This window comes from Equus quagga, chromosome 1, assembly GCF_021613505.1.
Source record: "Equus quagga isolate Etosha38 chromosome 1, UCLA_HA_Equagga_1.0, whole genome shotgun sequence".
Classification (NCBI taxonomy): domain Eukaryota; kingdom Metazoa; phylum Chordata; class Mammalia; order Perissodactyla; family Equidae; genus Equus; species Equus quagga.
This window is the reverse complement of record NC_060267.1, coordinates 14603707-14713233: the sequence shown is the minus strand read 5'-3', so window position 1 is coordinate 14713233 and position 109527 is coordinate 14603707. Positions and strand designations below refer to the sequence as shown.

The 109527-nt window shown below is 51.8% G+C and overlaps 5 protein-coding genes and 1 long non-coding RNA gene across 11 annotated transcripts; 2 read left to right on the top strand and 4 right to left on the bottom strand.

The window, feature by feature from the left end:
- Positions 1 to 2461: 2461 nt before the first annotated feature.
- On the bottom strand, positions 2462 to 10190 carry NFE2 (nuclear factor, erythroid 2). Of its 2 annotated transcripts, XR_006891897.1 has the most exons (4): positions 9961 to 10190; positions 5400 to 5569; positions 3154 to 4219; positions 2462 to 2551 (listed from the first exon to the last, which is right to left on the bottom strand). XR_006891897.1 is itself a non-coding variant. In XM_046685092.1 (3 exons), the coding sequence occupies exons 2-3, from the start codon at positions 5511 to 5513 to the stop codon at positions 3212 to 3214; spliced, it is 1122 nt and encodes a 373-aa protein (XP_046541048.1). In that variant the 5' UTR covers positions 5514 to 5569; positions 9961 to 10190; the 3' UTR covers positions 2945 to 3211. The 2 variants fall into 2 exon arrangements, 1 of the variants encoding a protein (XP_046541048.1); XM_046685092.1 differs by lacking the exon at positions 2462 to 2551 and having other exon boundaries at positions 2945 to 4219.
- A 15024-nt stretch (positions 10191 to 25214) lies between these two features.
- On the top strand, positions 25215 to 43686 carry COPZ1 (COPI coat complex subunit zeta 1). The gene is made up of 9 exons (XM_046685650.1): positions 25215 to 25295; positions 34996 to 35064; positions 36389 to 36470; positions 37090 to 37181; positions 38357 to 38412; positions 39725 to 39802; positions 39961 to 40012; positions 41445 to 41483; positions 42284 to 43686. The coding sequence occupies exons 1-9, from the start codon at positions 25278 to 25280 to the stop codon at positions 42329 to 42331; spliced, it is 534 nt and encodes a 177-aa protein (XP_046541606.1). The 5' UTR covers positions 25215 to 25277; the 3' UTR covers positions 42332 to 43686.
- A 9647-nt stretch (positions 43687 to 53333) lies between these two features.
- On the bottom strand, positions 53334 to 55227 carry GPR84 (G protein-coupled receptor 84). Its single transcript, XM_046643406.1, has 2 exons — positions 55065 to 55227; positions 53334 to 54584 (listed from the first exon to the last, which is right to left on the bottom strand). Exon 2 carries the CDS (start codon positions 54563 to 54565, stop codon positions 53381 to 53383), a length of 1185 nt encoding a protein of 394 aa, XP_046499362.1. The 5' UTR covers positions 54566 to 54584; positions 55065 to 55227; the 3' UTR covers positions 53334 to 53380.
- A 2788-nt stretch (positions 55228 to 58015) lies between these two features.
- On the bottom strand, positions 58016 to 78878 carry ZNF385A (zinc finger protein 385A). 5 transcript variants are annotated; one of them, XM_046662341.1, is made up of 8 exons: positions 78801 to 78878; positions 71719 to 71855; positions 64312 to 64422; positions 62531 to 62693; positions 60428 to 60670; positions 59880 to 60049; positions 59536 to 59631; positions 58016 to 59380 (listed from the first exon to the last, which is right to left on the bottom strand). In XM_046662341.1, the coding sequence occupies exons 1-8, from the start codon at positions 78808 to 78810 to the stop codon at positions 59150 to 59152; spliced, it is 1161 nt and encodes a 386-aa protein (XP_046518297.1). In that variant the 5' UTR covers positions 78811 to 78878; the 3' UTR covers positions 58016 to 59149. The 5 variants fall into 5 exon arrangements, with proteins under 5 accessions (XP_046518297.1, XP_046518307.1, XP_046518314.1 ...); XM_046662351.1 differs by lacking the exon at positions 78801 to 78878 and adding an exon at positions 72953 to 73040; XM_046662358.1 differs by lacking the exon at positions 78801 to 78878 and adding an exon at positions 72891 to 73010.
- A 10-nt stretch (positions 78879 to 78888) lies between these two features.
- On the top strand, positions 78889 to 84962 carry LOC124239922 (uncharacterized). Its single transcript, XR_006888732.1, has 4 exons — positions 78889 to 79185; positions 79448 to 79650; positions 82172 to 82290; positions 84659 to 84962. It is a non-coding gene; the product is annotated as an uncharacterized LOC124239922 (long non-coding RNA).
- Positions 82529 to 103455, bottom strand: ITGA5 (integrin subunit alpha 5). Its single transcript, XM_046662327.1, has 30 exons — positions 102997 to 103455; positions 96656 to 96786; positions 95178 to 95290; positions 94940 to 95060; positions 94681 to 94742; positions 94545 to 94590; positions 94158 to 94283; positions 93906 to 93950; positions 93721 to 93764; positions 91910 to 91966; positions 91669 to 91721; positions 91147 to 91355; positions 90424 to 90615; positions 90157 to 90202; positions 89885 to 89986; positions 89632 to 89687; positions 89374 to 89528; positions 88939 to 89076; positions 88742 to 88809; positions 88216 to 88366; positions 88039 to 88131; positions 87817 to 87896; positions 87630 to 87710; positions 87414 to 87519; positions 86853 to 87005; positions 85905 to 85991; positions 85681 to 85794; positions 84975 to 85076; positions 84280 to 84402; positions 82529 to 83634 (listed from the first exon to the last, which is right to left on the bottom strand). Exons 1-30 carry the CDS (start codon positions 103374 to 103376, stop codon positions 83551 to 83553), a joined length of 3318 nt encoding a protein of 1105 aa, XP_046518283.1. The 5' UTR covers positions 103377 to 103455; the 3' UTR covers positions 82529 to 83550.
- Positions 103456 to 109527: the final 6072 nt, after the last annotated feature.

Below are 109527 nucleotides of genomic sequence, written 5' to 3'. Positions count from 1 at the left end.
CAACTAGAAGGACCCACAACGAAGAATATACAGCTATGTGCTGGGGGGCTTTGGGGAGAAAAAGGAAAACAATAAAATCTTTTAAAAAAAATTGTAAATAGGAAGGATTGGGTTGTTGGAAGTGGTTCTTATACTGTGTGACTATAATAGATTATCCCATCAGCGTCTTGTTACTATAATAGATTATCCCATCAGCGTCGTGCTTTAGTGAAATCAGAAACTAGCTCTCACTGCAGGAGTAAATCTTCACCCAGTTAGAAGTAAGCTGTTTACGATTGTACCATTTGACCATGTCCTAGCTTCCCTGGCAAGGGAAAACCAAGTTGTAAAACCCAACAGCTGCCGTTGAGCTCAGGGTGTCTCTGGGAGGAGAGCTTATCTGTGCTTATATGTTATGCATAAGCATAGCATAAGAGCCACACTTATCTAGTAGGTTCTGGAGGGACATAGTGCATCTGGTGAACAAGTATTTATTGGCCAGCTATCTCAGGCTTCAGAAAGCTCAAGCCAGGGATGATAACATGAACTGAATATGGAAGGGAAGGAAGTCTTCTCATAGGTAATTGGCCTAAAAATTTGTTTAGAAGCAATAATTTAACCCTTTGGCAAATGCTTATGTTTTTCCCTAGTATTTTCAAGAATAGTTCATCTGGCCTCAGTTTTCAACCTAGCAAAACAGTCATCTTATTGCTGTGATTCTGATTTAAGAATCTCATTTGTTACTTGAAATTACTAGTTTGTTTCACACAACCATAGTTTGGAGGGATAGGAAACTCAAGCTACCAAGAGTTTGCTAAAAGCGTTCCTATTGAAGAAAAGCAGTTATGCATCTGTTACATTCTATGTACTTTGTTAACATTCTTTACATATACAAGATTATTAGTAATTTCTGTTTATTTTAGATGAGGAAATAGACAGAAGGAAGATAATTACCTCGTTGGAGTTCTTGCAACCTGTGGGTCGCATAACCCAGTTCACTCTCCAAAACCGTATTCCACGTTTTGCTTTAGGTAGGCACATAACCAAACAAGGTGTGTGTATGTGATGGTTGGTCCTCACTACAGTGTATCTCCGTAAGAGTAGGGCGTTGTCTTGTTCATTGTACCTCCAATGTCTAGAACGGTACCTTAAGCTTATTAGGTGCTCAGTAAATACTAGTTGAAGAAATTAATGTCTAAATTTGCCTCTGAATTTACCACCTTGGTAAATTAGAATGAAAAAATCTTCAGTGTCTGATGTCCCTTAGGTGAACTAATCAAGTTTCTCAATAGCTAACCCCAGGCTCTGCACTTTACAACTTGACCTCACATTTTCAGTTTTTTGAGAAATTGAAATTCACAAGTTGTCTAGATCTTCAGATCTATTAGGAATAGGAAGCTCTAAGTTGTTTTCATTCCCTATACCTAGGCTAGAGACGATGTTTTTCAGAATATATAGGCATAGAAGTTTCCACATCTCTTTTGATCACTTCTGTGTGCTTTTATGGCTCACAACTAGTGTCTATCAGAACTTGAAAATAAGGTTTCCCTGTTGGAATGGAACACGTAAAATTGAATAGAAGTGTATATAGAAGTAAAATACCCCAAAGAGGTAATTTGTGTAATTCAGTGACTGGGAAGGTTGGGAACCACCCAATTCCAAGCAGGAAGAGGAAGGTAATGGTGTCAGGGAGGTTTCACTGGACTTTGATGTGAAGGCTTCTGAAAAGCAATCATGTCTAGTTTCAAGAAAAAATATATATACTAATAAAGGCCCTAGATCTTCAAGGATCTAGAAAAGGAAAGCCCCAAAACATGAATTGGGTAGTGTCTGTTTGTCTGGTTTTTGGGTTTTTTTTTCAAAGATTGGCGCCTGAGCTAACAACTGTTGCCAATCTCTTTTTTTCCTACTTTTCCTCCCCAAATGCCCCCTGTACATAGTTGTATATTTTAGTTGTGGGTCCTTCTAGTTGTGGCATGAGGACACGGCCTCAGCGTGGCCTGACGAGCGGTACCATGTCCGCAGCCAGGATCCGAACCAGTGAAACCCTGGGCCACCGAAACGGAGCACACCAACTTAACCACTCGGCCACGGGGCTGGCCCTTGTTTTGTTTTTGAAGATTGGCACCTGAGCTAACATCTGTTGCCAATTTTTTTTTTTTAATTTATTTTTCTTCTCCCCAGAGTCTCCCAGTACATAGTTGTATATTCTAGTTGTAGGTCCTTCTGGCTGTGCTATATGTGACACAGCCTCAGCATGGCTTGATGAACAGTGCGGTGTCCACACCCAGGATCCGAACTGGCAAAACCCCAGGCCTCCAAAGCAGAGCGCGCAAACTCAACCAGTAGGCCACAGGGCCGCCCCCCTGGGAAGCGTCTCTCTTAACCAGGGAGATAGAAAATTTCACTGAAATGCATATTGTACTCCACTGTGGAGCTGGCTTTACCCAGACCAAGGTGTGAAATCCCCTGAAACTTTGTTGTCCAATCAAATTCTCTCATTCCAATCAAGAGCAGCTCACTCAGTCTTCTGAGAGAACTCTGGCACATCAGAACCCAGGCTGAGGGGGTCCTAGAGAAATAGGCAGAAGAGAGAAAAGGCCCATGGGCAATCCAGGCTTTTCTGTGCTCCAAAGATTGAGAAAGGAGAGGCCAACCCTCTGGGCCTTGCACATAGGATCTAGCCAGCTTTGGTAGCAATCCCAGCTCCATAAATAGGGGGCCACCAGAGAAGGTGGGGTTCCTCAGATCATCCATGGCCCCGGCTCTGAGAAGGAGTATGAAGATGGTGGATCACACTGCTCCAGCCCAAATGTCATGTGCACCTCTCTTACACAGAGCTGTAGGGGAAAGAAATGAGCTTGGCAGGATTCCCTCCCCAACAGCAAGCAGTCAGCTCTGAGGGGTGCTCAGCTTCATCACCCTCCCTTGAGAAGGAAGACACAGCGGAAGGTTATTTCTGTAGAGTGCTTTATATACCAAAGCTCAAACAAGAGGTGGACGTTGGAGACCTGGGAAGCTGAATCACAGAAGAGAGATTCCAGCCCTCCCCTCACATACTTCCCTCAAGGCAAGCCTCACAGAACACACTTTGGACCTTCCCAATGCCAGGTTTCCCACTGTCCCCTTCTGGTCTAGAGAACACAGCTCCTGGGCCTCAGGGTTGGGGAGTACCTTTATCACAAGGGAATGAAGGAAATCGCCATCACCAGTCCCACCCCTCTGGACCAGCTCAGTCTGTGGCCTCCACCTTCGGCCCCCGGGGCACCAGAAAGATGGCCCCATCGGCAGCCTGTTGCAGCACATACTCTTCAGGGGAGTAGTTGTTGCCTGCTTCATCCCGCAGGTGCTGGAAAATGTCCCGGTAGAGCTCCGTCAGCTGTTGGCGCATAACCTCCAGGGTTCGGTCGGCCTCCCCTCGGGCTCGGAGAAGCCGCTCCCGCTCACTGCCCAGCCGCTCCAGTTCCCGCTCCAGCTGCACGATGGTCTCCAGCTTTCTCTTGCGACAGTTCTGGGCGGCCACCTTGTTCTTGCCCCGCCTTCGGATGTCCCGGACTAGTGCCAGCTGGCTCTCTGTCAGCGGGTACCGTGCCAACAGCTCGTTAAAGTCATCTACCGGCAAGTTGACAATCTTGTCCGTAGGGAAGGGGATCTTCATGGCCAGGGCCCGACGTTCATCCCGACTCCCCGCCTCCCCCCTTGCAGTGGGCTTGGCCCGCACAGGGCCTGAAGAAGGCTCTAAGGCTAAGGGGGTCTCAGCAGGTGGCAAGGCATAGTTAGGGTGGGCCAAGGAGTTGGGCATGATCGAGTAGGGGTACTCCACTGGGTACATCTCTACATACTCGCCACGTCGCCGACCAACCTCTGTCCCCTCCAGCTCAAGAGATTCAGCGTCACTATAGTTGAGGGATAATCCTGAGTCAGATTCTGGGTCTTCTTGGGGCTTGGGTGGCCCCGCTGGCAGCCCAATGTCCAGGAGGGCCAAGGGGTCTGGGAGGGGCTCACTGAGCAGACCTGAGAGGGTCAGTGGCTTGGAGACTGGTATGGCCATGTTGCAATAGGAGTATGGGGGGTCTTGGACATGAGATGTAGGTGCTGGGAGCTCATAAGGTGGTGGAGGAAGCGGGAAGCCAGCATCCGGGTGGATTGAGCAGGGGCAGTAAGTTGAGGGTGGTGGGGGCCCAGGGTATGGGGCTGGGGCTGGGGGCTCGAATGATGGCTCAGTTGGAGCATTCAGGCCCTGCAAGAAAGACACAGAGAGGCTGAGGAGGAGAACCAGCTCTCTCAGGCCCAAGCTGGGGCCTTCTAAAAGACCCAGTGAGATAATAACAAAGGGAAGAGAAAGGTGTTAACAATCACTGACAGCTTCATATAAAGTTGCAATGCAGCTATTCCAAGAAGAAAGCAGCTTAAACAGGTATGGAAGTCTCTGAGGTCAGACTTCAGAAAGGACTATCTAATGTTGCAACAATTATGGAATCTCCTTCTCAGTAGAAATTCTTACTGGGTTGGGTTGAAATGGTTCGTGTTCCTTTATTTCCTTCAGGAAGACAAGGAGTGTTATCCAAGACGACCCCTGGGAACCCTTTGCTGCTGTGGTTATCTAGGGTCAAAGGGTCAAGTTCAGACTCTGGCCATGCCCTGGGTGCCCAGCAGAGGGAGCTGCTGTGTGGGAGGAGGGCTTAGGGCAGATCCTGAGGGCCCAGACATGGTGGCAGGGGAGAGAAAGGGGGCAGGCGCAGAGCCAGGTCTGGGGGCTAAGAGGCACCTTGGGGAGCTAGCACAAGTGCTACCCTCTACTCTTCAGTCCCTCTGTCCCTGCCCAGGTGCAGAGAGGAGGAGAGAACATGCTGGAAACAGGGCCCCCAACCCATGTCGGGAGCCACCCTGCTCCAGCCCAGCTGGGGACAAAGGCATCATTGTTAGACCAACAGACACCCCTTTGTCCAACTAGCAGGAGGAGAGGACCCCAGCATAGTCTGACCCCCCTTCCCGAGGCCCCTTACTGCTCTGCTACCTGGGGGAAAGGGGCCCAGCTACGGAGGGCAGGGGGAGGAAATGAAGGAAGAAGATGGACAGGATTGGAGGAGAGGGAGGTCAGAAAGGAAGAAGGTGAGCAAGGGAAGGTGGGGACGGGGAGGTGGGGTAGAGAGATGTAGGCAGAGTAGCCGCTGAGAGCTTACAGCCCAATCAGATCCTTCCTCCCCACCACTCCTCTCCCCTGCTCACCCACACCCCCAGTCCCTCAGCGTTCTGCTCATCCATTCAGATCTCCTTCCTACTCCAGCCCTTCCTTTTCCAGTGCCTGGAACATTTCCAACTTGAGACCCTGAGCCCTGCTTGTTCCAGCCCCCTGCCTCAGTCGCAGCCAGACTCTCTGCGTCTCTGTGCTTCCCTGCCCCTGCCCCAACCCAGCTCACCTGCAGCTCGGTGATGGACATGATCTCTTGCCAAGTCAGTTCCATCTCGCCCAGCTCTGGAGTGGGGAGCTGTGTCACCCTGTTCCTGCTCTGCTGGGGAGGACACGGGGGCATCCTACTGGGCCAGGGCCTGGTCCAGGGTCCCCCAAAGCCCAAACAGCCCCAGCAACCTGCGTGGAAGGAGAAATTGGGGTTAGGGCCTTTCCTGCTAGGGGTCAGCAATTTTGTCCTGCCCCCATGGAGAGGCCCCCTCCAACGTGACCTGAGAGAAAGAAGGACCTCATCGCCCGATTCCTGCTGGACTCATCAACCAACTCCTTAAACTAGAAATCATTTTTCTGCGGTGCAATCTCCACCTCACCTGCTGTGGCTGTAGTCAGCTCCTTTGGGAGCACAGGAGGTCTTTACCTTTTTTTCAGACAAGATGCCTTCTCTTTCTCCTACTTCTTACTCCCCAAAACTATATCACTGGCTGGAGGAGAAGTCATGTCTTCTGGGGTGGGTTTCCCATTTTCTGGGCAATATCAGGGACCACTCCTGCTTTCCTCTTCTGTCCTGTTCTAGGATCTGGGTCTTTTCTTTCCAAGATGACAGTGAGTGCTTGGGGATCCCCAAGGAGTGTGTTATGGGAAGAGCCAAGCAGACAGCCCCTCCCCTTCTCTAAGATATGGCCCAGGCCTGGTGGCTGATAGCAGCCCTGCCCTCTCCTATCCTGGCCCTGGGCTCCTCTGCCTGAACCAGATAAGAGGTTTATCAGCTGCAGGCAGCAGAAGAGGAATGGTCTCTGGAGACACTGGACCTCTACTCTGTGTCCCTGCAGGGTCATCTTGGCCATACCCCAATCCACACAGCCAGGAGTCTTCTTCCTCTAAGGTAATACAACAACCATAGCAAAGACTCATCAAGCAATGGTCAAGAACTGCACTGGTGTTTTCCAAGCATTAGTTTATGAGATTGATTTTCACAAAGATCCCATGAAGTCCATTCAGAAGTTGAGACCCAAGCTGGTAAATAGCAGGAGCAGGTCTGGAATCTATACTGGCTGACTCTACTAGCCTATACTGCCTTCCAGGTGCCTTCCAATCCCACTCCTGTGTCTCCATACTCCAAGCCTCTATTGGCCTACATCAGCCAATTCCTTCTGTGGAATCTCAGTCTCTTTTCTCTTTTTCTGGGGAGTATCTCTGTAGAGCCTTGAAGACATACTCCCCTCTAGCACCTTTTCTTCTGATCTGGGCTCTAGCCGCAGGTCAGCCACAAAGCAGCAGTGTGATGTTGGGCAAGCCATCACACTTCTCTGAGCCTCTGTTTCTTCATTCGTAAAACCAGGGAGTTGGACAAGTTGAACCCACAGGTCCGTTTCTGCTTGAACAGCTTAGCATTCTCAGCAAACTCTCGCCCCTGCTTTCATCTTCTCCTCTCTGGCAGTCCCTCTCCTCATCCTACCTCCCTACCTCCCTGACACCCAGCTCTCCTGCATCTGTTCACCCTGCCTCCAGCATGAGATTTCAAGTAGATTTGGCCAGGGCCTCCTGATCTCTTAGGGCCAGACACCACACCTCACCTCTGCCATATAAGTAAAGGTGGCCAGCTGAGAGTAGGAGAAACTTATGGAAGGACAGAAGACAGGACTGGATGACCTCAAATTGCATGACCTTAGATAATCACAAGGATGGCATATCACAGCTATTTAATATGGAATCCACTCTTTGACTTACCACAAAATTAGTGAGAATGCAAACTATCCTTTTGAAGGAGGATCTTCTCTAGCCCCTTCCCCCACCCCTTTGTCATACTGCTGTCCCCTGGGAGGGGTGTAGGCACAGGCCCTTGGGCAGTGGGCAGGGTGGGTGGGGTGTTTATGTCTGTCCAGGATGCCATTTCAACACCGGAACCCCACCCTCCCGCACCCAGGTTCTGGCGGAAATTGCCCAAAGGCAAAGTGAATGGAGAAGGGGTTTAGGGGGCAGGGACAATGACTCTTGCCTCATAGTCCTTCACACACGTACCCACCCTTTGTCCCTTTTTACTTGTTCCTGGATCTGACTCTTAGCTGCAGTACAAAGATCCTGCCCTAGGAGGCAGGAGACCAGGTTGTCTGGCCTTCCAGATTCATGACCTTGGGCGAATTGCTTCACATTCAGTCTCCTTCATTAAATGGAGATGGGCCTAGAGAACGTCCTTGCTGTGAGAGGCAGTAGATTACATCTGGCTCAAGCAGTCACAAACCTTACTGTGCACTACATTCCCCCGGGGGGCTTGTAAACACAGAATCCCGAAGGCCTCCCACTGCAGACCTACTGAATTGATTTCATAGGTGCAGGGACCCAGCATGCAGCATTTTAACAGGCACCCTGGTGTTTCCGATGCCAGAGGCCCACCCTGCCTTGAGAACTACTAAACTAGTCCAACCGTATGAATTCACAGGAAAGAACACAAAGCCAGATAGGAGCCTGGCAGTGCTCTCCAGGCTTCTCTTGGGTTCAAACCCTTGGCCCAGGCAAGGCTAGGTTCTTGGCTGCTCGTGTCTCTGAGACCAGATATCAGCCCCTTCTCATGAAGACCAGCAGCTCAATCTCTTCCTCATCTTGGACAGGGAAATGAGAATCCAAAAGGAGAGCAGGGGGAGACAGGAGGTTGGAGAAGGGGGAGTTGAGGAGAACTTCTGGATCAGCTCCAACCAGCTGTCTAGTGCAGTGGCAAGTTTGCACCAGGCCAAAGGGCAATACAGCCATGCATCGCTTAACAATGGGGATATGTTCTGAGAAATGCATTGTTAGGCGATTTTATCATTGTGTGAACATCATAAGAATGTACTAACACAAACCTAGGTGGTATAGCCTGCTGCACACCTAGGCTATGTGGCACTAATCTTATGGGACCACCATCATATATGTGGTCCACTTTTGACCAAAATGTCATTACACAGTGCGTGACTATAGCATGTTTTCCCCTAGACACTCAGAGATGGGTGGTGGTCTGTACACGAGGCATAGGCCCCTCTGTGTCTTAGGAGCCTATCTTCCTGATGATGGGCCAGGAGGCTGGCAGTCCATGGTATCAATCAGGGAGGAGGGTATAGCCAGAAATGGATCAAATAGAATATCACAGAGGGTGCAGAAACTAGAGAGATACTGGGAAAGCGGAGTGGACATCTGTGTTCCTCTTCTTTTATAATAAACAGTTCCCACTTTTCAGTTTAGTCCACACTTTGAGGTCACACAGCCATCTTACTCCCCAACGTTATGTATCAGGTAGGACTGGAATCATCTCCAGGGACTATAGTCTATCCTCTTTACTCTCATCCTGATAGGCCTATACAGAAAGATCTTGTCACAATCCCTGAGTACTCACAGAATGACATGGAGCTTTATGCTTAAGGATACAGGGTGAGGACCATTTAGGGAGGGATGCTGGGGAAAGGAAGGCATTTGGCCTCAACTGCTGCCCCAGGGCTCTAATAGCCTTGAGGAAGAGGGAAGTGGAGAGGGGGTTTGCCTCTGGGACACTGTTCCGAGGCTTATTAGACCACTCCACCTCTCCAAGTGTCAACAGAGGCAGTGAAAGGATGTGGAGGGATCAATGAAACTTGGGGTGTGGAGTGCCAGGTGAGCAACCTATTTAGAAAGATTAGGAAGAATCCCCAAAGAAGGAGGCACATAGAGGTGAGACAGAAACAAACAGAAAAGAGGAAAAAGGGAGGGGGAAGGAGGGAGAGAGAGAGAAAGAGAGAGATTTGACCGGAGCGAGATTCAGTCTCCTGGGGGCATACATGACTCAAACAGGTGTATGGGAACAAGAGAGAGAGGGACAAGTTTCTGCCATCCTGTCACTCGGTCCCAAGACCCCAAACTCCAGTCCTTTGGGGGCCAATGACTAGGGAATCCAAGCCCTAGCAGACCTGATGGCTCCCCTCTTCTCTTCCACTGCTTCCCAGCCCCTACCTTCCAAGCTGCCAAGATATCCAGTAGGAAGGAACTACACTGAGGGTGGGATGCCTTCCTCTCCCTTCCAGCCCCAGCTGATCTCTACAGCCGGGGCCCAGAGAAGAGAGGGGCAGAGGGAGGTAAGAACTGAGCACCCCCTACCTCCACCACCCATCCTGCTGCAACAACACTTCTCAGCCAGCCAAGCATTCAGTGCCTCCAATTCCTCAGCTTCCCCCAGACCTTCCCAGCTGGCTGGACAGGGCAGCATGAAGGAATGGAGTAGGGGAAAGGACAGTACTATACACCTGAGAGTCTACCATGTCCCCAGGGCAGCCAGCCTGCTGAAGTGTTACTCAGTGTCACTCCCCAGCCCCTCGAGGACCACACTCTCTGGTCCCCACCTATAGCCTTTCACCCCAAGACCCCAGAACGCTCAAGAAGCCATCTAGGTCTTCTCCCAGAGGAGTTCCCAGAGATGTCAAATTCCTAAACCAAAGGCACCCTGGGAAGGTCTGAGATCTGCTAGGAATGTGCGGAAAGTTGGTTATTTTCTCCCTCTACCTTCGCTTCCACGACCCCAGCCTGCCCCTGGATCCCACTGAGATCCCTCTCCCACCCCGCCCCTCAGGCACCTGTGGCAGGGTCCGAGCAGAGAGAGGAGAGAGATGAAGCTCCGGGTGCTGTCTCTGGGGAGGCTGGGCCTGGGCTGACACCTCCCGGGTGAGGATCCCTGCTACCTCTGAGAGCCGGGGAGGGCCGTGCCCCGCCCCCGGGCCATTGCTGAGCGCTGAGTGTGGAGGCTGGGCTGAGCGCGGAGCTCGGGGCGGCGCACCCGTCTCCTCTCTGAAGCCCTCGGCCTGAGTTCTCCGTCCTTCCTCTAACCCTCCCCTTTCCCCATGGCCCTCCTCTCCTCCTGCCCTTTCTGGCCAACAGAGGAAACTTGAGCCCGGTGTGGTTTCTGCCCACGCCCCGCCCCCACCTTGCTCCCGGCCAGCGGGGGCACACATGGCTCCGGGCCTCTCCCGGCCCTCCTTTGGAGCCCAGGAGTCCAGCCAGGTCTGCGTTTCTCCCGTGCTTATGATGAATTCCAACCTGATGGTCCACTCCAAAGTGACCTCTAAACTTCATACAAGTTGTAACCTCCTTCCCTCTGTCCCCTGACCCTCTTAGGGACAGGGAAACTGAGTCATGACAAGGTGGAGGGCAGCCGAAGAAAAGGACCAGGTGCCTGGCGTTCCGACTGTTTAGGCAGGTGGGCATTTAGGGGACCGCTTTTATCTAAGAAAAGCTGGATTCTGGGAAAGGGGTCGGGAGCTATTTTGGGGAGGAGGGGCAGCCGGCTGCTTTGATGTGTCCTTTCACCTGTCGCCTTCTCCCCTCCCCCGCAGCTTCAGATGTCCTAGGACAAAGGCCTCTTTCTTGGCCAGGTTTGTTGTCAGTGTGTGAGGGGAGTTGAGGTGGGGGGGGGGCACCCAGCAGGGACATTATTCACCTCCCTTAAAGGGGACCCCGGGTGCCCTCTGTCCTCCTTTCTTCCAGGCAAGGCACCCCAGCCACATGGCAGCCACATACCCTGGACAGACCAGGGCACGTGTGTAGGATATCAGGTCCATCCCCCAGCACCCACAACAGCTCTGTGTCAGGCCAATAATTACCACCAGAAGTCACTCATTCATCCCTTTGCCTCCAAAACACACACAACTCAAGTCCCAGGCCAAACAAATCTCTTTCCAGAGACCAGGAGAAAAGAGTCTTGCTTCCTCTTAGCTTTTATTTGCTTTCAGCTCTAAGGAAAGTCCTTCCTATGTCTAGCTTCAGTCCTTACAGCTGCATCTTATACTTTTTCTCTGTTTTTTCTTCTTACTGTGTTCAAGTTAAATTGGAAACAAAGACTGAGGAGGCAGACAGGTGCCCCCCTTAGGCAAGGCTGGCATTCAGCCAGCACTCTCTGATAAGATTGTGTTCACTGTTAAAATAATGAAAACCTTCAGTCCCTGTTGATAAAGAATAGCTGCTGGGAATTCTCAAAGTGTTCCCCACCACTACACCACTATATCAGCCACCCCAGTTCTCTCTCAGGACCCTCCACAACCCAGCAACACAACCAAGCAACTCAAGAGGGAAGCTGACACCGCTTCTCTGCAGCCTGTGTACGGGATTGATCAACGCCCATGCAGAACCCATGGCTAAATGTCTTGAATTTCATCTCTATCCCAGGAGGTCATGATTCTCCATGCATGATCAATGTAGGACAGGAGGTGACCCAAAGCTTCATCGCATGTTACATGTGGGTTCAGAATCTCTCAATGACCTGGGCATGAATCTGGGTCACATACATGGGCATTCACGTATAGCTCTCTCATTTGCATACTTATTTGGGCCCCTCAGAGGGGGATGAGGGGTAATGATAATCACACTTGTGGCTAAATTGTGATTAATTGTGATTAAATAATATCAGGTTACAGCTAGTGAACAAACATTTAGTGAATGAAAAACTACCAATTCAGGACACTGTTTGTGGCACTGCAGATATGCCAATGGATAACACAAGCCTCATCATTCATTCAGCAAATATCTATTGACTGTCTCCTATGTTTTACTTTCCAGGAAAACTAAGATGAATAAGACATGGTCTATGTCCTCATTCACAGTCTAGCTGGGGAATTACGTTAACAAAGGTCCATATAAAGTGCTATGGAGCTGAATTTCTGCCTGGTGAAATTCAGAGAAGGCACCATGGAGGAGGCAACAATGGAGCTGGGCTGTGGAGAATGACGAAGGGCTCACCAGGCAGAGAAGAGGAGAGGAGTATTCCAAGCAAAGGTGTGAAGGCACAGAGGCAAAGACACAGAGTAGTACTTTGGGTTTACTGGGTGGGGTGCAGGGGTAGGAAGTAGTAAAAGATAAGCCTGGGAAGTTTGACTGGAGCTAAGTTGTAAAGTGTTTTGAAAGTCAAGGTAGGGAGGTTGTATTTCATCCTGTAAGCAATAGGCATTCATAGAAGTGTTTGAAGCAGTTTACTACTTATTTAGGGGCACAGATGTGGTCACGTAGGGGGAGCTAAGTGAACAGGCAGCCTTCACTTAGGTGACTGGCCAGGCGGAGGTGTCTCTCCCATGTCACCCCCACTCCCCTCCTGTAGGAAGAGGACTTTACTGCGGTTCCCAGGCTGTGTCCTGCCTCCAGAAGACCCTTTACAGCCCTCAGGGGCGGGAAGGTTCCTTTAGCCCCCTCCTCACAGATTCCTCGTGTCCAGAGTCAACAGCCTTCTACCTTAAGTCTCCTTTGTTTGATGTACGATTAGCCGGGCATTAGGAGCCTGAACGGGTTGGACAGTGCCTGTGGCTTGGCAAGGCAGAATACCTACGATTTTCCTATCCCCAAGATTCTCCCACTTCAGCAAAGGTAGCAGAGACAGAATCTGGAGAAAAACCTGGCCACACAGATTACTGTCATACCATTCTCCATGCCGCTCACCCACCCCTGCAAGGCTGACTTGTTGCCACCCCTGCTCAATCCACCCTCACCCTCACCCTCACCCCAACGCGTGTGCACACCACCACCAGCATCAGGTCAAGCCACAAGCAATGTTGCCAAACACCCCACTAGGTTATGCAACCAGCTTCCCGAGTAGGGCGGGGCAGGTAGAGCTGGAACCAGGGGAGGGCCTGGGTCCCAGAGGGAGCTGGCTGCCTTGCCTGCCTGCTGGTCTGACCACAGTGGCCCCAAGGGGCGGGGGAAGGGCTGGCCCTTTATCAGTGCCCTGCAGGGTTGCACCCGACACCCCCTGGCTTCCTCTCTCAACAGACGGAAAGAGGAGGCAGCCACAGGGGACAAGGGGAGGGCTGGGTGTTATCCTAGGCAGCAGAGCCTGGCGGTTACCCCGGATGGCTGGGGGAGGTGGTGAAGGGGGTCTGGGACGAGGGAATAGTGAGGCCCCTCTTACTAAAGTGAGGGAGTGAGAAGATAGAAACTGAGGCCCAGATGGTGGAGCCAGACCTCCTAAGCCATCCATTGTTTTTTCCTTATGTTCTAGTTTGGGTAAGGATAGGATGAGATAAAAAAGTCTTAGAGGAGCTTCCTTTCCACAGATAAGAATTCTTAGAGGATTGACTCAGGAGTTGTGGGGACACTGAGCCCCACTCTCAGGCCAAAAAGGCTTGCGGCTTTCAAGAGTCCAGGGAGTTGGGTAAGACTGAGGTTCCCAGACCCTGGCATTTAAGAGTTATGCCCTGCTGGCAGAGCCCTACATTGAACCCAAGATGGACGAGGGCTGATAGATGAGTCCAGAATAGCCCAGAAGAAATAACCCCTGGGGTTTAATTCTAAATCTAAAGACAGAAGTAGTTTGCCTGGTGTATGGTAGAAGGAGGGAGGAGGACCAGATCTTGAATCTTGAGTCCCAGCATTTACTGGTTATGTGGCTTTGGACAATGCAACCTTTCTGAGCTTTGTTCCCTCACTTGAAAAATGGAGGTAATGATAATAATACTTCTTTAGCGGAGTTGTTGGGAAGATAAAATGAGATCAATAAGAAAGTGAGTCTGTTATTATTAGGAAATGGCAGCTTAGAAACTTAGAGGCAAGAGTGTCTCAGGGGCTTGAAGAACTGAGAACAGTCTATCTGGAAGCCAGACTCTGGTCGCGAGATGCTTGGGACACACCTGAGGCCAGAGAGCAGCCTGGTCCTGGGAGAGAACCAGGACGAGGATGCAGCAGTGTTGGGTCGGGGGGCAGGGGGTGGCCAGACTTCCAGGAACAAGCCATCAGGCATGGCTCTCCCACCTCAGGACCATTGGGCGGGGCAAGTTTTAGCCACACAGTGGGCAGAGTGCCAGCCTTATGAGCTTCAGTCACCTTCCAGGAACCCCAGAACCCCTACCCCCACCTCACCCTGTTGCAATCCTCTGCAGTGGGTGGAGCTGCCTAGGAAGTCCCACCCTCTGTTCCTTAGAGGATGGAAGGCTTGGTGCCTGACTATTTATTTCCTCCTTTTCACAGGCATCCTGCTCATTCCAGCCTCCTCCTTTTGCTCCTGCTGCTCCCCTCCATCAGAATGCTCTCCTTGACCCTTTCTACCAACCTGAGGCAGGATGGAGTGGAAGAGACATCTGGATTTGAGTCTCAGCTCAACAATTAGCAGTGTGGACTTGGGCAAATTATTTAACCTCTTTGAACCTCAGTTTCCTCTTGGTAAATGGGGAGAACAGAGCTTCCATCCCCAGTTGTTGTGAGGGATCAGATGAGACAATGTACATACAGTGCTTGTTATACAGACAGTACATTAATGTTGGTTCCCTTCTTCTGACCAACACTCCGCAGCCTAGCTCAGGTCCAGTTCCATCTCCACAACACTTTTGCCGGCTACCTCAGCCATACAAGTATTTCTCTTCTCTAACTCCTTTTGCAATTATTATATGTAATGGAAAATTAATAAAACCTCATTTAAATATTTTATTTTATAATTAAACCTTATGATTTTGTGTTTCATTATGTCATCCTGTAACAATGATTGGTGTAAACTATATTGTACATAACTTGTCTCAGGCACCACAGTATAACGGTTAAGAGCAAGAGTTTTAGAGTCAGAAATGCCTGCTCTCAAACCTTGGCTCTGACAGTCACTTTGAGATCTCAAGTAAATTCTTTAATCTCTCTGAACCTAATTTTTCTCATCTGTAATTTGGGGATAATAAAAATATTTATCTTACACGTTATTGTACAAGTAACTGAGTGAAACACTGAGTATGGGAGCCCACCCGGTGGTGCAGTGGTTAAGTGTGCACGTTATGCTTCGGTGGCCCAGGGGTCACCAGTTTGGGTCCCGGGTGTGGACTTGGCACCGCTTGTCAACCCATGCTTTGGCAGGTATCCCACATATAAAATAGAGGAAGATGGGCACGGATGTTAGCTCAGGGCCAGTATTCCTCAGCAAGAAGAAGAAGATTGACAGCAGATGTTAGCTCAGGGCTGATCTTCCTCAAAAAAAAAAAAAGAAAGAAAGAAAGAAAAGAAAAAAAGGAAAAACTGAGTATGTATGTTTAATTCAGTGATTCAGTGCCTGGGATATAGTAAACACTATTAAATGGCATACCTATGGTACATCTAATATTATTATTAAGTAATTAAATATTAAATAAGTTAAATTATTGTTAGTTAACTAATAGATAAATTTCTATCTATTCTTGAGAAGGATTGCATTTTATTTTTGTCTTTTTTTGTATGTACCTCAAGGTGTTTAGTTCTGAGTACAAGATACTGTCACTCATTCAACAAATATTTATAGTGTATTTAGCGAATTGCTAAATTTAGAGGATACCAAGATGATTAAGGTGTGATCCTTGCCTTTGGGTGCTCACAGTCTAATGGTAAACTATATTGCATATATTATACGTGCAGGCACATGTATAAACAGATAAATGGATGTGGCCAGTGATGTGAGAATAAATAAATTAAATTTTTTTGGAACAAAGAAAAAGGAGCAACTAACTGTCTCAGGGAAGGCCTCAGAGAGGAGGTAACCTTTCAACTAGTCTTGAAAGATGGAAGAATCTGAATTTTCAAGGGAGAAAAATGGGGCACTGCATTCCAGGCAGAGGAAACGATATATGTAAATGCACAGTTGTTGGGGAAACATCTATAAAGGTTTGATCAGTTATAGTGTATGGGAGTCCGATGGTTAGAAAAGGAAGTGTGGGTGGAGGGGAAGCTTCCTGCAGATTCCTGGGACAGCAGGGAAGGTCATGGTGACCAGACCACTCCCTGCCAGGAGTCTAGCTGCCTATCAAAGTTCCCAGATAGCCCTCTCCCTCCAAGCACTCAGGGGCAGGTGGGCTGACCTGTCCTGGGGAAACTTAGAGGGCTTGACTGAGTTGTTTCCAGTCTCTAGGAGTGACCATCTTGGCCAAAACTAACAAGGAGGGAGCCTGCAGGGGTTCTTTTCACCGTGGTGAGCCTGGGCCCCTTTGATTCTCCAAGTCTCACGCACCGCACATCAGAGATGCAGGATGAAGGGTGTCTTAATTTCCCCTGTGCCTCTGGCCCCCTTCCCAAATTCTCTGGTGTTTAAAGCTTGTCCCAAGAAGGCTGTCCACACCAGGGCCTCACACTCTCCCTGTCAGCAGTTCTTGTCTGTGTTCCCTCTGGTTGCAGCTGAAATCATGCTCACAACCTGAGTGCTGCTGCCTCTGGCAACGTTTTCCCCAAAGAGACCTCTCTCCAGAGAAGGAGACACCCACGAGAAGGAGACATAGGGCTCCTGGCCTCATCTTCCCCCAACTATCAGCTTTCATTTTCCAGAATGAAGAGACAGAGAAAGAGAGGCAGAGGTCCATACTGAGGATTGGTGGAGAGCCAGCAGCTCAGTCACCCAGACAGAAGTCAAAAGCAGACTACATTGCTTCTTTTTCTCTGGTGGGAGAAGAGGTAGCAAGAAGAAATAAGGGAAAACCAAGAGTTGGAAAGGAAAAGAAAGCTGGAACAATTCAATCCTGATAAAATCCTCGGAAATGTCCAAGCACCTCACCCTCTGTTTGCTATTCTGTGCATTTCCTTCTCCTTCTCTAACACCCCTCCTGCCTCCTAACATCCCCCTCCCTCAAGGACCTCTAAACCATCGGTACTATGTTTTTATTTTATTTTTTAAATAATCCATTTACTCCCCGTTATATCCAGAACTATGAATTTACAGACACTGTTAACCTCCTTGCCCCTCTTCCTCTCTATTGAAATTTTCTGGGGAAAAAAACCCCGATTCTGGTTAAATCCAACAACTTAGCTTTTCCATGTCTAGACCCAGGCAGCTAAATTTTGATGGAGAAAATATCAGAATCTTGCTGACTGGATCACTTTAAAGATTTTATTTTTTTCCTTTTTCTCCCCAAAGCCCCCCGGTACATAGCTATGTATTTTTAGTTGTGGGTCCATCTAGTTGTGGCATGTGGGACGCTGCTTCAGCATGGCCTGACAAGCGGCGCCATGTCCGCACTCAGGATGTGAACTGGCGACACCCTGGGCCACTGAAGCGGAGCGTGTGAACTCAACCACTCGGCCACGGAGACGGCCTTGCAGACTGGTATCACTTTAAATTTATGTCCCCAAATCTGAATACTGCCCAATAATTCTATATTTCCCTGGTAAATTCTCTTTTCTACTCTGCTCGATAACTGTTTCACACCTTCTCTCTTCTGAAATCTCCAGTACTCCCTCCACTTCCCTCTCAGCAGATGACCTTGCCTCATATTTCATTGATAAAATAGATGCAATTAGATGAGACTGCCTTATTTTTCCAATGCCAAATCCAGCAGCTTACTTGCATCTATTCCCATGTACTTGGCCTTCTACCTTATTAAGCTGAAGGAAGTACCCCTGTTCCTAACTAAAGCCATCCCCTCTCAGCTCTGTGAAGAGATGAGAAATTAGATTTTCTGAGTACACAGCTAACATTCAACTCTGTACCACAGCGGGGCTGACTATGTGGATTCAATCCTGGGGAAGAGTGAGAGAACAATTCAGAGGGAGGGCTGAATTGCAAGGTGGCAGTCTTAAGAGTTCACCCCCGTGGCACTTCCAGCCCATCCCCTTGGATGAAAGCAGTAGCTATATAAGCCCAAGAAGCTTCCTTTTTGTGGTCTTAAGTTTCATCACAGTCCTGTGTTGGGGAGATGTGTCCTACACCTCAGAGATGAAGCCAGACTGCTGTTAGGTCAAAAAGATACTCCCTTCTTCTGTTGTCTTCCCAAGACCTGCTTCATTCCAAGGAGTGCCCCACTGAGCACCCAAGACTTGAGGTGTCCTCACCAGTCATCTTGCAGAGGGGATGAGCCACATCTCCAGATCAACAGCTGTGGCCGCCAACACTGCTGTCTGTGATTACCTCTTTTTGCGCTGTTTCTCATTCTGCAAGTGGCTGGAGTAGAAGCAATGTATGATGGCTTTAGCAAGACGCAGAGCAGGCCCTTGGCTGGGAGTCAGAGTGCTCAGCACCTAGTCCAGCTGAACTGTGTGTGGCCCTGGGCAACTTGAATCACTTTTCTGAGTCTCTGGTTTCACTCTAAAATGGAAAAACAAAATAACAAAAAACTCCTCTCACTATCTCTCTAAGTACATGAAATAAGGCTCCTTTCACACCTGGGCTGATGTTAGAGTGACAGAAGATTAACGTTGTTAATTTTTCTTTGGATCCGAGGCTCACTTTGAAGGTGCAGAAGTTGATTTCAGTCAATTAATTCATCTTGGGAGAACTCACCCATGCTGACCAAACTTAAAAGAGCATGATATATAAGCGACATGATTGATTTACGTTGTTCTCCATAAAACTTACAGTGGCCAAGACAGTCCTATTGGCTGATCAAAATAGTTGACGACTTTTGGAAGACAAATATTATAATTAGAAGGGTGCTTAGTGAACAAGTGGAATTAGTTGGAAAATTTTAATGGCTAATAGAACTGCATCCATCTCCTTTAAAAATATGTAAGATATCACTTGTGTCAGCCAAACAGGGAATCCTCTTTCCTAAATGTCACTGGAGGAATATTGACAACATTTCCTTTTGTTTTTTGGTTGGGGAGGGGGGATTCTATCTCCCCCTTCTGTGAAGACCAGGTACCATTCAATTGATTGGGTTTCAGCTCCAGCCAAGTTAATATAATTGATTCAGCTTATGTTCACTTCAGCCATTTTATTATAATGGATTGGGTTAGAGTTTGATTGTGTTAGGGCTCCAGCCATTTTACTTTAAGTGATTAGGCTGCTAGAGCTTTAGATATTTTGATAGAATTATGCTTTCCTGAAACTACACCAGGTCATTTGCTACTTCTACATGTGGGTGATCTCATCCATTACTCTCTGACTTTTCCTAATTTCACCTGTGGCACGCAATCTTTGGGGGGGCATTTTCCTGTGACTATTTTGTGGTCACTGCAACCTGAAGAACTGCCATGGCTTCCTAGTTGGTCTTTCTGCCTTTCATCTCTCCTCCAATCCTTCCTACACACACAGTTGTCAAATTAATAATATTAAAATGTCTTCCACACAAACTACAAAACAGGAGGAAATACCTGCAACTCCTATATCTGATAAGGGTCTAGCGTGCAGAATATATAAAGAACTCTTAGAGCTCAACAACAAAAAGACAACCAACCCAGTAAAAAAATGGGTAAATTACTTGAATAGATATTTCTCCAAAGAAGACACACGAATGGCCAACAAGCATATGAAAAGATGCTCAAATCATTAGTCGCTAGGGAAATGCAAACCAAAACCACAATGAAACACTTCACACCAACTAGGATGGCTGTGGGAAAAAAAAAAAAAAGGAAAATAAGAAGTGTTAGTGAAGATGTGGAGAAATTAGAATCTTCATATCTTGCTGCTGGGAATGTAAAATGGTACAGCTGCTGTGGAAAATAGGCTGGTGGTACCTCAAAGAATTAAACATAGAATTACCATATGACCCAGCAATTCTGCTCCTACGTGTATGTCCAAAAGAACTGAAAACAGGTACTCAAATATTTGTTACATGAATGTTCATAGCAGCAATATTCACGATAGCCAGAAGGTAGAAACAATTCAAACGTGTCCATCAATTGAATGGATAAACAAAACAGGGTAAACTGAGCCATTGAAAATTATATGGCCACGAAAAGGAATGAAATACTGATACATGCTGAAAAATGGGTGCACCTTGAAAACATTCTGCTAAGTGAAAGAAGCCAGATGCAAAAGGTCACCTATTGTATGATTCCATTTATTTGAAATATCCATAGAGACAGAAAGCAAATTGGTGGTTTCCAGGGGCTGGAGGAGGGGGAAATTGGGAGTGGCTGTTTTACGGGTACCAGGTTTTCTTTGGTAGTGATGAAAATGTTTTGGAACTAGAAAGATGTGGTGGTTGCACAACATTATGAAGGTACTTAATGCCACTGAATTGTATACTTTAAAACGGTTAATTTTTTGTTATATGAATTTTGCTTCAATTAAAGAAATGCTTTCATAATCTCATGTCTCTGCTCAGAAGTGTTCAACGGTACCCAATTATTTATAAGATAATAAACAACAACAGTAGAGCATTTAACAGTTTACACACATTTTTGGCCATATTATCTCACTTAATCCTCACTTTATCCCCATTTTGTTACTCACTTTTTGTTTATTAGTTTTTAAACATAAACACATGCATGTTGTAACAAAGTCAAACAATACCAACACATATAAAGAAAAACTTTAATAATCCACTTTTTCCATCTCCTCTTCTAGGGTAATATATATTAATACTTTTCTTCCACATTTTCCTCTATGTTCTATTTGCCTGGAATGCTCGTCCCCCAAATATCCACATGAGTCATTCCCCTGCTCCTTTCAGGTCTTTATCAGATGTCCACTTCTGACCACCCTATTGAACTTCCTCCCTGTCCCACAGTTCTCCCCAGTGTAAATCGTACCACTCTAAATTGTGCAACAGGGGCTGGCTCCATGGCCGAGTGGTTAAGTTCGCGCACTCCGCTGCAGGCGGCCCAGTGTTTCGTTGGTTCAAATCCTGGGCACGGACATGGCACTGCTCATCAAACCATGCTGAGGCAGCATCCCACATGCCACAACTAGAAGGACCCACAACGAAGAATATACAACTGTGTACTGGGGGGCTTTGGGGAGAAAAAGGAAAAAAATAAAATCTTAAAAAAAAATAAATTGTGCAACAGAGTGGAATTTCTCCCTGGCTTCCTTTTCAGTTTTAATTTCCTCCACACACTTATCACCTACCCTCCTAGATAGTTTCCCTATTTCTCTGGTTATTGTCTGCTTCTGCTCCCCAACTAGAATACAAGTTCCATGAGGACAGGGACGCTTGTCTGTTTGGTTCATTGTTATACACCCAGTGCTAGAGTGAGTGGCTGGCCCATGGCTGGCATCCAATAAATATTTGTTGAATGATGAATAGAATAGAAACATTTACAAACATTTACAAACATTTGCAAACATTCATGATTAGAGTCTTACTTTTTTAATGAAAAAATGCGGAATCGTATCACATAAATTCCTCTGCAACATACTTTATTTCATTTAACATGCCATTACCATTTCTCCAGGTTAATGCATATGGCTCTAACATTCCTTTTTATTAGTTTCATATTACTCCACAGTCTGGATGTACAACAATTTGTACAACTATTCCTCTATTGATAGACAATACTGTTATTTTTTGCCATTGTAAACAATGTTGCAGTAAGCATTCTTATATATGTATCATTATGTACTGAGTTGTGTTTTTATTTTCTAGGAGGGGATGTGCCCATGTTTAATTTTACAGGACATTGCTCTAACACTTTCCAAGAGAGTGTAACAGTTCCAACTCCCACAGTCATCTGGTCCCACTACAGCAGCATTCGAGGCATTTCACAATCTGGCCACAAAGTACCTTTCCAGTTTTATCTCCATCCTCTTCCCTATTTCCTTATTTAAATCCTCTGTCCTATGAAATCAATCCCTCAAAGATTTCTTACACAACTGTGAAGACATTATGCTAAGTGAAATAAGCCGGACACAAAAGGACAACTATTATATGATTTCACTTCTATAGGGTACTAGTATAGTTAAATTCACAGAGACAGAAAGTGAAATAGTCGTTACCAAAGTCTAGGGGGGAGGGGAGAGTGGTGAGTTATTGTTTAATGGGGACAGTTTCAGTTCGGGATGATGAAAAAGCTCTGGAGATGGATAGTGGTGATGATTGCACAACAACGTGAACATGCTTAATGCCACTGAACTGCACACCTAAAAATGGTTAAAATGGTAAATTTTATGTTATGTATAAAAAAATATTTTTATTTATTTTAAAATTTAAAAAGTTTAAAAAAAAAAACGGTTCCTTACACATCCCAACCTCCATACCTTTATTCATCTCAAACTCTACCCGTCATTCCATCACTGCATGAATGAATCAAGGCCTAAATCAACAGCCTCTCTTCTCCCAGACCTCGACCTTCCCTGCTCCAATCCTCAGGGATCACTCCCTTCTCAATATCTGTACCTCTTATTTGACATTTAATCCTAAACTGCCCTTTGACACTGCTCATTCATCTTCATATCTTGTGCTTTTACAAATATTCATTCCATTCAGTAAATAGTTACTGTTTGAGAGTTTACTGTTTGAGGGCTAGGTGTTGAGGAAATAAAATGAATGGGACGAAGCACTGCCTCAGAGAGCAAGTCTGGCAAGTTAGATTGATGTGTTACAACATGATTATGACCTGAGACAACAACGGCAAAAGCAGAAAGTGTCCAGCTCCACCTGGGGACGGCAGAGAAGGCTTCATGGGGAGAAGATGTTGATTTTGTTCTTTAAAAAATAGGTTATTTATTATCACCTTTTAAAATAGCACCCACACATTTTAGAACGCCTGGAAAAATATGGAAACATTGAAAAAAGTCCTAGTACTTCAAAACAGCCACCGGTTACATTTTGGTGTATTTCCTTTCAGTCTTTTCCTCCACTCATTTTTAATAAATTGTTTGTAACCATATATACATGGTTTTATATTATGTGTGTATATACATATATAGAGAGAGAGAGAGCGCGAGCGAGAGGGAACATATGCATTTTACATTTGATTGGTTCTTAAAGTTTTCCAGGTGAAGGGAAGATGGAAACAAAAGGTGCAGGAATGATCACAGAACTTTAATGCTAGGTAGGGCCTTAGAAAGCCCTGGTCTGGAGCCGGCCTGGTGGTACAGTGGTTAAATGCGCACGTTCTGCTTTGGTGGACCTGGGGTTCACTGGTTTGGATCCCGGGTGCAGACACAGCACTGCTTGGCAAGCCACGCTGTTGTAGGCATCCCACATATAAAGTAGAGGAAGAGGGGCACGGATGTTAGCTCAGGGCCAGTCTTCCTCAGCAAAAAGAGGAGGATTGGCAGCAGATGTTAGCTCAGGGCTAATCTTCCTCAAAAAAAGAAAAAAAAAAAGGAAACAAACAAACAAACAAACAAAAAGAAAGCTCTGGTCTGAGCCTCTTCATTTTCCAGGAGTGGCAGCTGTAGTCCAGAGAGGTACAAGGATTTGCCAGAAGTCTCCCACCTATTAAGGCAAAGTCATGACAAGAACTAATGTCTCCAATCCAGCCAGTTGTCTTCTCCCTACAGTATAGTTACTCAATAAGCTGGAGAGCTAAGAATCGGCCATTTTCTGGAACAATGTCTGACTGTTAAAATTTGTCAGTTACTCCACAATCAAAGAAAGAGGAGTCCACCCCCACCCCCACCCTTGCAACCAACCACATCACACACTTTTCCTCCTCATGGTCCCTCTAGAACATCTGGCTCTGGTGTAGGGTACTTCAGGTAGGACTGGGATGCAAGAGAGGCTGTACCACAAGTCAGAGGAGTGGATTGTGGGTAAGAACATGGTTTCAGAACCAGACCGCCTAAGCTCAAATGTATGGCTGCCAATTAATAGACGTATGGCTTTAAGTAAATTATTTAACTGTTCCGAGCTCCACTTCTCTCATCTGTAAAATGGGAGTAATAACCATCTACCTCATAAGGGTTTTTAACATATATTAAAGAATGTTTTCAAAGACTTTGCATGTGCCTGGCACATAGTAAGTGGTCAATAAATGTTAGTATCAAACTGCCAAGCCAAAGACAACCTGGTGATGCCAGGCACAGTGCTAAATGTTGGAATAACTCCCCACTCAGAATAGATAAAGGCCAAGCCCTTACTTCTTCCAGATATGAGGCTTGTCACCTGGGACTTCACCAGAAAATCATATACCTTCCTTCATAGCACATGTTAGCTCTGTAATTTGTTTTGTATTGTTCTATACTTTTTTTCTTAGGCCCTCTAACTCTCCTGTGAGATTATTAGAAAAATTCCTGGGCAGGTTTTGATGCTCTTCTTGGAGAGCTCCTAAGACAGAATTGTCAGAGGTGAGAAAAAAAAATCCCTTTGGGGATAATATCAGGCAACAGAAGGGTCCCTGATCTAAGAGCGATCAGGGACCAAGGAACCGAGAGGTAGGCGAAAGTAAACTTCATCAAAACCCTTCCCTATTGTGAAATCCCTGCATTCGGTAAACTTCTCTTTTCTCGTTTTTGCAACGGCTTGTCCCTACTGGAAAACCGCAGACCCTGCTCCCTATACCCTTCCTTATCCTGGACCCTTTACCCCTTTGTCCCTCCTACTCTCTCCTCTCTGGTTTCCAAAGTTCTAACATCCCGTTTCATGTCCGGCCAAAGAAAAATCTGCTTTTAGAAACTCACTGGCTTCTTGTCTTTCCCTAGGCCCAGCAAAGCCTGGGACACCACGCTCGGGAGATCCCTACTTCAGCAATCCACCTCTGCCGGCCTTAGTTTATCTACTTAACACGCTGGGCATCTCTTGGCTTTACTCTAAGGTCGTGCAGACTTCCTGTGAGGATGCTAAAGTGACCTGAGAGAATCTGACGGGAGAGCTAGCAGTGTTTGCCAAAGCAACCATGGCTATCAGGGACCTAACGGGGGCTCTTGGCATGAGGATTAGGTTAGGATTCTGTTGGGCGCAGCCAGTGTTAAGGGCTAAGGAGACATAGCGCCCCCTAAAGGGAGTGCGGATTAAAGTTACTAAATCAGCCGGACAGTATCACGTGTCCTTCCCCCAGCCAATTGAAAATTAATAATCGCTTCCTCTGTTCCCCATGGAAACAACCCCGCCCCACTGACCCTCCCGCCCCATTCAGTCTTAAGATTTTGGCGTTTTATTGAGTGTTTAAACTGACAATCAAATACTTGCGCCTTCTGGTTGGGCTCCATGCTTCCGCTAAGCAGCCTAGTATTCTGATTGGTCAAGAAAGCAATAGCTGGCATCTGGTAGTCCAATAACCCTCATCCTAGGCGGGGTCTCACGGGGACGTAGGGCCAATCAGCGGCGGCGTTGCTTTTGCTGCTCCACGTCGGCACCAGCTGCGGGGCAAGATGGAGGCGCTGATTTTGGTAGGAGCCGGGGGCGCAGCTGAGATACTGCGGTGTCCACAGGGGCCGGGAGTCGGGGTTCAGCCTGACTGGGAGAGGGGAGAAAGGGGAGTTCCGGGTAGTCCTCGGGGAGTGAAGGTTCTGCTGGCTCGTGGAATAAGCGTGTGGCCTAGCGCAGGAGCTAAAGCCTCGGTTTGAAGTAGGAAGCTCTGCCGGGGAGAGGGCAGAGTCGGTGGAAAGTTGAAGGGAGCACGTGGAGTCTTTGGAACACAGGATCATAAGCACACTGGATTGGGGTCCTTCAGGTTCCCCCTGATTCTAGCGTTGTGGATGATACCCTGATTTGAGTTTCCCCAAACCTCCAAACTCGCCCCAAACCGTAAAAATAGAGGGCAGGTGTTTGCCATCACAGGTTCCCCCTGATGCTTGTCACAGTTTGACTCTCCGTTGATAATTCCGTCACATTCCTTCAAAAACTTATTTTCTTTTTACTTCGGTTTCTGTTAATCCCTTTTATGTAGATTTGTCATGATAAAGAATCAGTATTCCATCAAAGTTCTGGAATACCTGATAGAATTAGCGTGGATTGTGGAATATTTTTCCAGACTCATTATTCTGTTCTCCTTTTCCCTCCCCATTTAAACTTTAGGAATTCTCATTGTAGGATCTGAGATGCTAACTCTCCTTCTGCTTACATGATAATTTTAGTGGCTAAAGGAGTGTGTTAGCTCCCTTGTCCATATGATCCTTTTTGCTTGTTTAAACAAATAAAAGAATGTAACCCCTTGTTTAGAACTGGACCACAGCATTTCTCTCGAAAGTGCCCTGTTTTGCGATTTGGGGTTGTTAACATCCGTGTGTGTAGGTCTTTAGCTCCCAGCTCCTTCCTTGAGTTGAGCTCCGGGCTTCTTTTTTCTCTTATTTTTCCTTCAGTTCTAATACGTGTACATATCCCAATCCTCATCAGGTTAAAGAGAATACAGCTTTCAATTCTCCTCTTTCAAAATGGCAAAGATAGAGAGAATTCCTTCTCATCCTGTGGGTTAGTCAAGTCTAGGTAGAAAGCTTAAAATCTGAGTAGTATCTACTAAGATATTTTCCGTACCAGGCAGTTAACCAGTATTCTTAAACAGTTAACAGACTGGGAGAAATTCTAGGGAATTGGTTTCTTTGGAAGTTCTTAGAAATTTTTAGACTGCTCCCTACATCTGTTTAGAAGGGAGCCTGCTTAGAGGTAAGGAGTGAGAGAGATGATGTTTGGGGAGCCCTTTTAACCAGGGATCTGTGTGTACTGATGAGTTGAGGAAGTTAGGTGTGAAAGTTTCTATTACATTTTCTCTTACCTCATTTCTCTGTTTCTGCTTCCTCAGTGAAGTCTGTTTTAACCTGCTTCTTGCTTATATTCATTTTGATCTGTACCTAAGATGCTGCATTCGGATTCTTGCTAACCTGGTCAGGTACCCCTGAACTTTGCTTTAAAAAACAGACTGATTCTTTGTCATGAGGAACCTATGTAATGGGTTAGGGGAAATTCAGATCTAGGGAAAAGAGCTTGCTCAAGGAAGCACAGTGTCAAAACTAGGATTAGATTCTGATTCCTAGTCCTCCCAGATGAAGTCTTTCTCTGATGTTATCTTCTCATGGGCTTTCCACCTCTTCAGTATGCAAAACTGTACTTTCAGCTGTCAGTTATATAAAACTTTTGTTGGGGACAAAGTGCCAACATTTATCAGTTCTTGGGCTAGTCTCCAGGGTTCTTAGGATATTAAACTGGTATTTCCTTCCTCTGTGTCAGCTCTGTCCAACATATTTGTTTTGCTCTTTACAATTTGAATATATTTTGGGCCCCCAGAATTTATATACCTTTCTCACCATTCCAGCCCTTCTCAACTGGAGTTCCAGGAGAGAAACAAACCTTAATGCTCTAAGGTATTCATTGTATGTAATGAATCAACGTCCTTCCTCTGTATCCACAAATACATTCTTTGTACCATCCTTGGGAGAAGTGAGAAAATAGTTATTTAAATAATTTTCGGTATTCAGTGGTTCAGATGAAGAACCCTAGTTGAGAATCAGGTGATATTTCCTAAATTTTTATTTCTTTTCTCACTAGACTCACATTCTGGCCCACAAAATTTAGTTTCATCTGATTCATAATCACGCTTCCTCACTGCTCCTTTTAGTCTCATCCCCTCCTCTGTCTACTCAACTGCATCTCCTTATTCTTAGGTCACCATCTTCATTAGGAAAAGCATGAGGAATTCCTGGATCTTACCTTAGCTGTGTGCTGAACTAAGGCGTTTACTCTGGCCAGATAGTATTTAACAAGCCATGCTTTAGAGAGGACAGACACCTTCTAAAGTTCCTTTATGCTTCCTCCTTTCACATTTCTATTTCCTGGTTTGGTTGGACCTCTGAGGAAATCTGATCAAAGCATATTTTTCTGTCCTCACCTCTGCAAGACACACAGCCATATGATATTGAGAAGAAGAGAAGGGTAAGCTAGAGGGGGGTCAAGAAGAACCATCAATCGAAATTTGATCTGATTATGGGAATTTCTAAATATCAGTAGGTTCCCTTCATTTAGATACTTTACAGTGGGTCACATTTCTTTCTTGAATTAAGTAATCCGGTCCTAGCTTTTCAAGCAGATTTGTCTAATCTTTCTCAGATCTTCTTGTAGTCTCTAAGGAAAGAGACCCTTTTGTCTCTATTCGTAGTGCTTGATGATAATGCACCCAGCCTGCATTTTTGGACTCAGCTTCCTCTCTCCTGCTGTTTTCTGCTAGTTCTCCCTTTCTTTAGCTGTGAATGGAGAGGGATCTCTGCAGGCCACCATTCTCCATTAATAACACATGGAATCTTAAAGATAATGACTTATCCCCTTCCTCTCTTTACCTTTTTTTCTCAAAGTGGAATTACTCTAGCAGTCTAGATTCTTAAATCTTTCCTCATAGGTTTCATTTTTCCTAATCCTCTCTGGATTCACTTTCTGAGTGCTTTTCCATCGCTTTACAGACTAGACTTCTTAATTCTATCCTTTCTCTTCCCCTAAATAACATTTTTCTCCTAAAACATTGACCAAATCCAGAAGTCTAAGCCTCATTCAAAAACCAGGGCATCCGAAGTGCACAAGAACATGTGTGTATATGGAGGAGGAAACTATGCAGAATACATCAATGACTCTTAAAACCTGATTTTGCTCTATGGCCTTCGCTTCCTGAATCATCTTAATGGGGCTTTTGTTAAATTCCTTTGGCACTAACAGTAGAGGTACTTGGCCTAAATGCCCCCTCCCTCTGCTCTGGGCAAAGGTATCAATTACATTAAGCCCCCAAAGCACTCCCATATCGTTCCTGGCAGTCCCCCGTGCCCCTCTCCCAGCTGCGTCCTTGCCGGTGCCTGGCCCTCCATTTCGTTAGGAGAAGCAATCTCCTCGTTCCTGCACTGTGGAGATATATTTCTCAGCTAGGGCGTGAGCAGTGCCAGCACTGCCCCCAGTGAGGTCCCTGGCAGCCATAAAAATTTTTATTGTGATTATGTTGGTGTCGGGGTGTCCATCTGGGTTATTGCACACCTAGTTTAATTGATTGAAGTTTAATTTATTGACACTTCAAATTAAATGATCAGAATAAACTGTGCTGTTACTCTGGCTGGCTTGTTTTAATGGTTGATTGCTGGAAGCAGACCTCGGCTTGAACTAAAACCCCCAAAGAGCAATTGACGCTGCTTCTAACTCTCTCCATGTCTTGCCCTCCAAGAAGACCTCGTTATAGATTTCCGACGTATTTATATATATTTTTTCCCTCTCCTTCACAGTGGTGGGAAAGAGTTGGTCCCCGGCAAGGTATAAATTATATCAAAGGTCTAGGGGAACTGTCACATGGTCAGAAGAGGAGGAGGGGGCCTCCATGTGAAGAAAGCCAGACCCTTGAGAAGTCTTCCCTGAGAGGCAGAGAATGAATGCAATTATCCAGATATTTGAGGGAGCCTAGTGGCAGATTTAGGGTCTTTTTCATCTAGATATTTGCTACAATTTTTTATTTTACGTCATCGACATGAGTTGGTTAGAGTCAGGATATTGACAGGAAAACTAGTTATGGAAAGGGGAACTAGAGAAGCAAATAAAGGGTAGAACAGGAATAAAGAATCAGTGCCCTCCTACCCACTTCAGCTGGAGTAATTAGGGACGGAAGGCAGAGTGCCCATGGGCAGCTGATGAAGATGGATTGGGAGGTTGAGTCCATGTCCGTTATAAGATGCCCATATTGGCAAAGGCCCTCTCACATTCTGCCTCCCCTGATTCTTCAAAGAACAGGCTTTCTCTCGGATCAGATTGTTAGAGGAGTTCTGTCCTTAGAATCCGTAGCTTGTGTCACTTCTTCTGGTGTTTGACCACCCCCATCTCTTCAGGAAGTCTTTCCTGTTGTGTAACCTAAGGCATACATACTGCCCCTGAACCCTGTGTCCCTGTGAACCCTGAACCCTATTTGGCTTTTTAATTTTCCCGCTATCAAAGCAGATATCCTGTCCACAGCTAGTTGACCTGGATAGCTCTGTCTACTGATTTTCTCCAATTCCTTTTCTATTTATGTAGTTTTTAGAGGGAGACTAAAACTGGGGGAGAAGATAGCAATTCTGTCTCAGGGGTTGGTTTGAGGGAGCAAATAGACTGAAAAATGAACACACAGGCTGTCAATTCAATCTTTTAGAGACTAGCTTTTTTTCGTGGGGGGGGCGGCGTGGATGGGAAATAAATCATCATATAAATCATGACCAAGGACTCATCAGAAATGGATCTAGCCCTGTTTGATTTTTCCCTTTGCTGAGTGATATTAAAATGAGAGCTCTTGGATTACCAAACTGGGAAGACCGGAAGTTCTAATGTTGCTCTCAGGCCTCAGGTGTGGAGTACCCTGGTTTCTTCTTGTTCAGTTCCTCTCTCTTCCCAGCAATGCTGCTTGCTTTGTCCCACGTTTCTGTAATTCTTTCACTTCCTTAATAGTTGAAGAATTAGGGACTGTGTGACCCCTGGGCAAAAAATTCTCCGGACAGGCTTTCTGAATTTTAAGAAAGGACCTGAGACTTTGCATTCCTGAAGAGCTTGGGGCTTGGTTCTCTTTGTCCTGCCTATCTCATAGCCAGCAAAGTTAGTCATTGAAAGCTGGAGGGGTTTGGTGCTGACCTTTGCTCCCCCTGCTGGCTATGTTAGTTTTCTCAATCATACTTATTAATTTATGAAGGCCACACACATATTTATTGAAGTCATTTGGTGCCAGACAGAGGATGGGGTGATTTACAAAAGTATCACTTGTTTTCCCCTTTTTTCCTCTCCTCCTCATCCCATCCTATTATCCTCAGAGAGAATCTCATTTAATTCTTAACCTAGCTCTATGAACTCCTGGAAATCATAAGAATTTGTGAATGTGTATTTTTCTGGTAACAAGGTTGATAGATTTCATCCACTTATCAGAGGGGTCTGCTGCAACTCAAAAAAGGTATTAACTTTAACTGATGTAGGGCAAACCTCTCATTTCTCTGGTGAGGAAGCTGAGTCCCAGAGAAAGGTAGAACTTGAGTTAAGGACTGATCCAGACTATAAGGATTTTAGGAGTTTAGAGACCCATTTTCTCCTGTAGCATCATAATTCTTGGTGACTGTGCTTTCACGTTTTGTATCTGTGTCACATAGGAAGATTCTTTCTAGGTGTCTCTTCCTGCCATCAGTTCTTCCTTCCTAAGACATGTTCATTTTTCTCTTTTTAACCAATATTTGGTCTCATGTTGGCTGGCTAACGTTCTTTGGTACCTGTGGCTCCTTGTCTTTCCAGAGCTGTGCTTGAACCTAGGCAAACCCTGGGTAATATGTGAAAATTGTGCTTCCCTGTCAAAGCCCTTAGCTAATTCTTCTTTTTATCTGAAGTCCCTAGGCCTGTGGCTGGCAAATTGGAGCTCTCAACCCCAGAGGAGCTTTTTATTTTAAGGACATTGGCAGAGTCAGGGAGCAAAATACCTACTTAGCCATGTGGAGCTGGGAGTGGGATCTTGGAATTTCTCCTTCTAGTCTTTACTCTCTTGGTTTTACTTTAGAAATAGAGTTGAGGGAAGAGCATCTTGTTTCTTGTGATCAAGTCCTATTGCCAAGCCAGGGTACTACTTTTTGGCATGTCCATAAAGATTTCTTTATAAGTGGAAAATGAAGAACTTTCTAGGAATCTCAAACAGATTCTTTCTTACGCCCTTTCAGCTCTGTGGATAGCATCCTCTAACTCCACAAAGGCTTCTTGGTCCCCTTCTTCCACCCCCAAATGAATCAAATAAAGTAATTAGTCATAGCCCCCAAATATCCTGTCTGCCTGCTCCTAACACTCCCTCAGTCCTCTTCTGGTAGCATACCGTGATCTTACCCCAGAGTGTCCTCTCACTGTATACAGTGTGAACAGACTTAATTCAGTGCTTTTTCAGAGCCCATCTCTCCTAGTTTAACTTACAAGACACACAAATAGCTTTTATCCACAGCTGCCTTTTTAATATTTTTGCTAATGCCTGTAATCCTGAGGAAGCTGCAAGTCATCCGAAGGCCCACAGGGGGCAGCACTAGGAATGACTCTTCCCCTCTGGTCCTCTGTGTGCTGGGGGAGGGCATACTGGGAGATGTTGATGTTTTTCACCAGGCTGCAGAAGCCCCTGATTGAGAGCAGAGATTCCCTTGCAGCAGGCTAGTTACTTGTTCGGTGTTGTTTCAGCTCTCTGAGGAGTCCAGTCTAGTTTTTTTGATAATAAAAATGTACCTGAAAATCTGTCTGAGCCACCCAACCTCCCACACAGCAATCTGCCTATACGTCATTTCCAGGCACAATTAGCATTTGAGGTGAAGTTCTGTTATACACTCAGGCTGTGGCTCTCTGAAAGTCAGTGCATCACAGAACTTTGTCTCGAAAGCTTTCTAGCAGCTACCCATTTGGGAGTGGGAGGGAAGAATAGACCTTTTGAATCTTTTGAACATGGCCCTAAGCTTATAGGTTCTTTCTCAATAATCATCACTTAATGTGTTACAAGTTTAAGCCTAGGCCATTGTCCAGGAAGCCTATTTCTCAATAGCTGGGAGTTGTTTATAAACTTGCCCTTTGCAAAAACTTAAAATGAAATTACATTATCAGTAATGGTTTGTGGAGCCTTTAAACTGGCTGGTTTTATGGTATGAGAGGAACTCCTGGCCCTCCCCTCTGCAGAGAGCTGAAGGCCTTAGGCCGAAGTGGAACCAGCTACAGTCAGGAGGTGGCAGGAGAAGTAAAGGAGAAGCTGCAGGATCCAGCCGCAGCTGAGTGGAGAATTAAGGCAGCATTTAAGCTCTTGCCTAAATTCTCAGCTTTATTTAGTGTGATTATTCCTTTGGAAGTTTTAAATGACCAGCCTTTTCTCTAGTCCCTTCCTGCCCCTTTAAGAGCTCTAATAAGTCAGATCTGGTCTTCTCCTTGCCTTCCTTTGCCTGTCTTTTATCCTTCCCAAGAAGATCCAGTGTTTCTATTTTGGGGGTTTCCTTGAAAACATCTCCTAGGAAGCCAATGAAAAGAGCCAGGAGCAGAACCCAGGAATCTGTTTCTCTCTTTGCCAGCTGTTTTAGGCACTCACAAAGGACACTGTCTCACTCTCCTATTTCGCTGGTGGCCATAAGTGTTTTTCTTTTCTTTGTGATCCTATTCTTTCTAGAGATGCCAGACTCTATGGCTGCAACAACCAGTTACCTCTGCCATATCAATGCCCAATATAAACCATTAGGAAGCTCTCTAAGATTTCTGTGAGTGTGGATAGAGGAACAGAGCCAAAGATTTCCAGGGAAAAGGTTGTGGGAAAAATGATTTCATCTAAATTTTCTTCCCTGTGGACTTCTTTTCCTCTTTTAAGGAGACTCATTCTCATTGGTGTCTCGCTTTTAGTGATTTGAGGATCCAACTTGCTATTGAATTGAGTCTGCCTTATGGGAAGATCTTTCTGTGGGGAATTAGGAGTTAGGAAAGATGCTCTATTTGTGACCTTTTAGATGGACGCTAGAGGACTTCCTGCTACTAGACACAGAGTCCCTTAGGTTGAGAGAGTGTTTATTCCAGAGAGAAAAGTATATAGGTTGGGCATCTCTAAGGAGTGTTTATCAGCGGAGAGAGAAGTTGGTAGTAATAGCACCCAAAGTGGCCACACCAGAAAATCTCCCTATGCTATTAGCGGACTCTAATTATAAGAGGGTCCCCTAGATGCTTACTGCATCAAAAAATTTTTACTTTCTTCCCCAACTTCATTTATTCTCAGAATCATTCAGCAAATATTGAGAGTTAAGTATGTGGCAGGCGTTCTGGAAACTTGGAATAAATCAGTGAACAAGACACAGAAATTTTTGTCCTAAAGAATTCAAGTGGGGAAAGCTTACAGTCTTCATCACCGTGTTGTCAAAAGACAAGGTTCTCTTTACTCTCATTCTTAGCTCGCCAAGCTAGGGTTGGTTCTTTGCATGGGATCATAAAGCTCCTGGAGGCTCACGGGACAGTTTACCTTTGTAGAGGCTGCAGTTTCTGGATCCTTGGCAATGATTCTTTCCTCCTCACTCTTGGGTCTTTGTTAAACACATGCTTGGAGAATATGTTTGGCCCCTCCCCTGGGAGGACTGGCGGTTTCTCTAAGTAAGGCCAGGAAAGAGGGGTAGCAAGGCAACAGCCTTGTCTCATAGCACAGGGCAGAGATAGCAATGGTAAGGAATGTTGGTTAGAAAGTCAAAGAATGTGAGCCTGCAGACACCTCCCATCCACATACCACTGCCTCCCCCCTTCCTCTTCCTCTCCTGGTTCGCTGGCTCCCTGGAAGTTGCAGGAGTAGAGGATCTTTTGCAAAGTAATGTGCTCTGCAGTTGTTTGAGTTTGTGTGTAACGGTTAAGGCTGAGGCTGTGATTCCTTTAGAACACTCCCCTCCTGCTCGTTATCTCTAGGACCGCCCCCCCACCCCCACCACAGAGTGTTTCTTAGATGGATCCTCTTCTTACTGCTTAACTCTCCCAAAATTCAGATTGGTTTTTGCCTTGGCAAGTTGAGTGGTGGTGGTCGGGGGTATACTAGAGGAATTGGGATCATAGGGAAGTCCGGGAAGATGGATGTCTCACTGGGCTGCATTCAGAACTGGTGTGTCTGTGTGTGTGAGTGCGCGCGCGCACATGCGTGCTAATTTCCCTCTGCTCAGTGTGTGGGTGGTTTAGGGAAGGCTTGCTTTATGCCTCTGCATTACTACTGCATCCGGACTGCAGAAACTTCCAAGTACACTAGAGCATTCAACCCTGTTTTCAAATAGCCTCGTGCAGTGCCTCTTAATTAATCTGGTCATATTCCATACCCACCTGTGTATGGGAGACCAGGGAGGGAGGGTAATTTGGAAAATAACTGTCGCATAATATTTGGAAGTAACAGCATGACCTACCTTGATTAAGCCCTCTGTGAATCTGGCTCAGAGAAACTGTTGCTGCTCTGGAGTCCTTTGTTGAAATGCCCTCTCCCTTGCTTCAGTTCATTCACCACTTGGTCATTCTCAGTGGGAAATGTCAAAATCTAACCAGGTTAGGATAGGGGACGTACAGAGGCACCTCTGTACCCCCTTGCAGCCCCAGTGGGACTAGGGGAAGGTATCTGGTTTGCTAGTGGTGGCAGGAGCCTTCAGGACTGAAGGTATGTTCATATCTCTTCAGGAACCCTCCCTGTATACTGTCAAAGCCATCCTGATTCTGGACAATGATGGAGATCGACTTTTTGCCAAGGTGAGATTCCCTTTCATGTTAGTTAGGAACAAGACAAAGACTTATTCTGAGATTTGGGTCTTGGGACTGACTCTATTAACTCATATTCCTCGATACTGTAATTTTAAGAATTCTTCTACCTTCCCACGACTACTCCAGAGGACAATCTCAACTGCTTCTGTCTCTTAGTCCCCTGCTTCCCTCTTGCCATCCTCAGACTCCGACTTCCACTGTTGTCAGCAGCAGAGCAGGGAACAGGTTTGGAACCTTGGTTTCTGAACAAAGCAGTGTCTAGATTTGAGAAGCAGCCTGCCCATGCCCACACTCCCTTTCCCTTGCACCTTGTCACCCTGCCTGGGTTTTTCCAGGGAATTCTCTTGCAGTTCCAGGGTTCTAGCCTTAGGTCTGCAGTCACCACCAAGCTTGTTACCTCCTGACTTCCCCAGTGTGACGTTTCTAACTTTGGATCTATTGAAAGAAAGGAGAAAGGACACCCCTCTCCTCTCCCTCCATATTGCCCCCCTCCTGTAGAAATTTTTTCTGTCCCTGGTGTATTAACTCCGGGTGAGCATAGCATAAATCAATCAGCAGGTAGAGATTAGTTTAGAATTCACCAGCTGTTCCTCCCTGTAATTGGATGTAACTATGCAGGACACCTTTTGAAACAGTTATCCAGTTACTAAATGCCAGACCTGTCATAGGTCTTCAGCTGACTGCGACGGATTAGCCCCTAAAGAGCAGAGCGATTTAGCAGCCTGCATGTCCGCCCCTGTGCCAGGGAGAACTTGGGAGTGGGCTCAGCAATGTGGTAGATTGCCTCCTGCTTCTTTTGGTTTGCAGAAAAGAAAGCTAAGATATGAGAGCATCGGGGAGGGCTTGCCTTTCTTTAGATGAGGTTTTTGCAGCCTTTCCCCCTTCTGAAGCTTCATACAGTGAGTGAGGGTCTGAAAGAAGTGCTCTGTGCCTCTGGTGCCTTTTGTCTTCTCTAGCACTGCTCCCTGAGGGGGTAGCTCCTAGGAAGCACTTGAGGGGAATGGTCTCAGGATTGCTGTCCTAGAATGCAGACAGGCAGAGCCTCGTCACGGGGCTGGTAGGCCTCTGCCCTTACAGTCTTAGAAATGTGAGGTGGGGTTGCTTACAGCAGGGTCCTTAAAATTTTTTTTTTATATTTGATTACTCATTGCCTATTCTCTGCCTCTATAGTTCTTCCTCCTTCATGTCACTATTTCTCCCTCACCCCAAGCCTTGAAGGAGAGAAATCCAAGATCTAGGGCAAAACACAGTCACTAATCATTCTGGACTCCCAGCTCTGATGACCCAACCTGTCTTCTTTCCCTCTGATCAGTACTATGACGACACCTATCCCAGTGTCAAGGAGCAAAAGGCCTTTGAGAAGAACATTTTCAACAAGACTCATCGGACTGACAGTAGGTGGTTTTCCTTTCACTACTCCCTGTGTTGGGGGAACCGTGGTGGGGAACGGGTGGCGGCAGGACTGCGGAGAAAGGATAAAATGACTCTGCCTCCTTTTTCTCTTTTTCCCTCCTCCCCTCATATAATAAACTCTTCAGAAATGTAATGGGGAGGTGAGTGTACCTCACGCGGGAATACCGTGCTGGAAGGTTGGCTGTTAGCTACCTGTCTAGTCCCTGGATTTATGAGCCTCACTTGACAAATTTAACTGCAGCTCTGCTTATTGTACCGCATCCATTAGGGCAGGTAAATGGAAGTCTGTAAAGGTGACCGCTCTGCATTTTCACCTCTGAAGGATCGACTAGTATCCTGTCTCATATACAAGGAGGGAAATACGGGTAATGGGGGGAGGAGGGTGGTTAGAGGAGAAGATACATTTAGATGCCCCCAAATTTATTCTTCCCTTCTTCTGCTACCACCTGAAAAGAAAAAGCAGGTCAACTTCAGTCTTTGGGAGTCATTATACCTACTTACCTCAGCCCCAAATAGCTGGGTACCAGGAGTTCATGGTAACTCCTTCTGTCCTACTTCCTTGTCTCAGGCTGCCCACTGTTTCCACCTTTTCACTCCCAGGTGAAATTGCCCTCTTGGAAGGCCTGACCGTGGTATACAAAAGCAGTATCGATCTCTATTTCTATGTGATTGGCAGCTCCTATGAAAATGAGGTGAGAATCCCCAGCCCTCTTTGCTGTCTCTGATCCTACTTCCTAAACCACAGGCAGGACACAGTTACTGGTTCTGGGCCCTAGGAGTGCCATGTCCCTCTGGCTTCTGACTGAGCTAACGAATTTGTCAGACATCCCTGCTGGCCTCACAAACATGGCCTAGGCAAAGGAATCAACCTAGAATGGACGTTTTTCCAGATCTTTCTTTTATCTCCATGTGGGAGACACCAATATCTGTTTTAATACATACTAACATATAATATCAATGGCCTTCCCTGGATGTTGTTTTTTAAAATGGATTTCTGAGGTGTGGTCAAGGTTGGGGGCATGTTTGCTCCTGCTGTGAAGGGTCCACACCTGACTGAGTTTGGGTTGGTTAGCCAACATTCTGTGTCGTGTTGAAGCCATATATTTTGAATGGGTCACTTGAGAATACTGTTGACGTAGTCCTGACATGTTTCTTAAATGCAGGAAGAGCCATTTACCTCAGGTAGCAACCTCTAGGAGAGTAGAGAAGTAAAAATAAGTCCCTACATAATTTGAAGCAAAAGTAAAAGTTTGAGAGAACCAACTCTGAGCCTGAGCTCTTGTTGCTGTAAGTCATTGTTATTTAAACCTTCAGCAGTTCTATGAGTTGTGGGCATTAGTGCCCTTGTTTTATAGATGAGGAAACCGAACCATGAAGAACCTGTGAAATTACTTGTATTTGACCACTGATAAACTACAAAAGTGGCAGTTTCATGTGGTTCAACCTAATAACTTTCCCAGGTCACACATCTAGAAATGGCTCAGCTGGGATTTAAGCCTAGATCTGTTTAACATCAAAGCCCACGCTCGTTCAGCTGACTCTCTGACCTCAGCTATTGCTTGATTAATGATTTCTCTACCTAAGACATCAGGTAACACATATACAATTGGTAAAGGCACATAGAGGACTATGACAGGAAAGTTCTGTTTGAGCAGTCTGCCTCAAATTGTGGGATCATGTAGCAGAATTTATTTCTGTGAGAAACCACAGGTCCTCTTCCTGTTTTGCTCTCACTTCCACCCTATTCTTTTAGTCCTTTATGAAAGCCTGTGTCTTTTGATGCTTAATGAATTAGAGAGTTTTGTTTTCAGGTAGCAGCTTTCAGGGCCTTGAACCTTATCCTTCTGCTGCTTCTGTCTCCCAACAGCTGATGCTTATGGCTGTTCTGAACTGCCTCTTCGACTCATTGAGCCAGATGCTGAGGTGAGCAGGCCAATCTTGACATCTGTTTGGGAGAGAAAGTCACTATCTTTCAGGCCTAGGGATTTGTGGGGGATCAGCAGAGGCTCCAGGGAGTTGATTTACCTTGAGAAGTTGGGCTTATTATTTCATACTAATTCACACTGATGGTGAGGACTGGATGGAGAGAATGTCCTTCCCACGGAATAATTCTCTTAAGAAAGGGGATGGGAAGGAGCAGAATTTCACCTCTGTGTCTACTCTTGTATCCCCCAGTGGCTCTGCTGTCAAGGTGCTTTCCTGGGCTTCATTCTTTACATTAGAGGTGTGGAAAGGGCAGGCATGGGGAAATGTCCCAGATGAAACAGCAGTACCTTGGGAACGGAGGCAACACTCCTGATTTTTCACTTCTAGCACTTAGTTTTTCCCTTCTATAGAATAGGAAGAATATGCCATTTACCGTCTCTTTCCCTTCCACCTCCCCACCAGCCCTCTGTTCCCATGTAGATGGACAATAGAAAAGATATAAGATACTTTTCTGGAAAACATCTAGGGCCCTAAACTTCATTCCCCCAGCAGCTCCCCAGTGAACTCAGTACAGACAGCCATCCGGAGCAGAACAGCAGGCGCTCTCAGCCCAACAAAATCAGCAGGGTGAATGGCTCAGATTTCCTCAGGAAGGGGATGATTTATTTCTTAGCCAGGTGAATGAACAGACTTCATTTCAGTGATCTAGTGAAAGAGTCAAACTGACGGATGTGACTGGCCACATGCACCAACCACCGGATCCGAGGCTGGTGGATGTGGGCCATGACCGTTCCCAGCCCCCTGGTTGGGCTTCTTTTCAAGGCCTGAGCAGAGCTGGTGAGGGGGGCAGGAGGGAGAGCTGACAGAGGCTTGGAAGGTTTGTCAGAGCTTTCATACAAATAGAGTTTGCACTCAACCCCTCCCCACCTCCCACTACTTCCAGATTGAGTTTTAGCTCTGTTTATTTCCTTTTTCCACCCACTGATGTCAGTGTTTATGAGCAATATCATGAGCAGCCCCATGGCAGGTAGGAAAGAAATAGTAGCTCTGGATAATCAACCCTTGAATTGTCAGAAATTGACTGTATTTTTTGAATCTCTTTCCTGACATTCCTGATCCTTAGTCAGCAAATAAGAGTAGGAAGGGGTTTAGAGTGGATTAGTGAAAAAGTTCTTATTTTCTTATTTACTTCTTTGTCTTTGTGATTAGTGGAGACATTTATTGGTTTAGTTTAGGATTTCCAACGGAGACAGTGTTCTAGGATTCCTTTCACACACAGGCTGGTTTTTCTCTTCTCTTGGGGACTCAGGAAAAATGTAGAAAAGCGAGCTCTGCTGGAAAACATGGAGGGGCTCTTCTTGGCTGTGGATGAAATCGTAGATGGAGGGTGAGTTCTCTGACCTGCCCGGACCTCCCTGGATCTGGGGTGAGGGGCTGGGGTAACTCTCCCTGTCCTAAGGTAAATGGCCTGAGTGAGCAGAGTATCCCCATAGTCAGTTGGTCCTTCAGGACAGAGTGAACTATGGTCTCTTCTTGTCTTTTTAGAGTGATCCTAGAGAGTGATCCCCAGCAAGTGGTGCACCGAGTGGCATTAAGGGTAAGCTGGGGTTGCTCCCCTCCATCCCCCCACCTGCTCACTCTTCACAGCCAGACCTGCTAAATGTATCTAAGAGTTGGGGCTTATAGAATACATAGAGCTGTCTCCTTCCCTTTCAAATTCTCATTGTCTCAAAGGAGGGAAGCAGAAGGAACATATATCTGTCCCTAACCTGGTATCTCGTACAGTCCTTGCACAGAGTGGACATTTAATACGTACTTATTATTTTATTTATTTTTTTTTAAGATTTTATTTTTTTCCTTTTTCTCCCCAAAGCCCCCCAGTACATAGTTGTGTATTCCTAGTTGTGGGTCCTTCTAGTTGTGGCATGTGGGACGTTGCCTCAGCATGGCTTGATGAGCGGTGCCATGTCCGCGCCCAGGATTTGAACCAGCGAAACTACGGGCTGCTGCAGCAAAGTGCACAAACTTAACCACTCAGCCACAGGGCCCGCCCCTAATGCGTACTTATTAAATCAAGGATGAAGTAAAAGAAACTTTAATATTGATGGTTCTGAAACTATAAAGGAACTTGAGGCTGGCTTATTCTTCCTTTGGAGATGGATCCCAATCATCTGAGGCAGAGGAGTGTCTTCCTTGTCTTTTAAAGTCTTATACAACTGAGGACAACATCTCTCCATCAGGAAGTACTTATGTGCCATAACCTCAGTCTTCTTTGGTGCTAGTGATATCAGAAAGGGGCCTCTGCATAAAAGGCTCCAAGTCTGCTGGGGAGATAATGGTGGGAGAGTCCACCAGCAAATTGTGAGGGTGCAGAGATGTCTAAGCAAAGCAAATCTCCCCATTCACAGAATGTCCCGGCTCTGACCTCCACAGAGTGAAGGCTGACAGTGCCGGGTAATGGGAAATCTTCTCCCTTAACTGCTGTGGGCTCTATTTGCATAGTTTAATCTTCTCCTCTAACATATGTCTCTATATGGCAAGAGAGAGGGTCCCCCCACCAACTCCCTCCTTCCTCTTCTCAGGCTGCTGTTGTAGCAGTTTATTTCTTCAAATTAACATGCTGTCGTTACCCATCAGGCCTTGCGGGATCCATTAAACTACCCCTGGCGCCCCCTCATCCTTTCCCTAGCGATATTGATATTCAGAGAAGGTCTTCTCTGACTAGGGAATCAGGTCCCCCACCCCCAAGTTGAGGATCAGATTACCTGCTGATTACTTGGAATGGAATAAATCTTTTAAGAAGACCTCCTGCCTTAAAACAGAGGATGGATGAAATGACCCTTTTTTGCTCACAGTCCCTCTGGCCAAGTAAAATTATGGCTGTTCTAGTCCTAGAAGGGACTGAGAAGTTGAGGGCGTCTGTCCTTTGCTTCAGTTTAAAGGGCCACCTCTTCCTTCTCCACTACCAAACTTCAATCAGGTCTTCCTCCAGCTTTCTCCCACGCTGAATATTTGTCTCTCCACTGTAGGGTGAAGATGTCCCCCTTACAGAGCAGACCGTGTCTCAGGTATGACTTTCTCTTCCTCTCCAGATGGACTGGGTCACTAAAGAGGCTAGAATAGCATTCCATCCCAACCCACCAAGTCTGAATGAGACTAGGGACTGAAGACACTTCTTCCTTGGTTCCCTCTTATTCCAGAGAACTGGGACTCATGCAGTCAAATGCTGCCTACCCCACCCCAACTCCTATCCCAGTTTCCTGTGAGCAGCGGCTGTCAGCCTTGCTCTGTACCCTTCAAACCCTCCCTGGCTGATGCCTCATTCAGTGATTTATTCCCCAGCAGAGGCTTGCCTTAAGCAGATGGTCTGTGTGCGTGTGCACGCACATACTCTCTCTCTTTCTCTTATTATTCAAATGAGGGCTAAGCTGGAAATGCATTTTCTAGAATATGCAGGTTTTGCAGATCCATCCTGCTACTTTGCAGATAGATTGTCTACCTGATGCGGGGGCAAGGGAGGGATTCGGTTTTCTGTTGACTTGGAATTCTCACCAAGAAGTCCATCTAGATGTGATAACCGCCCCCCCCCCCTTTTAACATACGCCCAGTAACCCCCAGTTTTTTTCTCTCCTCCCAGGTATACCTCTTCTCACTTCATCCCCCCAGTGGATTTGAATTTTTTTGGAATTTCCCAAACTGACAATCCTCTAGGGCTTTAGAGAGCTTCTTCCCATCCCTCTACCCTTGGGGATTTTCTATTTGCCATTCTTCTAAGGACAGGGAAGGCAAGTGAGGGGAAGGAGAACCCCCATCCCCATCCCCACCCTGCCCCCCAGCAAGCCCCTCAGTGCCGCCCTTGTCCCTGCAGGTGCTGCAGTCAGCCAAAGAACAGATCAAGTGGTCACTCCTTCGGTGAAGACCTCACTGTTCCCGGCTCCTCACCCCCTCAAAATCCACGTCTGCTGTGACTTCTCATCCAGTCCCCAAACTCATGCTCTCAGGGTCATCTTGGGGATCACAGTAGATCCTTACATCTTCATCCTGTCTGTGCTTCCCCCCCTCAAACTCCTACACACTTCCCATTCCTTCTCACTCTTTTTTTGCAGTTCTGGGAGTAAAGCTCCCAGCAGGTTTGGATGCAGGGCAGGGCAGCCCCGTCTTCCTTTCTAGAATGGACTATACTCCCATGCTTTCCAACCCCCCATATTTTCTCCTCAACTTCTGTGCCCTTTGCTGCAGCTACACTTCAGATCAAAGCAGGAGAAAGAATGTGCTGAGTGTTTTCCTCCCTTGCTTCTTTACCCGGCCTTCATCCCCACAGCCCATATGTGCAGCAAGGGAGGAAGAGAGAGAATTCTTTTCTGTATGAGTGTGGATGAGGAGAGGTATGTCCAGTCTCATCCGCAGCCCCACTTACTGGCCTCAGCATTTCTCCCATTCCTTCTTCCTGCCCTGTTCTCCAGTCCTGGAAAAAAGACTGGGAACGGCTCATAGGCACGGGACAGAGTGGAAGAAGCAGTGATTTAAATTTTATGGGCTAGAGCTTATAAAATTCTGTATTTCAGTCACAGCTGCATTCCTTACCCTGATCCTGGCTTATAGCTTCAAAACTGCTGTGGTCTGTGGAGTGTTCATTGTGGGAGTGTCCATCTCTTGGTCTGCTACCTTAACTCTCTACCTTCACTACCCGTGGGATATTTGCCTAGCTTGTCCTCTCTCTACCCTGGAGCAGAGCCAGTCCCTGAACTAAAACTCCATTCTAGTCTCAGGAAGAAGAGTTTCTGCTCAGAACTGGGGAGGGGGTGGAATTTATGACTTGGGCCCCTTTGCTCCCTTACATGCATTTCACTCCTCTGCCTCGGGTCTGCAATCTCTGCTACTTAACCCTGTTTTCTCTCTGCCTCAGCCTTACATCCAGGCAGTAAGTAGGTCCGGGCTCTTCCCCTCCCTAGGGCGCTGAGAGAAGTGCCTTTCTTCAGAAAACCTTTGGGATTGGGATTTCCCCAGGCAGGAGGAGGATGGAACACCCACTCTTGGATCTAATCTTTCCCTTTGACCCAAAACTTCCCACAAAAATGTCTCAGAAAATGTCCTGAGACTTAAGCATTCTGCCCTACCCACTAACTGCCAATTCTCCAGGACTGAAGTGGGGCGGATAACAGGGCATATTTGAGGGGGCATTTTTGTGTAAGAGATGTATGGAGTCAGGAGGTAGCCACCTTCATATACTGCTCTGTGCTAAGAGAAATAAAACAGATTTCTTTTTCCAAACTGCCTTTGTGTGATGTTTCTGTTCCTCTTCCTCTCTTTTTGGCAGCTGCTCCTATTCCTCTAGCCCCCCCCTCACTCCCCATCTTATAATATTTCTTCCCTCCTACCTCAGAGACTCCCCAGCATTCTCCCCCACCATCCCTAATTTACGGGGCTGTTTGCCTCCTTGGCATCTCTCCGTCCCCTCGCCTGGAAATTGGCGCCAGGGGTGGGGTGGGGATGGTATTTTCTCAGTGGGAGTCCCAGGGAACTGAGTTCTCCCCCCCCACACCCCCAAAGCCAGCTGCCTGCTCCTGCCTCTGCCATTAGTAACCCGGAGACGCGCACCTGCGTGGGGGCTCTCCTCCAGCCCCTGCTCCCTTCCTGCACCTCCCACTCCTGCTCTGAAATGGCGCTGAGCGGGTTATTTATCGGAGCCAGCGCTGCTCCAGAAGGTCAGGACGGTGGTGTAAATAACCTCTTCTCGCCATTTCCCCATCCCTCCAGAGCCTGCTCCCCTCCCCCTCCCCCACCTTTATTCGCACAAATGAATGTGGCTGGGCTGGCGCAGAGCCTGGCCCTGCATCTTAATGGGGCGGTGAGCTCACAAGATGGATTTAGCTGGGGGTTTTATGGTTGCCGCGGCGACAGGAGAATGCTTTGGTTTTCTTTCCCCCTTCCTCTGCAAGATTTTAAGGAGGGGGGAGTGTGGGGAGCCCTCCACTGCACTGCAATTTGAAGGGTCTCCTCAGTCACCTCTACTGCTCATAAGGTGGGCCTGCAATTCCAGGATTAAGAGTGACTGCATTAGGACCTCAGATAGGACAGGATAAGAAAAGGAAGGTACAGGAGTGGAAGAGCCTCTCCCGCGTCCAGATATGACACTGAGAGTTACCCAGTCCTGCATGCTCTTCTGTGAGAACCTGGCAATTCAGCTCAGCTACTGTGGGCACCTGTGTCCGAGATCCCCCTCAGCAGATAAGAAAAAAGAAAAATGCTTGGGTATACCACCCCTGCAGTCCTGCATTGAAAGTTGGGGTCGAGGGGGCTAGATATCTTTGACTGTCTGAACTGGGGGAAAGCAGTGTGCACACTTACCACCCTAATCTTCCTACTCATCACCCAACATTGACCCTGGGGTAGGGGTGGGGGGTGTCAGTGTGAGAGCTGGGGGATGCTGATGAGTGACAGGGTGGAAAATGGAGTTCTATCCTGTTCTCAAACTTGGAATTCTCTGAGCTTGTTTACCCAGCCTGGCCTGGTTTGAACTTTTCCTGCCTTCTCTGTTTCCCACTAGGAATGGAACTCTGGTGTCCTGGCCTACCAGTCCTCTGGCCAACAATTTTCTTTCAGCACTATGAGCAGACCCATCCCCAGCACCAACTGAAGCAGAGATGGGGAGCAGGGTCTGATTATCTCCCTCCCTTGGTCTCCTTCTGTCTGATTCTGGGCCTCTGTCTCTCTGTTTGTGAGCCTTTCCCTCCTCCCCAGGGGACACTGGGAAGCCCCTCCTCCCCTCTCCCCCTTCCTCCCCTTTGGCTGGGAAAGTGACTGCAGCCTGAACAGTGCCAGACACCTGCCTGCCAGATGTGGCGATTCCCCATTCTTCTCTCCCGCCTCCCCAAATGTCTATCCTTTCCCCACCCCACTGAGCTCAGGCAGACAGCTCCCCCACAGGGTGATTTAGTGCTGCAGCCCCTCTTCCTCAAGTGCCCCCCTCCAGCTCCTCTCCCTCCCCCTAGTGCCCACCCCACCCCCCTTTTTTATTCCACCCTGTTCTACAGAGGCCTTCCTGGTACGGCCTCCTCCCACTCCCACCCCGGGGTGCTGGCTTATGTAAGCCCCAGCTCCTGGAATAGAGAAAGAATGGGTGCAGCAGAGGTGATTGACCTCTGTTTCACCCATGGGAGAGTACATCAGCAAGGCTGAGGACAGTAGCAGCCAGAACTGATGTCATTCTCTCTTGGTAGGGAGGGCAAGTGGGAGGGGAGGAGGAGGTGAGTAAGGACTCCAACTGTCTGCAGAGAAGGAGGTCTGTGAGACCTTCCCAGGTGGGTGAGAGAGCTCAGAATTGTGGCTGCCTGGTGGGCATCGCATCTTTGTTTCTTTGGCTGGGTCTCCAGATGCTGTCTCTGGATCTCTGTCTCAATGTGACTTGGTAGATGCCCCTCAGCTCTTCCTCTTCAGACTGACCCAAAACACACTCTTAAAGGAAACCCTTGGTCCTTCCCTTCTCTCTTTAGTGTTTGCCCTTCTGTGTCTTTTCTCTATCAGTCTCTGTTCCCTCCCATTTCAACTCTCCTCCCTTAGTTGAGCTTCTCTCTTGGTCACTTGGCCTCCCCCCCCCCCCCCCCCCCTGCCCCATCCCATATCATAACACAGTATGATCCCAGCCCTCTCACCAAAGCAGAAACTGATTCAGAGCCTCTTTCTCCTTCCTGTCCCTCCTTGTAACCCTGCTGTCCTGGGCCAGACAGAGGGCTCGGGGTAAGTGGTGAGGTAGGGAGGTGGCTGGCTGCAGAGCAGCAGAGGCAGGACAGATGGAGAGTCCAAGGAAGTAGGAGAGGGAGGAGGAGTGGGACAGGAAGACAGAAAGAGAAGCACAATGAGAGAGAAAAAGTGACCGAGAGACAAAAGGCAGAGGCTGAGAGTTAGCAGACAGCCAGCATAAACTGGGAGAGAGAGAAACCCGCACAAAGAGAGCAGCAAGGCTGGGAGCAGAGAAAAAGAATGGAGAGATGGAGACAGGAAAGTCACAGCAAGAGAAGGCAGCTGGGGATGGCCCAGGCCAGGGGCGGGCTAGCTCTCCTGGGCTCCCTCATGCTGATGGGCTGTAAATCTTGGGTGTGTGTGCGTGTGTGTGTGTCTGTCCGTCTGTCTGTATGCATACGTGCACACATGTAGGGGTCTGTGGTGGGGACAGGGATGATTTACACAATATTCTCATTCTCCCATTTCTTTCAGCAGCCTCCTTCCTTGAGGCGCCCCACACCAACCCCCATCCTGCAGTATTCCTGATGCTCCAGGGGCCATTTCCAAGGGATTTCCATATCTCAAGAATCCTGGCTTTCTCACGTGGAATGCAGGCCTGCTGGAATGTGCAGTCAGGGTCTGTAGAATCAAGAGGCCCTATCCCCTCACTACCCACCCCCCATGCCTGCTCACCAGCTGCTCCTGTCCATCTTCTCCTCCCACTCTCCTTGTATCTCTCCCTCCTCCACACTGACCCCTCCCCCAGCCTCTGACCCCCAGCCGCCTGGGGCCAGGGTTGGAGGGAAGACAAAGGCAGGATTTATCACCAGGATAGAGAAGCAGCCAGAGACCAGGGCTGAGGGCAATGGCTGACCTCCTCAGGATGGGTTGCAGTGCTTGGCCAGATGCTGGGAGGCTGGAAGCCTGGGTTCCAATGGCCCCTGCTCGCAACCCCCACCTTTTCCCACTCCAACCTTGCTCTCTCTCTTGTCCCTGAAGACTTAGGAAACAGAGAGAGTGGCTTTGAGGGGATTTTAGGCCTCTGAAGGAAACTCTGGGAGGAGCGAAGAGATGAGGTTGATGTCTTAGGGTCATTCTCTTATGGTTTCTGAGGAGGATTCAGAAACCAGGGAGCAATCAGGCACCAACTGTTTCCAGGACTAGAAAGGAGTTCAGGTTTAGCACTGCAACAGATAAGATGGAGAGGATCTTCCTCTAATATAGAGGGACTTCTCAAGAACAGGCCCTGATTGCCAGTAAAGGGGGAGAAAAGGGTGATTACAGGTCCTGAGAGATGGGAGATAAGGTCTCCTTTAGAAGCAAAGGAAGAAATGGAAATCCCCAAGAGTTACTAGCTCCAGCCCTCTGAAGGCCTTCTCTGAGATCTCCCACTGCCTCTGGAGAGGTACGAGGAGCCGCGGGACCCTGCCTTTACAGTAAATAGATGATTGGCCAGAAATTGTCTCTGCTCAGCAGGCAGGGTGTGTGCTCGGGAGAGGGAACGGTGTGATCCAGGAGTTTCCGAGAAACCAGACCATATATCTTTCAGTGGACAGCTCCTGTAGCTTCCCTAGCTGCCCTTGGAGGCCCACTAGCCCCTCAAGAATCTCAGTGTCAGAGGCCTCCGCAAACCCAACTCTGAAGCTCTTGTACCCCTTCCAGCTCCTGGAACTCAACATCCTGCTTCCTGCCTTCACTTTCCTGTCCTGGGAGAAGGCAGCTAGAGTTACCTCCAAGTGAGAAGAGGGTGGAGGGAAGAGAAACTGAGGCAACTGGGAGCTTCCAGGCTAGCAGTCTCTCACCATAATCCCACCAACCCATTCCCACCCGGGCCTGGTGAGGGAGACTTTCTTGTGGTTTCCTTTTAAGTTCTTCTGCAAGCTGAAGCCATTCCCTGATGGAAAGCCAAAAATTGGAAATATTAGTGGGAAGGGGGTCATGGATTTTGAAGAGAGATTGGGAAAGGACAAAAGAACTGGAGGGGTGGGGGTGGCACAGGGTAAGGAAAAAACAGGAAAAGGGAGAAGAGAGCATCTCGTTTTTCCTCACTCCCCCTTCCCCCAATTCAGAAGGCAGATTTACGGCCTTGGTTTTGGGGGGGGGGGTGGTGTGAGCATAAGGAAGACAGATCTGCAGTTCTGCCCTCTGAGTGTCTGGGTACTTAGCTTTAACTCCCCCATTAGCATCAATCCCCATCTTGCTGCCCATCCGTCTTCTGACATCAGCTCCTTCCCCTCTCTGTAGCCCAGGCTTTCTGACCCTAAGTGACTCTTAAAGGGCCAGTCTAGACCCTTTTCTCCCTCCCTTTTCCTCCCACTCCAGGCAGCACAGTCTAGGGTGTGTGTGTGTGTGCGCACACATATTCACATGTACTCTGGCCATCCTTGCTAAGGCCATAGTGTGTGTGTGTGTGGGGGGGGGGGGCGACTCTTCCCCAGCTCTCTCTGTTCTCTTTAGACACTCCTTCTTTCACGGACCCCCACCTCTGTTCACTACCTACCCAGGCCCAGAGCAAGCCCTCTGACTGGGCCAGGGGTCACAGACACATGGCTGCTGGAGCTGAGGGCTGGAGAAGGCATGTGGATCCCCGGGACAGATCCTCTCTCCCTCCCTCATTTCCTGGAGGCCCAGGAAGGGCAAGGAGTATCCAGAACTCCTGGCAGTTTTTAATTCTCAGCCAGCAGTGGGGGTGGACAGGTTGGAGGTTGAGGCTCCTAGGAGATGCCCTGAGCCTCACATTCCTAGCCTCCTTTCCCAGGGACCCAGGCTGTGGTCTGCAGGGGGTGGCAGATTTCACATCTTCCTCTCCCTGTGAGGGAGGTGACATGCCAGAGAAACCTGCCTCTGAATTTCCTGGCTTCTCTCCCCTATTCCTCAGCAACTGAGCTTAGACGGACAGAGGGGAAACTGGCTTCTCCTCATTTCTCCCCATCTTCTGCAGAAATGCTGTAACTGCCCTCCAGGGGCTATCAGACTGCCAGGATGCTTGGAAAGTTCCTCCCCCTTCTGCCTTCAATCCTTTCTGCTGCAAAGCTCTGCAGTCCTCTGAGGGGCCCTCCAGGATAGTCAAACCCTCTTCCTGATACCTGAAACCCATTCCCCACCTCCCTCAGTGCTCCCTCTTCTGGCTCAGGATGAGAGGGAATTGGTGGGTGGGGGCCTTGGGAAAGTGGCCACGCTAAAAATAGGAGCCCCTAGCTGCACCCCCCACCCCACGGCCCCTTATTTATCACCTTCCAAACCTCACTCTCAAAGAAGCATAAATATTCCTAATTCCTGAAGGCCAGCCCTGAACTCATAAATTTAACCGGGGAGGTGGGCAAGGGGGAGGAGTGAGGTGCAGGGAGAGCGGAGCCCAGTGCAGCCTCGACGAAGCAGAACATCTCCTGGGGGAGGTGCCTGACTTGTCCCCACTGCAGACGCCAGTGGGCCTCCACTGACAGGAGGAGTAGCCGTTTCTCTCTCCAGTTCCGCTGGGGATGAGTCTTTTCTCACCAGCCCCCAAACAAAAACCAACCTGAGTTCTGTCTTCTCCCTTAGTTCTCTATCCTGCTCCCTCCCTCTTATCTTCGCTGTTACCTTCCAGTTCTTCCCTGCTCCTCTCAGCTCTCCCCTCTCTATGGCGCCTCTCTCTCTGGCTTTGCTCCTCTAAGCCTCTCCCTTTTCAGAGCCATTGTCTGAAGAGGACATTTCCGTCTCTCATTCAGTCTAGAGAGAGGTTGGGAAAGTCTCTCTCGGTGCCCGGACCTCCCGCCTCAGCCCCTCAGCCGCGCCCTTTGAAAGTCTCTCCTTCTTCCTTCTCTCAGACCCCCACCTCTTGCTCTCCCTCAGCCTTCCTTTTTTCCTCTCACCCCTTTCGCCCCGTTTCCCCTTCTCTCTCCAACCTCCTTTTCTCTCCTTACTCTACCCCCACTCGGCCCCTCGGACTCCTCCGCCCATGTGTACCCCTTCAGACCCCCCTCGGCTTCAGTCCCCCCACGCACCCCATTTTCCCCTCCCGCTGGGTGAAAGAGAAGGGAGGAGGGGGGTAGGAACAGGTAGAGGGAGCGCGGTTCCTCGTGGGGAGGGAGAGAAAGAGGAGAGAAAGCAGGGGAGCGGGAGGCGGAAGCGGCGGCGAGGGGAGGGCGGCCTCACCCCCCAGCTGCGCCCCCCTCCCCGCAGCCGCCGAGCCATCAATCAGGGCCAAGGCCGTTCGGCCAATGGTAGAGTGACTCGTAAATCGGCCTGTCAAGCTCAGCCAATGAGAGGCGGCGTTAAATCAAGTGCTGTCAGCGCTTGGCCAATGAAAGGCCCTGGGCTGACCATAAATCTGCCTGTAAGAGACAGCGAAAGAGAGAGAGTGTGCGAGCGAGCGAGCGCGGCCAGGGCTGGGGGCCGGGCGGGGGGCCGGGCGGGGGGCCGGGCGGGGGGCCGGGGAGGGGGCGCGGGGAGAGCCGAGCGCGGGGGGGGGGGGGGGGGGGGGGGGGGGGGGGGAGAGAACGAGCTTAGGAGAAAGAAAGGCGATAACAGAGGTACCAGAGATGAAGACAGCCTACAGGAGAGACGGACAGATGGAGAGAGACAAAGAGAAGCCTTGAGAGGGAGCGTCAGAAAGTCGGGCAGGAGACTGACAGAGATGGAGAGCCAGAGCCAGACACTGACTCACGCTCAGGAGGGCCTCCAAGTGCAAACACTTCCCCGAGACACGCGTGAGCTCCTCACCAGGAGGGACTTCGTGCGTGGACACCCACGCGCCATGCACACCTGCAAGAGAAAGCCTGAGAGATAATCTGCCGCCCCTTTCCCCAACCCTTATCGAAATTAGGGGCGGGGGTGGGTGTGTGGGCTGTGGAGGGTGAGAGAGGAGGGGGTTGCTTTCTTGCTCAGCTCTATCCTCTCTGGTCGCAGACTCTGGGGTTTCCTCCTGTGTCCCCTGAGTCATTTTTTCCAGCGACTGATAATTGGGAAGTCCCTCCTGGTGTCTAACCTCAATCCCTCTTGCTGCTCCTTTCTACTCGCCAAACCTTTTGAATTCCCTTCAAGGACTATGAAAAGTGAACCCTTTTACAGCCCTTCAGAGAATTGTCAACTTTCAGAACCTTAGAACGTCTGAGCAGGAAGGACTCTTAGAGATCATCTGGTCATTTGATTCTAGTTTTACAAAGGCTGCTGCCCTGTAGTGGTTAGACGTGTGTGCTGGCTCTGGAGTCAGACTCTCTGCCCTCAAATCATGGTCATGCCACTTACTAGCCCTTGACTTTGGACAAATTGCTTAACCTATTTGTGCTGCAATTTTTTCACTTGTAAGCAAGAGATTATGATGAATACTTCATGGTAAATTCTGTGGGGATTACATGAAATAATATATTTACAGGAGTTAGGACAGCACTGGGTACAAGATAAGAGTACCCCCTGCCCCCATCTTTGTACAATTGATAAAACCTGAGGCCCAGAAAGGTCTAGGGTCCTGCTCAAGTTCACAGAGCTAATCATCAGAGAGCCTTAGCTGCACCCTGCTGTCTACACTCCCAGGCTGATGTGCACTGTTGGTCCTCCTGTTCACCCCACCCGTCAGGGCCCCTGCCTCAGTCGCCTGGCCTTGGCTCAGTTTAGGCTGCTGTGATTTTTGTGGAAGGAGGACGGTGGGAAGCACACGTTCCAGATTAGGAGGCAGGATTCCTGGGCCCTGGGAGTGTGTTGAAGGTGAGGGCATCCGTCTGTCCACCGTGACTCTGGTTCTTTCTGCCCTTGTCTGAATCTCTCTGGACTTCACTTTGTTCTCTCCAACTGTGGCCTTGAGGGCAGGGAAGGGACAGCATGCAGCCAGAGTAGCGTCACTGTCAACATGACTATCACATTCCATCCCCAGTGCCAGCACAGTGCCCACCCTGCGCTTGTGGGCTCCCTCCACCCCGGCCAAGTAGACAATAAATATCTTATGAATAATAAATGTCTAATTCATTTTTCTTCCTAAGCTTTGGGCCAAGGGGAGGGGTGCAGATCCCTGGGTCTCCACCCCTTCTGGCCTGGAGGGGGTGGGTGTCTCTGGATTCCCAGTCTCACTGACACCTTCTGTCCTCAACAGGGAAGCCAGAAGGGAAACACAGAGAACCAGCGTCACCTGGTGGCCACAAGTGCTTTAAGTTTGCTCATGTGCACGCGCAAGGGCACTAGCACGTTGGTCATGCTGGAGGAAGGGAATGGTATGATCCCCCTCAGCCTGGCCCCTGAGCACTCTCTCTCTCTCTTTTTCTTTTTGGTGAGGAAGATTCACCCTGAGCTAACATCCGTTGGCAATCTTCCTTTTTTTTTTTTTTTGCTTCAGGAAGATTCCCCCTGAGCTAACATCTGTGCCAATCTTCCTCCATTTTGTATGTGGGTCACCACCAGAGCATGGCCACCCATACAAGTGGTATAGGTCCATACCCAGGAATCGAACTGGGGCTGCTGGAGCAGAGCACACTGAACTTAACCACTAGGCCACGAGGCCAGCCCCTGAGCATTTTTAACTGGAGTTTCTGTTCTGCTTTCATAACCCAGGATGACAAGAGCAAGTCTAGGGGAAGTGGGGGGCCAGGCCCCAGGTGAATTAGCTCCAGCCAGTATGACCCAACTAGGACAGCTAGAAGTCCTGCCTGCCATTGCCCCAGCTAAGGTCACTTCCATTTCCACAGAGCAAGGAGTCCTTTCCATGGCCATTCTCTTTGGGTAGGGTGAGGGCCAGGGGGCTAGACTCACTGGAGTGGCTGTCAAAGCTGGATCACAAAACTTTTTTGAGTGAAAAATCCTGTTTGTAGGGATAGGGGATCCTGGCAGCAGTAGTTAGGGGCAGGGGCTATTTCAGGGAAGTTAAACAAAAAGGCAGGCTGATCCTCTTAAACCAACTCACATGTTTTAGACCTGGAAACCACTCAGCTGAAGGCTCTGTCCTGGGCCCACTGCTTCCTGTCCCTGTTACGACCTCAGTTTCCCCTAAACCTTCAACTATTAGGTTCTAGCTGCAAACCAACCCTGGCCTGTTTCCTTCTTCCACAAAGACCACATATGAGCATTAAAAGGAGGAAATTCATTTATTAATAATTAGTAATGCGCCTTGGGCAGCCTAAGGCTAAAACATTGAGCAGGGGATGGAGATGCCTGGTTTGGGGGTTACTGGAAGGTTGTCTGTAAAAATGTCCACAGACATTTCATGTACTCCCACAAGAGCTGGCTGCTTTAGTTCTGGAGGAGACAGTCCCAGATTCTGGTGACTGGGGACACAGTTCTAATGGAACCGACGGAAACTCTGGGGCCCTCTTTTTAGGAGGGAGCCATAGGCTTGACGGAACTGGCGGTTCATGGCTGCATAGAGCACAGGGTTGATGCAACCATTGAGCCAAGTGAGGTTGGCAGCAAGCATATGGACAACCCGGGGGGCCTGGGTGTTGGCATCCAGGATGTTGAGCACTAAGAAAGGGATGTAGCTCAGGGCAAAGCAAAGGAACACAGCAAAACACATCTGAGTCACCTTCCCAAAGTCTGATGGTGAGTCCTGAGCTCTCTGGGCTCCTTTAGTTGGCCTGGCCTTGGCAGGTGCTCTTGGAGAGCTTTTCTCTGCCTTCTGCTTAGCTACCTTGCTGTTGCTCTGGTCCCCCACTTCTGAGGAGTCCCCTTCCAGGGTAGTGGCAGCACTGACTGGCTCAGAAGAAATTCCTTCGCTGGGCCCTCCTGATGCCAGCCCGCTGTCCAGCTCTTGGAAACGACCAGGAATGGCGTAATCTGTCCCAGCCACATGGTTGGAGCGGATGCTTGCCTGGCGCAGCTTGTACTGGTCCAGAGCCTGTGCTGCTCGCTTCACCTGGCGGTGGATGAGGCAGTAGAAGATGCCGATGCTGCTGAGCCCAAGCACAAAGTAGATGCCCATGAGGATGGTGGTGTAGGGCCGGCCTCGCTTGCGGTCAAAGCTGCAGGTGCAAACTACGGGCACCAAGATATAGATGGGCCAGAGAGGGGCAAAGCTGGCCACACCCACCACCCAGGTGCCCACCAGTGCCAGCACTGTCCCCTTGGCACTGAAAACTTTGGGAAAGAGCTTAGGGTGGGCAATGAGGAGGTAACGTCCCAGGGCTATAAGGCAGAGGGTGAGGATGGAGACAGAGTTGGATGCAAAGAGGAGGAGCCCAAAGACTCTGCAGAAGGTGGCGCCGGTGCGCCAGTACAGGTGGAGGTAGGTGTCCACCGAGAAGGGCTGGAGAAGGGTGCAGTAGAGGAGATCGGCCACTGTGAGATTGGCGATGAGCAGGTTGAAGCGGGTACGCAGCTTGGGCTGGATGGCCAAGGCCAGCAGGGTGAGCACGTTGCCCACGGTGCCTGTCACAGCCACCACCACCCCCCAGCTAACTGCAACGTAACGATAGCCTAGCACAGACTCGTGGTAGCAGGAGAAGTTGGCATCAGAGTTGTTCCACATGATGCAGGCTGAAGCGGGGCTGGTGGAAGAGGAAGAGGGAGTCAGAACCTGACCTTGAACTTAGATCTCTTGAACAACTCTGGGCCCCTGGACACTTGATCTGCTCCGGGAGCTCACCTGCCTCCCAAGCCGTTCCCAGGCCTCTTCATCCCAAGATCTCCAAACCCCTCCCTAGATAATCTCAGTCCTTTCCCATTGTCAAAGATTTCCCCAAATTCTTATCTAAATGTCTCTTAGTCTCTGTCCACTGCAAACTCCAGGCCTCTTCAACATCCATCCAAATACTCTCAGTAACCCTAGTGCCCTCCAACCTTTCTAGATTCTTCCCCTGTCCCCTAAGACCACCCAGGATTCCCCTCTCTGTATTCACCATGCTGTTATAGCCCCCTCTGCCCCTCTCCACTACACACACATACACACTTCAGTTTTTTCTGTTTTTACCACCTGGGAGATGAAGAGACAGAGAAAGTAAAAGTATGCCCACCACAAAGGTACTCACCGGAGTCTGTCAGCCTTCAGTTCTCTCTCCAGGGGAAGAAGTCCAGCTCACTCAAAGAGCAGTACTTTCTGGTGGGCAGTCAAGCTTCAAACAGGAGGTCCCCTGTTCTCAAGTGTCCTATTTTAATAGACTGTAATAATAAGAAACTCCCCAGTTACCCAACCTCAGCCACTTCCTCCCTCGCCTCCGGTCCTATTCATTTTGCTTTGGCTAGTGAAATCTGGGCTTCTCTGTTGAAACTCCCCCGCTACTTGCCTCAAAGTCGTCTCACTCCTTCCTGAGACCCAAGCTCCCTTTCCTTCCTCTCTTTGCGTGGCAGACACCTATAAGGTCATTGCTGAGAGGTGTCGAGACAGGGGGACAAGGGTGTCCGACTATCTGGGCCACTTCTCAAGGGGCCAGAGGGCAAGACCAAGTTGCAGGAGCAACTCTAGGCACCCCAGAAGCCTTGAGTTTGTCTTGGGGGAACACCACCTCCCCTCTCTCCAGGACTTGGAGGTGGTTCAAGTCAGAGGGACCCATGTGATACTTTAGCACGTCTGAGAAAAGGAGTCAGATGAAGGAAAGTGGGAAATGAAGCCTCCAGGATTCTGGCTCACTTCCCACAGGGGCTCAGGCTCCTGTTCAATCATTCATTCATTCATCCATTCACTCAACAAATCTGTACTGAGTGCCTACTACGCACCGGGCTCTGAGCTAGACACTGGGGATACAAGAAGTTTTTGTTTTTGTTTTTTTTGGTGAGGAAGGTTGGCATGTCTGTTGCCAATCTTTTTCCTTGAGGAAGATTATCCCTGAGCTAACATGTGTGGCAATCTTCTTCTATTTTATGTGGGACACCACCACAGCATGGCTTGATGAGCTTGTGTGTAAGTCCATGCCTGGGATCCGAACGTGTGAGCCTCAGGTTGCCAAAGCAGACTGCACTAACTTAACCACTATGCCACTGGGCAGCCCCAAGAAGTTTTGATACCCGAGCTTGTGCATCGTTTAGCAGAGGAGACAGATATGTAAATATATAAATGCTTAATTGGTTCTCTAAAGTGGCGGGGGGGGGGGGGGGGGGGTGTCAGCAAACTTTAGCTTTGGGCCAAATCTGGCCTACCATCTGTTTTTGTGTGGGCCATGAGCCAGGGATGTTTCTTCCAGTTTAAAATGGTTACATTTTGGGGCTGGCCTGGTTGCACAGCAGTTAAGTTCGCATGTTCCCCTTCAGCGGCCCAGGGTTTGACAGTTCAGATCCTGCGTGCAGACCTACACACCACTTGTCGAACCATGCTGTGGCAGGCATTCCACATATAAAGCAGAGGAAGATGGGCACGGATGTTAGCTCAGGGCCAGTCTTCCTCAGCAAAAAAGGGGAGGATTGGAGGCAGATGTTAGCTCAGGGCTAATCTTCCTCAAAAAAAAAAGAGGGAATGTGAGAAGTGCAGTAGGCTTAGGGAAAGAGTTTCGTCGTGAATTCAGTTTTAAACCAGGTTTGAGGTACCTGTGGTGCATGCTAGTGTCTCAGCCCCTCTAACCCCAATTTCTTTCTTTCTTTTTTTTTTTTAGTGAGGAAGATTGGCCCTGAACTAACATCTGTTGCTGATCTTCCTCTTTTTGCTTGAGGAAGATTGTTCCTGAGCTAACATCTATGCCAGTCTTCCTCTACTTTGTATGTGGGATGCTGCCACAGCATGGCTTGATAAGAGGTGTGTCAGTCTGTGGTGCCCTGGATCGTAACCCAAAAACCCTGGGTCACTGAAGCAGACAGCATGAACTTAACCACTATGCCACCAGGCTGGGCCCTAACCCCAGTTTCTTTCAGCCCCAACTCTGTGTCAGACTTCTGGATCTCTAGTCTCTGCCTTTTTTGGAGCTAGATTAACCTGAAAAAAACCTGAAAACTCCTTGTTCCATTTCTGAACCCACAGTGAACTCCCACCCCGCACTTCACAGTTGAAAACCCAGGAGGCCCCTATTCCCTCCTCCTTCCTCTTTAACAGTCCTCATCTCACCTTCCCTCCCCCTTTCGTCTGCAAGATTGGGAAGTGGGTACAGAGGGGGGAAGTGAGCAAAGAAGATGCAACTCAGGAGGACCCCTTGGGGATGCTGGGTTCTGGTCTGACCTTTCTGTTTGAACTTCTTGCCACCCAGTGGCTAGAGGGAGGGGGTCACAGAGTCACTGGCTGCTCTTGGGATTGTGTAGTTGAACTGAATTCTGGAAATAAAGAGACTCCTTCCCGCCACATCAGGCGAGAGTCAGCTGAGCAGAGTGTGCTCCCCTGTCCCACAGACCATTTAAAGGATCAGATGAGAAGGTATGCTAGCTTATCTGTAAATGGCACGGCCCCAGTTCTTTAGTCTTGGATAAATGAAGTCTCAATGAATTTTTAAGAGAGACCCAAACCTGCTCATTTTGCAGATGGTGAAACTGAGGTCCAGAGAGGGGAAGGACTAACCCAAGATCACTATGTACATGAGGCCGAGCAGAGCCTAGAACCTAGATTTCCCAGTCCCTGCCCCATTTCTTCCCATGCCTTGCGTGTCTTTGGCGTGGGTTTCCCACCAGAGGCACAAACGCCTGGCTTCTTTCCTTTGTCCGGATCTGGGTCTAGGCCTGTCTCTCTAGATCGAGACACATCACAGGAGCGCCTTAGCCTAAGGGAGACGTCTTTTCCATGTCGTTGGCGCCTCCTGGTGGACTCGCCCAGAATTATCAACAGCCCTGGCTGCGATCCGAGACCCGGACTCGAAACAATTCCCCAGGGCCAAGTTTACACTTGAGCTGGGCGGGAGGGAGGGAAGGTGGGTGGGGCCGGGAGCCTCTGCTCGTTTTGCACAAGCCTCGGGTCCCCCTCCTCCTTCTGGCCCCTTTCCTGGGTCCCGGCCCCCCTCACCATACGAATACATCTCCCCATGGAATTGCTCCCAAAACAGCGGGCAAAGTTGAGAGTCTGAGTCTGGGGGGCGGAGGGCAACGAATCCAGACTTTATTGTCAGGGAGGGGGAAAAGGGAAAGACGAGGATGGGGGGCCGGGGTTGCTACATCGTCAAGCAGAAAGAGTTGATGGGGAGGGGAAGGCCAGTGGGGGCCCGTCCCGCTCCCGGGTCGGCGGCTGGAAGGGCTGACGATACGGAAACCACAGAGGTGGGGGGTGGGGGGGAGGTCACGCCCCCGCCCGAATTGTGCAGTGGAGGTGTCTGGTCGGAGGGGACAGCCATGAGGTCTATAGGATCTGGGATGGGGGAGGCTACAGACTCTGCGAATCCTGCGGGAAGGGGAGGGGCGGGGGCGAGGCTTCTATTGCTTTTTGCTCACAGTTTTGCGGAAGGCGAGGCGGGGGTGGGCTTGGACTGGACACCCCTTGCCCCCCTCGGTACCCCTTGGGCGATGGGTGCTGGTGAAAAGAATGGAATCCAGACTGGGGAGGAAGAAGGTGAGGGAAGGGTCTATAGGGGCATCTACTTGGTCCCACCCAAGTGCCAGAGATGCCCCCAAGTACTGCCCCCTGCGAGGGGTCCGGCTAGACCTGGGGCTGGGGCATGGTGCGGGGCGGGCACAGTGAGGTTGCAGGCGGTAAAACCAAAGTGCTTATGAGGGACCGAGGATCCCGCCTGCTCCCCTCCCCCTGCGGAGGACGGGGGTGTTCACGGAAGCGCTTCAGTTTGGGGATAGGGGGCCGGAGTCCCAGAGTCCGCTTATTGCCAAGAAAATCCATTTCTGTCCCCCGGACCCCGACCATGGCTTGTGAACCCCGTTTTGTGCTAGGTTTGGGGGGGAAGGGCTGGATGGACATGGCTTTTGGGAGGGGGGGTGTCTCCAAGGGGACTTGGGGGTGAGACGGCCCCCCCTTTTCTAGGGAAAGGGAGAGGGAAAAGGGCAGGGGGCGGGGTTCCCTGAGATCTGGGGTGTTCCCCCCCTTCTGAAGCCCCCCTTCCCCGCTACCCCTCCCCTTTCCTGGAACCCCGTACCTCGGGGTGGGGGGGAAGGAGAGAGATCATTCAGGGAGTGCCGGGAGGAGGGGCGGGCTGGGAGCCCGGAGGCCTGGGTCCCGGCTGGAGGTGGGGGGGGTTGAATGGGAGGGGGTTCATGGTTCAGGTCAATAGGGGGAGAAGAGGATGGGTCCATGCGCAGTTCGGATGGGCCCGGGGGCCGGGTGGAGCAGGGGGTGGGTGATCGGCGGTCCCTGGAGGAGAGGTGCGGCTGGGGCCGGGCGCAGGGACAGCGGGGAGCCTGCTGCGGCTGCCATCACCGCAGCCACCGCCAGGGGGCTGGGGAGCAGGCCGCCGGCCAGCGACTTGGGGAGCTCCTTGGAGAAAGTCAGCGTGCCCTGCAGGGGGGAGAGGGCGGGGAAAGAGAGAGAGGGAGAAGTCATTCTGTGGTCCTGCGAACCGCCTCCTCTCCTGGGCCCACTCGCGTCCGCTTCGCCTCCCCGCTCCAGTCCCTCTATTGCCGAGTGCTGGTTCTCCAGCACCCAGGCCTCACCGTCAGCTCCCCGGCGCCCCTAGGCTTCTTGTGACGGCTCAGTAGCGGGTTGGGCTTCCCGGCCACGCCATCTCGGTGCCGCCGGCTGGAAATGTGCTGCAGGGGCGAGTGGGTAGGGGGCTGTGAGCCACTGGGAAAGGAGCAACAGCCAGAGGGCAGGGCCATGACACTGGTAACTGGTACTCCCCCCCCCCCCCCCCCCACCAGCCCAAGCACCTGGCCCCGCCCCTTCTGTGGCACCAAGGGAAGATTCTGAGGAAGACCCCTCACCCAAGTTCCCTGTTCACCCTCCCCCCTTAGCTGGTGGAGCTGCCCAGAATTCCTGGGAAGGGCCTTGCAGCCACCTGTTTCAGTTGGACCTCCGAGTTGACCTTGACATTGCAGATCTCACAGTGGAAGGTTCGGTCCTGGGCAGGGGCCTCGGGTTCCCCGGGAGTGGGAGGCCCCAGCCGAGGGTAAGCTTTGATGGGGCCCAGCCCACTTCGGGCCTCCAGAATTGTCTTGTGCTTGGTACCTGAAGCCCACAGAAGGCAGGAGATAAGGGGTGGAGGAAAAATTCTCCAGGCCTATTAGGCCTCAATACCCACATTCCCACTTACAATGGCGGGGGGGGGGGGGGGGGGGGGGGGGGGGGGCATCTAGTGTGGGGGTTCTCCAAGCCCCTTGGGATCCTCCCAAACACAAGGTGGGTCAAGGGAGCGAAGTAGGTAAAAGAAGTAAGGTAGGGGGACTGAGGAAGGAAGGGGCTAAGAAATGGGGGAGATGATTAGGGAGGGAGAAAGGCAGGTAGATCTTAAGGGTCCAAGGATTGTGGAAGCCAGGGGAGTTGGGATGTAGGGAGCAGGAGTGGGCTGAGGACAGGGGCAGGGGGTGGGGGCAGGGGAGTCCATACCTTTGTTATGTGCCTCGAGCTGGGACAAGGAGTTCACTGCCACCTTGCACAGAGCACAGTAGAGCAGCCGCTTGGCCTTCTCCTCCTCTTCCTTGCTACCACCAGGCAGGGAAGCTGGGGCTGGAGTGCCCCCTTCCCCCTTGGTTGCACCCTGACCAGTCTCCGGAATGCTGGGAGGGGATGGGGAGCCAGGCTGTTTCTCTGGGGATCCTGGGGCGGGACCCAGTCCGTTCTCCATGGAAACTGTTGTTGGGGGAGAAACACAGGGGTCACCCCAGATGGCTTTTGGAGAAGATTCTTTATGTGGAAGAGACCCACCCCCATTTCCTGGAGGGCAAGGGCCCAGGGATCCCCACCCTGTGACAACATGCATGCTCTCATGCCCTGGGCCAGAGCCAGATGTGGTCCAGCTGCCATAGGCTGGGTGTGAGACTCTTATGCCTTGCTCTTTCTCCATAAGCTGGGAATGCCTGAGGGGTCCAGCCCCACCAACCTCCCTTCAGGGTAAAGCTGGCAGCCAGCCTAGCCAGGGGGAGAGGCATGGAACAAGGATTCACCCCCCAATGGCCTGCCAGCCAGCCTGGGCTTCCTGCCCAGCCAGCCCCTTCCCAGAGTCCTGCCCAATCCCCAGGGAGGCATGCCAAAGAGCTCTAGGAAGGGGCAGAGGCAGGGTGAGGAGAGGCTGGGAGAGAGACAGACACAGACATGGCAAAAGGGAAACAGAAACAGCAGAACTGGAGAAGGAAGAAACAGGGATGCAGGCTGCTCTATAATTCATGGCTCGATTAAAGATGCACAGGCCCCAGGCCTCAGCACTGGGTTCTGGCCTCTGTACAGGGGAAACTCTAGCGCTCCCATTCTTGCTCCAGCAGCTGATCCAGTTTCCGGGTCATGGGGAGGCTGGCAGTAGGGGTGGGGAGCTGGTGGGAGGAGGCCTCCTGACCCCTGCAGGTGTCCATTTGCTTGTCCATCCTGTGATCTTTCCTTTTAGTTCTCTTACTCATTTCAGACATCCTTTACCTCCATCCTGATCCAGACAGCACATTCACATCTCAATCTGGACAGGACTTCATGGCTTACAAAAGCAGGGCAGGTATTATTAACTCCTTTGAGAGATACTGTAAGAACTAAACGAAGTAATATGTGTACAGCGCCTAGAACAGTGCTAGTCCAGAAATGTTAGCTACAACCATCGCCACCATTTCCAGATATAGTAACAAGTTAATCCAAGATGATCAGGCTGAGAAGCAGTCAGAGTACAATTAGAACTCAGCCCGCCTGACTGCCGTGTGTATGAGTGTGTGGTGAGAGTGGGGGTCTGGTTCCCAAGCTGGTGGTGCGTATGCTTGGTTCTCATCCTACTTAGGGTGGGGCAGGGAGGACAGGCAAGGATAAGGAGGAAATGGGGATGTTGGGTCTCTCTGGAATTGGCCATGACTGACATCTGATGTGGCAATCCCAGGGTGGGAATGGCTCATATCTTCTTGTCTTGATATTCCTTCTTTCGAGTTTCTTGGCTGGGAGGATGGTTGAGGATGGCCATCAGCCATGAGAGAGAAAGAATCTCAGAGCTGCTTTTTGTAAACCCGGAAAAGACCTCAAAGATCTTAAAGGCTCACTCCCCCATTTCCCAGGAAAGAACACTCAGGCCCAGAAAGGTCAAAAGATCCACCCAAGATCAACAAGGGGTTGCCTGGGTTTTTGGACTCTCGGTCATCCTTGAAGGGAGCCCCATTGGGCAGGCCCTCAGATATCCTGATTCCCTCCTCTGTCCCCTCCCCAAGATGAAGGGGCCTCTCCCTGGATGTGATGGCTCCCTTTTTCTTGAGGAAGTTTGCCAAGTGGCCTCACCCTAGCCCCTCTCTGAGTCACTGGGAGGTAGGGAGGACAGACAGTGGGGACTCTATTGAGAGGAGCTGGGGTGGAAGTGGGGGGTGACAGGATGGAAATTTTGCATCGCTGTGCTTGGTCCCAGGACTTACCTCAGAGGGGGGTGGGGTGGGGGATGAGGAAGGAGAGGAAAGCAGAGGAGAGTTCTGGGAAATGGAGGAAGGACAGAGGAGACAAAAATCAGTGGAAGAACATGGGGGGAGTCAGACACACCTGGACGGGGGGCTACACCATCCCCATTTGGGGTGGTGCTGCCTGGGGGAGCTGGGTCTCCAGGTTCCCTGATGCCAGGCTCCCTGCCCCGGGTCTTGGCAGCCTCGATGCCTTTAACTCTTCGGGCGTGGCGATTACCCTTGTAGTGCGCCTCGGCCTGGCTCTTTAGGGATGGAGGAAGAGAATGGAATCTGAGATCACCTTTCATCTGCCCATTCTCCTCAAGAGCTCCTTCAGGTCCTGGGGTGGTCCCAGCAGGCTGCAGTGAATCTCTCCGGACACCAGCGAGATGTAAAGCCCCATGCGAAGGAGCCCTGGTTGTTCCTAGGGTTCAGACTAGCTTCTCAAACTTGAGTCGCTGGGAACCTGGATCCCCACTAGCCAGCTCCACCGCACCACCCACCCGGGGCCTGGCTGCTGTCTCAGGCTTCCCACCTAGTCCTGGGGTGAGGGAGGGGCACCCCAAACCTATAGTAGACTCCTAAATGGGTAGGGCCTAGCAGTACAGCCAGTCAGCATCCTCTTAGACCCCCAGCCTCTTGGATCCCCTGGCCCAGGATACAGCCTTCTCTGCTTCTACCCTTAGGCTGGGCGTCCCAGGAGCTCTGAGGCCCGGGCTCTACCCTTATTACTGCCCCCTGGATCTCATTTTCCCTGAAGCCTCTGCGGACACCCTGGAGGACCCTGGCCCTAAGCCCAGCTCTGGAGACAGAGACAGCAGCAGAGACAGCTGTCAAAACAGAGCTGCTTAGTGGGGGAGGGAAGGGGAGTACAAAAAGCAGGGAGGGCTGCCTGCTGTTGGCCCCCCACCCCTCCAATCTTCCACCCTCCACCAGTGTGTAGAGCCAAGGTTGGGAGAGGGGATGCCTGCGGTTGAGTTAAAGGGAAGGCCTAAAGCTGGCTGGTCCTGGTTCCACCCCTCCCCCCCCCACATATGCATCCCCTGCTGAGAACATACAATCCTGGAGCCACAAGGTCACCCAGAGAGGGTAGAGTAGAAATAAAAGGTGTGGATAGGCAGGAAAAGAAGAGTGACAGCCCAGGGGTGGGGTGGTGGTGTGCAGAGCCTGGCAGCATGGTGTGTGTGTGTGTGTGTGTGTGTGTACTGGGTAGAGAAACAGAACATGCTTTATTTTCCCCTACTCAGCGGAATGAGGCTCTGCTGTTTTTCTCAGAACCTACACCCCACAAAGCCCCCTTTAGACCCACACAGAAGTCCCAGGGGAGCCTCAGAGGGAGGAAATCTTGGAGGCCAGACACCTAGGTTCTGAATTTTGGGTGGCTTCTCCCCATGTGAAAGTCCCATGGGAAGGGAGAGGGGCCCAGGCCTTGTGTGTGATTTGGAGGGAGAAGGATGGAGAGAGGAGGAAGCTGGGAAGTTAGAGGGAAGTGGGTGGCAGAGGGCAAGGAGGGCACAGGCTCTGTGGGGGGGCCAATGACCTAACTCAGCCCTGCACCCAAGGACCAGTGGGCCAGAGGCCACACTGCCACCCAGACACTGATGGCCACCTATATTCCAAGAAGTTCTGAGCCAGGGATGCCCCAGTCCCCAAGGAGGGAAGGGCCAGCCTGAGAAGACTGGTCTATTTCATGTCAAAATCTACAGCCACCTCTTGTCCCTCTCAGGTGCCTTCCCTCAGCTCCTGTGCTTCCTGCAGTATCCCCATTCCCTGCTCTTCCCCTGACACCCCCTTAATCCCTACCCCTCACCAGAGCTCCCCCAAGATCCCCTGGCTGCCCCGGCCCCACCTGGTGGGTGGGTGAGCAGGTGGGTTTCTTACCTGAGAATTGAAGCGGATCTGACAGACATTACAGGAGATGATGGGCCGCTTGGTCTTGAGCAAGGGTCCCCCAAAAGTGTGGGAAAGCACAGCCTTCTGCACAGGGTCCATCTGTGGAGGCAGGCTGGGGTGAGCCAGGAACCCCAGCACAAGCTCATGTCCATCATACCCCCACTGGCAGCAGCTGGGTTGAACCAAAGTCCCCAGAGCCCCCTCCCCCTGACCCCCGCATGCCTCTGATTCCTTATTCCTTCCCAGCCTAGTCTTCATGGCACTGAAAGGGACCTGAGGGATCAACTGGCCCAATGCTCCCATTTGACAGTAAGTAGAAGTGGTTTGCCCAAGGTCACACCATGAGTTAATAGCAGAGCTGGAACTTGAACTGGGACTGCTGTCTCTGTTCATCACACCATGAAGATCCGACTCTGTCCCCTTGACCTATCTCCTATAGCTGGGCTGACCCGCTAGAGGCCCACTGACGGGAAGTCCCAAAGCATTCCAGATTCTAGGGCCTTCAGTTGAGGCCTTTGAACTCTTTTGGCCCCCACTCAGGCAAGACTGTCTACCAAGCCAAGCTCCTGGTCCCAGGAGACAGATGTTCCCAGCTTCCCATCTCTGGGCCCCAGGTTGCCCTAACACACTCCCTCCCTGGACCTCTTTAAGGCAACAGCTTCTAAAGGGAGTAAAAGAACTCAGGAGAGAGTAGGTGGCTCTAGCGAATAATGGGGAATTAAGTAGGGGGAACTGAAGAACCTGGGCTGGTCTGAGGCAGCCCAGAGATCTTCTGAGCTCTCTCTCCCTGATCGCAGGGCTTCTGGGGCAGGGCTCTGGGGCTGGGCGGGATTAGGAACAGTCTCTGCCCCCACCCTGGGTCAGCAGATGTCTTTGCAGTCTCCTGCCAAGAGTTCACACGAGGAGGGGAGAGGATGGGAGTTTCTCTCTGAGGCCTTCTGCTCTCAGGGGATGACGCCAGGGGCCAGAGGCAAGAAAACTGCCTCCCTGCACAGTCCTCCTCCCTTCTGGCCCCTAGGCGGCCAGGGAGAGGCGAGACTGGAATGCAGCTGAGGCTGAGGAGGATTGGGTGATGGCTGGGACCTCTCATAAGAAGGAACCAACTTAGAGCTGAAGCCTTATCTTCCAGGTGGAAGGATCAAGTGAAAAAGAGTTTCTGGGGACTTGGGGGTCCTGAGATCCTCAGCTGAGCTCCTCTCTCTACCCTAGGTCTTCATGTTTCCCAGTGAGACACAGGAACAAGAGGCAGGGGGAAGAAGGTGGTTGGAGGCTGGAGAGCCCACACGTCCTGGCTCTGCTCTGCTCCCCTGGCTGGTTGGGGCTAATGTCAGGAAAGGGCTTTAGCATCCTGTGACATGGGCTGCCTCAGTAGGTAGTAATGGAGGCAGGAGTCACAACCAGCTTCAGGTAACTGGTCTGGCTGACAGGTGTCCATTTCTTGGCCTGCCCTTGGCTGGAAGTAGCCCCTCTCAGTGACTCACTTTTTACCTCCTGGAAGCCCAGGTCCTATTCAAAGAAAAGCCAAACAGGGGAAGAAGGGGTGTGTCTGTGTGTGTCTAGGCAGGCTGTGATCAATCTGTGCATGGGTGGAGTGTGAAGGAGTGTCATGTGCTGTGTGTACATCATTTGTGTATCAACATTTCTGTGTCGGGGGCTTTGCCGACGCCATGAACGGTCAGGTTGTGTAATCTTCAGCTGTGTGTTTATCTGTGTGAATGTATGATGTATTTGGCAGAAAGAAAGACAGACCAAGTTGGAGACAGGCTTTAATCAGAAAGGGGAGACAGATGACTGCTCTCAGCTCCCAGTCTCCAGGCGTCAGTCCTCCCTTCCAGAGACCCCAAACTCTGTTCCAGGGCTCTCCTCAGCCCCTGGGCTTCCTCACATGCTGGGTGGGGAGTAGAATTCAGCCCAAACAGAAACCCAATCTGGGCCAGGAAACCTAAGTCAATGAAAACAGTAGGGAGAGAGGAGTGGGATGGAGAGGGGAGAGCAGAGGCCCCTGGTTCTCTCTGTGCCCCACCCCATCACCTCAGCCTACTGCCCAGAGTGGCTGAGGACCCAATGCCCTGAGGTGACTCTCGGGCTGACCATCCCAACATCCATCCTCTGGTAATGGTCCCTGCCTCACTTGGGTCCTTCCTCCAGGGCGAGAGAGCCTTTTCTCTCGCACACCCCCCTCCTCAGGTTTAAGTACAGAAATACCAACTATGGGTGGGGGTGGGCGGGGAAGAGGGCAGTAACCTAGTCAAGTGGGTCCTCCCACCCTCTCCTCCAGGAACTGAGGAGACTTCAGGCGGAAGGTGAGTGCTCCTGGGCCCAATCCCTGCGCAGGTGGAACGTGAGCTACTAAAGTGCCGCTCCAGGCCAAGGTCAAAAGGCCCTGGTGACCTAGATGAGGGCTCTCTGGGGAGGGGTGGAGGCCAGCATCTCCCAGAGCCCATCTCACTCCAGAGCCCCTTCCCTAGGATTTTGGCCTAGACACTGCCTGGAAATGTCCACAAAACAGTCCCCTCCCACCTGCCCTCCAACGGCAGACGTGAAGGGGAATCGTCCCAGAGCTGGGGCAAAATGAATCAGGAAGGGCAAGGGGGAGGGAAGGGGGGAAACCAGATCAGGAACAGAAGGGGGGGATGTGATTATATTTCCTTCCATTGCCCTTTATCTGATGGAACCGGCTGCCCCTTGTCTGACCACCCCACTTCCCCATCCCCCCAAAATAAAGGCGAAAGGGAAGGGGGTGGAATCTCCGGGGTAGGAAGACCTGAGGGACAGGAAGGATTGAAATAGGAAAGAGGGAGCTAGGGGGTGTCTAAAGAGCAGGTGGAAGCTGGTGGAGGAGGGATGCTGGGAAGGGGAGAGAGACTGGGATGGGGTCAGGGCTGGATAAGAGGGATCTGAGCGGCATGGTAATTTGAGGGGCGGTGTAGGACCTGATGGAAAGTCTGAAGATTTGGGGGAATCCAGGGATCTGAGAAGCAGAGGCAGGGGTATCCAGTATGGTGGCAGCAGTCTCGGGGCGCCAGCTGGGATCCAGAGATTGCTTGGGGCCGTGCCGGTTGTGGGGGATGGGCCGGATAACCCAAGGACCGGGCGAAGGGAGAGGTCGCCAGCCCGGCAGGGGCGGGCGGGGATGGGGTTGGGGGTGGGGGGCGCTGCGGCAGCGGCGGGAGCCAGGGAGAGAGGAGGGGCCGGGTGGCTTACCCTGCGGGACCCCGGGGGCCGCGGCTCCATGGCCCGGGGTGGCGGACCCGGGCGGGGGACCCGAACCTGGCCGGGCCAGGCAGGCCGGGGACGCGGCGCTGGTTGCCCGGGTGGCTCGGGGCTGTGCGGCCGGGCCGGGTCCGGAGAAGGGGAGGCGGCACCGGCCAGGACCGGAGCCCGCCCCAGAGGCGGGGCCGAGGGCGGGCCGAGGACGGGGGCGGGGATAGGGAGTCAGACGGATGAACGGGTGGGGGCTAGGGCGAAAAGAGGAGGAGGGGGTGTCCCTGTCCAGACATTCGTTCCAGGGAAGACCTTGTCCTGGCGAGGGGGCGCTTGGCCCGGCGACGGGGCATTGATCAGATGTCCTCGGCTTCCTCCACTGGGAACCCTTGATGGGTCCAGCGTCTCCACCAATCCTATAGACGACCCTGTTTCTCTAGCTTGGACATTTCTCCTTTCTTTCATCCCTTCCTCCCTGACCCTCACTACCCTGCTGACAGCCTCTCTTCCGAGTTCCCAGACGACCCTTCCCCTGTTCCCTCTGCACCCTCTGCACACGGCTCTTCTGCCCCTTTTACATGTCACTTCCCCTACTAGGGAGGCGAAACCGAATCTAGGTACCCGGGTGTCAGGCACTGCTCTCTCAGTGACTCCTCTGAACGGTGGACCTAGGGGCGCCGTGGGCAGAAGCGACCTCAGATTGGGGACATCGTCCCTAACTTCTTCCCATCTCCTCCCGTCGCCCGCCACCTGCTGGAGAACCAGGTTCCCGAAGCGCTTATGTTTCGTGCACTTGCTGCCCTCTGGCGGTCGAGTGGGGGCAGCACTGGGGGACGATGGGCAGGAGGCAGAGGACCCCAGCCCACTCCCCCAGACGCCTCATTCTCTCTGGACACGTCCGAGGATCCCCACCCTCCCGTCTCTAGATCTCAGCCCCTCCCATCCCATCTCATCTAGGCCAGAGAGATGACGGAAGCAGGGGACTGGATGTAGAGGGGGCTGTCTTTGGGAGACAGTGAGGGACGTCTAAGGGCAGTGGGAAGCATAGTGCGGGGAGGGGTGTAAGGGGTAGGAACTGCCCAAGTAGGAGAAAGATCGGGAGGTATTAGTCCAGGGAGGGAGAGACTCTGCCATGAAAAATGCCACCACCACCACCACCTAATGCTGACTGAGCCCTTGGGAAGTGCCAGCCTCTGTCCTGAGCTCTTTCCATGGATTATCTAATTTAATCTTCACAACCACTATTCGAAGTAAGGACTATTATTATCTTCAGTTATAGATGAGGGAACTAAGGTTTACAGAGGTTAAATAATTTGCCCAAGGTCATAAGCTAGTAAGTGGCTGAACTGGGATCTGAATTTAAACCTGGGCAGCCTGACTCCAAAGCCGTGTACTTAGTGCTGCACAGTTCTGCCAAAGGCCGTCTGCAGCCTTCCTGCAGTCCCCGTTCCCCTGCAGAATTTGACACTATTGATGCAGCCCGCCACACTCTCTCCCTTGGCTTCTCCAACTCTACAGGAACCCAGTTCCGTCCCCACTTGCTCTGTGTCTCCTCCATTTCCTTTGCTGGAGCCTCCTCCTGTTCCCACTGCCTGATTTTGCTTAATCCCCAAGGCTGAGGCCTTGGCCATGCTATCTTTCTCTCTCTGATCCTCCCTTAAATAAAAAAAATAAGCAATAACATGACAATCACAGCAGCCAATGCTGACTGAACACTTACTTTGTGTTAGGCGTTATGATTATGTAATATGATTCTCACAGCAGCCTGTGAGTTGGTACTATTACTTTCCTATTTTACAGCTGGGAAAATTGAGGTTCAGAGTGGTTAATTAATTTGCCTAAGGTCACACAGCCAGTACTTTTGGAACATCATTTCAAATTCTGCCAGTTAGAGGCCAAAGTTGGTGCTGCTCAACACCCTGCTGCACTCTCCAGGCTTATCTGTGCACGTGGCTTTAAATAGCTCGTCCCCACCAGAGGCAGTGGAGCCCTGAACCCTAGGAGAGTCAGAAACCCTGGATTATCCATGTGAATTGACTAAGTAGCTTTGTGACCTTGCGCAAGTCACTTCACCTCTCTGGGTCTGTGCTTCCTCATCTATAAAATGGGGACAATGATGGGACACCTGAGGGTAAGTGTCATTCAGGTATGTAGATGGGAGCAAGGTATTCCCAGTACCTTCTGCTCCAGTCACATCTAATCAATTGCACTTTCTCCAGTGTTCTTTTCTAGCCCTTGTTCATGCTGAAGCCCTTGCTTCAGTCTGGAATGTTCTCTAAGGTAAGGCCCCTTTTAAAATCCAACTAATAATTCTTCAAAGCCTAAATCCTATGCCTCCTGCTGCAGGGTCAATCCCTCTTTCCTCTGCTCTCTTCTTTCCCTGCTTAGCTTGGGCTGAGGCACCTGGCATCCAGCAAGCCTTTGTTGACGCCCCTTGGGCTCCCGTGCAACCTCAATGCCTCTGACACGGCTCTGCTCACCCTAGAGGGTGAATGTTAACTTAGCTTTCCTACTAAACCGTGAGCTCTCCAAGGGCACAGACTGAGCCCCGTGTTCCCGACACCAGGCACAGTGCCCAGTGCCAACTAGGTGCTCAAAAAGCTTTTTTTGACAATTGAATCTTAGTGTCTCTGTCACAATATTGATCATCCTTCCTCTGTTTTATATTATGATCGCTACACACGTGTCTCTATTTCTCCCCTAAACCTAAGCTCCTCCAAGATGGGACCATGTCACATTTACCCTCATGTCTCCAGAACACCGCCTTGCTTATAGTCAGTACTCAATGTTCTCACTTGCAAAACGAGGATAAAACAACAGTGACCGCATGGGGTTGCTATAAAGATTGAGCTATGAAAAACACTCTGTGAACTTCAAAGTGCTGTGCAAATGTTGCGTTGGATTCTTTGGGAGAAGTTTGGAGGAAGCAGCTACGGTATGAAGAGAATTCTCTTTGGAGTCAGACGCTATGGGTTCAAATCATGCCTTAGGCACACACTATGTCAACTTAGAATAGTTTCTGTCTTCCCATCTGTCCAGCAGGAATAATAATGCCCACCTGGTTGGGTTGAGGTGAAGATTAAATGAGATCATGTATAGAAGCGTATACTGCCGGACCTGGTGCATAGTTGATGCTCAATACACGTCTGTAGCTGATATGGTTTGATAGTGGATTATTTGAGTTGAATAAGACTGACTTCCCCCAAACCTTTAGCTCTAGGCCACTCGCCAGGCCCCAACTTCCGACTGTTGGACATTTTTGGCTCAATGTCCCACTGGTATACCAACTCACCATGTCCAAAAGTGAGTTCAGCAGCCTTGCCCCAGACCAGCTTCCTCCTCCAGCCCCCGGCCCCGTCAAGGTGACTTCTCTCACCCAGGCACAGAGGCCTAAGTGCTGGAGTCATCCTCTTTCTTCTCCCCCACCCCCAAACATCAGCTGGTCACCATGGCCTGTCAATATTTCCTTGGAAACACCTTGTCCATCCTCTCTTCCTTTCCATTCACACTGCCACTGCCACTGGCCTGGTCTGGCCCTCCAGGCTTCCCTGTAGGCCTGCATGGCTGGGACAGCCTCCTAACTGGCCAGCCTCCTCCAGCCTCTGCTCCCTTCCATCCAGCGGCCCCACTCCTCACCTTCCCAAACACTGTCCTTACCAAGTCACCCCTGCTCAAGAATGGGTCATGGCTCCCTATTTTATATTGTATTAAATATAGACAACTTTGCCAGCTCTCCAGGACCTACCCCACTGACCCTACCCACCCAACTGCAGGCTCCAGAGAGCTGGGATTTACAAACAGGCATGCTTATGCCCCTGCTTGTTCCCTTTTTCTAGATTCAGTACCCATCACCCCTCCCACTTCCCTGCCACCACAACCACCAATCTAGGCCTCGTTGCTTCCCTAGATGGTGGTGCGATTCATTGGAGGACTAAATGAGATGATGCCTTTAAAATGCCCAGCACAGTGTCTGGCCCGTAGCAAGACCTCAGCAAATACTAGTTATTGTTGTTATTGCTAATAGTATCCCAGATAGCCAACAATACTTGTAATTGTCTAGAAGTAAGGGAGATGGGGTCCTAAGAAGACATAAGGAATCAGATACAAGAGGAGAAGAGGACATGGGGGTCGGAGGTAGAGACGGAGTCAGGGTCACAGCAGGGTGGAGAAGGCAGGCTGGCTGCTACTCACAGTGCTGTAGTTGCTGAAGAGGCCCAGGGTGGGGGCAGGTTCCAGTGGGAAGGGCAGGATCTGCTTGAGGTCCAGCGGTGGCTGCATGATGGGGGGCTGCCGTAGCAGAGGGAGGGGCCCTGCCCGGCTCAGGCTGCCTGAAGGACAGAGAAAACATTATGTGGCACAGAAAGATGGAAGCTCGGGAGCCCCATCCAGCCCTGTCAGTCCCACTCCCCAGCTGGGCCCCCCACACTCGGTAGTGTGACCCCCCATGCACACACACTTCCCCTGCTTGCTGGCTCCGGAGCAATGGAGCAAGGGGCCCTGTGGGCCTGGGGGAGGGTGCAGACCAGTCCTTCCCTTCTGGGTGGTTTTCACTTCCCCCTTTTCCAGCCTCCCTCCCCCTAGACCTTTAGGCATTTTACAGACCCAGGAAGAGCACAGACCTTCTCTATAGGCTGCTGGCTGGAGCCCTGGCCACTCCCTTCTTTCTGGTTTTGCTTTCCCCTAGGGAATCCCAACAGCTAGGTCTCACCCCAGAGAAAATAGTCAGGTGGGTGATTCATCCCACTGCCCAGAGGAGAATATTGAGGCCTAGATTTGGAGGAGGACTACTGAATCTTTCAGGCTCCCCAAACAGTTATGATTTTGTCCCAATCACAACTCTTAATTAACTGTGGACATTTGGTGGCGGTAGGGGGTAGGTAGTAGGTGAGCCGCATTTGCTCTGGGAGGTAGACGGCCTGGGGCCATCCTCAGAGCCCCTGCTCCCAACCTTTCTGGATCCCCAGGCCCCTCTGGTGCACCGGGAGTGTGTGGCTCCAGCTCTGCAGGGGGAACCGTGCCGGCCTCTGGGAGGGGAATGCCTAGGTCAGACCCCAAGGGGAAATGAAAATTCAGGCCAGCCACTCCACTACCCTCCTCTGAAACCTTTTTTTCCTCCCCCAAGAAGCATGGGAGGAGCCCTGCCAGGTTCTAAACAGGTGGAGTGGCCGGGTGGCCCAAAGGCCCTCAGGACCCCTCTGGGCTTCCACTGGCCCAGCTCCCTTCAGCGACCTCGCTGTCCACCAGTCAGGGAACTCTGGCTGCCCTTCACTGCTCTAGCAACCCCCCGCCAGCAACAGCAGTTCCCAGGAACAAAGGCAAACCCAAGAGGCTGCAAGCTTGGCCCCGTCCTCCCTTGACCTTACTGGGCAGAGGGTCCTCCTGGATCCTTTCCTGCTTCCTCCATAGAGACTGCCCCTTTTCATACCTTCAGTTTCTGGTGCCCGCTGCCCGCAGGCAGTGGCCTGGCCCTGGCCCCCCAGGGGCCTGGGCCTGACAGCGTCCCCTTCCCTTGGTTCTGCCCCCTGCCCCCTCCCTTACCAGCCCCCTCCCCCCAGTCCAGTCAGTAGTATCAGCCAATCAGAGTCCTGGAAAAGTGGGGCAGAGGGGAGGGCGGGGGAGCAGGGATTAGGGGAATCGGAGGAGAGAAGGAGGGGGTGGGGAGGGCTCAGGCACAGCTGGGGGCAGGGAGCTGGTCCAGAAAGGTCTGGAGGGGTCTGTCTCTTCCACCCAGTGCTAGGACTAGGTGGCCAGGGTGCCTGAGGCAGAGAGGGGTCAGGGCTGCTGGGAGCTCAGGCTCCAGACATCTAAGGGTGAAGGAGAGGGCAAGATGCTTGGCTTTGGCCTTTGGGCAGCTGGGGGTCTGTACGCCCTGTGTCCATTCCCTCCTCTGCCACCTCAGGGTTGGGATGGGGTAGGGGAAGAGGAGCGAGCGAGTGAGAGAGACAGACAGACACAGGTGAGTGAGAAAATGGGAAAGACTGACAGAAGCAGGAATAGGCAACTGAAAAAGGGACATAGACACTGAGAGAGAGGATAGAGAACAATGGAGAGATGGAAGAGAGTGAAATGAGAGAGAAAAACAGAGACACTGCAGGAAAGCTGGACACACATAGAGCTAGAGACTACGGTAGAAAGATCAAAGGACAGAGAAGAGAGAGAGCAAGACAGGGAGACAGAAGAGAGGGACAGACGGACTGATGGGACAGTCCGACCATCTCCCCTTCCTGGTCTGTCCCCTCATGGCTTCTCCCCTCTGTGCTCCGCCCGCTCCTGCCTGGCACACAAGACCAGGGCAGCCTTAACGAGCCCCGGGTTGCGGCCTCAGGAATGGTGAGAGAAACCCGAGCGCTCCCAGAGTCCCCGGCACCCAGCACCCACTCCTAGCAGCTGGTTTGGGGCTGGCACTTGCCCTGCCCTAGAGCACCAGAGACAGCAGCTCAGTTCCTTGACTCTCTCCCCGGCTCTAGACCCTCTAGGCCTCCAGGCCTCAACCACCCATCTCAGAGGAGAGAAAAGGCAACAAAAAAAAAGGGTATGGAGGAGCCGCTATGTGCCAGGTAATGAATTCTAAGTATTACCACATTTCATCTGTGAGGTAGCTATGATTCTATGGGGTAGCTGATACTATTTTTTCCATCTGACATATGAGGAAACTGAGGCTCAGGGCAGTTAAAAAACTTGGCTGATGCCACACAGCCAGTAAGTATCAGAGGTGGGATTTAAATCAAGATCCAGGGGCCTGCCCGGTGGCTGAGCGGTTAAGTTTGTACGCTCCGCTTCGGCGGCCCGGGGTTTCGCCGGTTGGGATCCTGGGTGCAGACATTGCACCGCTCATCAGGCCACACTGAGGCGGCGTCCCACATGCCACAGCTAGAATGACCCACAACTAAAATACACAACCATGTACTGAGGGGCTTTGGGGAGAAAAAGGAAAAATAAAATCTTTAAATCAAAATCGTTCACACTCTGTCGCGAATCCTTTCTCTGCTACATAACCCCAAAGGGCACTGAAGCAGAGATCTCAGCACAGGCTTCCAACTTGTTCAAGGAGAGGAAGGGGAGAGCAGGTTCCATGTACTTCCAGGGGCTGGAGGAAAACAGGTAGCAGCCACTCCGTTGCCTGTGGCCAGCAACTCATCTTTCCCCCGCGACATGAGCCCTGGTGGGGGGGCGCAGGGAGGGAAGGGACGCCGGAGAAGGAGTGAAATGAGGAGAGAGTGAGGCAAGGCAGCAGGGTGGGCTACGGGAGGTTCATTTGTCTCCTTCTGGGCTCCGAAGTGGGGACAGGGGCAGGGGGCAGCTTATGGGCTGAGTGGACAGAAGCAGGGCTCCTGGTTTCAGGTGGCCCCAGCCTCAGTCCCTTTCCCCCTTTTCTGAGAATAATGATAGCTGTCACTTTTTTTTTTTTGAGGAAGATTAGCCCTGAGCTAACTACTGCCAGTCCTCCTCTTTTTGCTGAGGAAGCCTGGCCCTGAGCTAACATCTGTGCCCATCTCCCTCTACTTTATATGTGGGATGCCTACCACAGCGTGGTGTGCCAAGCGGTGCCATGTCTGCACCTGGGATCCAAACCGGCGAACCCCCCGCCGCTGAGAAGCGGAACGTGCGAACTTAACCGCTGCACCACCGGGCTGGCCCCAGGTGTCACTTTTTGAGGCCTTACTATATGCCAGGCCCTTTAGGTACACAGTCTCCCTGCTGATGGTTCCACTGCTCACGAGCTGGGTGACAAGCCAGTTTCTCAGACTCTCTCAGTCTCATTTCTCATTTGTCAATTGAGAACAACAGTACCTGCCTCATGGAGTTGTTGAGAGGATGGAACGAATCCATGCAAAGTGCTGGCGTGCCACGAAGGGAGCTCAATACATGTTCGCTAAATAAATGAATCCTCATCTTATAGAGGACAGCAGTCTGCTCAGAGTGGGGTTATTACCTGACCAAGGTCACCACAGCTGCTGAGGGATTTGAATCTGTCTATCCAGCTCCAGAGACAGGCTTGCAAGCACTATACTCTTCTGGGTTGACTAGGGGTAGGAGGGGGAAAGGCAGGAATATACTTAAGGGCCAGGGAAGCAGGAAATGAGGGATGAAATCCAGGGCTTCTGACGTCTGGCAGGTGACGGCTTCAGGGGGTTTTGGAGGAGGGGGTGGAGAGCAAACTGGAGTGCGTATGTGTGTTTGCATATGTGTGCGTGCGCGTGGCACACATGTCAGACAGGGCAGGGAGGAGCTGGGGCCTGGCTAGGGCAGGCCACTCCAGAGGGAAGCTCATTAGAGTAATTACCTCCAGCAGATAGAGCCCCACCCAGCTCTGTGGGGAACTGCTAAACGCTGTGTTACAGACAGTTCCCAGTGTACTTTGGAGGGGGCGAACTCTCAGACCCTCGGGTGGCTGTCCATCTGGCCATTTCTGCACCCTACCTAGCCTATCTAGCCCTGGGCATTTGGATCCTGCTCGGGTTTCCTCTCCAGCACCAGGCCACAACCAAGCCACATCTGACTCCTTCCATCCCACTGAGGTCTGGTCTTTTCCTTCCTCTCTTCCCCAGAAATTCTGGGCAGGTCAGAAGTCCCAGCCCCTTGGCTATTTTGGGTTGGGTCTGGGGCCTGAAGCCCTTGTGGTAAAGAATGGGCGTGTCGGCCGTGAGCTGGCTCAGGGAGTAGCCTTGTCAGGGTAGGGACAGGATCCAGGAAAGGTCTTAGGGTAGGGCTGTGGGTTAGCGTTGGTCTGGAGATTGGGCTAGCGTGAGATTCAGATCAAAGAGAGTTATCGGGGTTAGAGTTGCAAATAGTGTTCCCCCCCAAGATGGTGAAAAGCACAGGCTCAGCACTGGGTGAAAATGGGAATTAGACTCTGGGTTCAAGGGAGAATTGGATTGGAGTCTGGACTGGAATCTAATCTGTCTCTTTTCCTCTTCAGGCCTTTTGCCCTCTTCTCCCTCCCCAGAAATGCCTAAAATTGGGGGTTGAGGGGAGAACCTTGAACCCCTGGGTCTCGTCTTCTTGACCAAGTCCCATGTATCTGTCTCCTTCTGCCTCAATTTCCCCCACCTTGGCAGGAGGCAGGCTGGAAAGGCTTTGAAGTCAAAGATGAAAGCAACAAGGGGATGATTATGAACAGCTACTCAAAACATCATCCCTATTAACCCCAGGGTGGATGTGGGTGGGGGCATGGCCTATAGGGAGGAGGCGGACAGGAAGGGAAGGCCCCCTGGGAGATCTTTCCAACCTGACTGAAAGGGAAAGGGCCTCCTCATGCCCCTTCCCCTCCCCGCCAACTGCTCCCAGCCGCACAAACCAGGGCCCAGTTGGAGAGGATGGTAAGAAAGGCCCAGAAAAGGGAACCTGAGCCCAGACCACCACCTTAAGCCTGGGCACACAGTCTAGATCTTGAGCAGGAAGACTGGGCATTCCCTGCTGGGCAGGGGCCCCATGCACATGGACTCAGCATGCCGCACGCACCTGCAAACCTTAGCACAGGCCCTGAGGGTGAGTGCTGAGCCCAGGCTAGCAGTTTCCTCCCTCTCTCCTTCTTTCCTCAAAGAGGGCTAAGGTGTGTGGGCCTCTAGGCTTCCTACTCCTCTGGGGGCTGGGCACAAGGAGGGAGTTAATTACAGTGTCCTCTAGGGAGATGTGGTGGGGGTCCAACTGGTAGATCCAGGCATTTTTCCTATGGTGGGGTCTTGGTTGGGCTTGAGCAGGTCCCTGAGGTCCTCTTTAGGACCTATTGACCAGGAGAAGTAAGTGTGGCTCACAATGGCCTGTTCTGGAGGAGGATGATGCTGTCTCTGGGGCCTGTGCCCAGGGTGGGGCCCGTGCCCAGGGTGGGGCCAGCGTGCAGGGACTGCACAGGTTGGAGGAATGTGGAGCCTGGGCTCTGGGGACCTGCGTCCAGGGTGTGTTGGTGAGGGTCATTCAGGGTAGGGACAGTCTTCACAGTGGGTGGGGAGTCTCTTCCCTGCTAGGGATACTCTTGGGAAAGAGGCAGGCCTCTTTTCCCTCATTTGTTTAATAGATCCGTGGAGTGCCAGGTGGAGGGAGCAGACAGAGTAGTGAGAAAGTGAGGGGACATCGGAGGGGAGAGAAAGAGATGGAAGAAAGAGGGCAGAGGGATGGAAAGACGAGGAAAGTCAACAGGGGTCAAATGAAAGAAGAAAAGCAAAAGAGCCAAGGAGGCAAACAGCCCAGGGCTGAGGCGGGAGCCACGCAAGCCCTCAGGCGCCAGCATGGAGCCAGGTGTCCCCAGTGGGGGGCGGGGAGACCACAGGTGTCTCAGCCTGGTGGGGGTCTCCCACCATAAACAGGGCCCGGGAACCGGCCTAGCCAGGGTAGAGGTCAGAGGTCGGAGGACAGAGCTGGCCTGCGACTGTTTTGGAGGCAGGGGCCGGAGCGAGCAGATGAGGAGTCCAGCGCGCAGCTAGTCCCTGTCCTCCCCCACCCGGGGCTCCCTTCCGATGTAGGTCATGAGGATGGGGTGGCTGTGGCTGAAGGGCTGTCAGAGCCCCGCGAGGGTTCCCCTCCCCCATCCTTACTGTCCCCGTTGCCCCTTCCTCTCCTGGTGCCCCCGGCCCAAGGCAGGGGTGGGGGTGGGGGTGAGGGAAGAAGGAAGAAGAAGGAAACCGGGAAGGGCCCAGGCAGCCAGAGCAGGGAGAGAGAGGGGCAGGTCCCGGCGTGTTGAGGCAGGATGGCTGCGGAGACAGGATCCAAGCCGCAGGGGCCCTGGGATGGACAGTTTCCCACCCCTTCTTCTCCCCAGCCCCCTTATCTCCGGCCCTCAGGTTCCTACCTCCCACCACACACACCTCGAAGCTCCACTCCCCATCTTCTCCCCCCGCCCGCCCCCCACTTCCTCCTTTCCCTCTTATCCTGGGCCCAGAAGGATGTCGGAGAGTCTGAGCTAAGGGTGGGGGAAGGCGCTGGGGCGGGGGGTCAGAACCTTTCCCTCAACTCTACCGGGCCAGGACCAGCCCCCTCCCCCTGCCTCTCTCAGACTGTCATATAATATTCATGAGCCTCATGAATACGCAATGTTCTCCTTATGGGTCTGGGGTCCCACTCGGCACTGCCTCCCCCTTTACTCCATAGATTACAGGGAGAAGCGGCAGCCTGGGGAAGAGCGGAAGCAGGGACCCCAGATGTGGAGCCAGAAGAAGGGGGAGGGGGAACCGGTCGCTCACGGGCGGCCGCAGTCACCGCGGTGCCGGGAGGTTGGGGAGGTGACCTACTGAGAGGGACCCAGGAGCCTGGAGCTAGGAGCCGCAGGGCCCACTCACCGAGGATCATGCTGGGGACCCAGGCGCCCGGGGTTCCGCGTCGCTCTGTCCCGGGGGCCGTTCTGGCCGGGCTGGGGGTGCGGGGGGGAGGAGTCGGGGGAGGAGCAGAGGCCGGCCGAGGCGGAGCGGGGGCGGAGCCCGCAGCAGGTGAAGCCGGGAGGAGGGGGTCCCGGGCGCCCAGGGCTCCAGGAGGGGGCGGCCTGGCGGCTCCTCGCCCCCTCCCGCTGTCTCTTCTACTTGTTGCCCCTGGGTCGCCTGGATTTACGGAGTCACTGCAGCCAGGGCTGGGAGAACAAGACATCTAGAAGACGGTGTGAGGTGTTAGAGGAAGCTGGAAATTAAAATGCCTGGGTTCCGGAGAAGGGCTGAGTCTGAGGGTGGAAAGGTTTGGTCATGGGCCCACATAGGGTGGGGGATGTCTGAGTACTCTGGGGAGGGATGGGGCCTGGCTTGAGAGGGACACCTGGGTCCTCTCTAGAGTGATGGGCTGGGCTTGGGGGTGGGGGTGAGGTGGGGGCAGAGAATGTTTAGGGCCTAGTTGTTTCTCTGATTTTGGAGCAGGATGCCTGGGGGCTGGGCCTGAGAGATGAAACGTGGGTTTGAAGATGGATCCCAAGTTGATCTCTGGCTGGGGTCCAAATGCCCAGGTCCTTAGGGAAGGTCTGAGTGAAGAGATTGCAATCAATGGACCCAAAGAGGTGGGAATACAAGCTTGCAACTGAGATCAGTATGGCGAGCAGAAGACGACAGAAGATCCAGAACCGAGGCTCACCCTTGCAGAGATGGCCTGGATTAGGGTGGGGAAGGGAGCGTCTATCCAGGGCCTGAACCCACGGCATTCCCCACTAAGGTGAGCTTGGATTGAAGAGGATTGGTGGGGGTGTTTGGTGAGGTGGAGGGGAAGATGGAGGATGGGACAGAATATACGGGCTGAGGAGAATGTCAGGGGGTGTGGGGTGTGGGACATATTCTAAGGACCAACGGGGGGCTTGGCTGGAGGTGGGCAACTGGGACCCCAGAATGAGGCTGGCGTCTCTGAGTCTGTGAGGTGTCTGGGGAAGGTGCAGCTGCTGCGGCCTGGACCTGTCTGTACCTGCCCCAAGAGGGAGGGCGGCAGAAAGACTTCCCAGAATGCCAAGCAGCCAGCTTTAGGCCAACCCCAGCCAGAGGGGAAGGAGGTATGACTGGGAACTAGAGCACTTGGGATTTAGGGAGGGTGGAGGCAGGGAGGAAGAGGTCAGTGGAAGGGTGGCTGGACTAGAGCCGAGAAACAGTTTAGGAAGGGGACTGGGGACTGGCATTCCTGGCTTCTGCAGGGAAGTTGGGACTAGATGGCTAATTAAGCTACAGGAAATTCAAGTTCCTGTTTCTGGACCTCAACAGTCTCTTGCCCTCACCCCACTGATTTGGGTTGAAGAAAAGATCTGTTTTTGCACCTGTCAAGATGCTCCAGCTCAAGGGCAAGAGAATGCTGGGGGTGCCAAAGCCTTGGTCTTGTTCTGATCTAGAGGCCCAGAGAACTCAGGGGACTGTGGCCTTGATGCTCAAGTCTGGCCTTGGGAAAGAAGGTGAGGTCTCTGAGCCCATCAGAGGACATCTTCTTGTTCCAGATCTGACCTATCACTACACCATTCAACCCTAGTACCACAAAACCTGCTTCTCCTCAGACTCTGTTTCCACCCCCCCACATACACTCCTCCTTGCCTCTGCCCATTCTTTCTCCTTCTGGGTGGACTCCGAGAACAAACAGGAGTCAGCATCAGGAGTGGCTGATCAGTTAGAGACCCCTTTGTCTTCAGCCTTGTCCACTCTCCCACACTGCCCCCAGAGGCTCTGAGTTAGGGAGGTCTCAGAAGAGGGGTTGCTTAGCCTACCAAGGGGAGGCAGCTGGCTGGAGGGCGGGGTGACCTTGCAGGCAGCTGGGCTGGGGCAGTGTGCGGGGCGAATTCATTATTGATGAGCCCTGCACCCTAGGCTACTAATGAGCCCAGGCCGGCTGCTCTAATTGATGTCAAGAAATTTGAGACCCCCAGATCAGCTTCCCGCCTGCCAGCTGCCTCTCCTGAGCCCCCTCCTCCTCCCTGCACCCCCAGCTGCTCTGCTCCCTTCCCAGGGCCTCCTATTCCTCTCCACCGACACAGACAAGGAGAAGGCTCAGGCCTTCTAGCCCCCATCCTCCTGTCCCTCTGGATGATCCAAGTCTCAAGATGGGAGGCAGACTCGCTCTGGAGGCGGGGGAGATTTGGGAGGGCAAACAGACCAGAGCCTGAGAATTATGGCTCAGGGACAGAGAGCCTGGTGCTAGATTACCTCTGCGGCATTTCTGAACCCAAGGAATTCCTTTCTTATATTGTGCATCCTTGGGAGAGACCTTGTCACACTTGAGACTCAGAGGGACAGGCACTACACAGACACACCCATAACACCAGCCAATGTGCACAGCCCACTTCCCCTCCTTGTTTCCTCCTCACAATAGTGTAAGAAATCTCAGACCTGACCCCTGGAGTTTGACAGATGCCACACTCGCCCCTCCCCCAATTCTCCCTGGAGAATTCCCAGTGCCTTGTTAGGCCACGGCTGCCAGCCTTGGAAATACTGGGTGGCTCACTGCCTCCTCAGGGCTCGTCCTCCCCATTGTCCCTCGTCATTTATGGGTTCTGGACAGAAGTTCCTGAGGTACAGAATTATCAAGAAGTCACAGACTGGAGTGCAGAGCAGGCTTGGTCTCCCAGGAGAGATATTTTGAGGCGATGCAGGTACTGCTAGGCAGGAGCCAAAGTTAATAAGAATAGCCCTGGTGATGGAGGAGGGTGAAGCGGAACTCATACCCTCCCTTCCCAAAATTCCCATAAATTTGTGGCTATGCTGCCCTCTTGTGGCTGAATTCTGGTCTAGCATGACATGGACTCTGCCTCCAACAAACCCGTTAGAATTTCAGCCCTTGTCTGCTTCCTCTTGGGGTACATTAGGACAGGCCTTGAGGAGACAGAGGACCTTGAGGGGCCCCCTTACTTTGATTTCTATTCAAAGATATGAACCCCATGGCATGTTGGTTAAGCAAGACATGGGCTTTCACAGTCAGACTAGGGTGAATGTGACTCTGCTAAGGCACTCACGGAGTGTCCTCGGGCAAGTTACATAACCTCTCTGGACCTCAATTTCCCCTTGCGTAAATGGGGCTAACTCTGTACCTACCACACAGGATTACTGATAGAAATTAACTGAGATAAGGTGTGTAAAATATTTAACACCCCTTCTACCCACCAGCATACAATATACAATAAAAACAAAACAAAACAAAAACCTAACTGGCTTCCTTCTGACTTAGTTCTGTGGCCTTCTGCTCAACCCATTTCCTTATTCTGATTTAGGGGAGCCCGAGGAGTCTTCTGGACCATCTTCCCCCACCTTCAACTTGAACATTCCCCTGTGTCTTCCTCCCTAGTCCTCAAACCCAAAGAGAAGAGATTCCTGCCCTTCTCTCTTGGAGGTGAGACCAGATCTGTGGGGCTGGGGGATGACAGGAGTCAAGCCCTCCTTTCTCCCCTTCCATCATCTCTTCCACCTAGGAGAAGGGAACCCAAAAACTAGTTCCACAGTTCCTGGGGGGGTCACACTTCTGGCTCCCAGCGGAAAGAAGCTGCGAGAAACACAGGCATTTCCTACCCACCAAGCTGTCTGGTTCCGGGGTGGGTTTGGAAAGAGTGAGGTAGCACACAGATTCCAGCTCTGGTCAGTGGGGGCACCGGGCCGGGTTTTATTGCACTTGCAACAGAGTTTAAATAAGTCCCGGGGGTCCGGAGCCGAGGGGAGGGGAGGGGAGGGTTGGGGAGGAAGAGGAGGGGCAGCATCAGTGCAGCTGGTAGGCAGAGCCCAAATCCTGCAGGCCCAGGAGGTGGGCTCCCCTTTCTCTGGGGGACTGGGAGGGCCTGCATCTGGCTAGGCTGAGGTTCCAGATCTGTTGCCATCATGGCCCCTTCATGGTCCTGGGCAATTCTTGACTTCTCCCGAGTCAGAGGTGGATTGGGCCTCCAGGCCCAGGTCTGGAGCAGGCTCAAATGTAGTCCTGGATCTGCCCGGTTAGGTTACTAACGTCTGAGTCTGGGTCCCAGATCAACCCCAGGCCCCAGGTTCGATCTGGCCCCATTACAGTTCTGATTCCCCTTGGAGCTGGTTCTGGGCCAGCGCTGATCTTTGTGTGGGATCTGTCCTGAGCTGGGCCTGGGGCACCATCCACGGTTAGTGTTTCTTGTTGGCCCTCCAGGGTGGGGGCTGTCCAGAGCTGCCAGGTCTTACTCCCCAGGTTCCAGGTTCTTAGCTGGGGGCTTCTTGTGGATCTCCGGCAAGGCTGAGGACAGATTTTTGCAGGCTGGAGCTGGATAGGAAGTCCAGAGAACGTCTGGCCCAGAGAACTGGGACTGGACTCCCTAGTTCTGGTTCCAAGTTGTTTTCAGGAAACTCTCTCCAAAATGCAAAGGCTGCAGGGAGGCTGGGGCCTCTGTCCCTGGATCTGGGTTCCCCCATCCATGAGGAGGTCATGTGTAAACGAGGGTCCTTCACAGTGCATGGGGGGAGGAGATCCCCAGCTCCTCACCTCCCGGCTCTGGCCCTTCAAGTATGTCTCTGGGCTGGGGAGAGGAGCTTCTCCCTGGCCCTCAGCACCTTCAGAAAGCGCCCAGCCCCTCCCTGTCAGTAGACTGAAGGTGGGGGGACTGGGCCTTCAGGATTGGGAGTTTGGGATCGGGAGGAGTCAGGCATCAGAGGTGGCTGGAGGCTTGAGCTGAGCTTTTTCCATGGCGGTGCCGTATGGGAGGGAGCGTTTGAAGAATCCGAGCTAAAGGGGGGGAAGGAGGGAGAGTTGAGACACTCTGGCTCCCATTTCTCCCCAGACCTTATCCCAAGAGGGAATGAAGAGGATCCTAGTGCTTCCAATCGCCCCATCTTGCAAAAGTGGCCTAAATTCAGGCTGTTAAGACTACCTCTCCAAGAGGTCCAGTGGGCCAGGAGGACTAAAGCTGGGGGTGCTTTGGTATAAGGGGGCCTTTCATTAGTGCCATCAAAATGCCCCAGTTAAGCCAGGGATGGCACATAGGTTTGAACTCAAGTTCCAACTCTGACTGCCTAGTAGTGGCTGCCTCTTGAGAAGAATTCTGAGGCCACTTCTACAGTTAGTGATGGCTGCCGGTTTTTGGAGGAAATGACAGCACAAATGCCACATATTTGCCACCTGTGAGTAACATTAATTTTGCAAGTATAGGCAAACTTATTAGCCTGCCTCAAGAGACTCTTTCTAAGCTAGAGGCTGTAGAATGAAGGGAAAGATCCTATAGGTAGGGTCAGAATGGGATGCATGTGGCCAGGGCAGAGGTGGGGGCATGTGGCTAGAGAATTGGTCTGGAGGTAGATGCTTGGGACTGTGCTGGGTCAAGGGCAGAACCTGATGAGAGGGTGAGCAAGTCACGGTTAGGATGTGGCTGACCTTGTAGAGGATGTAGATGAGCAGACCTAGGAGCAAGAGGCCAATGAGGATGGCTAGGATAATGATCCACAGTGGGACGCCATGGCTGCCTTCTGCCTTGGTCCACTGCACGGCTGTGGCCACCTAGGGAGCAAGTCAGGAGAGGTCACTGAAAAGCCATTAGTTCTTCCCAAACTACACTTGGCCCCAACTTTCCATCAAACCTAGACCCACCTCTCACTTCCCATCTTGGGCTAACAGAATTCTGAACTTCAAAATTTAGATTCCTAAAATGTGCATCATTGTCTTGACTTTGGGCCTTCACAACTGCCAATTCCCTCTCCCCAGAGAATATTCCTTTCCTGACTGGTTAGCCTGGTAGTTCCTATTTATTCTTCAGGTCTCGGCTTAAACATCACCGCTTCCAGGAAGCCCTTCCTGACTCTGCAAGACTGTGTTCAAGTGTCCCTATGATGTGTTCCTGTAAACATCCTGGCACTTGTCGCACTGTGTTCCCATTGCCCACTCGACGTGAACTCCAGGCATGAAGGTACCCTGTCCATCTTGTTTATCATCATATCCCCAGGACCTAGCACAGTGCCTGGCACATAGTAGATGCTCAAAAAATATTTGTTACAATAACAAGGCCAGCCTCCCCCGTGCTCAGCTGTGTCCCAGCCCTAGCGCCAGGCCAGCACTCTGAGCCCTGGACTCACCTGAAGTTCCTTCCGGGGAAGCTGCCGAGGCAGGATTCGGTAGGGCATCTTCAGGGCTTCGTACACGGCTTCACACTGCAGGCTAAATGGCTGGTGCTCTCGCTGTGGGTGGGGGAAAGGTGTTCAGGGCAGCCCCTCTTGGGACCTAGGGGACACAGGGCTCCCCACGGTCTGGCTCAGGTTATAATCTTTCCCTTTTTCAGACTCATTCTCTCCTGAATCTCTGTGTTCCTTATGTGAGATAATAAATGTGTAATTGAATAGTTATAACTAAATAATGTATAATTAGATGACTGTATGTTCAATAAAACATTTTTTTTTGAATCATTAATGTGGGTTGGTTGGGCACCCAGGACAGTGCCTGGCCCATGATATGTGGTCAATAAATGACTGCTCTTTACTATTCCTCCGTCTGCTTGCCTCTCCGCTACGCATTCATCTTCCATCTCTGTTTTTCTATCATCCTCTGCACGCTGGTATGCAGTTTTCCCTCCTCCGAACGGGCCAGGAAAGAGAAGCGGTCACCCCAAGCCTGGCCACTAGGTGGCGCCAAGGACACAAAGAGCTGCCTGAACAACGGCGAGGAGGGGAGCAGGAGGGCCTGGGTCCCACTTGCCCAGGAAGGTGGCTGGGGCAGTGGGGAAAGGGAGGGACGGCCCAGGCAGGCCAGAAGGTGGCGGGTAGGGGCCGAGGTAAAGCTCCTCACCTGCAGGAAGGTCTTGGCCCAGACGCGGAAATGCAGTTGCAGACTCAGGCTCTCCTGCCGGTGGAGGGGCCCGAGCTCACAGCGCAGCCGGAAACACTCCGCCTCCGGGCATTTCTGGGAAGAAAGAGGAGGCCTGAACCCGGGATTCTGCCCTTCTGGTGGCTCTGAGAACCCAAACGGGTCCTCAACGGTTGGGCCCAGCCCTCATTCCCAGGAGGGCTTACCAGGATCTGAGGCCCTGAGGAGGCAGGGCTGCGGCCTGGAGCTTCCCGTCTTTGTAGTTGGTGGCTCTGGGAACCCTCGGGATCCAACTGGAAGAGGAAAGAGACCGTTAGCTGCCTCTCCCACCTCGTTACAGCGTCTAAGCTGGCCAGCACCTGGCTCCAGAGCAGCTTCAACCTGATGTTTTTATCCATCCAGCTGACCACCTCCTATGGCAAAGCGCCAGGCTTGGCGTTGAAAGACAGAAACAAACAAGAGTTGGTCCTTGGAGTTTATTAGGAGGAGATGTGTAAATAAATAATGAGGTCCTTGCCTTTTAGGGCCTTTGCACCGGCTGTTCCCTCTGCTTGGAATGCTCTTCCCCGAGTCTTCACAAGCAGGTTCATTCTTGTCTGTCAGGCCTCAGTTCAACTCAGTTCAGCTCCTCAAGAGCTGTTCCCTGAGGACTCAGTCTCCAGTCCCGGCCCTGCCCCCGGCATGTTAGCACTGTCGTCACTTTTCCACACTTGCTAATCTCCCTCTCTTTTTAATTTTTATCATCTATTACCCACCACTAAAACGGAAGCTCCACGAGAGTGGGACCTTGCTAGTTTTGTTTGGTGCAATATTTCCTGAGCCTATAACAGTATTCAGTGCAGATGCTCACTTAATTAAATGTGAATAAGTAAACGAATTTTAAAACAGGCATTGGGGCCCAGGGGAAGAGGTCTGAAGAAGACTTCCCAGAGGACGTGGTGCTGAGCAGGGCCCTAGGAGTCTGCTAGGGCAAGAAGTAAGAGTCTTCTTCCCTCCCAGGGCCTCGAGGTGTCTGTGGGCCTTCTGACCCCCTTCCAGTGGCCTAAGTCCCATCTTCAGGCACATGCTCATTGGCTCTTCCAGGCCCCCAGCAGCCTTCTCCAACCTCTCAGGCTTGGTTCCCCCCACCCCGGGTCAGTCTCCAGGCCCCTCACCTCCAGGCCTTGTGGGTTGGGGGGGTGACTGGTGGTGCAGTTGCTGAGTCCTGTAATCCTGGTCACGTAGAGGAGCTGCTGACCTTCCAGAGCCTGGGGACAGCTGAGCTCCAGCACGCCCCGGCTAATGGAGCTGGGGCCCAGGTTGATGAGCTGAGGAGGGAAGAGCACAATCAAAATGAGAAGGAAGAGAATGATTCTGCCCTGCGAGACCCTGGGTCATTGTGGCACACACACCCTGCTGTGAGTCGCCTACCTCAGGAGTGAAGGACTCAATTGGCAGAGGTGAAATCCTTTCCAGCCAACGCTCTAGGAGGCAGCTCCAGCCTTCCTTTCCAAGTCACTCAACTGACCTGTCTCTCGTCTGGCCGTCCCTCACACTGACCCTGCCGGCCTTTACCTGTCACTCCCCACTCCTCCTCGCTTCCTCTCAGGCCCTTCCTTTGGTCCCAGCCATCTGTCACTCACACTCACTCCTCCTTCTCTGTCACTCATTCTGGCCCTGCTTGTCCACTCCCCTCACCTGCCGGGACGGCCCTCCCTGCCTCTATCCTTCCTCACCTCATAAACATGGTGGACAGCAGGGCCCACATCCGCCTCCTCCTGAGGCTGGTCTCGCGGGTGCCAGTCGCTCACCGGGAATAGCACTGCCTCAGGCTTGGAGACACTGAGGAGGAGGGGGGTTTAGAGGACAGTGGGACCCCAGGACCCCGTATGCATCCTTTGCTTAAGTCCGTCTCCCCTCCCAGAAAGGCCCCATTTTGCCCAGGCACTGACCCGTTAAGGGAGACCTGGGCCTGAGCCTCTACTGAGAGCCGGAAGGACACCACGTCGCTTTGCGAGTTGTTGAGATTCTTGCTGTGGGATGGAGGAGAGACTGAGGCCGTGCTGGAGCCGGCGAGCATTCCCCAGCGCCAGGCCCCGCCCCCATCTCCGCCGCAGCCTGGGCCCACCCACTCCCTACCTGAGGATCTGGAAGTCGAACTGGATGGTTTTCTTCGTGTCCCGGAGATGAGGGACTGTGAACCGAAGGCCACCCCAGAGCTGTGGAACAGGGAGGGAGGACGGGGGGCTGTTGGATTGGGCATCTGCCTCACGCCACTTCCAGCCCTCCTTCCCTCTCCCCCAGCTCCGCTCTGGCCGGCTGGCCACTGTCCTCTCAGCCCTCTCTCCCACCCAGACTTACACTGGCGCCTGCCTTCATGGGGTTGCCCAGGTCACACACCAGCAGGCGGCTCTGGTTCACAGCAAAGTAGTCACAGCTCAGGCTGGAGAAGTTCTGCAGGTGGGTGGGTGCAGGTGAGGTTTTGGTGGGTCCTCGGCAGGGTCTCCTCCCAAGCCCCGCCTGGGAATCCCCTCTTACCCCTGGGTGTCTGACGAGTCCTGAGTACTCAGCTTCCTGAGGGGCCGTGACACGCAGCTCTGCCTCGTAGGCACCACCCTCACCCACATTCTGGGCGTGGAAAGTTAGGTTCAGAGAGTTCTTGTCGCCCAGGTACACGTGGTTCTGCTCCCTGGAGGGGGCACACAGGGTAAGGGACAGTGGGGAATTAATCCCCAAACCAGGACAATGGGCCATAATAATGATAATCATATAATAATAATAGACACCATTTACTGAGTTCCAACTCTGTTTTACTAGGCTAGATGCTGTATGTAGATTATTTCATTGAATCCTTCCAAAAGCCTAGAGAAACAGATGTTATTATTCTCTCTATGCAGACAAAGAAGCTGAAGCTCAGAGAAGTTGAGTAACTTCCCGAGTTCACACAGCTGGCTAGTATGTCTCTATTCTACTTTTTCAGTACCAGGTGCTTCCAAGCTCCACGTGTCCTGCTATGAGACCTTGGCATCTGGACTCCCCCAGCTTGATGTCAGCCTTCACTTACCCAAACACTTCCAGCTGCAGGTCTGGCACACAGATGTTGTCTTCTCCACAGTCCAGCAAGATCTGAGCCTGGGGAGCAGGGCAGCCTTGAGAGGGGAGTTTAGATCCCCTCGCAGGCTGTAGGCCCTCTGCTCCAGGGCCCTGTCCCTGGTGCGTGGGCCCCTCCTCTCAGGTCCCGCCTCCTCACCCTCTCCTCACCTTGTCCTCTATGCGGCTCTTGCTCTGGTAGTGTAAGACTGGCTGGAGGCCGTGGCTGTCCACAGGGGCTTGAGGGTCCAGGGAGAAGTTGAGGGCGATGTGAATTGGGGAGAGTTTATCTCGGAACTCTGACTCATTCTAGGGGCAGGGGAGAGGGATCAGATCAGGGGACCCTGGGGACTTGGTGGCCCTGTTCCTCAGCCTCTCACATCTCCCTTTGTCTGCTCAGGGCCCTCAAGAATCCAGATGTCCAACCTGACCATTCTTATTGCTTCAGAGGCCCTGGCAGCCTGGTTCCCAGCTCCTTCGACAGAAGTTCCCCCAAAGTCCCAAGTCCTTCCCTGGAATCTCCCAATCTCTTTCCATCAGGAGGGGCCCCCAGTTCTGTGTGGCCACCCTTCCCAGGTCAGCCCATAGCCCACGCTCAGGCCATACCCGGAGATAGATCTTCATCTCCCGGCAGTCCTCCCGAGCCCCGTTCTCAATGAGCAGGGTCTGGGTCAGGGCTGCCTGTCGGGAGGCCAGGAACAGTGCCCGCCGGACTCCCCCCTTCTGCTTCTGCCAGTCCAACTGGAGCTCCACGGTGAAGCCTGCAGCCGGGGATGTATGTTAAGGAGAATCTGCCTCTTGCTCTTCCTCTATTCAGAGAGAAGGGAGGTACTCTTCCATCCCCTGTACCAGTGCCTCACTCACCAATAGAGTCAGGAACATGTTTTCCAGAAGCATTGAGGCAGAAGCTGAGGTTGATGCTGGAGGAAAATCAAGATGAAAGCTGGTATATCCAAGTGGAACAGGCACCCTATCTTCTACCTACCTCCCGGAGAGTCCCAGACTAGGACAACCCCATTGGTCCCCTTCCTAAGACAGGCCTGGTCTCCCTGCCCACCCCAGGCACAGACTGATGTATCCAGACTCGGTCCCTCCAATGTGCTGGGCTCCAGCTCACCAGGCCACAGGGTTCCCCTCCAAGCTGCAGCTACGCTCCTCCGGGTTGAACATAGCAGGGAAGATGGTGAGGGAGGCACTGGCAGACACGATGGGGCGACCCCTGTCAAGAGTGGGTGTGGGTAAATAGAGCTAAGACTCTGGAACGTGGGCACAGGAAGCTGATGCCCAAACCCTGGATCCCAGGGGCCTTTGTACACTTTCCCAACCTCAGCCCTATTGAAAAGTTCCCCAGTTCCCACTTCTCCCAGGCTGCCCCTCAGGAGTTCATACCTGTACACTACAGCCTTGTCCACACCAAAGGACCCCACAATCAGATCTGTAAGAAGTCAAGAAACTACCCCTTAGAGCAAGCCCCAAATCAGGGTCCTTCTGTCTCAACCCTCTGTTTTCATTGCTGGAGGCTGAAGTGGGGGAACAGTGCCACCTGGTGACATTAGCTTAGACCTGCACCCAGGAGCTTAGGAAAGGTGCACAAGAGGGAGTAGGGGTCTGTGACCAGGGACTTCTAGGGTGAAAGGGGCCTCGGGCGCAACTCACCAGGGTATCCGTTGCCATCCAGGTCTCGGCCTCCTCGTAGGGCAGAACCAAAGAAGTCCCGGCTGTGGCCAGCTGCCCACAGGGGCAGCAGAACCTGGGAAGGCTTAGAGCCCAGCCCCCTTGGCCCCCCAGGGAATACAAACACCACTCCCTGCTGGGTCTCCCCACCAAAGGGAGCTCCAATGGCTACATCTGCAAGACACACAACACAGGCAGTCAACAGGCCAGGAATCCAGGAGTCCAAATCTCTACCACCAGCCCCCAGGACCCTATTTTTTTCATTTGTCATTCCCATATTCTAATCTCTTCAAGCCCCAAAACCTAGACATTGGGATTTAAGTCTACATACCTCCTTAGGAAGTCACTGAGGGTCTGGGTATCTTAGTTGACAGGCACCCTGCCCCCCCCCCCCCACCGTTTTTTTAAGAGTGGCACCTGAGCTAACAACTATTGCCAATCTTTTTTTTTTTCCCTACTTTTTTCTCTCCAAATCCCCCCAGCACATAGTTGTAGGTCCTTCTAGTTGTGGCATGTGGGATGCCACCTCAGCATGGCCTAATGAGCTGTGCCATGTCCGCACCCAGGATCTGAACCAGTGAAACCCTGGGCCACAGAAGCAGAGTATGTGAACTTAACCACTCTGCCACGGGGCCGGCCCCTCCCAATCCCCTCTGACTCAGGCCCCCGACTCCTCCGCAACCTCAGTCCATCCATGATACTTACCATTGTAGCCATCCTGGTCCAGGTCCCCCAAGGGGGTCAAGGAGCTGCCAAATCGGCCAAACTCATCATGCCCAGTGAGGGTGAGGGTGGGTGTGGGCTCCATGCCAGCTGGGTGCTGCAGGTAGACATAGACCCTGCCTACCTCCTGAGGCCGCCCGTCAGCTGTCCGCTCCATCAGCAGGGGTGCCCCCACCAGCAAATCATCCAGCCTGGGGTAGGGGAAAACCCAGGCATCTTGAGACCTTGTCTTGCCCCTCCCTTCCCCAATCCTAGTGCCAGGAAATCCCAGGCATCTTGGATTGCAGGCTGCCTCCCACCCAGGTGAGAAGACCTGAGGTCTCCTGGTCCTCAGCTCTCAGCTCTCTCCTTGTCCCTGAGCCAAGGACTCAGGGGACATGCAGGCAGGAGTGAGGATAAGGCAGAGAGAGAGCCCAGAGAAAAACTTTCCTTGCATTTTTCCATCCCCCTCCTTCCCTCCTGGATCTGGGAAGGGCATCGTGGTGCCTCCTTCCCACTACTCACCCGTCCCCATTGACGTCCGTGGCAGCCACTGCATAGCCAAAGTAGGAGGCCATCTGGGGAGGACAGAGGGGCAGCTCTGGGTCAGAACCAAGGGGCCAATAAGAAGGATCAACAGGGGCTGTCTGGGGAGGTCAGGTACTCCAGGGAGCCTGAGAAGTCGGGCTGAGCTTATTGAGTCAGGGTTGGGGTTTGGTTGGCAGAGGGCTAAGCTGGGTTTGGGGGGGGGGGGGGCTGTCCTCACCTGTTCCCCTGAGAAGTTGTAGAGGGATCGGATGTCTGAGCCGTTAAGGATGGTGACCTGGGGATGAGGAGACATGCTCATTGGTCCTGGACTCCCAGACCATCCCATGGATGGAGGGCAGATGGGCACAGGATACCCAGGGGCAGGCATTCCTTGGAGACACAGACCACTTGTCCTTTAACTCTCTCCTGAGCTTTGCCCTCACATTCCCATCTCTATGCTGGGTAGCTCCATCCTACGGCTTCTTCACTATTTCTCTCCAGATCACTTATCAACTGCTGACAGATTTCATATTTATCTGTCTGTCATCCATCTCTACCCACTAGAATGGAAGAGCAATGGAGGCAGGAGCTTGGTTTTGTCCTTTGTTTTCTCCCCAGAGCCTACAGTAATGCTTGGAGAGCAAGAGACACTCAATAATTATTAGCCGAATTACTGAATACACGCTGAGGCCTCAGCCACCCTTCATCCTCCAGCCCTTCCAAACCAAACACTGATGTCTCCCCTCTAGTCCTCCTTAGCGGCTGGCCCTGCCAGTCCTGCCACTCCTTGCTGTCTCCCTGCTTCTCGCTGCTGTTGCTCTGGTGGGAGCCCTCTCCCAGGCCTGCTGGACAGCCCCTAGCCGCCTTCCGGCCTGGCTCTGCCTTCCTCATCACACCTTTCCTCCATGGCAGCAGACCAATCGATCGTCCCAGAGTGCATGTAGCAGGGCCCCCTTGGCTTGGAAACCCGCAGTGGTTCCCTGTAGCCACTGCCTGAAGTCTCCAGCTCTCGGCCATCCTTCGAGGCCCTGGAGAATCTGGCCCCAACCTTCTGGTTCTGCTCAGCCTTTCCTTATTCTCCCCACCCTCAACCAGCTCACATGTCTGCTACACTGGCCTGACTTTTGTTCCTTTTCTTTCATGCCTTTTTTCATGCTCCTGCCTAGGGTACCCTCTCGCCTCATCTCCCCTGATCCTTCATAGAAACTTCTCTGATCCATCCCTGCCCTAGAAAGGAGGTTTTCCTTCCCCTAAACTGCTATCTCATCTTAACCACTTTTCTGAAATTTATTGTAGTGCAGAAAGAATGCTGGCTTTGGAATAAGGCAGATCTTGTTTTAAATTTCTATCCAGCCATTTACTAACTGGGTGATCTTAAACAACTGCCTTGGTCTCTTAGAGCCTCAGCTTTCTCACATGTAAAATGTGAATGGTAATATCTAGCCCAAAAGTTTGTTGTGAAGAATAGAAATCACGAGTGGACAGTGCCTGACACATTGAGGGGCTCATGAATAGCAGTTCGGCCTTAGATTATAATTTATGTGCATCTTATCTTACATCCTTGATTAGAGGCACCTTATGAGATGGGGTATGATGTCTTATTCATCTGCTTATCTCTTACCTTGCCTTAATATATGTTAATTGACCAAACTCCTAGGGCATTCTTATCTGTCTCCTTTGAAAGCACTTGTCATGGTCTAATAATAACAGCTCCCAGTTGTACAGAGCTGAACAGTTCACTAAGTGCTTTCACGTGCGTTATCTCATTGCCCCTCACAAGAGCCTTGTGAGGTCAGACCTATTATTATCCCATTATACAGAGAAGAATGAGGTTCAGGGGGTGAAGCAGGCTCAAGGTTTTTAGGGAATGAAGTGGGAGAGGAATCAATAACAGAAGTTCCCATCCAGAGTGAGTGTCAGAAATTGAACCCAGGTCTGACTCCAGAGCCCAGGCTCTGACCCACTTTTGAACCCTCACAAACTGCCAGGCGTGGGTCTTGTGATTAGCCGGGGGAGAGGGGAGGGAAGGAAGGTCAGGCTGGGTCTTACATAACCGTAGGTGAGGTTCCCTTTGGGCACGCCTGCAACAAAGTCTGTGAAGAGAAGAGAAAGTTGTGGGCTGGAGGCAGGCAAAGGGGAGTGGGACAGAAATGCTAAGTGTCAGGTTCCTGTGGCCCTAGGCCCTAGGTCTCCACCTGCCCCCACCCTTGGCCCCAGCCTGAGGATACACTCACCTTCTGTGTCGTCGCCACTGAATTCACCCACAGCCACAGAGTATCCTGGGGGACAGGGTGGGTAGACATTAGTATTCCTACTTTGAGGACCCCTCTGCCCTGGCCCACCCTTCAATCCCTCCCCCCAATACTGGGCCTTCATAGTCAGCCTGCACATGACAAGTATGGCAGAGAGGTGGGGGTGCGGGGCTCGGCAAGGACAGGCGTGCCTGAGATTCCCCTTGCTATTCCAGACCCTCTTTGCTGGCTCACCCAGGTAGCTGTCATCATAGATGGAACTAGCCTGGCGAGTCTGCAGCTGCCCCTGAACCAGGTTGATCAGGTACTCAGGGTAATAGGATTCTGCAATCTGCTCCTGGGTGGCAGACAGGATCTGACCTGGGGAAGGAGATGAGGAGGGGATGGATGGAAGAGGAGGTATGGGGAGGGGGCACTGGGGGCTGATGGGGTAGGCTTTTAGAAGTCTGGTCCAAGGAAGGGAAGCTTATGGAGCGTGGTGGAAGAGGACATGGAAGTCTCAAGAAAAGGAAAGGGGAATTGGGACAGGGACAGAGAAGGCAAGGGTGACGATTTCAGGCTGGGAGCGGGGATGAGAGGCCGCATGCTAGGGGACTAAGGGACAGAAGAGGAAGGACTTACCTTGCCAGAAATAGCTCCCTGGCCCACCTAGGACCACACGCCCAGTCTGTGGGGGAAAGGAGGTGAGTTGACATCTGGTCCTGATCCCCCTGTGTCCCTCACCCACAGCCACTTCCCTCCTAGATTGCCCTCTCACCTTGGTGAACTCGGCACTGAAGCCCCCTTGGCAGTAACCCTGTCCTGCCGCCCAGCTGAAATCTGTGAGGGGAGAAGGTGCTGAGAAGGAGCCTGTACAGATGGACCCCACAGGAAAGAAAAGAGAGCTTGGGGAGGGAGGTGGGAGAGGGAACCAGAGAAAGAACCTCCCTGGACCAGATGAGGAACATAAAAGCTGGGGGATGGGGGTGGGGACTCAGAGAGAGCAGATACAGGGCACACGCCCCCTCTTGCCCTACCTGAGCGGCAAGGTGCGTACTCCAGAATTCGGGTGAAGTTGTCTGTGGAGAGGTAGCAGGTGCCTACAGGGTCGCTCAGCGGCTCCTTTTCTGTGCGCCAGCTGTAGAGTGGAGCACAGGCCTGGGAGGGCCCGGGAGGAGGGTGCTTCAGGTTGAGTGCAATAGGGCCCCTCCTCCCTCCCTCCAGGCCTGTGCCCATCCCCTAGCCACGACACCACCGAGCCTGCTGGCCCCTCACCAAGATGGAGGAGCCATGGGCTCGAACCGTTGCCCCGAACCATTGCAAGGACTTGTATTCCACAGGCTCCTCTCCCTCTGGGCTGGAAAGGGAGGAATCCAGGATCCGAGAACCTTGGGGAAGTAAGAAAGGGGAGTCGTGCCAGGCCCTGGGCAGCTGACCCTAGAGCGGTGCCCACCCTCAGCCTAGGGGCACCCAAGCACTTGCAAGGCCCAAGCCCCCGTGACTCACTGGGAGGGGGAGTGGCGAAGCGTCTTTAAAGTATGCTTTGTGTAGCCGGACTTACCCCTCCCCTACATACATACACATGCACACATGCATGCACACATGTGCACACACACAGAACTTGGCTTTTTTAGAGTTGCCTTCCCCTGGTCCCCTGCCTCCTCACTCGGCTGGGACAAGGATGCTTGTGAGGAGGTGGAGGCAGGAGGGCGGCGGCGAGGAATGGCTGTTTCCCAAGAGGGTAGTCCTCTGGCTGCACTTCTTGGTCTGTACCTGCGCCTGCGTCTCTAACAGCATCTTGTTCCATCTTTCTTGACCTTTCTCACATCCCTGAATACCTGTCCCCTTATGTATCTCTCTCTCTGTACATCTGTCTGTCTGTCTCTTTCCAAGCCCTATCTCTGCCCTCTGTAGAACAGCCTTCTTTATTCCTCTGATTCTCATTTGTCTTTCAGGTTTTTAAAAAAACCAGTCTGTTTCATGATTTTTCCCCCAATGCTCCATCTTTTTCTGCTCTCCTCTCTTTGTCCCTTCATCCCAGTCTTGATCTCTGGAGCCAGATTGCTTGAGTGCACGTCCTTGCTCCACCATTTACTAGCTGTGTGACCTTGGACAAATTACTTAACCTGTTTCCTCACCTATAAAATGAGGATAATAATACCTCCTACAGTTGTTGAAAGGATTAAGTGAGATAATATATGTAAAGTGCTTTCAGCAGTGCCTGGCACAGAGCGAATGCTCTGGAAGTGTCAGCTGTTATTATTGTTTATCTCTTGTCTCCATCTGTCTCCCTCCCCTCCATCTCTGCACTGACTCCAGACCTTGAGCTCCTTGAGGGTGGTGGCTTCATCATGTTTCAGTCCCCTGTAGCACCAGCACAGGGCCTGGCATGCACTTAGTCAGTGCTTAGTTAAATGAATCAAATAGTCTGTGTGACTCTCCCTGTCTTTGTCTGTGTTACTGCCCTGGCCTCCCTGAGTTGTGGGTGATTCAGGGGAAATGAGAGCCACATGTTTCTGAATCATGCCCGCCCTCCTTGGGCTGGGCTGGACTGGGAACGTGGTGTGAGTGCCACGGGAGCTGCTGCTCCGCTGCACGGCGCTGGAGCACCAGAGCACCAGTGTGCTGGGAGGGCACGTGGCCATGCGGCTGGGCAGGCTCCACTCCTCTCCAGGCACCACCTGGGCCCACCCCCAAGCCACAGTCCCCCTCCAGGCCCTCCCTGAACTTCCCCCACCTAGCAAGGGGGTTACCTTTGCTGTCAAATTCAATGGGGGTGCATGGCGCGGGGCTGGCACCCCAGGGACAGAGGTAGACCTCGCCGCCTTGCAGCACTCCCGGCTGGCTGGTGTTAGCCTTGGGTGCTCCCACAAGCACGCTGACCCTGTGGAGGGGAAAGGAGAGGCAGTTCAGGGTGGCTCCTAGCTCTTTTCCAGTCTCCCAAGGGAGGAAGGACCCAGGCCTCTGGGCCAGGGGCTGGCTGGGGGTGGGGTAGATGCCCCCTTGCGTTGTATTTATATCTCAGAAGATGCCACAGATGCCAGAGGCACAGGCTGGAGTCAGGCGGTCCCCATGTGCCGCTGTCACTAACATAGCCCCTCCCCTCCTCCCCTCACCCTTTCTCCTCTCCTACCTTCCCATTATTAAAGAGAGGAGGAGCTAGAGTCAGTTCTGGGAAGGGGACAGGAGCCAGAGGGCCTGGATCCTAGCTTCTTCTATGGACCTATGGACCTGCCAAGATCAGATGCGCAGGCTCTGGAACCCCAGGGTCCTCTCACCTAGCCTGTACTCTCTGGTCCCAAGCCAAAGCCCTTCTTGGGCCAAGACTCAGGCGACCGGCTGCCTGGCTGCCGAGCCCTGGGGCGTGTAGGGGGAAAATGTGAGTCTTGGAAATCAGGCAGTAGGAGTAGAGAGAGGAGCTGGGAGGATGGTGAAAACAGCTTGTCCCCTAGGCCCAGGCCTGCCTCCCCATCCTGGCTGGGTCTGTCTCAGCCCCTGAATCCCTTTCCCACACAACATCCCTAGGGGTCTGAACTCAGATTCTGCTCTACTGTGATATTAGTTCCGGACATGGTGCTTCTATTCCTCCTGAGATGAGGAGGCGAAGGTTGCCTTTGTGGGGGTCCTGTATAATGGGGTGGTCATGGTTAAGGTCCTGGGCAATCTTCCTGCCTTCGGCTCTATCTCTACCGTTCCTAGGTCCCTTGCCTCCAAGGCCTCTGTGCAGCTGTCAGCCCTCTTGGCTTTCTCCTCCAGGGTCTCCCATGAGGACTGTATCCGGCAGTGTGGGCAGTTGGACCCAGCCCCTGGGCCAGTAGATCTGACCCCTGCCAGCCTTGACCTCTGCTCTCCTCCATAGCTGCCTCTGGCATGCTTCCCAATCTCTCTGTCCCTCTGCCCCTTTGACTACTTGCTCTCTTGGTTTTGGTTTTGGGTCCTCTCTCTGTCTTGATCTCAGGTCTTGGGCTTCTCCATCTCTATGGGTTTCTGGCCCCTTTCAGTTTTCAACATTCCCAATACCACCCCTTCCCTGATATTTGGATACCTACCTCAGCCTGTCTCACCAGGCAAGAGTCCCAAGTCGGGGATTATGGTAGAGGTCACAAAAGCTTGGGTGTCTTCCAAGAAGACCAGGTAGGGGATGGGTGAGAGGTTTGGGGTCCAAAAGGAATAGGGGATGGGAACACAAGGCAGCAGGGCCAGGGGGCTGAAATAGAGAGTGAGGAGTGGTTTAGGAGGGCCAGAGGGTAAGAATGGAGGAGGGAGAAGGCAGGGTCCAGAAGAACAGGAGGGGGCCAGAGACTGAGAGTTCCTGGAGTGATGGGGGGTGGGGTGCCAGCCTGGTTACCCTGGGGACAGGAAATGTTTACTGCCTGTGGCTTCCTGTCTGTTTCTAACCTCTCACTTCTCCGTTTGTCTCCCACCCGCTGGGCCCCACCCCTCTCACTCAGGCCTCACATCCAGTTGCGGGGTGGGCACTAGCTATTCCGAAGGCACAGTGACCTGGTCAGTTGTCAGGCCCAGTAGCTGAGGCTAGTGGTAGGGAGCGGTTGCATTGCTCCAGGGCTGGGTGAGGAGAGAGGGGTGCAACGCTCCCTTAGCAGGGGCTGCCCCAGAGAACAGCTGTGGTGCAGTAGGCCGTGAACAGAGCCCTGGACCAGGAGTCAGGAGTTCTGGGTCAGGCACTAGTTCAGTGTAGCCTTGGGCAATACCCTTCCCCTCTTTCTCTGAGTGAAGAGGTTGAACAGGTTATCTCAGAGTCTCCTGGAGCTCTGATACTCTATTTCTAGGAGAGGACAGGGCTGCAGCCAAGGGATCCCTCTCCCCTCCCAATTTTTCCAACACCCTCTGCTCTTGGGGAATAGTTGAGCCTGAGTGCTCCTGGGATGGCCTAAGGAAGAAGGTTGGAGTTTGGCAGGGGTGGAAGGTGAGAGAGAGGCCTTACAAAGCTTGTAAAGTCCACAAGCTCATGGGCCAGTGCCATATGCATTGTGGCTGTGTGAAGTTTCAGGAGATCTGGCATGCAGGCAAGGGACACAGACCCAGACCCAGACCTGTCCCCCACTGCCCACGGCCTATACCTGAGTGTTCAGTGGCCCTTCCATCCCAGCTCCCCTAAGTCAGTCCAATAAACGGTGCCCTCTCCCATGTACCAAGTGAGGCACCTGGTGTCAGGGATGGCCTGTCACATAGTTTATCCTTCTTCTTCCACTCCTGGTTCCTGCTTCCTAAATCCTGCAGCAGTTGGGCCTCATAGGGATCCAAGAAGGTAACAATGGAGGGTTCTTGGGCTATTTTCAATATTTCAGAAAGCCTAACGGAAATCACGCATTCACCTGATAAGACGGTCTGGGCTAATTAAAACCTCGAGTGTATTTTCTTTTGGCTGGAATTATATCAGCTCATGTGAGAGCCTGGTTATCGCATACTGGTCAGAAGCTCTGATTGGCAGCTATAGATGTCTTGTTCTAACTTCCAGTTGACAAAAAATGGGAAAAAGGAATTAATTATTCCTTACTAAATGCAGTTGGGCAGATAAGCTCTTCCAAAATATCGAGTCCAAGGAGGAAATAACTGCTGTAATTTATTTTGAAGTTTAGATCCCTGAAGTTCTGGGGTTGGTTCTTGGAGACCTGGGCTGCCACAACTGGCAGGCGCAGCCGAGAGAGCATCCACTGGTTTGCAGACTTCCCTGCAGACGCCTCAGGGCTGCCACGTGGAGTAAGCGGAGGCTAGTTTGGCCCTCACATTTTTAGAGTCTTCTGTTAGAGCAACTTCTTTTCTCTGTTTTATATAGAATGCCCTGGTAAGATAGCATTTGAATTTAAACAAAAATAATGAAAAAATGTTAATAAAAAAATTGCTCACCTAGTCCCATGTCTTCATTTTACAGATAGGAAAACTAAGTCCCAGAGAAGTTACGGAACATGTCCAAGGTCACTCAGAATCCTTTCCAACATAAGAACCAGAAACCAGGGATTCTGATTCCTCGGCCAGAGTTCTGGTCTACCCTGTTGCCAATTTATCCCCTGCTCTCCTCTCCATTGTCTCCCCAGCCAGGCTTCTGATTAACCCAGCTCCTGTTCAATACACGTTACTGTTTGACTCTGCTGGCCTGACAAGGTCTGGGGTGGAGAGTAGCAAGTGGACCAGGGCCCAGCCCCTGTAGGTCTTACAGCAGCCTTGGCCAGGCCAGAGGAGGACACCGAGTTTTGGGTCTCCCAGTGTATTCTCAAGAGATATGCCTGGCTGGTTGGGGAGGAAGAGCTGCCTCCACTTGTGGCAGCACCGGAAGGAGATAAGGAGCTGGGCTGAGGCTGGTCCTCCTTTCAAGCTCCTGTCCTGGACCAACTCACGTCCCCTCTCCAAGCCTTGGATTCTCTACCCAGCAAATGACGGGGTTGCCCTTGAATGGTCCCTAAACCGACTTCTAGTTCTCGACTTCAGTGACTCCTGAAGCTTCAGTGTATATACATATAAAACGAGGGCAATAATGCTTCCTCTACCTAATGCAAGGGTTTTTGTAATGATCCAATGGAAAAACTGATATAAAAGTGCTAAGGAAAGTGAGGGACTATTATTACTATCGCTGCTATAAGCAAATACTAAAAGCAAGAAATGGGGGAAAACCTAGACAAAGAACCAGGTGGCATCCAGGGAGGAGAGAACTAGAAACAGAAATCAACTCCTTCATGAAAACCAGGCCTCCCATGTATTGATCACCCCCTGTGGACCAGGTGCCTTTTGTATATACTGTCTCATTTAGTTCTCAGAATAGCCTCAGAAGTTAGGTGTCTGATTTTCATGAGAACACCAGGCTCCCAGAGCGTAAGTAACTGGCCCCAGGTCACACAAAGAACAAGTCGGGGGCCAGGACACACACCCAGCTCTGCCTGACTTAAAGGTTGGCCCCTTCCTACCATGTAACCTCTTGTGCTCACCCTGTCCTGTGATGCTCTTTCGGGGTCCACCGTGAGAGGTGATGCAGGGAGACCAAGAACACCGAGGCCCTCCCTCTCCAGTGATGGCCCCAGGTGAGGGGCTATGTTTGTCCCCTGCAGGGAGCTGGGGTTGAAGGCCCAGCTGTGGGAGGATGGGGGTCACTGGGGAGGTAGAATGTTCAGAGTCCTGCTCTAAGAGTGTATTGTAAAGAGAAAATGAGAGGGGAGGAGTGCAAGCTGGACACCTGGGTTCTCTTGGGAGGAGAGATGAGCAGAGGGGGAGGGGAAGGGACGAGAATGCTGGGTCCTGTTTTAGAAGAGGGCTTTAGGGGCTGAAGGACCAGGCCAGGGGCCAGCAGACACCTAGGGAACTGGGAGTGTGTGAAAGTCCAGATGTTTTAGAGGAGTGTCCTAAAAGGGAGATGACACTCTTGCTGGGTGGGGGTAGGGTAAGAGGAAGGTTAAGAGCCGGCTAACTGGATACCCTGATGTGGGGGAGGATCCCATCCGCTCCCTCCTTCCCTCTACTCCATTTGGGTTGTGGTAAGCAGTTTGAAGGGGCCTGGGGGAGGCCAGGCCTGGCAGAGGCTTCAGGCCAGGGTGATGCAATGGGGTTTGGGCAAGAGGCCAGGGGGGTGGGGTGGGGGTTGGGTGGGGACCTTGAAAAGCCCAGAACCAACAGCTGGGACCTAACCATCTTTCTTTTTCCCCATCCTCAGTCCTCTAGACAAAGGACAAATTTGCTCCCCCTCCCCAATTGAATTAGCTAGATTAATCCTTCTTCTCCAAAAATTAGAGAAAACGAGTACAGACCAGTTAACTATATCATGTGTAAAAACTGCTCACCTCTGACAGAGGTCCCATCAAACCCTGAGATACTAGGGGTTGGGGTGGGGGTGGTGCTGGGGAGCAGCGGGAAGCTCAGAGCCCAGAGCCGTCGGGGAAAGAGGATTACCCCAGTGATTGTGGAGCATCAGGAATCTGGCATCTGGGAGTCCCTGTTCCAGGCAGGAGCAGCTACCTTCCTCTCACTTCCCAACCCCCCACCTTTAAACAAACACCCTTGTTCTAATGTTGCCTCAGCTCTAACTCCAGTTCCCCCAAAGCCTGTGGGCTCCCTATTTTCCAGGCACTCAGGCTCCAGTCTGCTTGTCACCCTGCTGAGCTGGGAATGAGGATCCTCCTTTGAGACGTTCCCAGTCTCTGCTGTCTGTGTTCTGCTGCTCTCGGGCCCAGAGAGAGCCCGCGTCTCCCCAGCTTCCGACCCCAGCCCCAGAAGTTCCAGTCTCCTTTCAGCTCCAGCCGACAAGCTACAGGAAATAAGCTTTTCTCTTCCTCCCAAGAGCTAGAGGAAGAGGGAAACCGCCCACCCCCCTTCACGCGCGCACACACACCCCTCCCGACACATCCGAGCACCCGCCCTTGGCTGAACCCGCCCCCAGCCCCTGCGCCCCCGGGCCAGGGTCCCGGGACAATCCCTAGGTTCCCGGATCCCCTTGTCTGAACAGAGATGGGGGTGGAGGGCGGAGTAGGAGACGGAGCAGAAAGCAGAGGGAGCCGCCGTCCCCTTCCCGGGTCTTTCCCGGTCTGAGTTGAGGGGGGAGGGGAGGATGAGGCAGGCCCCCATGTAACCTCCGGACCCCCCCAGTCTCTGACTCCTCTCTTACTACACACAGCTCATTCTGCTTCGACCCGTTCTCTCTCCACACAATGGCCCTCTGGGGTCCCCAGGTCCCCCGGCACTCCAAAACGCCCTTCCCGGCCTCCGCGCCCCCTCTCCCGCCCCCATCCGCCGCGGGTCCCGGCAGCTCACTGATCTCAGCCAGAGATCCTCCGCTCTCCATTCACGCGCCCTCCTCTCCACTGGCCCCGAGACCCCTGCCCAGACTTCTCCAGCTTTCAGCTTCGAGTCCTCTCCCCACCCCACACATGTCTCCCCACGGATCTCTCTCAAACTCCAGGCCCCCCTCCACGCCGGCCACTGTCCCCTCCCTACTCCAGCGCGGGCCCCCAGCTCTGGCGTGGGCCCCCAACTCCAGCCCTGGTCCTTCCAAACTCCGCCTCCCAAACTCAAGCCTTGGTCCCCTCCAGACTCCAGCCGCGCCCCCGTCTCCAGGCGCCCCCACTTCCCGCCGCCAACCCTCTTCACTCACCCGTCTGTCCCCGGCCGGTAAAACTCCACTGAGAAGCCGAAGAAGGAGCCCGGGGGCCCAGAGAGCACTGCTGGGGCCTCCGCGTCTAAGTTGAAGCCCCCGACCCTGGGTGGCGGCGGCAGCAGCAGCAACAGCAGCAGCGGCAGCAGCAGCGGCAGCAGCGGGGGTCGGCGCCGGGGGCCCCAGCGCAGCTGCACCGCGTGGAGAGGGGACCCTGGCGTCCGGCTCCCCATAGCGCCCGCTCTTCCCTGTCCTGGGGCCACCGACCCGGAGCCGCTTCCTAAACCTCCCAGAGGCGAATGACTCAACGCGGGGAGGAGTTTGCCAAACTCCCGGCTGAGCCCTCCCCCCGCCTGCAGGGGGGGCGGGCGGGGGGGCATTCCTGGGTCCTAGGAACGCTGAGCCCGCGCCCCCCACCCCGAAGGGGCGTGGGGGGGGGGCCGCACCTCTCCACTCCCCTCTCCCCAGCCCCAGCTGGAGGCCGGTTGTCTGGACTGGGTCAGACTGGACGGGTTTGGGCTCTTCCCCCTCCTTCTCTCTGCTTCCCCCTCCTTCCTCCCCCCTCCTTTCCAGATGTACAACGTAAACGCTCGGAAAAGGAGTCGGAAAAAGGGAGCGGAGAATTTCCTAATGAGGAAAGGAATCACCTCTGGAGGGCGGAGGGAGTCTGTATACGTGTGTGGGGTCTTCCTTACTTCTTCAGGGAGGAGACTTTGGGGTCTAAAGAGGCAGGAGACACCTCTGGCATCTGGCCAACTGGGATTCCCCCTTGCCTTCCGGTGCCACCGGGTGCCTGGGTTCCGGCCAGCTGGATTTGGGACTCAGGAGTTGAGGTACAGAGAACTCAGTTAGCCTGATCTGATGGAGCGCCTACATGGGCTCCTCGAGTCCCACTGCCCTCACCCAAGCTGCTAGAATCGAAAACCCTGGAGTCTGGGGTCTCTCACCAGGAGGATTCTGCTCCAGGCCACCCCCTTCTTGGTTGTAGGATATGGAAACCTCTGCCGAGTCCCTTTCTGGAATCTGGCAATTGACCAGGAACGTGGGGGTGGTGGGGAGGGGGTGTTTTGGCCCCTCAGTGTCTTCTTGATCAAACTGGTTGGATTCCTACAAACCTGGAGAATTATAGGGTGAGGTGGGGAGGGGGTGGTGGTGGTGTCTTGCAAAGGGGCCAGCCTTTAGCTTCTATTTTGTGTAGGCTCTGGGAGCTGGAACCCAGGACCCCATTCTCCCTAGATCCCCTGTGGAAGTAGAGGAAGGGACTCTAGCCAGGGAAGGCAGTGACCCCCTGCCCGCCCCTTCCCCCAGCCCTGGCTCTGTGTGATGAGATCACCTTTCAGGATTCTAGCCTTTATCTTAATCTGGGGGAGGGGGACGAGGGGCCTAGATTGTCTCCTAACTTCTTTCCAGACCCTTTCTTGCCTCTTTCCTCCAGGACGCCTCCCCTTCCAGAATAATAATTTCCCAAATCAAACCCTGCCCCCTCTCTTCCCCAGTCCCCTGCCCCACTCTGGTCTGGGGGACTCAGAGTAAAAGTGCCCAGAATTGATGCTTTTCCTTCGAAGGCTGATGCTCTACTTCCTGTCCCAAATCACCCAGCTGTTTTTTTAAAAGCCCCTCTCCAGAGCCAGCTGCAGCCCAAGGGAGAGGCCAGCTGGTTAGACTGTGGGGTGATGCTGGCCCCCATCCCACTCTCACATCTGCAGGTCCTGACCCTTTCTTAGGCGAGGAACCCGAGGAATCTCTGGGTCAGCATCTTAAGCACAGCACTGCCGCAAAGGTAACCTCGAGGAGAAAACTACTCATGCCAAGGCTGAGGAGCCCCTTGGGGAGGAGAGGAGCTGAGGCATGGCTGCTGTGTAACCCAGAAAGGCACATGTGTGTGAAGCCAACTCTCTCCTTTTTCAGCCCAGGCACAAGCTCTTTAGATTTTCCCAGGATTTGGGAGCTGGGGGTGGGGGCAGGGAGGGGTACAGGGAGGGAGGTGTGTGACTCAGCTCCTCCCAGGAGCCTTGGTGGGGGACAGGGGACATAGCGTCCTGCCCCAGTCCTCCTCCCCACTCCATCCCCCCCAGTCTTGGCCAACTCAAACAGCCCCCTCCCTGTCCATTCCCTGCTCCTGTTTACACCGGGAGCCCCTTAGTCATTCTCTGGCTAGCTTTTCTACTCTCCCCAATATCCCTCCTCTCTTGGCTCTGTCTGCCCTTATAAGTCCTCTCCCAGTGGCCCCAACACCTCCTGCCTTCCCTCTCACCAGGGCTGCCTTTGCCTGGCCCTCCCTTCCTCTGCTCTGAGCCAGGCCTGAACTTAGGGTTCCCTCCTAGTTGGAGCGGCTTCAGCACAGCCCTCCAGGTTGGGAAGCTTCTGGAAGCTGGCCTAGAAAGGTCAGCCAGGAGGAACTCCCTAGAGGTCATCAGCCCAACCCACTCCTTCAGAAGAGGAAATGAGTGTAGAGAGATGAAGTGACTTGTCCAAGGTTACATGGCTAGCCAGTTAGTGGTGAGTCTAGACCCTAAGCGTTCTGACTCTAAACCCATGCCCTCTGCTCTCAGCCAACTGCCCTCCAAATGCCCTGTCTCCTCTCAGATTTTTCTGTGTCTTGTGTGTCTCTCAGCGTGTCTCTGGCCCAGCCTCTGTCTCCAAATGTCTCTGTTTTCTCTCTCAGATCTGACCTTTCTGGCACCCTCTGCGCCTTCATCGCTCAGTAGGAATGATTTGCTGTGATGACTGACTATTATTAATCATGGTCTGCTTGATGGAGGGGCAGAGGGGGTGAAGGGCAAGGGCAGATACTCACCAGGCTCCTGCTGTCACCAGCCTGCCTGCCCTGGAGGCTGGAGCTTTTGAACCAGAAGAGTGAGTTTCCAAAGAGGCACTCAGGATACAGGTGCAAAATCTACAGCCACGAGCCGTGGTGAATTTCAGCAGGGTGGGAGGGGGGTTGGGAGAATGGGTTTATTTAGCGCATGCTATATGCCTGGCTCGGGGCTTAACTTTAACTCATCTTTATCCCATTTAATCTCCCCAGCTCTCCAGCACTGAAGATATTATGATTGTCATTTTACTGTCAGGAAACTGAGGCCCAGAGACTGAAGCAATGAAGCCGAGATCTACAGAAAGAAAGGGGCAGAGGTGGAATCCAAATTCGATCTCAGCTGATTCCAAAGCTGTGGCTTTCCCTTGCACTGTTAGTTTAGCCCTCTGAACTGGGCTGGGTTTCCACAGGGGGAAGATTCTGGAGTAGGGATCTTTAACCTGGGTCCATTGTCCCTAGGGTGGGGTGCGGGAAGATTGGGTACACGATTCATTAATTCTCTGAAACTGGAGGGAAGTTTTTTTTTTTTTTTTAGGAAGATTAGCTCTGAGCTAACATCTGCCACCAATCCTCCTCTTTTTGCTGAGAAGACTGGCCCTGAGCTAACATCCATGCCCATCTTCCTCTACTTTATATGTGGGACGCCTACCACAGCATGGCGTGCCAAGCAGTGCCACGTCTGCACCCGGGATCCGAACCAGCAAACCCCGGGCCACTGAAGTGGAACGTGTGAATTTAACTGCTGCTGCCACTGGGCCAGCCCCTGGAAGGAAGTTTTCGTGTGTGTGTATGTGATTTCTCTGTGGCAGGATCCATTGTTTCTTTCACTTTTTTCTTTTATTTTTTTGTTTTTTGGTGAGGAAGATTTGCCCTGAGCTAACATCAGTGCCAATCTTCCTCAATTTTGTATGTGGGATGCCTCCACAGCATGGCTGATGAGTGGAGTACATCCCCGCTAGGGATTTGAACCCATGAACCTGGTCCTCCAAAGCAGAGTGTTCGGAACTTTAACCACTAGGCCACAGGGCCAGTCCCAGCAACTCTGTTGCTTCTTTTAGAGTCTCAAATGCCTGGAAGTTCTGAGAGCACTGAGGCTGAATGTTTTGATTTCAAGGAATAGACTCGAGCCTTGCTGAGCCTGTAAGAAGCCTGGTTGGGTGGCACAGGTTGAGTGAGGTCTTCGTGAAATAAAACTTCCCAATGTGTGTGGCAGCACACACAGACGGGTTGTAGGTGTGCTGAGACAGAGGTCTATCCCCTCAACCCTCAAACCACCCCAGGCTGGTGGCTTCTGGAGAGAGTGACCTCTTTTGCTCATTCCAGGGGATTGTACAAATATAACGTTCTCAATGTGATACGATGCCAAAAAGAGTGAGAAGAGTTCTCTGGACACAGGGCCCAGAGGGGCTTGTTGGTTTGTGGCTCCTGGATTTGACGTTGGGGCCCGCTCCTCATGCCCCGTGGTGGGGTGAGGAGTGGGAGTCAGATCTCAGAGGGAAGGAAAGAGGGATGCGTATGAAGATGATGGAGCTACAGGGGGATCTCTGGAAGTAGAGGGGGAGCCCGGTTACCCAGAAGTCTGGGTCCAGAGCTTGCTAAAGTTGGGGTGTTGATGTGTGTGTATGTGTCTAAGAGAGAGAAATCAAAAAGTACGGGAGCAGACCGTCTGAACCCTCGGGCTCTGTCGTTGCCCTGACTCAGGTCTTGGCCTTGGGGAACTGATGGCTCCATCATCTGTGAGTCACTACCCACCACCCCCACTTCTTGTCTGACCCAGGAGAAACCTCTCCTCCATGTCCCAGACCTAAAATAAACCTAGACTCCCTTCCCCTTTCCACCCCCACTTTGCTCAGCACAGAGGAGGGGTGGGGTGGATGAAGGATGTTTGCTAGGATGACGAGACCAGTCCTGGGAGATAAGATGCTTGGGTTCTCTTGGGGCTCTGGGGCTCTGAAACTAGGGATTGAGATTATGCCCAGATATCCCTGTAGGGACCAAACTGAGAGTTTTTCCAGGCTGGACTAGGTTGGGGAGGGGCAGAGGGACAGGGATGAGGGGAAGGGCACTGACGGGAGAGGGACAGGGCTACAGGGACGCTGGGGAGAAAACTATAAGGCCCAGGGTCCAGAATAAGCAGACCAATCGGAAGGAATTTCCCCTACCCAGCTAGTGTCTTCTTTGCCACACCCTCTTCAGTTTTTCTATTCTTTTTTGGGGGGAATTTTTTGAGGCAATAGAATTCTACAGAGAAATGTAACCACCCCAGATAGGAAGTTCAAAGGGAAATAAGTTCTCTGGGGTGTCCTATACATTGACCTCATTTTATTTGCTCCTCTACCCCACTTCCGTTACTTTCCATCTTTTTCTCCCTTTTGCTGCCAGGTACCTGTCTCTGGAAAGGAAAGGAGTGGCTGAAGCTTCTGGGCTGAAGGGCCTGGAAGCTGGAGGAGAGATCCATCCGGGGTGGGAGCTGTAGGCGGGAGCATCAGTTTCCTGGGATGGCCTTCCCAGATGTACACACATCTGGAGCCCATCAGGAGGGACCTGGAGCACCAGGATTCCCAGTGCACATCCGACTGGGGCTGTGAGGGCCTGAGGATGAGCCAGGCGTTCCCTCCCACCCCCACAAGTTTGCCTGCCATTTCTAGCCCTCTCTTGAAAAGGATTACCAACCCCAGACAGGAAGTTAGGGCACCGGAAGGGGCTGGGAGGAGGGCAAGAGGGCCAGAGATTACACTCAAAACCCAGACATACTGTTTCACCAGCTTCAGCTCTTTCTGGCTTGATAGAGATGACAGCATCTCTGGTCAGTTAGGAATCAGGCTGTGTGTGTGTACAGCATAGGTATGCTATTTGTCCTTGACACAATAATAAATTTGCTGTGTCATCAGTTTAGGGGTGAGGGCCAGCCTGTCCCCCTCCTTGCTTTTCATGAAAAGGCATGAGTCTTCCCCATGAGTTCTCTGGACCTCTGGCACTCCTCACCTCTCCACCCCTAAACAAACACACATGCTCCTTCCTTGGCTGCAAATTCCTCTCTGTCCATCGTCACCTTGTAATGAGCACATTTGTTTTCTAGGGATCATGTGCAGGGCTAAGAATAGGTCCATCCCCTTACCCTTGCCTTCAGGGAGCTCTGACCTGTTGGGGTGCTGATTTAGGGGGTAAATACAGTGATCCCTGCAAGGAATCCAGTTGTTCCCAGCTGCCAGCCCCTGAGGGTAAGATGGAAAGTCTCTGGGGCTGAGATTCACGAGCTCGGTGATACTGAGCACTCCTGGGTACAGAGCTCTTTCCCTTTCTTCCGCAGCTATAGCTTGAGGAGAAACCGAGCCTTAAAAGATTCTTCAACAACCTCTGGTCTCCAAGGTTGTGGCTTACTAAGTTAGGATAATAACATAAAAGAAGGTAGTGTTGTATGCAATTTACAAATGGTTTATTTGTGGATTTAATGTACAAAAATGTATTGGGTTTCCTGTCTTACATGCAGCAGAGGTGGAATGGACTATGCTCTTTGAGCCTCCACCCCTTCTCACCTCTGGCCTCAACCCTTCATTGGACTGCAAAGCCCTGAGAGAGAAGCCAAGGGGAGGGGCTCCCTTCAATAGCTCTCCAGCAGCTCAGAGGCTGGGCACCAGAGACTTCTTGGTCCCAGTCTCTGTTCTAGGTTTGGCTAGAGGGTCCCAGCTGACAGAACTGTGGGGCTGGGGGGAGGG

Excerpts from the sequence above, each read along its gene's own strand:
- COPZ1 (XM_046685650.1), top strand. Across the intron at positions 35,065-36,388 it reads GAGATCGACTTTTTGCCAAG|TACTATGACGACACCTATCC; the intron begins GTGAGATTCCCT and ends CCCTCTGATCAG. Across the intron at positions 37,182-38,356 it reads GCAGCTCCTATGAAAATGAG|CTGATGCTTATGGCTGTTCT; the intron begins GTGAGAATCCCC and ends GTCTCCCAACAG.
- ITGA5 (XM_046662327.1), bottom strand. The coding sequence starts at position 103,376 with ATGCCCCCCCGCCCGCCCCCCCTGCAGGCGGGGGGAGGGCTCAGCCGG. Across the intron at positions 90,203-90,423 it reads GGATGGCAACGGATACCCTG|ATCTGATTGTGGGGTCCTTT; the intron begins GTGAGTTGCGCC and ends GACTTCTTACAG. Across the intron at positions 89,688-89,884 it reads GAGGGGAACCCTGTGGCCTG|CATCAACCTCAGCTTCTGCC; the intron begins GTGAGCTGGAGC and ends ATTTTCCTCCAG.
- ZNF385A (XM_046662341.1), bottom strand. Across the intron at positions 64,423-71,718 it reads TCTTCAGCAACTACAGCACT|ATGGACCCTGTGCAGAAGGC; the intron begins GTGAGTAGCAGC and ends CTGCCTCCACAG. Across the intron at positions 59,381-59,535 it reads GGGGCGCCGGGGAGCTGACG|GGCACGCTGACTTTCTCCAA; the intron begins GTGAGGCCTGGG and ends TCCCCCCTGCAG.
- GPR84 (XM_046643406.1), bottom strand. The coding sequence starts at position 54,565 with ATGTGGAACAACTCTGATGCCAACTTCTCCTGCTACCACGAGTCTGTG.
- NFE2 (XM_046685092.1), bottom strand. The coding sequence starts at position 5,513 with ATGCCCCCGTGTCCTCCCCAGCAGAGCAGGAACAGGGTGACACAGCTC. Across the intron at positions 4,220-5,399 it reads TGTCCATCACCGAGCTGCAG|GGCCTGAATGCTCCAACTGA; the intron begins GTGAGCTGGGTT and ends TCTTTCTTGCAG.